We start from the raw sequence: 139,857 nt of genomic DNA, 5'->3' as shown, positions 1-139,857 counted from the left end.
AGCCCAAAACTTTTGAAACTCAAATCACCCAATTGCTGTCGCAGACCATCAAGCCATGGTTTGTAAATTTCTAAACTCAAAACCCAGAAAGAGGAAGGAGAAGAAATCCCTAAACCCAAATTGGTTTGCTCAGAAAAACATAGCAATCTCCATGGCAGTGTTGTAGAGGTGGGTATATCTTCAAGTTCTCCTCCTTCTCCACCTTCGCTGTTGCTCTTTCACTGGAAAAACATCCGCATCTCTTTCACTGAAAAAATCTTGCAGATATGGGATTGCAGAGAGAGGGTTTTGGGGATGGGGTAGGGAAGACGTTGATTGCTAGGGTTTTTTTGTTTTTGTTTTTGTTTTTTGCCTTTTTAGTTTTTAAAGATTTTATTATTTTTAACGAAAAATTGGATGAAACTACATGGAAACTAACAGCATGGGCTAAATTGGCCATTTAAAATAGTTTGATGGTTAAATTAGCTGAAAAAATAATTTACGGTGGACATTTCGACAAGCGTTATAGTACCCTAATTTATATTTAAAAATATATTATAATGGCCGAAGTTTTAAGTTGTATTATGCGAAACTTTTGCCGAATAAAACACGTATGTATTTTATATACTTAAAAAAAAAAAATTATTACTTGTAACAACACGCAGCTATACTAGTTTTTTTTTTTTAAAAGAAATAGTATAGCCGCACGGCTTTACATTTTTAACACGTGGCTCTTGTGCTGAGCGGGTCCCATATATATAATAGTAGAACCAACCGGCTATACTAGATTTTTTTATTTAAAAAAAAAAAAAAGAAATCGTATAACCGAACGGCTATACTCGTTTTTACTAATTTTTTTTTTTCAAAACATTATGGACGAATGGCTTTACTATTTTGACACGTGGTGCCTATGTACTGATCGGGTCCTTTTATATATATAAATAGTATAACGATCGGCTATACTAGATTTCTTAAATTTTGTTTGGCAAATAGTATAGCCGCGCGGCTATACTCTGCCAATCTGGCAAATTTCGCTGGCATAGACCTGTGCCGACGCAATTTCATCAGGGAAATTTTTTTTTATTTATTTTGAAAATAAATATAGATTTTTTTTCTTTACTTTTGATTTTTTTTTTTTTGCCAACTTCTTTAATTTAATATATGTAATTAAGTAATATCTTAGGTTTTTTGAATTACTTTAATTAGTAAGTACTTGAAGTTCATTGTGGAAATATATCTAAGTCCTTGAATTACTTTAATTAAGGTCTTGAATGGCTTAATAAATATATTTAAAGATCTTGAAGGGCATTTATTGATGCATCTGTAATTTTATTTCCACAAATAACTTAATAAATAGTAAGTACTTGAAGTTCATTGGACGTCCAAAAAATAAATTACGTATTATATCCTCCGTATGTATGTATTTTTTAATAATACATCCGTGTTCTGCAAACATCTCAAAGACTCGGCTAACGTACAATACTCGTATTATAGGTGCATAAGTATTTTTTCCATGTTTAATACACATATTTTTTACAAAAATTTCAATAAGACGCACAAAATTCACGTATTATACACATAATTCTCACATGTTATTGAATAAAAATGATATATACTAAAAAATGTAAACAATTTATAGGACAAACTATATAAAAACCCCCCAAACTATAGGGTTACTTACGAGTTCATACCCGATTTTGGGGATATTTACCAATACATACTCAACGTCATGATAACCCTAAGATTTGGCCCCCTCCGTTAGCCAAACTGTTAGCGAGTCTGCTAAATGCTGACGAGTTAAAAGTGGGCCCCTTTTTTATAGAGACTTGGCAAACGTACAATATTCGTATTATACAAGTGCGTACTTGTTTTTTATGTTCAACACACGTATTTTTTTACAAAAATTAACATAATTCTCACATATTATTGAATAAAAATAATATATATTTAAAAAATACAGTATAGTAGCCAAACTTTTAAGTTGTAATGTGACAAGATTTTGTCGAATAAAACACATACATATTTAATTTATATTTTTTTCCCTTCCGTATTTTACTAACTATGAATGAATGTGAGAGCATATTTGTTCTCACAAAAATGCAAGATATATATTAAGTAATATCATTTATGAAGTTAATTAAAATATTTAATACCAATTATTCACTAGATAAATAATAGTTAGAACCTAATTCATAATTTAAGTAATTAAATCAGGCTAAGATATTGTTTAATTACTAAAAATAACCTTTTTTTTAAAAAAAACATTATTGACCCTTTTTAAAATATAAAAATAGTATAGCCGCCCGGCTATACTCGCTTTTAACCCTTTTTTTTTCAAATTTTAAAAACAGTACAGCCGCATGGTTTGACACGTGGCGCCTAGGTGCTGGCTAGATTTTTTAAATTTTGTTTAAAATGGTATAGCCGCGCGGCTAGGGCCACATGGTTTCACACGTGGCGCCTAGGGGGGGGCGGGATCCCTATTATGTATATAAATATTATAGCCGCCCGGCTATACTAGATTTTTTAAATTTTGTTTAAAAATAGTATAGCCGAACGGCTATACTAGCTTTTAACCCCCCCCCCCCCCCTTTTTTTTTAAATGTTCAGAACAGTACGGCCGCATGGTTTGACACGTGGCGCCTAGGTGCTGGCTGGATCCCTATTATGTATATAAATAGTACAGCCGCCCGGCTATAATAGATTTTTAAATTTTTTTTTTAAAATAGTATAGCCGCGCGGCTATACTCGCTTTTAACCCCTTTTTTTTTAAATGTTCAGAACAGTACGGCCGCATGGTTTGACACGTGGCGCCTAGGTGCTGGCTGGATCCCTATTATGTATATAAATAGTATAGCCGCCCGGCTATACTAGATTTTCTTAATTTTTTTTTAAAATAGTATAGCAGCGCGGCTGTACCCTGCTAACCTAGCGAATTTTGAAAATATAAAATCAGTTTCTTTACTTTTGATTTTTTTTGCCAACTTCTTTAATCTCATATATGTAATTAATTTATATCTTAGCCTTTTTGAATTACTTTAATTAGTAAGTACTTGATGTTCAATTTTTTTAAATATATTTGAAGCCCTTGAATTACTTTAATTAAGGTCTTGAAGGGCTTAATGAATACATTTAGAGACCTCGAAGGTTACGAATTATACATGTACGTACGTGTTTTTCATGTTTAGCACACGTATACACGCACATATTATGGAATAAAAATAATATATATTTAAAAAATAGAGTATAGTGGCCGAACTTTTAAGTTGTAGTGTGCCAAGATATTGCCGAATCAAACACATACGTATTTAATTCGCATTTTTTTCCCTTCCGTATTTTACTAACTATGAATGAATGTGAGAGCTCACTTGTTCTAACAAAAATGCAAGATATATATTAAGGAATATTATTTATGAAGTTAATTAAAATATTTAATATCAATTATTCACTAGATAAATAATAGTTAGGACCTAATTCATAATTCAAGTAATTAAATCAGGCTAAGATACTGTTTAATTACTAAAAATAACCTTTTTTAAAAAAAAAACATTATTGACCCTTTGTAAAATATAAAAATAGTTTAGCCGCACGGCTATACTCGCTTTTAACCCCTTTTTTTTCAGATTTTAAAAACAGTACAGCCGCATGGTTTGACACGTGGCGCCTAGGTGCTGGCTAGATTTTTTTAATTTTTTTTACAATAGTATAGCCGCGCGGCTATACTCGCTTTTGACCCTTTTTATTTTTTGAAAAAAAAATGTTCAGAACTGTACAGCCGCAAGGTTTGACACGTGGCGCCTAGGTGTTGGCTGGATCCCTATTATGCATATAAATAGTACAGCCGCCCGGCTATAATAGGTTTTTAAATTTTTTTAAAAAATAGTATAGCCGCGCGGCCATACTCGCTTTTAACCCCCTTTTTTTTTTTTTAAATGTTCAGAACAGTACGGCCGCATGGTTTGACACGTGGCGCCTAGGTGCTGGCTGGATCCCTATTATGTATATAAATAGTACAGCCGCCCGGCTATAATAGATTTTTAAATTTTTTTTTAAATAGTACAGCCGCGCGGCTATACTCGCTTTTAACCCTTTTTTTTAAATGTTCAGAACAGTACGGCCGCATGGTTTGACACGTGGCGCCAAGGTGCTGGCTGGATCCCTATTATGTATATAAATAGTATAGCCGCCCGGCAATACTAGATTTTCTTAAATTTTTTTTTAAATAGTAGAGCCGCGCGGCTATACTCGCTTCTAACCCCTTTTTTTTTTTTAAAAAAATGTTCAGAACAGTACGGCCGCATGGTTTGACACGTGGCGCCTAGGTGCTGGCTGGATCCCTATTATGTATATAAATAGTACAGCCGCCCGGCTATAATAGATTTTTAAAATTTTTTTTTGAAATAGTATAGCCGCGCGGCTATACTCGCTTTTAACCCCTTTTTTTTTTTTTTTAAATGTTCAGAACAGTACGGCCGCCTGGTTTGACACGTGGCGCCTAGGTGCTGGCTGGATCCCTATTATGTATATAAATAGTACAGCCGCCCGGCTATACTAGATTTTCTTAATTTTTTTTAAATAGTATAGCCGCGCGGCTATACGCGCTTTTAACCCTTTTTTTTTAAATGTTCAGAACAGTACGGCCGCATGGTTTGACACGTGGCGCCAAGGTGCTGGCTGGATCCCTATAGTATACCCGCGTGGCTGTACCCTGCTAACCTAGCGACTTTTGAAAATATAAAATCAGTTTCTTTACTTTTGATTTTTGTTGCCAACTTCTTTAATTTCATATATGTAATTAATTTATATCTTAGCCTTTTTGAATTACTTGAATTAGTAAGTACTTGAAGTTCAATTTTTTAAAATATATTTGAAGCCCTTGAATTACTTTAATTAAGGTCTTGAAGGGCTTAATGAATACATTTAGAGACCTCGAAGGTTACGTATTATACATGTACGTACGTGTTTTTCATGTTTAACACACGTATACACGCACATATTATGGAATAAAAATAATATATATTTAAAAAATACAGTATAGTGACCGAATTTTTGGGTTGTAATGTGCCAAGATATTGCCGAATCAAACACATACGTATTTAATTCGCATTTTTTTCCCTTCCGTATTTTACTAACTATGAATGAATGTGAGAGCTCACTTGTTCTAACAAAAATGCAAGATATATATTAAGTAATATCATTTATGAAGTTAATTAAAATATTTAATATCAATTATTCACTAGATAAATAATAGGTAGGACCTAATTCATAATTCAAGTAATTAAATCAGGCTAAGAGATTGTTTAATTACAAAAAATAACCTTTTTTTTTTCTTAAAAAACATTATTGACCCTTTTTAAAATATAAAAATCGTATAGCCGCACGGCTATACTCGCTTTAAACCCTTTTTTTTCCAGATTTTAAAAACAGTACAGCCGCATGGTTTGACACGTGGCGCCTAGGTGCTGGCTAGATTTTTTTAATTTTTTTAAAAATAGTATAGCCGAGCGGCTATACTCGCTTCAAAAAAAAAATGTTCAGAACTGTACAGCCGCAAGGTTTGACACGTGGCGCCTGGGTGCTGGCTGGATCCCTATTATGTATATAAATAGTACAGCCGCCCGGCTATAATAGATTTTTAAATTTTTTTTAAAAATAGTATAGCCGCGCGGCTATACTCGCTTTTAAACCCTTTTTTTTTTTTTTTTTTTAAATGTTCAGAACAGTAAGGCCGCATGGTTTGACACGTGGCGCCTAGGTGCTGGCTGGATCCCTATTATGTATATAAATAGTACAGCCGCCCGGGTGTAATAGATTTTTAAAATTTTTTTTTGAAATAGTATAGCCGCGCGGCTATACTCGCTTTTCACCCCTTTTTTTTTTTTTTTTTAAATGTTCAGAACAGTACGGCCGCCTGGTTTGACACGTGGCGCCTAGGTGCTGGCTGGATCCCTATTATGTATATAAATAGTACAGCCGCCCGGCTATAATAGATTTTTAAATTTTTTTTTTTGAAATAGTATAGCCGCGCGGCTATACTCGGTTTTAACCCCTTTTTTTTGTTTTTTTAAAATGTTCAGAACAGTACGGCCGCATGGTTTGACACGGGGCGCCTAGGTGCTGGCTGGATCCCTATTATGTATATAAATAGTATAGCCGCCCGGCTATACTAGATTTTCTTAATTTTTTTTAAATAGTATAGCCGCGCGGCTGTACCCTGCTAACGTAGCGAATTTTGAAAATATAAAATCAGTTTCTTTACTTTTGATTTTTGTTGCCAACTTCTTTAATTTCATATATGTAATTAATTTATATCTTAGCCTTTTTGAATTACTTGAATTAGTAAGTACTTGAAGTTCAATTTTTTTAAATATATTTGAAGCCCTTGAATTACTTTAATTAAGGTCTTGAAGGGCTTAATGAATACATTTAGAGACCTCGAAGGTTACGTATTATACATGTACGTACGTGTTTTTCATGTTTAACACACGTATACACGCACATATTATGGAATAAAAATAATATATATTTAAAAAATACAGTATAGTGACCGAATTTTTGGGTTGTAATGTGCCAAGATATTGCCGAATCAAACACATACGTATTTAATTCGCATTTTTTTCCCTTCCGTATTTTACTAACTATGAATGAATGTGAGAGCTCACTTGTTCTAACAAAAATGCAAGATATATATTAAGTAATATCATTTATGAAGTTAATTAAAATATTTAATATCAATTATTCACTAGATAAATAATAGGTAGGACCTAATTCATAATTCAAGTAATTAAATCAGGCTAAGAGATTGTTTAATTACTAAAAATAACCTTTTTTTTTTCTTAAAAAACATTATTGACCCTTTTTAAAATATAAAAATAGTATAGCCGCACGGCTATACGCGCTTTAAACCCTTTTTTTTCCAGATTTTAAAAACAGTACAGCCGCATGGTTTGACACGTGGCGCCTAGGTGCTGGCTAGATTTTTTAAATTTTTTTTAAAATAGTATAGCCGAGCGGCTATACTCGCTTTTAACCCCTTTTTTTTTTTGAAAAAAAAAATGTTCAGAACTGTACAGCCGCAAGGTTTGACACGTGGCGCCTAGGTGCTGGCTGGATCCCTATTATGTATATAAATAGTACAGCCGCCCGGCTATAATAGATTTTTAAATTTTTTTTAAAAATAGTATAGCCGCGCGGCTATACTCGCTTTTAAACCCTTTTTTTTTTTTTTTTTTTTTTTTATAAATGTTCAGAACAGTACGGCCGCATGGTTTGACACGTGGCGCCTAGGTGCTGGCTGGATCCCTATTATGTATATAAATAGTACAGTCGCCCGGCTATAATAGATTTTTAAATTTTTTTTTTTGAAATAGTATAGCCGCGCGGCTATACTCGGTTTTAACCCCTTTTTTTGTTTTTTTTAAAATGTTCAGAACAGTACGGCCGCATGGTTTGACACGGGGCGCCTAGGTGCTGGCTGGATCCCTATTATGTATATAAATAGTACAGCCGCCCGGCTATAATAGATTTTTAAATTTTTTTAAAAAATAGTATAGCCGCGCGGCTATACTCGCTTTTAAACCCTTTTTTTTTTTTTTTTTTTTTTATAAATGTTCAGAACAGTACGGCCGCATGGTTTGACACGTCGCGCCTAGGTGCTGGCTGGATCCCTATTATGTATATAAATAGTACAGCCGCCCGGCTATAATAGATTTTTAAAATTTTTTTTTTGAAATAGTATAGCCGCGCGGCTATACTCGGTTTTAACCCCTTTTTGTTTTTTAAAAAATGTTCAGAACAGTACGGCCGCATGGTTTGACACGTGGCGCCTAGGTGCTGGCTGGATCCCTATTGTGTATGTAAATAGTATAGCCGCCCGGCTATACTAGATTTTCTTAATTTTTTTTAAATAGTATAGCCGCGCGGCTGTACCCTGCTAACGTAGCGAATTTTGAAAATATAAAATCAGTTTCTTTACTTTTGATTTTTGTTGCCAACTTCTTTAATTTCATATATGTAATTAATTTATATCTTAGCCTTTTTGAATTACTTGAATTAGTAAGTACTTGAAGTTCAATTTTTTTAAATATATTTGAAGCCCTTGAATTACTTTAATTAAGGTCTTGAAGGGCTTAATGAATACATTTAGAGACCTCGAAGGTTACGTATTATACATGTACGTACGTGTTTTTCATGTTTAACACACGTATACACGCACATATTATGGAATAAAAATAATATATATTTAAAAAATACAGTATAGTGACCGAATTTTTGGGTTGTAATGTGCCAAGTGCCCAAGAGCCCCAAGGCCCAATTTAATTCGCATTTTTTTCCCTTCCGTATTTTACTAACTATGAATGAATGTGAGAGCTCACTTGTTCTAACAAAAATGCAAGATATATATTAAGTAATATCATTTATGAAGTTAATTAAAATATTTAATATCAATTATTCACTAGATAAATAATAGGTAGGACCTCAAAAAGATAGGCCTTCAAGATCTTTAAAGCCTTTCCAGATCTCCGTGATGCATCTATAAATGCCCTTCAAGGTCTGGCATCTGTCGACCATGATATTATTTGGTTTCTTATCGCTGATGTTTACTAATCTCTAAAGAAAAAAGACATACCTACACCCCCCATAAGAGCTTCTCATGCTGAGTCCACATAAGAGATCATACGCTTTGCCACTGAATTTGCAAAGTCCCTTTACTTTAAGCATTATTAATTAATGTGGTATCTGTTAACGATTATCAATTAAATATCCATGGTCACTTGTATTTCAAGGCCTGTGGCTTTAACTAAATATTGATAGATACCAATATGTTCAAAGTTCAATGTTCGAAGTTCAAGCCACAAGCCTAGCTATATGATTGAAATATAATTTTGTTTTGTGCTCGGGGAGCACAAGAGAAGACATATGACTCTCATCATTCATAAGGTTCATGATTGTTTGTAGAATCCCATTTTGAAACTTTCCTATTCAGTTCATGGTTTACAAATGTTTTGTTTTATTTTGCTGTATCTGAGGATGAGGCGCAAACAGACGCTACACGAACAAGTATGTCACTTGAAAATTAGGATAGTCCTGAAAATACTTATAAATATTTATATCAGATCTTGTAATTACCGACTCTTGTAATGTGGGCTTATAATTAAGTAGGGCATTAAAGTGATTGTAATGTGACAAAAACTAAGCTAAGTTGTACAACCCACCCAATATGAGTGGGTAGCAAATAATAATGAATCTTAGTGTTGAATAATTAATCTCAGTGTTGAATAATTAATCTCAGTTTATTGTAACAAACCAAAAAAAAAAAAAAAAAATCCCAAAGGAAAAAAAAGAAACACGCCCTCAGTCCAGGCAATGGCTCAACTCCTCATCTCCCAATCACTTTTTTTTTTTGTTTTGTTTTTTTAAAGTGAGCCAACTCAAAATCAAAATAGCTTTTCTTTCTCTCGTAAACCACACACCTCTTGAACCAAAGCTTTAGAAGCCCAATCAACAAGGTCTACAGCAACTACATGGAGAACTTACCAAAGCTTTAGCTTTTCTTTCTCTTATTATCCTTCGCAGCTATTTTGGACTGGCCACTACACCAGTTTGATGTAAAAAATGCCTTCTTACATGGAGAACTCATGGAGGATGTGTATATGGACATTCGTCCTGGATAGAATGCTTTTCAGACTGGAATAGTATGCAAATTACGAAAGGCATTGTATGGACTGAAACAGTTACCACGTGCATGGTTTGGACTGTTCACTATGGCAATGAAGAACAATGTTTTCAGACAGAGTAACTCAGATCATACTTTGTTCTTGAAACATCAAAAAGGGAAGGTAACAGCTTTAATAATCTATGTTGACGACATGATTATTACTGGGAATGATAAACATGAAATATCTCAGCTACAAGACTATTTGGTTACTGAATTTGAGATGAAGAATCTAGGTGGACTCAAATATTTCTCTCTCAAATGAAATATATCTTGGACTTATTGACATACACAGGAATGCTAGATTGCAAACCTGTAGACACTCTTATTATTCAGAATCATTATCTTGAAGAATACCTGGATCAAGTTCCAACTAACAAAGAAAGATACCAAAGGTTAGTGGGAAGATTGATCTACTTGTCTCATACTAGGCCAGACATTGCTTATGCGATGAGGGTCGACAGTCAATTTATGCATTCTCCGGGTGAAGACCACATGAATGTAGTTATTCGAAAACTTAGATATTTAAAGTCTGTACCTAGAAAATGGCTTATGTTCTCAAAACATGGTCATCTGAATATTGATGGTTACACAGATGTAGATTGGGCAGGAAATATAACAGATAAGAAATCCACATCTAGTTACTTCACATTCGTGGGAGGTAATTTGGTTACATGGAGAAACAAGAAACAGAAGGTGGTCGCCTTATCCAGTTCAGAAGCCGAGTTCAGAGGTATGACCAAAGGAATTTGCGAACTCATTTGGTTAAAGAGGTTGCTTACTGAACTTGGGTATATACTTACATCTGTAATGAATCTCTTTTTTGACAACAAGGTTGCAATAGCTATTGCATATAATCCAGTTCAACATGATCGCACCAAACATGTTGAAGTAGATCGACACTATATCAAACAGAAACTCGAAGCTAAAGTGATTCAGTTTCCTTGCGTAAAGTCCGATGATCAATTGGCGGATATTTTGACAAAAGCAATTACTAGTAAAGTGTTCCACAATTCACTAGACCAGTTGGGCATTGACGACATCTATGTACCAACGTGAGAGGGAGTGTTGGCGTGACTTGTGGACTATTGACTTTCTTTCCTTACACACCAATGATTCCTATTATAATTATATGTGATTTACTTTGATTCCTGATTTCATACTGTAAATATAAATATGAATTTATTATTTACTTACCCACTCAGGTTTCGTTGTATTATAAATATGACATCTTACAAGGAGAAGAATACACAGAAAATTCCCACAAACAAATATTCTCTCATAGTTCTCATATTTTAGCATACCTCAGCCCCTTATGTGAGGTATTTTATCAAACATGTTGCCCCCACACTCAAACAAATAAACATAAAATTACTAGGCAAGTTCATGGTGGAGAAAAGGCAGTGAAGGCAATAGCCTTCACTGGCCCCTTGCTAGATCCACCAGTGAAGAGAGGGAATTTCTCACACACACAATACCAAGGTGTCATTGGAGTTCAAATTTGAGACATGATTTGCAAGTTAAGGCATTTTTTCACTTTTTTCTACCGGGCTAGATCCCATTTGCGAATTTGCAACTTTATTGTCAAAATAAGAATGAACACACATGATAATAACTTATCTATTTTCTACAGTTGAATGAATATAATTAACAATAGCGGCTCCCAACTTTTTGGTGGAGCAAGTAGCAATATGCATAAAGCAAGTAAAACACAGAGGCAATATCCTTAATTTTCATTGCCTCAATAGTTTGAGCTATAAATAAGATAAATACGAATGCCCTTGACCCATTGCAATTTGCAAAGCAATTAATTAAGTGCCTTGTTTGGGTACATGTTGCTAGCCATGGTCATATATATCTATATTGGTGTCTCCTTTAATTTGCAAGCATGGAGAGCTAATTATTTAATTAAATTAAGATTATCAGAACTGGTTGCGGGATGAAAATGTTTGTCCAAAACTCCAAGTGGAAGGAACAACATTGGAAAATACTAGTGATCTTCCATCAACCAAGGTGAGCTTGAAAGAGAGCTTTTGGTTTCGGAGATCGATGCTGCTTTGCCAATTTGCACCCCAATTCCTGTGCATGGGCAGCCACGTCCCTCTCCTCATCCTCGACCCCCGTATCCATGCAGCCTTCACGTCCCCACTTCCTCCAACGTTGGATATCATCACCATGTTGAAATTTGACTGTCCCTTCAAGGTGAATCGAACCCCTCCTCTTCTTTGACACGACACCCTAGTTGCAATTTCCAAAGTAGAGGTTATGATGTTAGACAACCAATTTATCCAAAACATACGTAAGCAATTGAGAGAATGAGTCAACAATGTATATCAAAATATCATAGTAAATTAACAATGCATATCAAACTAACACCCTTTCTTTACGTGCATGTCTGCGCGGAGAAAGGCAAACAAATGTAAATCCACGTCAATCAAATCCAATTTGGATTACAGTCCCAATCTGTAATTAGATTATATATATACTGCAGCATGTTCGTGAAAAGCTAGTTAGTGCAAGTTGGAATTTTTAATTTGTAATTGTATGAATAATGCCTATTATTAATTATATTTTTTGTGCAATAATATTAGCCATCATTGATTGTTCTGTTATACTACCTTCTATAAATGACAGGAACTATGCCTTCATTGCCTTGTCGTGCAATGCGAAGAAAAGCTGGCGTCGACATGTCAAAGTGCTGGTGAGGAGCATTGCACCACCCTCCGTTGTTGTTCGGGGGGCAGAAATTGGTGGCCGTAACCGTAACGGCACGGCGTTGAAGGCACCACTTGGGATCGATCCTGTAGTTGCAGGTCACTTGGTAACAAGCCCCGCATGCCTCCCCTCCTCTGAAAAGTGTGCTGCTCACTGCTGCTGTGTTCACTCCAAACCCCGCATGGAAGGTGTTGTCATAACCACAAGCACCCCCTATATGCATATATATTTCATGTCACCATCAATCCATAATGTTATCTACACTTTATTTAATTATGATCACCAATTGAACAAACAAAAGAATGAAGAAAAACAATTATTTGCTACGATATTACACATTAGTTACTAATGATCTCGATACACATTATTCACAAAATAGAATATTGATGATCTTGTTAGGGCTGATCTTGCACTTATGTCCGAAACTTCGAGGTTTAAGAACTAAACACATCTTGGGTGGCAATTAGATAATTATATATAAAAAATTACATAGTTCTAAACACAAGCACAAGATCACCGTCAAAACCATAAGTAGAGGATCTGAAGGCAAAAACAACTTACATATATAAAAGTTTTAGCAATATATTAGCTACTTATGTAAAAGACAGCATTTATTTTGTCAAAACGTGACACTTACCAAGGGTGGCGGGGTCCTGGTTCGTCCCATAGAAAGTTGCATGGCCACTGAGCCAGCCGCTGGCTTCGACATTGACGATGATCATGCCCTCCAAAACCATACTAACCAACAAGAAAATATGCCAAAAAGAAGCACAAGAAGAAACTGCAGAAAGACCAAGAGGAGGCGCCATTGAATAATTCCCCTCTAAACTCTAGACAGGCACACAGGTTTCTATACTTGTTCTGAGGCAAACTCTATAAGCTTCAATGCTTCCTTGAAGAGGCAGCTTCCCTGACTATTTATAGACTCATCGAAACGCTCGTCGGTGACTAAAATAAAATGTAGATCATGAACCTTAATGAATTATTATGCATACAATAAAATGAACAAAATTAGTTTTTGTTTTTTTTTTACAAAACGCGTTTTTCCACGTCCTGTGAATATGAAGAAGTACGGAAAGGTATGTACGATCGGGAATGACAGTTATGAGACATGATAGAGCAAGTGCATGTGAGAGAGCAGCTAACTTTGTGCGATCTGTTTTTTCAAAATCACATGTCGGTGATTTGTTGACCTATGCTATATATTAAAATTAGGGTTACACAATTTGAGCACGAACCAATTCGAAATTAGCGAGTTTGAATTCACAATTATATCATTTGAGACTCAAATTTAGTACACAAATTAAGTCATACATGACACAATTCATTAACCAAACAATAATACAACTGAAATGTTGATCGTGTCCACGGAATTTAATCTTTAACTATAGTTATATATATTATATGAAAAATTCTATAGTGAGGGCATTATATATGGTCCTTAGAGGTCCTATTTCATAACCGTTGAGTCAAATTAGTTAGCTATTTGATCAAATTAGTTAGTCTAATCCAACAATTAAGAGACATGATTTCACTGACCTCACTTAAGGACCATATATAAGGCCCTCGCTATAAAATGACTCTGAATGTGTGATAGCTTGCGGTTGAAATAAGGGGACTTCGATATATAGGGCTTCTCTATCTTAGATGGACCTCCTCATTGCTGTGAAGTTGTGAACACATGCTTCTTTAGGGTTTCTAGGCCCATGAACGTTTTAGCTTAGTGTTTCCTTTTCTTTTGGGAACGCTTAGCCCCAAAACCCAAATGTACTAAACAAAAAGGTTGTTAATGTCTACTTGAAAAATACTACAGAAATACAATTTTAAAAAAGAAAAAAAAAATTATATGCACAGATAAAATACATTTCGCAAGAGTTGTTTCTGAAATATCTCTAATAGTCTGTATATTCAGTATGATGAACATTTCTTACAACTGTACAAAAGGAAACCTATAAACAAATATGTTCAGAACAAGAGAAGGCACAAAATAAAGCAGCAGAAGAGAAAAATGGTTACTCTGTTGAGAGATTTGTCAAGCTGCACTTCCTGCCTTCTCATCCTAGGACTGCTTGGGGGGTAAGAATTCATATAAGGGTAACTAAATATACTTGTGTCCGAGCTTCCAAACATCCTTGCAAATACAAACTCTCCAACCATTCCAATTGTTGGATGGGATAAAGTTGTCATCGTTGCAGCCCCAAGATAAGATGATTCTGAGTTTGCAGCATAACCTCCATGTGAAGGCCCAAGATCAGATGATTCTGAGTTTGCAGCATAACCTCCCTGTGAAGGGTAGTATTGATCGTGAACAGGCTGTGAATGCCTCTCTAAATAATTTGGATCGAGTTGCCGTCTCGGCAGCGATCCAGCGAGAATATTAGTCATCAAAGTGTTCAACTCAGGCGATGGTCTGCGTGGTACGATCTGCCCCAACTGAGGTTTCTTTCCTTCAGAATCTGAATGGGATGTTCCGCGGCCGTAGAGGGGAACCAACAAAGCATGGGTGATGTTAGCCTTACAGACAGGACAAGTTCCCTTCATATGGGATGATTTATCAGAGGTGGTTGGCACCTGAAGCCACTTGTAGATGCATGGCCAGCAGTACAGGTGACCGCATAGAGTCACAACAGGTTCATGTGCTGAATCTAAGCATATGTTGCAGTCAAAGCCGCCATCATCATTCTCTGAGTCTGTAGTTAGGGTTGAGATTGACTTCCACTTCTTGATCGAAACATCTGCATCTGAGTCGAAGTGTCCCTCAGGCTCATAGAAGTTCTGTTCCATAGTGATGCGTCCTGTTACAAAACAAGGTCGCCTTCATTAGCACGCATAAAGACACATACCCACACAGGAAGAGCAAAACAATTAATATACCCGTTCAAGCAAGCCTTATAGTGTGAGTTTGTGTTGGTGGCTGTGTGTGTGTAAGGAGGGAGAGAGAGAGAGCAGAGTCCACCAATCAATAATACAAAAGCAAAGGAATTTACAATATTGCAAAAATAGTTGTTCATAGATATAATGACCTCTAGGGGCAAAAAAAAAAACTTTGATAATCAATCTCAACAATGCCACTGACGACGCTCCTAAACCAGACTTCTAAACAGACACTAAGCATTTAGAAAAGCACAAATGAATAAAACAAAGTGACACCAACATATAAAGTAGTGTATGGTTAACTTTAAATTGACAAAATGACAGAAGGATACAGTATTATTTATTTGGAGGACAAAAGGCAAAGGTTCTCCAACCCACTAATCATAGAGAATATGAATGGCCCCTACCTATCTTAATCCTAAACAAATGAAAAAGATGGGTATGAATAAAACCCAGCACCATGATTATTGTTGTCCTCTGAAATTCTTATATTTCACATCTAGCACTTCTAAAATCAGAGGCCAAGCCGGTTGTGCCAATTTTTTCCACAACATAATAGTACTCTCGATATCTTAAATAATAAACCGTTAATGAGAATTCGACTGTCTTTGTTCACATGGTCAAGGGGTGAAACCAGGTGATGGGAAGTTACTATCTACAATTCAAAAAGCAAATATATTTATCTTATTGTTAGAGGCAAGAACTTGTTCACTAGTCTAAATGAAGAAATGGTTCACCAACTTGAGGGAATTGCAGGTCAAACTGTATGCAAAGACTAAAATGTTTCATTCTATTATCCTGACAATCAGTTCAATACACAAAATAAAATATAATTCTGACGAATAGATCCACATATCCCAGAGTAACATAACAAGGTTTGAGTAATCCAGGTTCTAAAAAATACAGATCCTGATTCCAGATTTCAAACCAAGCCAAACGCACCCATGAAAAATATATTGGAAGAAGAAACAAGGGTGCGAGAGAGGAATTTTAAATTGTGAGGGATTTACGATTATCAAGGATCTAAAAAAAGCATGATTATCAAAGAAGATTAAGGTTGAATAGCAAAGAATGATCCACCAAGCTAGTTGGATTAAGGCTGAAGTGGGGTTGAGTAGCAAAACTTTAAGACCATGAGGGAATCCATTCTAGAGGACGATTTAATTGCAAGTAAACAAATTCAGTACCATGATTAAAGCCTTTCATTAAAATATATATATATATATATATATATATTACCTTAAGATGCTCACTTTTTGGGATTCTTGGTTGCTAAAGTTAACCCCTAACACAAAATTTTCAGATTCCCAAAGAAAATTCCCAATTCTTAGTAACCAAATCAGGAATTCCCATAAGATACAAAATTTTATCTCATTTCCAAGTCCCTAATTTCCTTTCATTGATAGTATGAGTCAGACATCCCGCTAAGAGCTAAACGTTAGCAATTGACACAATGTTTTTTTATAGGATTTATAATGGGAAAAAAATTTGGGTTCCAAAATCACAAGTACGAGAACCTTGAACACAGACAATGGGAAAAAAAATTGACACAAAAAGAATCACTTCTATGATAAATTCCAAAATCTAGAGGCCAAAAGCCCTGTTAAAAGACAATAGTCACATTAAGATATATAAACTTTGGGTTCCAAAACAATTTTTCCCAAGCTAATTAAATGCAAGCCAAAAACAAGTACTCCTACACAGATCATAATTACCCAGGAAATCCAGGCAACGGTTTATATATTCTGGGAATAAATTTCACCCAAAAAAAACACATGAAAATTGAAGACCCAACAAATGTAAAGAAAAGGCAAACCAACCCGTCACTGCTCTAAACGTGATAATCAAAATCCAAGAGAAACCCATCATAGAAAATCAACAAATTCAAGAACTTCCACAGGAAAATTTTAAAAATAAATCAAAGAAAATTTTAAAAAATAAATAGAAAATACGAGAGAGATAATGCATACCGAGAAAGAGAAACGGCTAGAACCGATTGAGGTGGGAAATGTAATCCAAAAGCGTGCTGGGAGCGAATCTTGCTAGTTACGAAAGAGAGAAAGAGAAAGAAAAGGCACAGAGAAGGCTTTGATTGTTTGAAACAGAGAGGAATGGCTGAGAGCGAAAGGAGGAAGGAGAAGGCTTTATGAATACAAAAGATCTCGAGTGTCGATATTGGTATTGGGGTTTTCTTATGTGAATATATAGATATATATACACTGACCATTCATATTTCACCCTTTTAACCGCGTCTGGTCTTCAATGAATCAACGTATGAATGGCGTTAGGGTTGTTCTGTTCAACGTCTTGGACCCGCCATTTTCCTTTTTCTTCCCTTTGTTGTTTGGAAAATGCTAGGGAGACCAACTTTAGATACCAACTTGTGTACCAACTCTCTAATAGAGTGTGGGACCCATTGTATTGGTGGGCTCCACCTCTATTAGAGAGTTGGTACACAAGTTGGTATCTAAAGTTGGTCTCCCTAGCATGACCCTTGTTGTTTTGTTTGTTTGTTTTTTTTTTTTTTTTCTGTGCTTCCGGTTTTAAAGATGGGTTCCTTGCCACGTTTGAGCGACGTGGCAAAAGCAGAGAAAATACTGGTAAAATAATTTTCTTTTTCCAAATCTTTACAAAAATTGTTTTTCGTTTTTGGTAATAGATATCAGGTTAAAATATTCTTGCCACCTCTGCTTTTTGTGTATTTTGTAAGATTCATACAGTTTTTCTTTGGATGATCTAATATTAATCTCTGCATTTTAAGAATCTATTAGCATGATTTCGTTGGTTAGATCAGATGATCAAAACAGTGTGCTCGTCTCCTTAAATTCAGCCGAATTTTCCTATTATAGTTTAAAGTAGATTAATAAAAAAATTATTAGTGATAATAACAGTTACCTAAAAAACCAAAATTAAAATCTTATTGGCAAATAATAGATAAGGATACATGCCTTGTTTTTCTTTTGTTACAATTTTAACACTTCATTATCCTTTTAAGCGTTGGATTTAGAAATAACCCCAACTTAGTTTTGACAGATAGTGATCCAGGTCAACAGGAAAAGCCCCTTCCATAACGAGTCTTGGTATTTCTAGTAACTTCTTTCTTATCAACCGAAATGCCCCTTGGATTAGACCCCAAAAACAAATCCACGTATATACTTTGAAAGAAATGTGTTACACTTGCATCACACGCACCCAAAAATTCCCATTTGGGTCAAAATCTTAGCAGCCTTAGCTATTTGCTGTTTGGCCAATGCCAGCGACCGGGAAACTTCCTATCTATGAATTACAAGAAGAAGAAGAAGAAACAACTAGAAACAACGACTATAATGACACCACATTTTTTTGACCAAAGAAAAATATTAGGCAATAGTGTTAACTGTCCAATACTTTTTTTAAACAAAAATTTGACAAGTTATAAGTAAGTGTAAAATTGATAGTAAAGATTAAGGGAGTCTATAGAAGTTTTACTTTGTCTAACAGCTTAAAACTAACAAATTAGCCTTTAGTTTAGTAGTAGATAGTAGTCCGCACTTAATTGGAGAATATTTTCAAATTCGACTTATATAAATGCAATATGACGATATATATTTGTGATAAATTCAATACTTAATCGTGGGTTAACTATTTTGTGAGTATAACGGACTTTTAAATAAAAAATATCTTGCCATTTTTATTTTTTTAATTTTAACAAAACCTTAGACTAAGTAAAATATATCTGACCATCCAGAAGAATGTGACCAAATATATAATTGTTTTAGAGAAAAAAGTAGGGGTTGGATGTTGGTGATTCGGCTGACTAGACCATTATCTAAAACTGTGGTCCCAACTCTTAACTCTAATTAATTAGTCTTTTTTTTATATAGAAAAATTAAGAGATATTTAGTGATATACCCATTTTTAGCACTAATATTATAAATAAACCCTACACTATTAAATTTCTATAAACAAAACCAAAAAATGATAGCTGACCTTATTGAATTTAATATTAATTATTAAATTACTTTGATGCCCTATTGAGTGTTTTGGGTATTTTTATGAAATTTTGGGTTTGGGCTTGTTTTAATAAATTGATGGCAGTTTTGCAATTTATAAGAAGTTAAAGCCTCTTTGTTATGTTGTAAATGGGTTTTGGGTGTGTTTCTAAAGTTCATTTCATATAGGGTATTTTTATAATTTGGGCCCATGTATTGGGTATAATAGTGAATCTCCCAAAAATTAATTAGTCTAATTTGGTAGCACGTGGGACCAGCAAATCAGCCTAGTTAGCTTGATAAGCAAGAAATGATGATAAGATGCCTAATTATTCGGGGCCAGTGTGTGAAGGTTGCTCCGCATGTTCATCTACTCGTCTCCTACTAGTACCATTACTCCTATTCCTAAACACGTGGCGCTTGCTTTGACACGTGGTTTGCACTAAACCAGTGACTAAACCAGTGGGCCGTAATTCTAGAAGCTTCTTGGAATTAAAATTCAACATGTTCAGATGTGTTCCCTAGAAATGTATTGTCGGTTCTCATATATTTTCTTTTGTTACTGTTAATGGTTACTCATTACATTACCGTCAGGTTATTTATAAATGTGAGACTCCATGCGGTATACGAGTTATATTATAAGAGCATTTTTAACGGCCTTTTCAAATTGCGATTTATCGGTTTATAGCTAAAATCTCTTCTAAAATCTTGCTATGGTCCACTATGATATTGCAAAGTCCAACATGAGCCCTTGATATATACAAGACGAAGATAATCTTTGATCCGCAAGTTAGTTTGAGATCAAATTTATAACCATTTTTGTTCAAATCAAGACCAAATCAAATCTCACTTTCTCTTTAATTCCACCATGTGCAAATGTTTTTTTTAATTTTCGATGTTCAAGTTGATCAGAGTTGGTACTCGGTTCCCCTAATGAGTTGTACTTTAAGTCTTTAGAAATTTGTTATATTATAATTTTAAAAAGTCTCTAACAAAATATAAAATCTATGTATATAAAACAAAAGGCAGAAAATGGTGAAACATTCAAAATACCATAAAATGCCCTTGGTTAATGCAAACATTAAGAATTGAAATTATTAATTAAATGAGGATAGTATAGTAAATTCACACTTTTCATATTAAAAAAAATTTTAAAAAAGAAAAATCAAATAATGGATTCAATTTTTATGGAACACAACTACCCATTATTTTTTTAATTCTAAAATAAATTTAAATTTATAAAAAAAAAAAAATGCCTCTTGCAGGCGCGGAAGCACGTGCGGAGAGGCTAGTTGATGCAGGAGCATAGGGGTGGATCAAGATAGATATTTACCATTTAATTAGTTATTTCATGATATATTGTTATTTTCTTATTTATGTAGTTTTATGATATCTTTTATTATTTATGTGTGATTTTATAATTAATTAGTTTACTTTTGGACCAAGTAGCCTTGGTGCTCAAGTCTTGTAAAGCCTATAAATAAAGCTAATGTAATAGTTGTAGGAGATATGTTGATGATTAATAAAATAGTTTCTTTGTGGCATGGATTTGCTATGATATATGTGAGTTTGCACTAGCCCTAGATTTCGGTGCTCGTGTATGTGGTTGGTGACCTGTGTCCGGATCCCGATCCCCATCAATTGGTATCAGAGCTATGGCTCAAGATCTGCTTTATCGGGGAGGTTTTTGGATGGAGGGTCATGTTAACAACTACAACGACATGGAGGAAATTAGGAAGATGCTACAGCAACTTACGGAACGCATTGCTCGCATTGAAGCTCGAACCCATATAGGTAAGAGTTCTGACGGGGAGGGATGTGTGAACCCTTATCTGAACCGAGTACCTCGCATCGACACTCTAAGCTGTGGGAGTCTCGACGGGGAGTACGAGGGAGATAACCCTTTTCATTATTGTGCTCCGCTGTGTGAGTCAAGTGAAGAGGGGCACGGTTATTCTCATTGTGTCTTTGAAGGTATAAATGAATTTGGTAATTTTGGTGCATCTTGTTATTCATCAAAGTTATTAAATTTGGATTTACCTCCATTATTTGATCCTTGCAATTGTGAAAATTGCAATGAAAATTGTTTGGGTGTTCAAAGCAATTTTGATAAGCAATTTATTGACCAGAACAGTGAAGAGATGAGAATTGAGAAAACTTTCGAAGATATTATTAATTTTACGGGCATTAATATTTTCACTTGGAAGGTTGCCAACCACATACACGAGCACCGAAATCTAGCGCTAGTGCAAACTCACATATATCGTAGCAAATCCATGCCACAAAAAAACTATTTTATTAATCATCAACATATCTCCTACAACTATTACATTAGCCTTATTTATAGGCTTTACAAGACTTGAGCACCAAGGCTACTTGGTCCAAAAGTAAACTAATTAATTATAAAATCATACATAAATAATAAAAGATATCATAAAACTACCTAAATAAGAAAATAACAATATATCATGAAATAACTAATTAAATGGTAAATATCTATCTTGATCCACCCCTATGCTCCTGCATCAGACTCCCATAGTTGGAAAGAATTCGTCCTCGAATTCAAGCCTTTGATTAAGGAAAATCCGAGTAGAATCTTCAATTGCTGCATATTAATTTTGGATCTTTTAGCATCCAATTGAAACCTTCCTGTCCAAATAAAAAGATATTTGGAATATTTCGTTATTCTTGACTTCTTACTCCCTCTAGCAATGCAAATGTTTCTCTCTAGAATCTTCAACCGATTGACAAAATCAACTAGATTTTTGGCAACCTTCCAAGTGAAAATATTAATGCTCAGAAAATCATTAATATCTTCGAAAGTTTTCTCAATTCTCATCTCTTCACTATTCTGGTCAATAAATTGCTTATCAAAATTGCTTTGAACACCCAGACAATTTTCATTGCAATTTTCACAGTTGCAAGGATCAAATATTGGAGGTAAATCCAAATTTAATAACTTTGATGAATAACAAGATGCACCAAATTACCAAATTCATTTATACCTTCAAAGACATAATGAGAATAACCGTGCCCCTCTTCACTTGACTCACACAGCGGAGCGCAATAATGAAAAGGGCTATCTCCCTTGTACTCCCCGTCGAGACTCCCACGGCTTAGAGTGTCGATGCGAGCTACTCGGTTCAGATAAGGGTTCATACATCCCTCCCCGTCAGAACTCTTACCTATCTGGGTTCGAGCTTCAATGCGAGCAATGCATTCCGTAAGTTGCCGTAGCATCCTCCTAATTTCCTCCATGTCGTTGTCGTTGTAGTTGTTAACACAACCCTCCATCCAAAAACCTCCCCGATAAAGCAGATCTTGAGCCATAGCTCTGATACCAATTGATGGGGATCGGGATCCGGACACAGGTCACAAACCACATACACGAGCACCGAAATCTAGGGCTAATGCAAACTCACATATATCGTAGCAAATCCATGCCACAAATAAACGATTTTATTAATCATCAACATATATCTCTACAACTATTACATTAGCCTTATTTATAGGCTTTACAAGACTTGGGCACCAAGGCTACTTGGTCTAAAAGTAAACTAATTAATTTATAAAATCACACATAAATAATAAAAGATATTCTAAAACTACTTAAATAAGAAAATAACAATATATCATGAAATAACTAATTCAATGCTAATATCTATCTTGATCCACTCCTATGCTCCTGCATCAGACTCTATTTTATTAATCATCAACATATATCTCTACAACTATTACATTAGCCTTATTTATAGGCTTTACAAGACTTGGGCACCAAGGCTACTTGGTCCAAAAGTAAACTAATTAATTTATAAAATCACACATAAATAATAAAAGATATTCTAAAACTACCTAAATAAGAAAATAACAATATATCATGAAATAACTAATTAAATGGTAAATATCTATCTTGATCCACCCCTATGCTCCTGCATCAGAATAAAGCATATCTTGAACCAGGCTCTGATACCAATTGATGGGGATCGGGATCCGGACATAGGTCACAAACCACAATTGATGGGGTGCGGGATCCGGACACAGGTCACCAACCACATACACGAGCACCGAAATCTAGGGCTAGTGCAAACTCACATATATCGTAGCAAATTCATGCCACAAAGAAACTATTTTATTAATCATCAACATACATTCTACAACTATTACATTAGCCTTATTTATAGGTTTTACAAGACTTGAACACCAAGGCTACTTGGTCCAAAAGTAAACTAATTAATTATAAAATCACACATAAATAATAAAAGATATCATAAAACTACCTAAATAAGAAAATAACAATATATTATGAAATAACTAATTAAATGGTAAATATCTATCTTGATCCACCCCTATGCTCCTGCATCAGAATAAAGCAGATCTTGAACCTGGCTCTGATACCAATTGATGGGGATCGGGATCCGGACATAGGTTACAACCCATAATTGATGGGGTTCGGGATCCGGACACAGGTCACCAACCACATACACGAGCACCGAAATCTAGGGCTAGTGCAAACTCACATATATCGTAGCAAATCCATGCCACAAAGAAACTATTTTATCAATCATCAACATACCTCCTACAACTATTACATTAGCCTTATTTATAGGCTTTACAAGACTTGAGCACCAAGGCTACTTGGTTCAAAAGTAAACTAATTAATTATAAAATCACACATAAATGATAAAAGATATTATAAAACTACCTAAATAAGAAAATAACAATATATCATGAAATAACTAATTAAATGGTAAATATCTATCTTGATCCACCCCTATGCTCCTGCATCACTAGTATTAGGTTATGAGAAAATTTTATAAATAATTCGATATAAATTCAATTCTTATAATAGAATTTGGGTGCAACCCACACATGTATTGTTAGTAATTTAAGTCTTCTGACTTCAATGCCACATAAGAATACATTCCTTTTCTAATTTTATATGTAATCATATTTTTTTTTCTTTTTAAATTTATTTTCATCTTCCAATTATGCCCTTATGGTTTAAATCGGAAAAGACTGATTTATATTATAATAATTAGCTAATTAATACAACTATTGATTCTGATTGCAATTCATATACGAGTAAGAAATTAATTTTAGGTCAATAATTACTATATTTGACATTTTAGTTAATTCAAATTTATAAAATATTTTCTTGTCTACCCATTTTAATTTTGAAAATCCCATAAACATGCGATGATACAAAAAAATAAATAAATAGATAAATTTTCTATAATCTTTCTTCTTCAGCTTCTTCATCTTCTTCTTTTTTTCTTCCTTCTTTCTCTTCTTACAATCATATGGAGGAGGTATAATTATCTATGGACTAGGAATATACATGAATGTTAATTAGGTATAGACAGTCCTGATCTCTTGGACTACAGGGGTCCAAGAGATTTGTGATCACTCACCGTTGGATGTAAATTCAACGGTTCACTCACTCCTGCACTCATTTTAAGAAACTTTTTTGAACCATTGGATTAATATCCAATGGTGGGTGGCCATAATCTCTTGGACTCTTGTGGTCCAAGAGATCGGGACTGTAGGTATAGATAGGTAAATTACCTATGGAGGAGGTATACATATGAATGCTATTTATCTATGGAGGAGGTATAAATATGAATGTTAATTACCTATGGATGAGATATATGATATGAAATTACCAAATACGTATATATCTTACCATAAGGTATTCACTAGTTGAAAGCGTTTGATAAATTGTAGAAATGTGATATTAATTTATTAACTGCAGTAATTAATAAAAGAGTGCTGCTATTTCTACCCACCTGTCCTATTTTTCCACCCACTTAATCTTCAAACTTTTAAAGACAAATTTACCCATTTGTGAAATGACTTCTAAGGACAAATTTACACCTTTTGCTTGTCTTGTTTCTCTGCGGATAGAAGTTCAAGAAGAAAAAAGATCCAGGTTGACTCTTCTATACCATATCACTTCCTCAAGTCAAAGCGTAATTCCTCTTATTTTACTTTTCTATGTTTCTTTACGTTTACTCTTTGTCTTGTGAACCATTCGAAGAATTTTCTAGGTCGGTTTTCTTCTTTACCCAAAAGAAAAAAAAACTAAAATTTGTAGGTTGGTTTTGGAGTTTCTAAAATTGGGAGGTGTTTTTTCGTGGGATGCTTGTGGTTCAATTTCAGTAAAAAAATTTGGCTTGTTTGCTTGAATTGTTGTTGTTGTTTTTTTGTTTGTTTTGGGGTTAAGGCTACAGAGAGAATTAAGATTTGTGGTTTTGGTATTACAAGAATCTGAGCTTGGCACGGGTGCTGGTTTCTAAAGCTAATTGGAACAAAACTAGGGTTGTTTTAAGATTGGTTTTGGAGTTTTTGGGTATCCCTTGAAGCTTTGGAACGGTTTGACTTTGTGGGTATTTAGCAGAAGTGCATATATTTCGTTTGGTGAAATTGTATTTGAGATTCAAGGAGTTGGAAAGTTTTATTTGAGCTTTTGTTTTGAAGTTCTAGGCATTTGTTTTGAAACTTATGCGAATGGCTTGACTTTGTGGGTGCATTGGCGAAAGTTCATTGATATGTTGTGTGTGTTAGTGTTTTCTTCAAAATGAATTAAAGGGTATTAGGAATAATGGTGGGTGGAAAGATAGGATTGTGTTTTTTCAAATTTATATGATGGGTGGAGAAATAGAACAAGGGGGTGGAAATAGTAGCACTCTGAATAAAATTTAGAGGATTGACTGTACAATGGCAATATGTGTAAATGTTTTAAAAACAGTGGCCAAGGCTTTGCATACTTGGCTGGCTTGTTGAGTCAATGGACCCAATTCTACATCAAAAGAGAGGTGGACCGCATTCATAGTGCAAACTCAAAATTGGACCCCAAAATTTTAATACATATATGCTTCATACGTGATGACAATCTTGGCCACCAAGGTATGATGTTTTATCTCAAAATATATCGATGTAATTTAGGAATGTCCTAAGCCGAACTATTAACTCTAGGGTGGGAAGATAATGGGGGGCGCATATCCTCTTTGGTCATCTCTAATCTCAGCATATTGCACTGATATAATTCCCAACTTAACCACCTAGGTTTGTATGCTCCCATGAACCTATCAAAATATGAGATTTTATCTCAAAAGTTCTCGATGCAGTTTAAAGAGAGATACAACTTGAGTGTTTATGATGTAAAATTATAAAGTGATGATAATACAAAACTAAACAGGTCCCATGCCACTTCAAAAGTCAAGTCCAAAATCCATACCTCTTTTTATAGCTTTATTTTTCGAAAATCCGTACTAGCTAGACATAATATTTTTGTATTGAGCAATCCCTTTCATTGTAGTCTCTAGTAACATGCAACCCACTTCAGCTTTTGTCATTCACAAACAAAAAAGGAAGGGAAAAAAAAAATTCCATGGCAAAATTCTAAAGGTTAATTTGGTGTACATATTTCAAATGTTTGTGATCTTAGCTTTCGTTTGATAAAGAAAAGAGAGTACGAAAGAATAGTGAACAGAGCACACCGTAGAAAAATTCTAAATATGATAAGTCGCCCTTGTATTGTATGCAAGAAGAAAGAAATAAAGAAGAAAAACGAAACGAAATAAGGCGTTTCTAGCTCTAGTTTTGGATGAGCCTCTCAAATTATGTATGGTAATAGAATAGGGCGGCTTGCTCTGACCAAGACTCCACTTTTTGGTCCCCCCATGGAGCGTATGAATTTCCTGGAATGTATATAGACTAAAAATGGGAATGCAGGGATAGGAATAGGAATTATAGTACCATTGGAAGAAGGGGCACCTGTGGGAACATCTCTGCTGACAAACCATTTCAGCAAGGCGTGTGAGGTTTGTTTGTAATTTTTTTGGGTAAACTTCTCTTTCACCAAACAGATATCTTGCTCTCATATTGGAGACAAATCTCATGGGCAAGACGTATGGGATTGGAATGTCTGCATTCATTTACTTTATTTTATATGGAACCATACACACAAACCACAACTAGAAAATTAAAGATAGCTTGTGAAGTTTGAATTGTGACAAAAAAAGATGATATCGATGGAAACGGTGGAATGCTATACGGTCCTACCTTATCCAAAGCAAACAATTAAGTCGGCCTTATCATCAAGCCAATTATTAGGTCCTAGCTTAGGCTAAAAAAGAAAGATTCTCATATTCTAATATGCCAACTTCATTTTGCTAATTTTATCCAATTACTTTTCTCACGTCACCAAAATTTCAAGAAAAAGAAAAAATTACTCACATTAAATTCTTGCACAAATTGGTCTAAAACTTAGAAAAAATACGTGTTTTTTTTACTCTTGTAGCTCATCCTCAAGATATTATGAATTGAAAACTTAATGAGATTATGAATCACGAAGTTATAACTCATTGTATATGTGAGAGTTGAGAAAAGAGTTCGAACGAGATTTTTGTTTTCGTCTTCTCGTGCTGAAGTTGGGAAAGGATTTGGTGTGTGTAACAGTAACATCACTCGTTATAATTTTGATTCTTGTACATTTTACTCGCGTTTCCAGTATTTTATTCAAGCTACATTGTTATTTCATACTGATATATTAGCACGTCCGCAAATACATTCTAGTTTCTAGACGCTGACGGAAAAAGTAGTCAAAGAAAAATTAAGAAGAAAGGGCATCACGCATGATCCCACATGCAAATTTAGTTGGACACTGATTCAATTCAATATAGAGTTGACAAAATTAAAGATTAAACAACGTATGACTTGTAAATTAAAATGCTATATATTATTATGCAAATTTCAACCCTAAAATTAATCGTGTAAAAGATATTGGCTGACTTTGCCCTCCAGTTGTGCCAGAAATTTCGTAGAAATCACATACGTTCATGATCATATGCTCAACTTTTGATCCAATGTTTCAGTGAAGATGCTAATTTAACCTGTTATTTCAAAGTTCATTCATATTCAATCTCATATACATGGCGCTTTCATGCACATAATTATTGAAAATATTCATTTAAAATGTCAAATAATCTCCAAATTAATTGTATATTTTATGCAAATTGCAAGTAAATGTCAACAAGCAATTATATGACATGAACCCAAGTACTTATATAAATATATATACATGTGATATTATCAACTTTGTTTATTTTGATTTATTTTAACCTTCATATCAGTGTCAACTAATCAAATTTTTCGTTACGATATATTGATATAAGAATTTTATAAGAATTTTCAAGCTCGATTGATTAGTATATAGGACTGATGTGTGCTGTTTATAAAGCAATAATTAAAATTTTTTTTTTAAGAATAAGAGCAATTTAAGGAGATTAAAAATGAATCTATGAAGTGTGATAATCCAGAAGAATGTGACAGTCTTTTGTTCTTTGCGGTCCTCTGACTTTCGAGATGCACTTGAAGAAAACGTAAACCATTGGAAGTTGGAACTTTCTAAGTTATGCTGACTGGACCTTTTTGGGTCATAAGTTATGCTGACTGGACTCACATCCCTATATGTAGTCATGTGGACACCAACGAGAAAAAGCCATCGTCAACCACGTGTTGCTTCCATGGATGTGACACTTGGCATTGGATTAGAGCATCATATGAGGATCAGGATGCTTGAAGGCCTTATGGTTGGATGTTTCCTAATAGGATTGTGCTTGTAATTGTGCTTGTAGAAGTCAAAGTTAATCAGAAGCTAATTTTGATTTGATATATAAATCTAACACGTCATTTCTTTGTTAAACAAAATAACATCATCCATTTAGGCTCAGATTATAGGAAAATTTTATATCAAAGTTATAGGAAGATTTTGGACCAAAGATTATAGGAAGGTATTTAATTCAAAAACTCATAAACAGTTCCATTCCGTTCTCGCAACCGTAGTCCCTGAAAGATTTGGTTTTGGGATTTGACAGAAGAGTTTACTTTTCAACTTATGGAATTCGTATGGAGTACGAAATCCCTACTATATACATGATTCGTGAGAGAATAATGACTAGTTTACTTTATATGAAATATGTATTTATAAATATTTCGAATTTTGACTTCCTATCTGTTTACTAACACATACGAAATCAAAAAAGATTGTGGCCCTCAATTTACAATATGTAATCCACAATTCATGAAAAAAAATCAGAAATTTGATAGATTGAGGGTAGTTGATCTCATAATTATTCCCATAATCCTATGCATATTCTCGATTTTCCAATTCACGAGTTACCTCATTCCAAATTAGTAAATGACGTAACTGCTTACAAAGTAGCATAGCATCCAAAGATGTATTGTGCGACATGAATCCAATACATGTTGTGAATTTAGTGCAGAATTTGCGGGTGGTCAACAAGAGGGGAGGGGTTGGCAACTTGGCATGTGCTCAATGAAGCTGTTCCCGAAGCTACATAAACAGGGTTTGGAGACCAAATTTAAGACAAGGATAAGGTTAACACGTATGAATAAATGTGTATAGCCACAGTTAGCTGTTTCATTCATATGTTCACATTCGAAATTGGAATTGAGAGAGAGTTTTGTTTTGATCAATACGGACGACTTTTTGAGTTTTATCCATACTCAGAGCCAGTTTTATAGGATGAGGGGTTGAAGGAACCCAAAAAGATTTTTGAGTGTAGATGTGATTTCAATGAATGAATCTATAGCAGCTGCTGCTAAAGCCTATCAGTTCACACTGGATCTGCAGCAATGTGAGTCGTTTGCATAATATTTTATTTTATTTGGTGCTTAAAGTCATATATGTCAGTCTTTTTGTTTCAAACAAGGATCTTGGGTTCTTTCTTCAGGATAAAAGAGGCATGAAGTCACACTATTCAGTTCTCTGTGTAGTTATCTTTTGAAAAACACATTGTATCTCAATTGATACAGCCAAAAAGCTCCAAGTTATCAAACACGTGAGCCAACGGGTACCTTGATTACCTTGACTTGCAGACCAATAGTCTCAGGTTCAAACCCCAATGGCACATTAGTAGTTTGTGTGTGAGAAACCCCCTCTCCATTGTATTTTAAAAAACAGTAAAAACAGATAGAGCTAAACATACCTAAAGATGCGAGTCTGCGAAGATTATGACCAAATCAGGCAATTAGCTTCATCATTGATGCTATATATTGCAAAAATGACCTATAAATACAGGCCAGAGCCTCACAAAAGCCAGCCATTCACCTCTCTGTAGACATAAAATCTTCCAAGTGGGACAATCTGTGTTATGTAAGGAACAAAAGGGCAGCCTACACCATCAAATGGGGCTTTTAACAAGTTAACTCCTCTTCCAAAGATCAGTGCTAAGAAGATAAAATCAGTGTGAACACAAAATCTTTCCCACTTGTAGGTTCTTCATAATCATGGCTCTGCATAAAGATATGCACCAGAATGTTTCATAAGACGAATTAAGGTATGAGCTTCGGTCATATCGAGGAAATGATTATTAAGTGGTTTTCTTGGTGCCTGTGAAGTGAAATAAGATTTTCAAATTGCCTTTTTTCCCCTTAACATTGTAGCCTCAAATTTTGATTAAAAGAAAATGAGAACTAACAAAGAATTTGTGTCAATATGTAAGACCTATAAAACCTCAAGACTGACCCTAGGTGGAGTCAAGGACTGCAATCTGCATAGTTAGGAAGGTCGAACGTCTCCAAAAAGGGTCAAAACATTTTATGATTCAATGGATTTAAAGGTTTCTGTGAGCATATACAGCAGTTAGAAACAGTTAGATTTTGATAATGAAATTTGAAGTACACGAGAAGTGAGGTGAATTTGCCTGCTCCACACCCTGCAGACAGGAGTCTGACCATTACAAAATGAAAATATGGACATCTAAATATCCCCTACAGTTTTAATTTAGTAACTCCCTCTCACCTTAAACATCCCACACACTCATACCCACCACCTCATTAGCAAGACAACCCTAGGATTTAATTCAAAAGGCTGTCCTGCATCAATTGTAAACTTAAACTTGACTTGCCCACCACCAAATTCAATATTATATAGAGGTGATTCCTACAGTCCACTATCACTTAGGTATCTTCCAATGACAGGGAGTTTGGCATCAGAAAGAATGTTACCAAACATCAATCCTAATCCTCAGGAGACCCCACGTACTAAGAAACTATAAAGGAAAATCCCCTAAAGGTGACCCCAAAAGGGTTGGCATGATTTTCAGGACTATTTGTTTGTAGTATGACGGCTCTATTCATTGAACCAGCCCCTTGGCATTATCTCATAACGAATTTCACTTTGGTGCTTAACCCACTAATATATATTTCCAAGTAATTCTACATTCATATTGTTTAACTGCATCACTTACTATGATCTTCAATCCAAGACAAAGAAGCACAACTGTAACAAAGGCAAGCATGTCCAAAATTCCCACGTACACAACTAACATTCTAAAAGAGAGATTCAGGTAATAAATAACTAAGTAACTAGCATTCTCTGAAAGAAAAAAAAAATTACAGCTTTATCCAAGTAAACTATACAGAAGCAGACATGAGTTTATTTTGGTATCTAAACTCTGAGACATCAGAATCTAGAAAGAGAAAAAACACATACAAAGGCGCAGCTTAGGTCCAGCAAATACATTCATTACTTACCACCTCTATAAGAACTTTTCTATGCTGGTGGTTAATGTGGATTTGGGAACAGCGCCAATAACTGCATCTTTTTTCTCGCCACCCTTGAATATGATGACAGTCGGGATGCTTCGAATCCCATATTGGGTTGCAATTGCAGCGCCTTCATCAGTGTTTACTTTGTAGCATTTAAGCTTCCCAGCATATTGCTTTGCCAGTTCATCAATTATAGGGTGGATCATACGGCAAGGCCCACACCATGGGGCCCAGAACTCAACCAAAACAGGGGAGTCGGATTCAAGGACAAGTGACTGCCACGTTGCATCAGTAACAGGAGGCACTGCAAATTTTTAAACTACTTACAATCAAGAATAAAAATTACAGCACTGCTAAGAGCGATAAACAAACATATGTGAAAACTAAAAGCTTCCTAATGCTCCGGAGATAGATTGCATAGAAAGAAACAACCAGTTCAATAAGCACACCTGCTAGGTCAAAACAAAACTTCTCTTATAAAAAATTTAAACCATTATTATGCTTGATCCATTGCCTATAAACAGGTCCGATATATTGACCTTAGATGAGTAAACGTATGTACTTTCATAAGTATAATAATGAAAAGTAAGCATGTATCTACACATAATTTTGGTCCCATCACTAATTACTCCCAGCATCCCTAGGTTTATTATTATATTCTGTCTTTAATGATCAGTCGCCATAATTCTGTAAACATTTTGCCTGAACTCATAACATTGACTTTGGAATAATTTAGTCAGTCACCATGAATTAAGTCCCTTGACAGTCACAAAAATGGTCTGTCTTTAGGCCACCAGGCAGTATTTCCACTATCCACAGGTTCAACCAAAAAATTACGAGAAACCACAAATTACTAAGATAAAGATTGCCTAATACTCTAAAGTTCATCTTCAGAACCATTTGACGATGCTTCTTACATGAGCTCATCCTCAGTTGTCAGTTCCTACTATCTTTCCAGATTCACAATCTCAAACTATTTTTGAGTGAATCCCAAGTTTTCTCATAAAGTTCTAAAACCAAAATAATATATTTCTTCAATCTCAGCGGGGCACTAACATCTCTTCAGATCAGCTATTCCATGTCCAATTGTTTCCTTTCATTTTCAAACTCTTTACAAGAAATTCCTGCCATCGCATCAACTACTTATGATAGCTATAATATGAAACGTCTTAACTCAATCTCAGCTACCATGCTTAAAAAAACAGAAACTTTCAAAGGCTGCAAGCTCAAAAATTTCAACTTTACAAAATAAACCATTTCAATCAATCATCTGATAACAACCCAAAAATCAAACCAATAATAAATAGACAAAAGTGTCGTAACTAATAGAAATGAGACAGAAAAAAGAAATCCTCTTTTATACTTAATTTCCAGACAACAAAAATACATCATCTTAAAGTAAACAAGCTAAAATCATGACAGGAATGGCGAAATTACAAAACTGACCTTCGACAGCGGTGTCCTGAGCCTCGCAGACGACGAGCCCACCTCGGCGATGACGAGCTCCTCCGGCAGCCGGACCGTAACTCAGCGATCCGATAGAGCGAGTTCGGAGAGCGGACCCCACCTTGAGGCCTCTGTAGTGACGCAATCCAGAGCGGCCGGACAATGACGAAACCGAGGAGGCGGCGGCGATTGGAGAGAGCGCAGCCGAGGAAGGCAGGGCGGAGGAGCGAGGAACGACGAGAGAGTCGAGGACTGTAGCCATGGCCGCAGAGGATCGGAGCTGAAGAGAGAGAGAGAGAGAGAGAGAGGTGAGAGAAGCTTTATTGTGATGGGGAGATTTTTAGGGTGGAGACGGAGTAGTTGATGGAGGAGATGGAGATGGAGATGGAGTTAGAGCAGGCAGCGAGCGAATGGATGGGGGTATGGCTAGCGAAGGCATTTGGTATTATTGGATCAGACGACAACTGAGGGGGGTCAACTTCTCTCCTTTGACTCTTCCTGCTTTTTGGTGAAGTGACCAATCAAATTCCACCACCTCACCACCACTATTAACAATTTCGATTGAAATAATTTTATTTATGGAGTCTATTTTTTTCTCTTTCTTTTTTATTTTCTTTGCATTGTTAGTGAGAAGAAAAAGAAATTTGCTAAAAATAGTATGACAACAATTTAATACTTGAAAGATATGTTGGGAATTGCTCCTTGTCTCCATTTGATGATTTTACATCAATCCTTGTAGTGTGTTCCTCCAAATATGTTTGTTATCTATGGCTTCAAACTATGAGTAGTAATCAATTTAGATTTACACAAAATTTTTGTGGAGTTTACTTTTTTCTTTAATTTAGATGAGGGTCCTATTGAAAAAATAATAGCCTCATGACTACATGTGGTTCATGAAACACAATTTTTTCGAACTTTCATGAGTTTCGAAAGTAATTTGTCAAAACGGAAAATGAGTTTCAATGAGTAAGAGAGTATTGTGTAAAATGAAGGATCCAATTTCGACACTCTAACACTAATGAATTTTGTTTTCTATAAAATTAATAACATTTTCAACAGAAAAGTAATTTAATAGTAGCTTATTTTTTTTTCCTTTTTTTGTTTGCATCTTTTTGGTAAGCAAAAAAACCATTGCTAAGAAAAGTATGGCAACAATTTAATACTTGAAAGATGTTGCAATTGCTCCTTGTCTCCGCATGATGCCTTCACATCATCCTTGTCTTGTACCTCCTAACATGTGTGGTCTTTTTTTTTTTTTTCCCTTTTCATGTTGGTGCTTCTACGTTAAAAATGTGTATATTTCTTGACCATTATCATCCACCGCTCTAAACTATCTCGTTTTGGACTATATTTTTAGGAAGAACTTTTATAAAAAAACGCTTTTATTATATAGATGTTGACATTTTCATGAGAAATTTATGTAGGAGTGCTAGAAAGCGCTTCTATGACTCAAAAACAGTTCTAAAATTTTCTAACAAACTTTGTTAGAAGCGCTATTAGTTGTAAGAAAACACTTTTAGTCCTTTCAAAATTATTCCAAACAGGCAAGAAATATAGTGGATTTAGATATATAAGTTCTTGTGGAGCTTACTTAAGTGGTACTCTTGTGCGGAACTATGCAGGCCTTCATAAACTTTTCAAAGCAAAAATGATAACTTTTGGAGAATTAAATTAAGTGCTAGACTTTTATGAAGTTTTTAATTTCAGGTTAAATTGTAGCAATGGTCCCTAGATTAAAAATAAACTTTACTTTTCGTCACTCATATTGCTAAATTGTTATGGTAGTACTTTAATTATGCCTTCTCTTTTAGGAATCGTCTTCTTCGTCATCTTAGTCACTTTTTCCGTTAAAAATGATGACGTGGCATGGACAAGTCCTACTTGGCATGGGCAAAAATGTCTTCTCACACAAATTTTTTTTTTTTAAAAAAATATCTTCTCTCTCTCAATCCACCCAGATTTCTTCCATGCCAATTTCCTTTTCCTTATTCTTTTCCATCAAGTCGGGGTTTATCTGGAGGGTTTTGGATCTAATGCCCTACTTTCTCTCCCCCACACCCATCTACTAACACATGAGATCTTGAAAGGGGAATTGAAAAGGAAACCAAACAATAAAATAAAGAAAACGAAAACATGAGAACAAATATGGATTTTGAAAAGGCAAATCCTCCAACATACCCCAAATCCAACAGACCTTAAAATCCAATTTAAAAAGACAAATCTGGATTAAAATCACATGAGATGCTGATATGGCTGTCTCTGTTCAATCCAACATGAAAGAAATAACTCAAAAGTTGACTAAGATGACGGAAATGACGATTTCTGAAAGTGGAGGCATAATTAAAGTATCACCGTAATAATTTAGCAATATGAGGGATGAAAAGTAAAGTTTGGTCTTAGTCCAGGGACCATTGTTACAATTTTGCCTTAATTTTATATTGAATTTCATTGACCTTGTTTATACCATATATGACCGGCAAATCAGAAGACGACACGTGGAAAACGGACCCACGAAAGGACCCGTGAAAAACCAATAATCAATTGTGTTTCTCAAAGCACCATCGGCAGTGCGTGAGCCTTCGGCACTTTGAACTATCAATTGTAACAGAAGAAACACTTGGTTATGAATTCTTCACAGGTACACATGGCGCCTCCTTAGGTGATGTCCAGAGTCCCACCTTGAAATTTCCACTCAAGATGCAAGCCTCCTGAAGTTTATAAGAAAGGGCACAAGTCCCAAAAGGAGGTAACTGCGACATTCGACAATACTGTCATTAATCTGTCTAGATCACTATTCATAACATACTTATTCTAATTTAAGTATTGGAAAGCCTTCAGCTGGTACCACACCAGTATCAAAGGGTTTATTGAGCATTCTTTGTCTTGCAGATTGATCACTCTACCGAAACTCACACGAAACTGAAAGTAACATCATCACTAAATTGAGCCCAAAATTATCCAAGTATTTTTGTGCATCAACAAACTTTAACAAAAGTTTTTTATTTATAAATGTGTAATTGAAATCATTTATAAAGAAAATTGTAATTTATTCGGTTTGCTAGATAACAAATCACAAATTCCTATGACCAACTTTTCTAACTTTTATCCGTAACTCTTTGAATTTTTTATTATTTATTTTAAAGAAGCAATCCCAACTCTACCATGTGTAGATGGACCAGGCGCTCTGAAAACCGTGTCAGCCAAATGTTGTGGAATAAAATGCAGGAGGCTTTTCCTTTTTCAATTTTTATTTCTTTTCTTTTCAGTATATGAGGCTCAGCAGAGGAATTTGGAAGTTCATATGCTTGTCTTTTTTTTTTTTGGTGGACAAGTAAATTAGAGGTTTATTTGTTTTTTCCCGCACCAGATTTTATGTTAAGAAATATAAAAGAAAGAAAAAATATTGGTATTAGTTGTTGCTGTTCTGAATAGTGAACAGCAGTGAACTTGAGGGAAAAAAATGTATAGAAAGCTTTCCTCTTACTGCTTCTTTCTTCTCCCTTTGACTCCGATCAGTTGGATTTTTGAGGTCCCATATTTAAACAGCATAATACCAACCCAGCTCACTGAGTTTGAGGAAATGGTTTCAAGGACTTCAACAACTATAGGCCCACTAATTAGAGAAGCTGGAAGATTATTATAATCTTGTAGCTTTCTTAAGTTTCTTTCTTTCTCCTCTTTCTCTTCCTCTAAATTGGACTTGAGCTCCGTTGAGGAGAAAGACTTCAATAAAATAAGAATATCACTATTTTGCTAATTCTGTCTAATAACGTTGTGACATAAGTGATAACAAAACAGTATTATCTCCGTTGCAAATCAAGTTTTTCTCATCTCATTTTCAGTTTCACGTAACTTGTTGAGTTGTTCTTTCTTTGTTTAGCTTTCTATATCCCTCTTATAGACAGTTTTTCATATCTTATAAAAGGATTTAAATGGTGTTATGGGTACATTTTAGAACAAATGATTACTTGCTTAAACATATGTGTTGTCATCTTTTTCAAGAGGAAACCCAACCAAACTCATTGAGGTTACAACTCATTAAACTAAGCACAGAAGCAATGATGTTGTGGTTTAGTGGTATTTCCATTTTGGTGAATGTATATATATATATATATATATATATATATATATGCATGATGAAGATATAAAGTTTCAAAGCACAAATTCTAATGAAATTTTGGTGGAATGGTGGAGGAATGGACAATGAGTAATGGTGTCAGCTAGGGAAGGGAGAAAAGGACAATGAGTCTCTTATTTTACTATTTTGTCCTTTTAACTAATATAGCTATTTTTGTAACTTACATCTTACACCTTGTATTAAGACAACTTTTTACTTTAATTTCCATGAAAAAGAACAAGATTAGGGAATAGATTAGAAGTGGACAATCAGGTCAAATAGAAACGCAACCCCTTCTTTACCATTTCCTCTCGTGTCAATGATTTGTATACGGACTCTCAAACACATGACCGTATCAAGTGTCAAATTAACCACACGCCAATAACTCCACTTATTTTATTTTCTTTGCATTGTTTTAGTGAGAAGAAAAAGAAATTTGCTAAAAATAGTATGACAACAATTTAATACTTGAAAGATATGTTGGGAATTGCTCCTTGTCTCCATTTGATGATTTTACATCAATCCTTGTAGTGTGTTCCTCCAAATATGTTTGTTATCTATGGCTTCAAACTATGAGTAGTAATCAATTTAGATTTACACAAAATTTTTGTGGAGTTTACTTTTTTCTTTAATTTAGATGAGGGTCCTATTGAAAAAATAATAGCCTCATGACTACATGTGGTTCATGAAACACAATTTTTTCGAACTTTCATGAGTTTCGAAAGTAATTTGTCAAAACGGAAAATGAGTTTCAATGAGTAAGAGAGTATTGTGTAAAATGAAGGATCCAATTTCGACACTCTAACACTAATGAATTTTGTTTTCTATAAAATTAATAACATTTTCAACAGAAAAGTAATTTAATAGGAGCTTCTTTTTTTTTTTCCTTTTTTTGTTTGCATCTTTTTGGTAAGCAAAAAAAACCATTGCTAAGAAAAGTATGGCAACAATTTAATACTTGAAAGATGTTGCAATTGCTCCTTGTCTCCGCATGATGCCTTCACATCATCCTTGTCTTGTACCTCCTAACATGTGTGGTCTTTTTTTTTTTTTTTCCTTTTCATGTTGGTGCTTCTACGTTAAAAATGTGTATATTTCTTGACCATTATCATCCACCGCTCTAAACTATCTCGTTTTGGACTATATTTTTAGGAAGAACTTTTATAAAAAACGCTTTTATTATATAGATGTTGACATTTTCATGAGAAATTTATGTAGGAGTGCTAGAAAGCGCTTCTATGACTCAAAAACAGTTCTAAAATTTTCTAACAAACTTTGTTAGAAGCGCTATTAGTTGTAAGAAAACACTTTTAGTCCTTTCAAAATTATTCCAAACTGGCAAGAAATATAGTGGATTTAGATATATAAGTTCTTGTGGAGCTTACTTAAGTGGTACTCTTGTGCGGAACTATGCAGGCCTTCATAAACTTTTCAAAGCAAAAATGATAACTTTTGGAGAATTAAATTAAGTGCTAGACTTTTATGAAGTTTTTAATTTCAGGTTAAATTGTAGCAATGGTCCCTAGATTAAAAATAAACTTTACTTTTCGTCACTCATATTGCTAAATTGTTATGGTAGTACTTTAATTATGCCTTCTCTTTCAGGAATCGTCTTCTTCGTCATCTCAGTCACTTTTTCCGTTAAAAATGATGACGTGGCATGGACAAGTCCTACTTGGCATGGGCAAAAATATCTTCTCACACAAATTTTTTTTTTTAAAAAAAATATCTTCTCTCTCTCAATCCACCCAGATTTCTTCCATGCCAATTTCCTTTTCCTTATTCTTTTCCATCAAGTCGGGGTTTATCTGGAGGGTTTTGGATCTAATGCCTACTTTCTCTCCCCCACACCCATCTACTAACACATGAGATCTTGAAAGGGGAATTGAAAAGGAAACCAAACAATAAAATAAAGAAAACGAAAACATGAGAACAAATATGGATTTTGAAAAGGCAAATCCTCCAACATACCCCAAATCCAACAGACCTTAAAATCCAATTTAAAAAGACAAATCTGGATTAAAATCATATGAGATGCTGATATGGCTGTCTCTGTTCAATCCAACACATGAAAGAAATAACTCAAAAGTTGACTAAGATGACGGAAATGACGATTTCTGAAAGTGGAGGCATAATTAAAGTATCACCGTAATAATTTAGCAATATGAGGGATGAAAAGTAAAGTTTGGTCTTAGTCCAGGGACCATTGTTACAATTTTGCCTTAATTTTATATTGAATTTCATTGACCTTGTTTATACCATATATGACCGGCAAATCAGAAGACGACACGTGAAAAACGGACCCACGAAAGGACCCGTGAAAAACCAATAATCAATTGTGTTTCTCAAAGCACCATCGGCAGTGCGTGAGCCTTCGGCACTTTGAACTATCAATTGTAACAGAAGAAACACTTGGTTATGAATTCTTCACAGGTACACATGGCGCCTCCTTAGGTGATGTCCAGAGTCCCACCTTGAAATTTTCACTCAAGATGCAAGCCTCCTGAAGTTTATAAGAAAGGGCACAAGTCTCAAAAGGAGGTAACTGTGACATTCGACAATACTGTCATTAATCTGTCTAGATCACTATTCATAACATACTTATTTTAATTTAAGTATTGGAAAGCCTTCAGCTGGTACCACACCAGTATCAAAGGGTTTATTGAGCATTCTTTGTCTTGCAAATTGATCACTCTACCGAAACTCACACGAAACTGAAAGTAACATCATCACTAAATTGAGCCCAAAATTATCCAACTATTTTTGTGCATCAACAAACTTTAAGAAAAGTTTTTTATTTATAAATGTGTAATTGAAATCATTTATAAAGAAAATTGTAATTTATTCGGTTTGCTAGATAACAAATCACAAATTCCTATGACCAACTTTTCTAACTTTTATCCGTAACTCTTTGAATTTTTTATTATTTATTTTAAAGAAGCAATCCCAACTCTACCATGTGTAGATGGACCAGGCGCTCTGAAAACCGTGTCAGCCAAATGTTGTGGAATAAAATGCAGGAGGCTTTTCCTTTTTCAATTTTTATTTCTTTTCTTTTCAGTATATGAGGCTCAGCAGAGGAATTTGGAAGTTCATATGCTTGTCTTTTTTTTTTTTTTGGTGGACAAGTAAATTAGAGGTTTATTTGTTTTTTCCCGCACTAGATTTTATGTTAAGAAATATAAAAGAAAGAAAAAATGTTGGTATTAGTTGTTGCTGTTCTGAATAGTGAACAGCAGTGAACTTGAGGGAAAAAAATGTATAGAAAGCTTTCCTCTTACTGCTTCTTTCTTCTCCCTTTGACTCCGATCAGTTGGATTTTTGAGGTCCCATATTTAAACAGCATAATACCAACCCAGCTCACTGAGTTTGAGGAAATGGTTTCAAGGACTTCAACAACTATAGGCCCACTAATTAGAGAAGCTGGAAGATTATTATAATCTTGTAGCTTTCTTAAGTTTCTTTCTTTCTCCTCTTTCTCTTCCTCTAAATTGGACTTGAGCCCCGTTGAGGAGAAAGACTTCAATAAAATAAGAATATCACTATTTTGCTAATTCTGTCTAATAACGTTGTGACATAAGTGATAACAAAACAGTATTATCTCCGTTGCAAATTAAGTTTTTCTCACCTCATTTTCAGTTTCACGTAACTTGTTGAGTTGTTCTTTCTTTGTTTAGCTTTCTATATCCCTCTTATAGACAGTTTTTCACATCTTATAAAAGGATTTAAATGGTGTTATGGGTACATTTTAGAACAAATGATTACTTGCTTAAACATATGTGTTGTCATCTTTTTCAAGAGGAAACCCAACCAAACTCATTGAGGTTACAACTCATTAAACTAAGCACAGAAGCAATGATGTTGTGGTTTAGTGGTATTTCCATTTTGGTGAATGTATATATATATATATATATATATATATATATGCATGATGAAGATATGAAATTTTGGTGGAATGGTGGAGGAATGGACAATGAGTAATGGTGTCAGCTAGGGAAGGGAGAAAAGGACAATGCGTCTCTTATTTTACTATTTTGTCCTTTTAACTAATATAGCTATTTTTGTAACTTACATCTTACACCTTGTATTAAGACAACTTTTTACTTTAATTTCCATGAAAAAGAACAAGATTAGGGAATAGATTAGAAGTGGACAATCAGGTCAAATAGAAACGCAACCCCTTCTTTACCATTTCCTCTCGTGTCAATGATTTGTATACGGACTCTCAAACACATGACCGTATCAAGTGTCAAATTAACCACACGCCAATAACTCCACTTATTTTATAAATAAAACAGACTAAATTAGAGCTTATGCAAAATTTATCTAAACCAAATAACTATATATATTATCTTACTATTTTTCTTAGTTTTTTTTAAAAAAAAAGCGGTATTGAAAAATGAATATTGGAACACAAGAACTCAATGCACGAGTAACTGTTTTTAACCACTTTTTAATAAAAGTTTATTTTTATTCCCCTCTCTCTGAGGATGGTCAACTGAAATTTTTGAAATGTGGTACTCATGGTACTAAAATTCTCATCCTTCCTAATAGAGTCAGTCAAAATTCAAACCCTCACCAACCAACCCCCTTTTTTTTCTAGGCCCCTCTCCCTCTGTCTACTTTCTAAAACTCAAAGTCTCAAAGATTTCCATTTGGGTTTCTAGACATTACTTTATTTTGTTACGAGGCATGGAAAAAGCTCTGAAACTCAAAGAGAAGAAGCAAGGCCAAGCCATGCAAACATTGCAACTACAGGACTCTCATCACTCTCAGGATAAGCCTCCCAATCAAGGCCTAACAACAATCACCCCCCATGTTGAGAGGCTCAAGTCTCCACCAGAAGACCAGGTCAAGCTAGCTGCCACTGCCATCACCCTCAATGTACGGTTGAGATCATCCGATATGCCAGCCCACATGCAGAACCATGCTCTCCGCCACACGAGAACGCTCCTTGACTCAGCAGCAGCAGCACCACCAGCAGCCCCCAAAGCTCGTCCAAACCCAACTCACCTAGCTCGGGCTCTCAAAAAGGTACACACTTTCAATCTCTCTGCGTTCTCTCTGTCGATGGGTTGCTGTTAATTCATTTGGGTTAATTAACTTTAATTCAAACGTGGATTGTAGGAGTTTGACTCGGTGTATGGACCGGCGTGGCACTGTGTTGTGGGAACGAGTTTTGGATCGTTCGTGACTCACTCACCTGGTGGGTTTGTGTATTTCTCTGTTGACGACTCGCTGTCGGTGCTTCTCTTCAAAACAGAGGTGCAGTTGGTCAAGGAAAAACCACAACCAGCGCAAACAGCCAAGCCTTAATTAAAGTTGAAGCTTTCTTTGACCATTTGTCATCACAGAAATGAGCATAGAAACCCTGCGCCTACCATACATGTCATCAGTTAGTTGTTGTTGGACTCTCAAAATTTAAGATTAGATTTTCTTTTCTTTCAAAACAAACAGCATCATCATCAGATGATCTTTGAGCTGTATATACAGGTAGATTAATAGTAAAGAAATGTGGTTTAATTTTTAGGGTTTTTGGGTTTCTTGAGATTTACTTTGGTTCATTTTTGGGTTATTTCTTAGGAGTTTGTTGTTAATTATTGCAAGCTTTGCTGTAAAAAAGAAAAAGATAAAAAGAAGTTGTTTCTGCCCAAAAAAAGAAAAAATCAAAAAAAGTTGTGAAATGACTTGTGGTAGGGTGGGTATATTGTAAGGGGCAGAGAGTGAGATTTGGTTCCAATGAGAAGCCAAATCAGAGGGTCTTTAACTTTTGGCAAAGACTAAATAGAGCCAATTTTATGATCAGTCTGCATGTTCCATAAGTACACGCAAACATGAAAGCTCAGAAATCCCAGTGGTCCTCTGAGAGCCAGAGGGTTGTCTCGTATGTTGATCTTCCCAAAATTGATATCTCCTTCTGGCTTTTATATATTAATATTAAACATATTCAAATTTTTTTTGTTATCATTTTGGTCAAATTAGTCGGGTGTTTTGACTAGTCCTCAACTGTCCTCTACCCTTATCCCCAACTATCATTTTGGAAGTATGTGTTTTGGGTCGCTCAGAGAGAGAGAGCGAGAGAGAGAGAGAGAGAGTCTGCACAGTTCAGCATAAATGTGAACAAAATTAATCCTTCTATTATGACACATAGACATAGAATACATACTGATGCACATGATAATCAGGGGCAGAAAACAAAATTAGAATACAACTCATAAATAACATACAACTCTAAACTTTCGGCTATGGAGAGCAAACAATGGGGGGGAAAAAACCCTACAAGGAATGACTCAGAAACAAATCACTTTTAATATACAGGGGAATTTGTAAGAGCTTAGTAACTCTAATCATTAAGTGTGGGTCTATGGAAGATTTACTTGCTTTTTAATGGTCTGATATACCACAAACTAGGAATTTCTAAGACAAGTTCCTCTGGAGCATTAGAGATTCTATCTTCTCAACATCTTCTGGGGCGTCAACACCATGAGCCTCATGGTCAACCTTGATCACCTGCAAACACAGAACAACGTGAACTTTTGGACATCCGTATTTCAGGGAAAAAAGAAAAAATGCATTCTTCATCCTGTTACATTTACTTTTTGACACGTCACATTTGAGGAGAACCACTATCCCAGGTTAAAATGTGTGGAATTTCAATTCTTTTCCTTTTGGGCTGAGGGTAATCGTGTTTGAGAGTTCCTTGAAACAAAATTTTACAGCATTTTGACGAACTAGATTATATATCATCACAACCAACAGGTAAGATATTTATTGCACCAAATTTCTTATACTAATTATGATGACCGCACCAATGTCAAGTATGACTTCAATACAATTAGTGGGCATACAACTATAAGAAGAAAAGATGGGTACAGATAAATAGAAAAGAACAAGAAAGCATTGCAATGTCAAAATAACTTTGCACGAACCGGCAAAATAATTATAAGAGCAGATCAGTCAATTAAGAGTCTTAACATACCTTCATCTTATACCCATTTTCAAGGACTTTAAGCTGCTCCAGATCCTCTTCTAGTTGCAAAGGAGTAGGTTCAAGCTGAGGATATATTTTTAGGAACCCTGTATCATAGCTCTGAAAAGGCATGGAACAGAGAACCATAAACTCACAAGTTAGGTGGCCTAAAATAATTTACAATCACACGCCTCGCAGCCACACAATTTTTTAACAAAATGTCTATTTAATACCTGAATTCCTAGATGAAGCATATAGGGAAACTGTGGATTGGCCTTGCCTGACCTGTATCACATGTGACAATTTTTCAGATCTTGCAAAGCAGTTGATAACACGTTCACATTCACTGCATATTAAGTATTTCACAAAAAAGAAAATCCATTATGCAAACATAAGCTCACTTGTTAAATGGAATCAACCCCCTTGAAAAATAGATGGCATAACCAGAATTGTCAACCACACATTTCACTCGATTCGGATCAAATGCGTCTTCAAGTTTTAATGATGTGACCGCAGTGCTAAACACTGCATCTGGGGCTTCCTGGTAAGATATAACAAATTTGTGACATGATTGCATGGAAACAACACGAGATATGCCATTAGAAATGGAAAATATAAATAACTATTTCAACATGATTTTGTTGCTAAACAAATATGCAACTGGGATTGCTTCACCTTCAAAAAACAAGACTCATTGTTGAAAATCGAAATAAACTGAATGCCACATGTGTTTATTATTCCTGTCGTAGCACTCACATTTCAAGGGGGACAATCATGACAAAAGATTGAGAAACAAATTTACCTGCAAAGCTTTAACAATTCCATCTATTATCTCAGGTTCAATAAGAGGCTCATCCCCCTGAATATTGACAACTATATCATACTTCTTCTCAAGCTTTTGAATAGCTTCAGAACAACGCTCAGTACCTTTAAGTTCAGAAAAAAGTAAATAAAAATGCAATTATATATTTAATCTGCAAAAGAAAAAAAAAATGAAAAAAGAAAACCATGGTGCCTACCATTCCTGCAGGATTCTGAGGTCATTATGACATCAGCTCCAAAACTGCGACAACATTCTCGAATCTTCTCATCGTCTGTCGCAACAACTGCACAAAAAGGAAGGTAGACATTAAGCAACACTTCAACCAACACTTCAAAAATACTCGGCCGGTCGAATTCACTTTCCCCATTGCATAGCTATTTAAGCATTAAGCAAAACTTAATTTCATCAACAGGATGCAAGGTGGTAAGCCTAAAAAGGAATATCACTGGGGTATTAAGGTCTTAAAGATTGGATGCCTATATCACATCACATCTCGTATACTTTCAATCAACCTGTCTCTTGGGGTTGCTAAGGTCAAAGAAGATTTCCTCAAAGGTGACTGTTTGTTGGAGGTTAAAATGCCTCATTATTGAAGCCAGAGCAAGCTCTTGAAGCTGAGAAAATTGGCCAGATCTTTTATGAAATGAAGATAAGGGGATGGCTCAAACACTTAGCTTATTGGGCAACTGGCATCCACAGGGTCATAAGTATGGCCATAGAATGGTTTGTGACTCTGGTCTTCCTCTTTCAACCAAAGTCAAGGATGATATTTGCAATGGAAATTGGAAGTGGGAAAATGCCAGACAGAATCAGCTGGCAGAAGTTAAGATAGGTGGCTTAAGTACACCTATAAATAAATTCAAATGAAGATACAGATTTTTGGATGTCTAGCAAAACTTGTCAGATCTAATCAGCTGCCTCATTATTAAGGGGACATTCAACGATTTATTTAAGAAGGTTTCCTTCCCTGACAGAAAATTAACAAAATCCTAGTATAAACATGAAGCAAAATTACATGGAGTTCAAGTGAGTAGACATACCAACATGATCCAGTGTAGTTGCCAGTTTTGCCCTTTCCCATGTTCTCTGCAAAGACCAACTAAAATTTGTAAGTGAAATGTTTCCCAATTACATTACCATAGGCTCTAATCTCAGACCAAGCTTCATACTTTAGAAGGAACAGCAAAAAAGGGGTGTAAAAGAAAATCCCAATAAAAGAACAGATCCTATGCTGCTTAGGAAAATTGATAACAAACTTCAAGCTTAGAAACTACCCATTTCACATACGGTATCAAAACGTAAGTACACAATGGAAGAATTAGTGAAGCAAAAAGAAGGACCTGGATCATGGGCTTTCCGAGGATCTGAACGAGAGGCTTGCCCTGGAAACGTGAAGAATCGAAACGGGCGGGGATGATGCCGACGACCCGGCTCCGAAACTTCTTTGGCGGACCCAAGTAAACCCTGGCGCCAATTGCCACCGCAATTGCAACTCCGGCGACGATTCCGTGGACAATCCATGCCTTGGTGCTGCTCCAAGACCCAGACGACGACGAGGAGGAGGAGGAGCAAACCGACATGGGGTTCATGTTGATCTCACTGAACAAAGCGAACAGAGAGAGAGAGACACCGTCGTTATCTTTGGTGCGTTTTTTCGTTGGTAGACTTTTGGGTGCTCTGTTGTAATTCTTCAATGACCTGGGGGACAGCGGATTGATTTTTATTTATTTATTATTGATTTTTCGAAAATGAAACAATTTTAAGAGATAAAGATAAAAGTTTCATAGTCCAACTTTCGTAGTCCCGGGTCCGGTTTGAGATCGAGATCCCATGTCCAAATGCATTCCCATTTCCATGTGTGAGCAAGTCCTTTTTTTAATACCAAAATTTATTATAATAATTTGTAAGTTGATAAATTCATAAAACAGTTCGTTCCAAGTGGAATTGAAGCCCAAAATGAGATCCTGTTATACATTCAACATGAGAAGACAGACAATATGTGTAATAACTTTATCTTTCTATTGTGTAAAAATGTAAATAAATTAAAACATACGTGAAGTTCATGTTAGGCTTACGATCAAAAAGGAAAGGACACTGAAAGGGTTACATGTTTAACACCCAGATCACTGCCCATGTCAAAACTGGGGAAATAGCCTCATCTTGCAGAACATGTTCCAAAGTCCGGCTTATATGGCATTAAGACTTTACCATAAGCTCAACACAAGCCGTGTATTGCATGTAAAGGCGGTAAACGAGCAGTCAGTATTATCACAGATAACAGAGAGGCTGTAACAGAGGCTCCACTTAGCACTGCACTTCCATTTTCAGTTAATGGCAGCAGCATGTTGGTCCATGAAATACAATGCTAATCAGAACCCACTAACAGCGGAAAAGAAAGTCGGACACTTCCAAGAGCATGGCAAGTTACAGGCATGAGAAGGGTTCTACAGAGTCCACGGAGATCCACCACCATGATGACCAAATCAATTGGCATTATCTTGGGAATGTCTCCGTCTCCTAATCTTCTTCATTTTTCCCTTCCCTTTCCTTGAGCTATTTTCATCACGCCTAGCCTTCTCTTTCTTTGAGCCATTTTCTACATTCCTCCTCCCCACTTCACCATTTTCTTTTCCCTTCTTACCTGACTTCTCTTTAAAAGAAGCCTTCCTCTTCCTTCCTGATGATCGCCCACTACCGCCTCCAGCAGAATCATCTCCCCGCGGCAGGGGATCATCATCATCATCTAACTGCCAATTGCACATAAACTCCTGCCCATCATGCTCTAGCTGAAGTGGTTTCCCTGCTCCAGGAAGCAAGCTATCAAAAGCTACTAGCCCGGGCCCTCCTTTGCGTTCCACCAACGTAGGATCAGGTCTAATTATGGTACCAAGAATGCTCCTGTTTGGGCCTAGGCACAAGATGACCTTAGGATTTGTCAATGTAGTGTAAGCCATTGAAAAGGCTGATCTAATCTGCAAGAAATCCAGAAAAGGATGTGACGTGGAGGAAGATCAGCCAATTATAAGAATTGGGTTGGCAAGTGTTGCTTGTCAGCTAATTGTAAGAATTGGCAGACACAGCAACATATGCGAATAAATTTTTTAACTGTGCATGCACATGCATACAAACATGCATGATCTGTTTGACAGGTACTACTGAAGAACATTGCCTAAGCCAGCTGGTCATCAACCAAGCCAGACAGAAACAGCCATTTCATGGAAGATGAAGTGTCAGCTTGTAATTTCAGTATATCAATTTGTGGTAATATGAATGAAGCTCACACAAGCATATACACGCACAACCATTAAACTAAATTCAATGCAAATCCAGTTACTTGGCATCAAAAGCGAAGGAGGAGAAAAATTATAAGCATGTTATTCAACAAACCTGAAAATAGTTAAATGAGTTTTTCCCAACGTCATTCTCTGGTGCCTGGGGATCCTCGATGGCAATAAGAAACGGTCGTCCTTTGGTTATGAACCTGAGAGAGAGGATAAATCCAATGCAAAAGTCCAAAAACCCGGGTGAAAAAAAAAGAGAAGAATCAAGATAAAGAAACTCATCACTTTATTACGAAGGTTATTTATACCCTTTGACACTCTTTTTAAAAAAGGTCCCTGCCCCTTTGCACGATACACCAACATCTGAAGTATTCAATTTGCGTCCATAAAAATCAAAGAAGTTTACCTATTTGACAAACACAACAGATAAACGAGAACGTAAGCCACAAGCCCATTGAATTTTCTCCATATTCTTTGGAAAAATCCTAGCCTCTCATAAGAAGTTAAAAACTAGAACACTAGAGTGAATTCCATAGTCCACATAATTCAGGGTTACAGTCTCCATTCCTACATTTACAACCAAGCCTGGTTGCTGGGATAAAGTTTAAGCTAACTGACTTGGGATACGATGAAAGAACTTCAAGCAATAACAAAGAGCTTCCAAGTTCTCATCTACTTGATCTAAAAAAAACTTACCAAAAGAACTCCCAAGTTTTGTTCTGAAGAAGCTTGACATTCTCTGTGGCTCTGTTGCATAAAATTCAATATATAGATCAGGGATAAAGTATCCAATAATGAGGATGTTGGTCTATTTATCTGAATTTTATTATTACATAAATTGATTATTGTTTATCTATCATCCAAATGAAAGAATAAATCGTGTGTGGTAAATTATCTATTTCATTCAAATTTTAGGAACTTGTCCTTGGATCTCATTTGCACTCATAGGTTTATCATGTTCCACTGCAATATTCAATGAAAAATCAAGTTTTACACAACCAAACAGGAGCCATACAGTATAGGTATGTACATAGGCAAGCAAGAATTGCACCAAATCTTCAAATGCATATTTAAGATTCACTCACATGCAACATTGCCATGAGCATCGTAAGGAGGGCGTAAGAACCTAATCCACCAGAGTAAACCTGCATATGTTATCAGAATATGGATTAGGCTGACTGGAAAAATAAATTCCATAAAGAAAAAGAAAGACAAGTGAATCTATTAAATTAGAAAGTCATACCTCATTTAATTCTCTCTGTTGTAAAAATACTTTTAAGATTAAACATAATGGTCGCAAAGGAGGCCACTTAGATACCGCGTCCTGAAAAGGGATCAATGGATAGCATCAAAGGAGACTGAAAATAGTTATTCCCTCACTTTACATGCAATCTATAACATTCTAACTGAATCCTCGCTTACAATAATTGGGAATTTCTACAATAATTGGGAATTATTTTTACTAGGTGGAAGCACTACCTTTGCTCACTTACCACTACCGTTACAAACATGGGATATTAGTTCAACATTCTCTAAGATTTGTAATGTTTAACTTAGAAAATTAAAATATACTTTTTGATTCCACAGCTTACCAAGTTACCAACTACTACTGCCTTTCACCCCCTTTGTTACTTCTTTCAATATCAACATTCATATAACTATTGTTTAAGATATCGTAATTACATCTGAAGCCATATTAAACCATGACCGATGCAAGGAAGAGCACAAAGTTGCAAACAACAATGTTAACATTGTTCAGAGGCACATGGTCAGGCTCTGACCTATATTAGAAAAGTTATAATATCTCTACAGAAACTTAGTAGATGATAGATTATGGGACAAACCTGGATAAAGTCAGCAGCTTTTGGTCCGCTTTCTATATCAAAACTGTGAAGCAAGAAATAAAATTATCAATTGTACTTTTTAATTATATAGAACATATCCCAGGAAATGCTTATCAATATATTCTAGCTTTATTCATTCGAAACTCTGTTGCAAAAGATACAAAAAGTAAACCTTATGTCAAAGGCAATGCCACTTGTTTTTTCTACAAACTTAATAATAGGAATACGTGCCTTTCCAATCACCTGAGAAATCCATAGAGAAAAAAAATAAGAAGCTAAAATTTTTCCACAATAGTATTTCAAGTAAAGGATGAGGCACACCTGTATCTTTTTTGCCAATCCCATCTGTGACAACGCCCTAGAAAGGGCCTGCAATCCTTGCTGCGGTGTTGGTATGCCTGACCTCATAATGACAACCTACGAGTAATAGCAATCAACCAAATGCCTAACTTATATGGACACTTAAGCATGCTCATAGACCAGAGTAACAAATTTCAAATTCAAACTTCAGATCCTAACTTTATATTAACATTACGATCAACATACTTACATCAATATCACTAGCGGGAAGATATAAACCCGTCTTGAAGGACCCAAAAACTTCAACCTAGAAAGCAACAATCATAAAACAACAGGATCTTATTATGAGATTTTTTTTCGTGATTAAAATCACAGACATCATTCACGCACACGAACAACCAAAAAAAGGTACCTTGCACCGAGGCCATATATATTTGATAACCTGAGAGACACGTTCTACTGCTGAAGTGCGTGCCTCTTGTTCTTCTGGAGTTGGAGAGAGAAACTCACAAAAGTCCACAATTTCTGTGATCATTATGAATACACAAGTAACTCAGTTACCACATTACAAATTAACAATTTTCTCCCTCACAAAGATCCTTAATTTCTACACAAGTAAAAGAAATACCGAAAAACCAGGTCAAATTCACATTACAGGTTACAATGTATGAAATTTCTTCCCAGTATAACTAAAAATCAAATAAAACATTTAGACATTGCCATTAAACATTGGAAAAGTCCAAAAAAGATTTCATAGTGTACATATAAACCAAACACAGTTCAAACCTTCAATAGAATTACTTGGAAACCCAATATAAGCAGTTGAAACTGCGGCAAATACCTTTATGAAGCTGAAGCATAGGGCTCTTGAATTTACTATGGCCCCTAAACCACCCGCTCTCGAGCTTTGGCTCCACTTCAAGAGCCGGCGTAGTCGGCTCGTATTGGTGAAGCGGCGTCCTCGGCTCGGCTGCAAGTGTACGAGACGGTGAGGCCCAATTTGGCTCGGCTTCGTCGGCACCAACGTCGAGTGAGAAGAAATCTGGTGCGGCGGTGTCCACCGGAGCGCATTGGGGAGTGGAGAGAGTAACCTCGTTGCGGAAAACGGAGTAGGATTCCAGGTCATCGGGCGGCGGAGATTGATTGGGGGTGGGAAGAGAGAGCGCCGGTAGGGTTTCGTAGAGAAAGCCTTGTGTTGCAGGCTCCTCCATGTTTACAGAAGAGAGAGGGAAACGACGGCACAGGAATTGGGATTGTGAGGGTTTATGCTTTCCGAAACTAGATGTCGTTTAATTAGGAGAAGCTTATTTAAATATTTAAATATTTAAATTAATTAAAGAAAATAATTTTTACTTGCATTAGACCAAATGGCAATTGTCCTTTATATATTTGTGTAGAAAGAAAACCAATTGTATCATATTTATATTTATATTTCATGACTTTTTTTTTTGGAAAAAGATGCCTTTATTAAAATAAGAATATATCGCGGATATGATGAAATCATCTGAAATCCAACATGACAGCCAAGAACAAGAGCATAATCTTAAAAAGATTCGCGAGCTGAAACAATCACGAGGAAACAATTATGGGTTATGTTATGGCCTTAAAATTTTGATTTCTAATCACTTTAAGTGGTTTTAAGTGATTTTATGAAGAATGTGAAGGCAAGCGAGCAAAAATAAGACAAGAAGAGAAGTTATAAATTTTATAACCTTGTTCATACACCACCATAATGTCCTCATATTTTTATTACTATAAATAAAAATAAAAAACTGTTATTGTCAATCAATATGTGTGAAGGATCAAATAAACCTTTATTATTTGAAAGAATATTAATAATAGATTTAAGAAAAAACCAATGGCAATTTGGCTTAATTAAAATTTGTTATAACCTTTGCTTCACCCCCTTGAGAGGAGGATGCATTGTAACTTTACTTCTTCAACAAAAAAACTTCTTCCACATTACACAACTGCACACATCTCTCTAACATCAACTTCCAACAATGTAAGTAGTTATTAAGAAAGATGATAAGCGCCGTTTGTTGCATGCAAAGGATGTTCCGTAAAGTGACTTTAAGTAGTTACCTAACTTCAATTCCTCTAAAAATACCAAGTTTTTGTTACCAAATTATCTGCCAGCTCCTTACAAGTTAATTTCTAAAATTAGGATCCAAAACAAATGAAGGTGCAACCTTTTTTGCAACGCCATATATATTCCTGCCATAATTTTAAAAAATGCAATGTGTTTAGCCACAGTCTAGCTTCAGTCGCAGAAACCATTTATCTCTACATTCAAAGCCAGAGTTTCGAACTTGATCGTTTCGTTCGATCCAGAAATCAGAAACCAATTAAGTCAGACTCAATGGAAAATCATACTTCGTTCTCACAACCTTTCATCCTCATATACAACATGTTTTCTGAAGGCTTTTATTTCTCACCTCGCCCCGCTCTATTTTCAGATCTCCCAGCCAACATCATTGCATGCATCTCAATAGTCACCTTGTTATTTCTGATCTTTAATCACATTCTCAACGTTTTCCTTGAATGGCTCCTTCAAGTCATCCCTGAGCATGATCTCGAGGGAGGTGACGTTGTTTATGGACCACAAATTAACATCATTGGTTCGAGCCCCTTTCGTGTAGCTATAGTGCAAAACATGCAGAGGCTGGGAGTGATAAAGAGGGTCGTGCCGGAGTTTGATGAAGGAAGAGGGCCAAGGCTTAGGGCCTCGAAGAAATTGCCACCACTAGTCAATCATGGAAGCCATGAAATACAATCAAGTTCAAAATGCGCTTCATGTGCAATTTGCTTGGAGGATTTTGCTCAAGGTGATTCATGCCAAGTTTTTTCAATGTGCAACCACATGTTCCATGCCAATTGCATTGACCATTGGTTGATGAACAAGCCAAATTGCCCAGTTTGTCGACATTGTATCATGGATGTATGACAGTTATGAGCCCTTTTTTTTTTTTCTTGAGGTGTGCATTCTGGATCTGTTCAAACAACTGTAAATATCAACATTCTTTTCTATAGGCATATCAATAGTTTGCAAACACTTTAAGCCATGCAATTACCCTCATTTTGGGTTCGAAATAGAATTTGTCAACATTTTCTTGTCAATTACCCATTGTGTCGTATTATGGATTCAAATTGGATTTATATATAAAAGACCTCCAAATTAAATTATAATCCTTTTGATAAGTATAGCCCTTACACATTATAATTTCTTGGACACGGAATATGAGACGTAGGAAAGGCTCATACGTATTAGCTAGAGGTTGGGGCTAGCTCATGGCCTAGGGTTTATTGCTCGGGCTCTTAGGTCAAGTCCTCGGGCTTAGGCCCGGGGTTTGGGATAGGATCTCTGAGGTATAAAACACTAGCTAGGTACTTGAGATTCGAGGTTTTGATTCTCATGAATTTGGAGTGATAATTTTTGACACGACACGATAACACGATTCGAATCTAACACGAAATTAGCTGTTTAGGTTATACATTACTTATGGTATGACTCGTCACCATGTCAAGTTAGTTTCGAACACGAGTAACTTGACTTTAACACAATAAACTTATTTGGAGAAAATGAGTTTTACTTTTTTCATTTTTTAAAAATAATTTTGTTATTATTAGGATCAAGCACTAGTGGATACAAACAAGGCCAGTGAATGCAATTATCCCCTCTTGTCATTGTTACTACATATGAAATTTTCCAACGTTCCTTTGCTGTTCTCCACCCCTACTTGTCATTTTTACTGCACATGAAATTGCCCAACATTCCTTTGATTCCTTGAGCATGCTGCCAAGTAGCAAGATGTTTGACAAAATGCCTTAAACAAACTATGCAAAGCAGAGGTCAAGGCCAACTAGGCAAAGTTGCATGCGGGCTTTATCTTGCTCTCATAAAGAAAAGGAAACTTAGAAACAAGTGATGGTTTTTTTCTTCTTTAGGTTTGGCTTAGAAACAAATCAAGGATACTTAGTTCAAAATTTTGAGTTCACAATATCGATAGGTCAACCCAAATACAACAAAACTTAACACGATTAGTTAAGCGTAAAATTACACGACACGAAAATGACATGGTGACACAAATTGCAGCTCCTAGAAGGTTTCGGGTCTTGAGATCTTGTGGCACGACTCATGAGGGCATGAGGTTTTGTGTATCGGGGTTGAAAGTTTGATGTCCAGAACGTCTGAGGTGTGTATGTGGTCATAGAGAGATCTGAGACCCCTGAGTCCATTCTTTAAATAAAAAATACAGAAGTATTTTTTCCGAAAAATAAATTCTAGGCAGCGTATTTTGGGTTGTAATTATAAAAAAAACCAAAATTTTTCGACCAAAAATAAAAATAAACAAAAAAGTTTATTTCTAAAGTCAAGCTACCAAAACGCCTTTTTTCTTGGATTTGTTGTATCATCACTTGTCTCTTAACATAACTGTATCGAAATAACGAACTTAACGAATTCTAATTAACCTCTGTAACTGTAACAAAGCAAAAAAAAAAAAAAACAACAACAAACCTTCAGAAGAGGGGGGCACAAACAGATTCTGAGGTCTAGATATTAATCAATCACATGTACTTTCTCTAGACCACCTTAAAAAGTTTGTTCAAACCAAAATCTGAAATATGGGTTTAGCGGTTTTGCGGTTTGGCAACAACTTCTTAGACAAATACCAATCAAAGCATCCATCCGAGTCCCCAAAGCCTTTGCTGATCATCGTCGTCATCATGAACATGTCTCAAGCCCTTAAGATTGTCATCCCACCACCTGTTTTTTCCCTTCTGACTTTCATTGGTACCATAATTTTTGTTTATGTCTGCATCATAGCATTCTCAATCATACTTTCCCTGCTCGTCATTGCCCTCTTTTACGTCGTCTGCGAGTTTGTTTGGACACCGTTATACGAGAGAAGAAATCGGGATCCCGAGGCAGGGGACGAAAGGTTGTCGTTTCAGCCAAACCGCGAAGAATGGCACGACCAAGCTACATTTTATCAGGCAGCTGTCCTTCATAATCTTAGGGTTTTGGAAATCTTGGACTCAATTGTTGAGGTGTTGGAGGAAAGAAGGGACCAAAGGCACCAGCGGGATAGGGAACAACTGTTGGAGAACAAATTGCCACCTCCCATAGCTTATGGAAGCCATGAAATTGAAATGAATTGCAAGGATTGTGTTATTTGCATGGAGGACTTTGAGACTGACCAATTGTGCCAAGTTTTTCCCTCGTGCAACCATACTTTTCATTCCAAATGCATGAACACTTGGTTGAAGAAGAGCCTAACTTGCCCCATTTGTCGTAACAGTGTACTAGATTTGTGAGGCATGCATGTGTCTAGGTGAAAAAAATTTGTAAATACAAGAATTTTAGTCATCATTTTTCGTTCGCTTGTCATCTTCAAGACGACGAGAGCCTACCATGGTGCAAAGGCCGTTCTTTCCTAACGGCAATGTCCTAGTGATGGCTTTGCCGCTTTGTCAAAGAAAATTGTGATGGCAGTGGCAGAGCTAATTCTATGTTTTAGGGGGCCAACAATACAGATTTCTTACTTCGGTGGAGGTCGAAGCACTTCGAGTATGCTTTCTTTAGCCGGGGTGGACATCTCGCGGTGCTTGAATGTGATGCGAAAGGTTTTAATTGCCGATTTGCAAGGGACTTGTGTCTTAAGTGAGAACAGTTTTGGAGGGCATTGTTCATGATATATTAGTGCAATTGCGAACCAAATTGATGCTCCCTCTTATTCATTTCATGTGTGCCTCATGCTTGTGATATAGCTGCCTGACCATTTGGTTGCATCTCATAACTCTAGAGGAGATTTAATACGCTTGCTTCTCATTATTCTTGTAAAGTGTGTACACACTTTCTCTATAATTTTGAAGAAAAATATATATATTTTGTAAATGCAACACCTTTATTCATTTTCTAAATCTCACTAGAAAAAGAAGAAAAAAAAAAAAAAAAAAAAAAGGTCTTTTGCTCATGATTTGAGAGTTCCGTTCACAATATGGGACCAAGTTCAGGGAAGGGGTAGTGAGATAGAGGAGGAACGAAAGAGACAAAGTAGTTAAATAGTATAGCCGGGCGGCTATACTATGATTTTTAAAAAAACTTAGTATAGCCGGCTGGCTATACTTGTTTTGACCCATGGATCACTAGGGAGCCCATTAAAAAAACAATTAGTATCACCGAGCTGCTATACTTATCTTGACACATTGCTGCATGGGTCATGTTTTAAATAAATTTCTTAAAAATAGCGCGGCTATATTGATTTGGGCAACTAAGCGCTACGCGGCTATGCTATTTGTTTAGTATAGCCGTCCGGCTATACTAGATTTTTTATAAATAATATAGCCGCGCGGCTCTTATAGGTTTTTAATTTTTATTTATTTATTTATGAATAAATAGTATAGCCTATACTCTTTATATATATATTGGGATCCTTTTTTTCTTTTAAATTTTTTTCCCGATTTTCGTTTATCGATAAGAGTAGTTTAGAGCATTATCCATTATTATTAGGCAATTACCTGAGTCTCTATTGTGTCCTTTTAATTTTTTTACATCAGAAAAAATAAGGAATTTTTTAGTCCCGGTCCCCTCTCACCCCACCCTCGCCCCCTCCCCGGCTCGGGTGATGGAGAGATTTTCCTGAAAGCTCTGTGCTTCAATTTTGTCTCATCCTTGCTTTATGGCAAGGTCTTTTGTTTCCTCTAGTTTTCTTCTAAGTCATTGGCAATTTCCAATACAACCCGTTACACGACTCGAAACCTGCACGATAAAAATTCATGTTAACCTGCTTCTTATTGTTTTTTAAACAAAAGAAACAAGAAGCAATGCTTTACAGCAGTAGTTTTACTAGAGATGGACCTTTTTGGTCATCCAAATTACTAGTATATGATGTATTTCTATCTGTTCCCTACTAAATAAAGCGTCTATTCGTACAATAAATAAAAAAAGAGCTTCATTTTCCCTAAAATAATAAAAGGGAACGCCTTTTCTCTAAATAAATTAAAAAGTGAGAATATTTTCATCCCAAAAGGGTAGTTTTGAGCACTATCATACCTTTGAGCTTGAACTATTATCGGAAGTAACCAATTAGGTTTTCGACAAAATTGAGAAATCAAACAAGCCTCTATAATATAAAAATGTTCGTTATAGTATAACCTCCTCTCACAACATGCACGGTAGGTACCCGCCGTTACTAACGGTTACCCAACTACAAAGCCAATACTATAACTAACAAAATCCCTAGTTGGTTAAAAAAACAGGTAATAACAGAAATGCTCCTCAATTTTTAGAACGAATCCAGACCAAGCAGATTTGTGTTTATATGGTGTGCCCTACTCTACCTTGATGTTAATTAGTTGCATAACAAAAAAATCCCAGAGGGGTTTTAGCAGTTCTGGCACAACAACTTCCATGGATGAGCATAAACCAAACAAGAAACCAAAAATGCTGCACAGGGCTTTCATGAAAGCATTCTTCAACCATGAACACCATGGTTTCTAATACCAGCATTCTTCATCAATCTTATCACAGCCCTCTTAGTGTTTTGTCTTGCATTTTTGCGCTTGGGATTGTAGCTTTGTTGTTCCTACTAGGCCACACAAAATTCACCACTCTCAGCCGTCTATTTTGGATCGGCAACTTAGCTTTCTGCACTGCAGGTTTATTTCTCATTGCCTTCATGCATCACATTGTTGGAACCATATTTTCTTGGTTTCCAAACAGAAGCCAGAACGATCACGAAATTGGAGACGACCGATCTCCCCATCATCATGATCAAGATTCGTTGCAACAAGCACCTGCACAAGATATTGTAGCCCTGTTCCACATGGTGTTGATGGAAGTGCTAGATAGGGTTTGGGAGGATTTGGTGACGGAGGAAGGGCCAGAGCAACGTCCTCAGGCTGCGGCCCTCCAATTTCAAGCCTTGGAGGCGCTCCCGCCGCCTTTGCAGTACTGCAAGGGCGGTCTTGACATAACATCGAGTTGCTGTGGGGATCGGTGTACTATTTGCTTGGATGATTTCATGGATGGCGAGTCTTGCCGTGTTTTCGCATGCAACCACATGTTTCATTCAAATTGCATTGATCCTTGGTTAAAGAACCACCTAACTTGCCCAATTTGTCGAAACTCTGTTGTACATGTCTGAATTTGTAATGTAATTTGCAAATTTCTGTAGCATAAGGGTCTCAAAAATTCACATCAATTGTTGTTCCATAAAACAAGTTTTGAACTATTTTCAAGAGAGAAACTTGTTTCTCCCCTAAACTCTCTCTCTGTTTCTGTGATCTAAACACACCAAAAACATCACAATGCCAAAAAGAGAAAAGAAACCAGAAGGCCAAGAGACTGTTCAATAAATACTAAATTATTGAAATTAGTCTATCACTAACAATGGCGATACCTTATAATCGAAAGCATCCAACCCGAAACCAATTAACAAAAAATAGAAAAACCTATCCATCACACTCATCATCACCATCATCACCATCATCACCATCATCATCACCATCATCATCATCACCATCATCATCGCTCCACCAATCTGTCTTCTCATCATCATTGGTTTCATCCTCATCCTCCCTGCTAGTGTCGCCAGGGGATCCGCCAGTCCCGGCCCTGGCCTGGAGACCAAAGCTAGAGTCTCCGGGCAAAAGGGGTCCATTTCTCACACCACCAAACCCAAATCCTTCAACCTTAGACGGTTCTTCGTATAGGAACCTGGATAGAGCCGAGGGTTCAAAGAGCGGCTTCTGAGTGGAAGACTGCGCAGATTGGAAGGACTGAATGATGGGAGTATTTGCAGCAGCGGTTTTGGGATGGGCTGCAGCCAAAAAGGGGTTGCGGAGGACCCAGAGTGGGTTTTTGGGGGCCTTGAGAAAGGATTTGGTTGCCATTGATGGACTGAGAGTTTCTGATTTGAACTTCGGTGGCTGCAGGGAAAAATCGGTTAAGGGAAGGTTTCATATAACAGAGAGGGTTTAGGGTTTTAGGAGGAGGAGAGGTTTTAGAGAGTTGGGTTTAGCAGGCCTTCTTGTTGTCGCCACGTTTGTCGTTTCCGTTTGTTTTGTCAATTGAACTGGGCCAAGCAAGTGGCCATTCTTTGATCCACCAAGAAAAATAAAAATGGGAAATTTATGGGCTTATAAATAAAACGCAGATGCTAAGTAATTTCTCATCCTAAATTAGATACATCTGAATTTCAGTGAGTTACTCTCCTACTAGGGATGAATTGGAGAAATTATGTTTTTTTATTTATTTTTATGAACAAGGGACGAGGTTTTTGAGCTTAGAACATCTTCTCATACCGAGAAGAAAAGTACCACAAAATTAGGAGCTAGATGGTTATATTAATTATGTTTAGAGAATTAAGTATTGCTTTTTACCTAATATGTTTTACCATAGCCTAAGTTTCTCTTTCAAAGGATCATATAAACTATAAAGGGCATGACAAACATATTAGTCTACGTTTTGCTCAATATACATCTTTGATTTACAGTGGTTCCATTAGAAGTTAGATTTCTTAGTGTATTATTAATTTCATAAACACATTTTATCAAGCTTTTGCAGCCTTGTAAAGACCGAAGGCAAATTGTAAACATTACTCAACGTGATAGAAATTATGTTTGACATAAATTCCCTCGAGAAAAATAACTCGGAATTTAGCTAAAAGTCGGGAATTGAATAAGAAAAATTGATATAGGGATAAGTTTTACCATAACCTTAGTTGCCCTTTCAGAGCATCATATAGACCATAACAATGGTAATACAAATATAACATCCAATTCTTCACCAAAACGACTACACGGCAGAATCCGAATCAGTGAAAATCATAATTCACAGCACACAATAAATCCCAACAAAATGTGACAACATCCCTTCTAATTCCATTCAATTCTTCAGTAGGATTTTTTCCTTTTCAAGTCTTTTTTTCCCAAAGTCTTTTTCTTTTTCTTGTCCTCATCGTCTTTGTCAATTCTACGAACAATACGACCTCTAGTGGTATCATAACGGCTGACTTCAACCCTGACTCTGTCCCCAGGCAAAATCCTGATAGAATTCTGTCGGATTTTGCCAGATATGTATCCTATGACGGTGTCTGCGTTGTCTAGTTCGATTCGAAACATACCGTTGGAGAGCGACTCCGTGATCGATCCTATTTGGCTGAACTTCTGTTCCTCCACTTTCGGCGATTTGCTCATGACCACAATGCTGCTGGGGCAATTTCTGAGGCCGACAAGGTTGGTTTTGTAGTTGTTATTAATGTGAAGATGGGGCAGAGGTTTTGGGTTTGTTTGGAATTTCACAGAGGATGATGGGGTGAGGGGGAGGGTTAGGGTTTTGGAGTGGAGGAGGGAAGAGTGGTGGAGGATCGGGTGGTGGACTGATGAAGATTGTGAGGTTAACATGCTTTTTGTGGGCGGAGACTGAGAGAGTGTAGGAGGAGGGGGAGGTAAGAGCACCACAGCGGGGGCTCTAACTACCAACCACCGTAGGTCTACACAGGTATATGGGCTTCAAAATGAGAAGGTCTCACAAACAAGTATCTTTAGAAGAGAGCCCAACGGAGTTTGTATAAAAATTTATATAATAAAATAAAAACTCAATTTCAATTTAGTAACCTGAACTTTCACCTATAAAACAGATTAATACTCGTATTTTCAATTTTAATATTTTAAATAAAAATTATTGCAATGTAATTCAGCCTCTAGGGTGATCATTAGGAAATCTGTTAAAACTTTTTTTTTTCATAAAAATAAAATAAAATTTTAGTGACATACTATTGTGTTTTATAATTCTTATTTTAATTTTAGTGACAAGCTATTGTGTTTCGTAGTTCTTAATTTCAATTTTGAGTGTAAAATCAAGTTTAACTTAAATGTTTTTGTTTTCTTCGTATAAGTTGGAAAGAATCGAACATAAAACCTTAGACACGGAGGAGGAAAATGCATTTTATGGTGGCATAAATAAAGGATATAGAATAAAATTGCTCAAGCACTACAACTATGGGAGCAACACAATATTGTACATTTGAATTTGCAATCCAACCCACATCACAAATCAGTACCCAACCTCAAATCACATAATACAATTCAAATTGCCAAACAACACAACATTTCTTCTCAACATTCACATTACACAACACAAATGTTCCAATGTCACTTACAATAAAATTACAAAACCAAAAACAAAAAACAAAAAACAAAAGAAAAAGAAAAAAGAAAGATTCCCTTTTATCCTTCCCTTTTAAGTCTATCTTCTTTTTTAAATCTATAAACAATACGACCTCTGGTAGTATCATAACGACTGACCTCAACCTTAACCCTATCCCCAGGCAAAATCCTGACAAAATTCTTTCGGATTTTCCCAGATATGTATCCTATGATGGTGTCCGCGTTGTCTAATCGGATTCGAAACATACCGTTGGGGAGAGATTCCGTGATCAGCCCTTCTTGGCTGAACTTCTGCTCCTCCACATTCGGCGACTTGCTCATGGCCACAACGTTAGGGCAACGCTTGGGGATCAGAAGCTTGGTTCCGGCAAGAAAGTGGCTGCTGCTGTTGCTGTTGCTGTGCAGATGGGGCTGAGGTTTTGGGTTTGATTGGAAACTGAGGGGAGAAGATGGGGTTAGGGTTTTGGAGTGGAGGGGAGAGTATTGGAGGATTGGGTAGTGGAGTGAGGTTAACATGGTTTTTGGTGAGAGAGAGAGAGAGAGAGAGAGAGAGAGAGAGAGAGAGAGATGATGGTTTGTTTCTGTTGCTGTCTGTGTTTTATGGGTGGAGAGAGACTCAGAGGGTGGAAGAGAAGGTAAGGGGATTGGGTTTGGGTATTTTGGGGAGTGTATTAAGAAATATTGGATGGTGTCAAGGGCAAATCTGTAAAAAAATATATATATTTTTGTTTTCAAAGTTTTGTTAATTTTTTTGTTCTTTTTATACAAGATAATTTACTCTAAACCAATTTAATCTAACTTTGAAAAAGGATCCATTAATGTAGTAGTTTGGAGCAATTGCTCCTTTAGAAAAGGTCATGAGTTCGATTCATACTATCCGTGTAGTGTGTGTGAATTTAGTATATTATCATCCTTTTTTAATAGGAAAAATCCTATAAATAAAAAAAATACTTTGGCAAAACAAAAAGAGAAGTTCTAATCTAAAGAGTGAGAGATTTGAACTTTGATTTATGGACAGACAACTTTATTTTTCTTTTTGTTTTAAAGAAAATAACAAATATATGATTGTAGGTTACTATAAATTCTTTTTCTATCTAGTTTAACAAAAGAAACTAAATGCTGCAAATTAAGTAAACGACCCACTAGTGTATTGGTTTGGATTAAATGTTCCCTTAAGAAAGGTTATGGTTTCGAATTCTTGCATATGTATAATGTGTGTGCATTTAGTATGACATCGCCCCTCTCAATAAAAAAAACTCAAAAAAATTTTTGCTGCAAAGTAAAAATTATTAACGATTGAATACTTACATTGATACATATTACATTTTTTAAAAAAAAGACATTATAGAAAATGTATTACAACAAAAGTGAACAACACATCTTATTGCTAAGATTCTCACATGTTATTGAATGATAATACACATGTTATTTGTTGTCAATCTGATTACTGATTCATATTATTAACCATGTATTCCTTCTTGATAGTTACTAGTACATACATGACTTTTCCTATTTTTGATGCAATGTCAACCCTTGTATTTTTGTTTCAACTATATTAGAATAGCCCAAAACTGCAAGTTTGTTATAAATGTAAATTCAAATTTCTGCTTTTAAGTATTTTATTTTTTTTAAGAGTTTTACTTTTCTGTAGTTCAAGTATTTTGGATCTTTGATATTTTTTGTTTGTTCTTCAATGTGTAAATTTGGGATTGACAATTTCATTTCCATTATTTACTTCTTATTGAGAATAGGGCATTTCCCATTCATTACACATTTGTCAATTTGGATTAGGTTTCGTGATAACCATTATGGGATTTCTTTAATCAAGTTAGTCAAGGTGATTTGACCAAGGTACATGTTCAAGCACGAAAAGAGCTTTGGCTGATCTTGTGGATGATATTCACAGTCAAACTGCCGAAATAAAGGCTGGTTTGACATCCGTCTTGAAGTCTGTGTGAAGTAGTTAATCCTAGGCAATCTATGACATTTAACTTTGTGTTTCTTGTCATATTCGTTTATGACTATGGAGAAACATGGTTAATCATTATCTTATCCTTCTACTTCATCTTTCAATTTCAACCAAAAACAAAAAATCTTCTACTACATCTTTGATTCTTTTTTTTTTTTTTGATTAAGAAGGGGGGCAAAGCCCCAAACAAAAACAAACAGACTACACAAACTGGTCTAAACAGACCAATCTAGAATGAACAACTCCTAGCAGATCGTCAACTAGATAAGCACTTAACCAACTAGGGGCATGCTCAAGAACGCACAGCCCAAGATCCACTTGGTAACTCCAATTAGCCAAACAGTCAGCAACAATATTCATCTCACGGAACACATGCTGAAGGGCACACCTGGGAACCTGCTGCATAAGGTCACAACAGTTCCTAACCAAAGCAGCCAAGGGATGCATAGCAAGCATAGAAGGATTCTGCCAGAGGTTTACTGCAATAGCTGAGTCTATCTCAATAGTGAGATTACTGATGCCCTTCTCAATTGCAAGCTTCAAACCAAAGAAAAGCCCCCATATCTCAGCCTCAATAGTGAGATTACTGCAATCTTCTACTACATCTTTGATTCTTTGTTCACAACTAAATCTACTACAATATGTTTAATATCTCACATAGTTTATGAACAAGATATTTTTCCTAACATTGAGAATAGTAATATCACTATAGTAAGATTTAGTTCATTTATGAATGAATTTTATATTTTACGACATGCTATAGTTTCATGACAATTAATTCTCTTATAGGTTGATATCACATGTAAATGAATGATTCATATCATGTTAGTTTATTTGAAATATCTTGTCACGCATTTGGCATTTATAATGTAATAATATAAAGAAAAATCTTATTAGGATCCGACAATTCTCTTTTGGGCCCCAACATGCTCGCTACACACATATCTATACAATTTTCCATTTTTTTTTATATACCCAATTTAACTTCCTAAAATACGCTCACTCATGTAACAAACCCAACCCAATATCTCATATCCTCACTACATCTCAATTAAATTGACAACAATATATTTAATTGCTTTCAATATCTCACGTATTAATGCATGAATGATTTTTTTTTTTTTGGTTCAATGTGGGGAGAGGAGGAATTTGGACTTGTAATCTCTCTGGACATTGGAAAAAGAAATAATTAAACTAAAGATTAGTTGACATATGAATGAGTGGGATGTTTTAAGACATGTTATAAATTCACGTTAATTAAGAGCATGTTTGGTATTCTATTTGGATCCAATTTTATAAACTCATAAACAGATTTTAAGTTCAAAGCCCAAAAAACCTGTTTGATAGGCCCCTTTGTAAAAACCAAAAGACAACTCAAAAACACCCCTATAGTTGAAAATAAAAAAGTGAGATTTTACGGTTCTCTCTCTCTCTCTCTCTCTCTCTCTCTCTCTCTCTCTCTCACTATAATAAAAAAGTGAGATCTTACAAATTTTCTGATTTTAATTTCAATTTTTTCAGATCTTTGAAAATATTTTGAATTTCAATACCAAACAAGTTTTTAGATCTTAAAATCAATATTTAAAAACTCATGTTTTAAAATAAAAAAAAATCATAATTTTTGAGTAGGATACCAAACGGGCCATAATTCTCTCATTATAATAGGTTGGTATCACATGTAAAGGGATGATATGTATCATATTAATTTTAATTTTTTTCTTTTTGGAGAACATGTAAGTTTTTATTTCAATTATTCTGTCACACATATGGCATTTAAAAGGTATAAACTAAAGGGAAATTTTATTAGGACCCAACTTCCTGACTACAACTACATCTCATCAAATTAACATTTCTTTCTAGACCCACCGTAATTTCCTAAAATACCCCAACATCTCATTTCCTAGCTACACCCAACCAAACACATTTGAGATAGGTATTCAAATGATTTACTTTGAATGGACGAATTTTACTTTTCAATCTTGTGTCTTCTTTTTTTTTTTTTTTTCTATCGAATTTGACAAATATGATGCATTTCAGTGAGTTTGTAGTTATTCTTTTATGTTTATGGTAAATTTGTAAGAGTTGGTTGAAGAAGGTGATGACGGTTTTGGGCAAGTGATGCAACTGTTGGATCTAGCCAAAAACAATCGTTTATTCTTTTATATATTTTGATGATAATTATATATTGGGATAAAATGAACAATTTCGTGAGGCTAGTAGATGAGGCTGTCTAATATCAAACACATTGCATTTGCACACCGTTGATGTTATTTATCTAAACAATCAAACAGTTACATTCTAAGAAGCTATATTTCCCAAGGAAATTACTTGTCACTAGACCCTAGAACTTTCTCATAATCTTCATGTCCCCTAAATCTAATTGGAAGGATACATCGTCTGCCAAACCGCTGCTGCAAGCGGATGATTGCAGCAAATAGCAGATATACAGAACAGACAATGACGTCCTGAGAGCCGGAGAAGAAACTTGCATGAGGATCGATAGAAAACTTGGATGACCAAGGATCATAGGTTTTTTCCCTGTAAAGGTCATATGCGTGTGGAAGCACACGCATAAAAGCGATTCCAAGGTAAAATGTCCAAGAAAGAGCACTTTTCTTTGAGTTGAGAAAAATGTTGAGGAGGACTTGAGGGAAAACAAAGCAATCAAGAACTAGACCGGCATAGGATCTTAAACGGCCCCAAAGAAAATGCTTTACAATGTGAAGTTGGTTCTGCTTGACGTTCATGAACAGAGCAACAAAGCCCCCTGCTATGTATAATGGTGAACAAGCAAGGAACACCTTCTTCTCAGCAACCCAGGAAGCCTTGAGGTTGTGATCATGCAACTGTGTGTACCATTTCAGCTGGAGGAGACGTTGATGGAACAAGAAAGCCAGCAGCATGACAACCGTACGGCTATCTCATTCACCTCAATCAGACAGGGGACGTAACCATGAGACAGGGGACGTAACCACTCCTTCCAAGAAGCTCTCTACAACCATTAATTAAGCTAAACATGGGATGAGAATCCACAACATGAGTGACCCTATGAACCACAGCTTGAGAATCACACTCAATCCCCAATAATCTTCAACCTTCCTCCCAAGATAGCTGCTACTCATGGAAGAGACCTCATAACTCAGCTTCCATAACAACAAAATCTCTAACTCAATTTTCATCAGAATTTCTCAAAAGACCTCCACTCCAGCACAATATGAGAATCAATAGCATGACAACTACCATCAATATTGAGCTTAAGCCAACTTTTAGGGGGATGCTTTCAGGCCACCATAAAAGCTTGTCTAGGGGGTTTAGTTGAGAAAACCATATTAGCCACATGCCACTCCCTACCAAATTGCAGCACAATATTAATAGGACAAGGAGGCCGTTGAAATCCTTCATAAAAAACATGTTTGCAATGCCATTTCCAACAAAACCAAATGGTTGTAGGTAGAAAACACCAAAAACCAAGTAAGACCATGATACATGAATCTGGCCTTTAAATTCATTTGCATCCATGAGTCTTGCTGCGCTTATGAGTAAATGCTCTAGAGTTTCAGGTTCAGCATGACAAATAGGACAATGAGTAGTCAGATTTCGTATCTGAATTTGAACATTAGCAAGCAGCTTACCATGCTCCCAAATGAAGGTTTTTAGTTTCGGAGTTATTTGCATATGCCACATAAAATCCCAAGGTCAAGGTTCAAACTCCTCATCCTCAAACAAACCAAGATAAACAGATATGACAGATTGAGAATTATCCGAACCTCGTATTATGATGTAACTCAAACTAAAATGAAGACAGCAGCAGTACAAGCAGTATTCAGTCGCACTGTCAACCAGATCATCAGGTGAAAAGAAACGCCCCCCACCCCCCCTTCCCCCCAAAAAAAGCAGAATCTATGTTTCAGTTGAAGCATGACAAGCACATTCTATTTGATTCTTAACCACAAAGAACTAACAACACATCAATGGCCATAGTCAACGGTTAACTTAGTTTGAGTTCATCGAGCAATACAAACAACCACATTGCATCTGCTACAAGAGCAAGTTAATGCTTTGATGTCTGTATGGTCCAAAGACTCCAAAGAACCCTAGAAAGAAAACCATAATCTAGCTACATGATAGAAGAAAAACGATGATTTCTGATTTTAAACAAAAGCACCAAAGATTTAAGAGAAAAAAAGAAGAATCCCCAAAATTTTATTGTCATTTAGATTAGGCCTGAAGCACATCAACATAGGTATCAAGTCATTGCAATACTGTGAGAATATACGAAGCATTATCATTCAAGCAACACAAACACAACAAAATACAGATGAGTTCTCCTAGTCCTAGATTATGAGTCAAAGGGTACCCAAATCAAGCGGAGAACTTCACACCCTCATCATCAGCTGTAGTCCCCTTGAAGATTGCCAGCTTCCCTTTCTGTTCCAGCAGCTTCAAAGCTCGCATCAGAACCGTACGGTCAATCCCGTGAAGCTCTGTGCCTCTAGATTCAGGCCCAGACCGGATTTCCTCCACTGTCATCACACTATTCTCCAACCCATTTTCCTTGACGAACTCTAGAATAATATTAGCCCACTCTTGAATCCGATGCCAGAGTATAAGGCACTTTCTGTGATTTTTATCCAGCCATTCTGCTCGACCTTGCGAGACCAAAGCTGAGAGGAAAGCTTCCCTGGCTTCGTGGGTAAGAGACCTCTCGATCGCAGGGTTTGAGAAGAGAGGAAAGTCTTGGTCTTCCACAGCAATCACAAAGACGTTCTGGGTTTTACAGTAATCGAGAATGAGGTCCTTCCATAGCTGAATCTGCTTCTCGCGGGTGTCTCTGACTGGTTGCAGTGTGAAGTAAGGAGGGTAATTGAAGAACTGGGGAAGCTTGAAATCACCCAATTTCTGCATCTGGGTGATCTTCTTTTGACGACAATCGCGAGCCTGAAGCTAACTGTGGAGGGAGGACGATGAGAGTGATGCGTTGCAGATTCTTCTTCTAAACCCCAAGTAAAGGTCACTGAGACGCCATTTTGCTGACAATTCAAGAAGCAGGGAGGTTAGAAACGTGGGGTGGTCCTCTGTTCTTTTCTTTTTCTGGGTGCTCTTACATGTTTTTGGGGTGCTCTTTTTTATACAAACGGACGCTACGAGAAGGATGAAACTTCGAGTGCTTTAATTATGAGTATAAATAAATAAATAATTTACATTTTTGCTTTTTGTTTTTGGAAATAAGTTTACCAGTTTGTTTACCATGCTGCTTCAATTTTTTTTTTCCGTAATGGTTAAATTTAGTTAATTATTCATAAGTAATGCTTTCTAATATCAAATACCAAATTTTATTAGATAAATTCAAACAGTACAACTAATGTGTTTGTTAAGACATTGAATTAGTCATGCATACTGCTATGTTACATGTACATAGCAGAACAAGTCATGCATACCGGTATACTACTGACCATGTACGTAGAGTATCCTTCAATTTTAATCCCTACGAAAAAATTTACACAATTCAAAATGTTTGATGTTTAAGCTGATTCAAACTCAATCCAAACATTTCACTCTCATTTCTTCTATATCCTTTCTTTCAAATCATACAATTCCGTATCATGATGCGATGTTGATATTAGATTTTAGCAAAAGTTATAATTTGGTCCCTATAATTTGGATTTTTTTTTTTTAAACTTTAGTTTCTGTAATTTCCATTTTTTCAATCAAATTCGTATACTTACCATGCTTTGCTATTCTTTTGTACTCGTCTCGTCTAAAGATGAAGTGTCTCCATCTAGTCTAAACATTCACTCAAAATTTTATAAAATAAAATTTTAAATTAAAAAAAAAAGAATAAGAAGAAGTCAAGTTTAAAACTGTTATATTTTGGCTAAGATATTACTAAAGAAATAATAATTAAAATAATTAAAAATGGCTAAGATATTACTTAATTATAAAAACATTTTGTGCAGTATAGCCGCGCGGCTATACTTTTAAAATATTCAAGAACAAACACATTTAAATACATTATACAGCCAATTTCCTATTTCATTACGAACCATAAATACGCAATAGATTATCAAATATACTATGCAGCTATCCAGAAACAAAGATCATCACTGAATCAAACTGATTCCTAGAGATTTACAAAAAAGACAAGAATCACAAGATCAATCTAGCTTAGTAAACCATACCAAAGTTGCCTGGAAAATACGAAAGGAAAAAAACAGCAGCACATAGAGAATAAGATCACTTTGGCAATTACCCTTCAGTAACAGTAGGGAGCTTCTCATATTCACCCAACTCTCTCAACTTTTGAGGAAGAATGCAAAGACCCCCAAACTTCTGCTGCAAGTAAATGATCCCAGCAAACAATAGACCTCCAAAAGGAATGATCACATCCCAAGCAGTAGAGTAAAAATCTGCTACAGGACTTGCATAAATGTATGATTCATTCAATGGGTGATGAGCAGAGTTTTGAGCCCTGTAAAGATCATATGCATGTGGCAGAACTCGAACAAAAGTTGTTCCGATGTAGAACCAAACAGACAGAGCATTCTTCTTTGATTTACAGAACATGTTGAGTAGAATTTGAGGCAACAAAAAACCATCCAAGACCAAACCAGCATAAGATTTCAAGGCACCCAAAAGGCGGTGCTCTTGATAACCTGAAATCACTGGAACATCACTTTTAGTGCCAATCTTCCTCCAATTCATCAGAAGCAAAGCAGCTAAGGCTCCTGCTACATATACTGGTAAAGCCACAATGAAAGCCTTCTTCTCCATGACCCAGAGCTTGTTTTGGGGACCGTTGTTCATGGCTTTTGCTAACCATGTTAGGCTCAGAAGACGCAGTTTCAACAAGAAACCTACCATGGTTATTGTCCTTACAATCACCCCATTAACTTCAAGCCCTCCACCGCGTCCAAGGAATACTTTTCTGTGGTTGGTGTTGTTTGTGAGCATGGCTTCATCATTTACCATAAGAGGAACCATGTCGGCCAGGGTCAGAATAAGTAGCATGAAAATGGAAATGGAGGGAAGCACATCAGGATGTCTTTTCACATGGAAGAGTTGCAATGCCACAAAAATACATGCAAGTGTGGTGGATATATGAGCCAAGCTGATCTCCACATCAATCCACCAAATGGATCGCTTTGCTTCATCCACATAACTGGCAGCTGAAGAGAGATCCAAATGTTCAAAATAATGAGGGTCGGACTTTTTTCGCGTGCTTTCAATGCTTCCCTTAATAAAACCAGAAGAATTTGCTGGAGGGAACTGAAAATTGACAACAATTTCACAATCAACAGAATCAGTTGTTGGTTGTACATTATTTGAGCCCAGATTTCTACAGCCTACCATGCACAGGCTTCCTTCAGTTTCATCATAGATCCCTTCAGCAGAAATCTGCACTTCGTGTACAGTTGATGTATTTCCCAACTTTGCATAAGATATCAGTTTGATGCTAATTTTGTAGCTAATATTGTAGGTGATCCTGTGGTTGTAGCTATAGCTCACATGTGCACTCACAGAATCCACAGAGTACCCTTCAGTGCTTGCAACTGAGTTTGAATTTCTCATTGCATACCAATTCTGGTGGTAAAACTGGCTGCCAACTGAGAGAGGGACAGAACTGCCCCAAGAAACTACTCCTCTAGAATTTTTAGCTGACATATCGAATCTCATGTCATAAGAAAACGGATTCGGGTATGTGTTAGGCTTGTTATTAGCATTAGCGCCAGTCTTCAATATTGGGCACAACTTGGTTACTTTTTCAATTTGAGTATACTCATATTTCTGACCTGGAAGTAGAATTCTTCTACGTTCATTCTGATTGCTTTCAAATGTGATCTTTTCGAAATAACCTGACTCCGTCACAGCCTTCTTGCTCCAAATTTGCCCTACAACCCCACTAGTGTTTCCAATAGTCCATATTGCAGGAAATCTCAAGTTCAATCTTGTTGAACAATCGCCCACATGAGTATTATTCCAAGAACCTGCTGCATCTAAGAATTGGCAAGCAACAAGAAACAGCTGATTATTCTTTGCATCCCATGCGCCTTCCCCAACCAATGCTGTATTGGGATCGAAACTCCTCTGATACCAGACAGTGCCACTGTCTGAAAATTTCACCAGAACTCTCAACCTTCGTGTATCCTCGAAACACTCAATAGGCTTCAAAGACACAATGTGCGGCACATCAGAAGCAACAAACGGAATGCAGCTCTTTGCAGAAATGCAATGGCTTGAATATTTGAGATCAAAGTCATAATCAAGTACTTTTCTTGAAAGTGTTGAACAAAATGTCTGTATTTGCAAAGAACTTTTGGGATCATCACTTCCAGTACCAGGGAAGCTGTTATCAGATTTATTTGAAACCAGAGTGTACTGGTAGTTCATTCTAGGAAGCATCAAAATGGAGACTGGTTCAAAGTTATTTGGATCATTCTTAGACAAGCTCTCTAAGGTTCCACTAGTCAAACTAGTAATACTAGTGGAATTCATGAGATTATAGAGCTTAAGAACAACATAAAGATTTTGTAAAGAATTAGGTTCATTCAAGTAATTACCAATACCTGATCCAACCATACAAACCTTCCCTGAAGATGCTGACCAGAACCCATCTAACAGAAACTCTATTGACCTTCGTTTATATTGATTTGATCCAGAGTCCTTATAGTTATAGATGCCACCAGGATATTGAGGTCTGCTACTAGTGGAATCTCCCAGATAATAAAGTGTTCTGGCGCTTTCAAATTGAAGATTTGCTTGAAGCTTGAATAAGCCTTGTACATTAGTTTCTGTAATATTCCAGGTGTTGAATAGAATCGAATTGAGCCGATATGGTGAATTTGGATTAAGAATTCCACTGCCGCCGCCAGTGTAGTAACCTATCTGGTGATTGAAAAAATAGCCAGCTCCTGCGAGTGGTTTCGGGGTTGACTCGGGAACAATTGAAGCACAATGATCAGCATAAGAGACTTGATCAACAGCTGCAGCAAAGAATGAAACTGAGTTCCAAGAAAAGGTGGTTAAAACAAAGAGGAATATGAGAAGAAGGTTTGGCTGTGTATTAATGGTGGTTATAGCAGAACAAGACTTGCAGTTCATGAAGATAGCCATAGGTTCTTTGGTCATGTGTATTGGAGGAAAGATCATGATCAAGAACAAGACAATGCAATGTTCTATCTATGTATTTAGCAAAATAGGCCATGTATGTACCAGGTCATGAGTACCAGGTCAACCACCACCATCCCACTGACCCAGAATAGTCCTCTATCTATTGAAGTTTTCTTCAGTTTTAATTCCACACAAAAAGTTTTATTAATTCTATGGTAGGTTTGATCAAAAGTATACATTCCCTTGAATCTCCATAAACAAATTTGTTGTATTTGATTGGTTGTCTCTTTATAAGTTTATGTTTTTCCCTCGAATCATATTGCATAGCTAATTGTTATATCTTTGCCCCTTGTATATATTGAAATTGTATTTATGTTTAATTTACATAGTTTGTTCTCTTTTGTGATTTCGTTGACTTTGAAAATCTTAGCATGACAATTTCGTCTCGTGACAGTAGATTCAGGAAAAGTTATAATTTTGGTCCTATAAAATGGCATGTAATTCACCAGTGGGGTATAGCTCAATTGGTTGAGCTTTTCTACCTTCACCCATAGCTCAATTGGTTTCAGCAACCTAAATTGGAACAATTATTTTTTTATTTTTAATACAAGCGATATGGGGGAGAGAAGATTCGAACCCAGTATAATGAAAAGAAAAAAACCGTTTAGGAATGTAATTTCAGTGAATATCAAGCAACACTTGGAAAGCCATTGTGTTATTTGTAAAGCAGTTTCCTTATGATAAACAGAGTGCATACATTTAAAAAGTGCAGTTCTAAAACGCTTCTAGAAAAGAGGATAAGAAAGAGAATCAAAATGACAAGACTGAGACTTTTTCCAGCCTAATTGGAAAAGTAAAGCAGCAGAGAGGTGGCCATTTTCCATGACCTACAGAACACAACACCTCAATTACTGTCTGAAATAACACTTTTTGTACATAATTTGTGAAACTAAACCAGTGCAGGATCTATTACTGTTTAACATACTCCTCACAAGTTTAAATCCCTTCCTGAGAAAGTACGAAAAAAAAACAAAATAACAGCAGATAGAGAATATAATGTCCAATTCTCTCAACAGTCTGCATACCTGAGAGAGTTACACCCACATCACTTTGGCAATTTGCCTTCAGTAACAGTTGGGACTTTCTCATATTCACCCAACTCTCTCAACTTTTGAGGAACAATGCAAAGACCGCCAAACTTCTGCTGCAAGTAAATGATCCCCACAAACAGTAGACCTACAAAAGGAATGATGACATCCCAAGCAGTGGAGTAAAAATCTGCCACAGGACTTGCATAAATGTATGCCTCATTCAATTGGTGATGAGCAGAGCTGTGAGACCTGTAAAGATCATATGCATGCGGCAGCACTCGAACAAAAGTCGTTCCCATGTAGAACGAAACAGACAGATACTTCTCCTTTGATTTGCAGAACATGTTGAGTAGAATTTTAGGCAACAAGAAACTATTCAAGACCAAACCAGCATAAGATTTCAAGGCACCCAAAATCGGATGCTCATGATAACCTGAAAGCACCACATCATTGTCAGTGCCAATCTTCCTCCAATCCATCAAAAACAAAGCAGCAAAAGTCCCTGCAACATATACAGGTAAAGCCACAATGAAAGCCTTCTTCTCCATGACCCAGAGCTCGTTTTGGGTTCCGTTGTTCACGGATCTTGCTGACCATGTTAGGCTCAGAAGACGGAGTTTCAACAAGAAACCTACCATTGTTAATGCCTTTACAATCACCTCATTAACTTCAAGCCATCCACTACTTCCAAGAAATGCTTTCTAGTGATTGGTGTTATTTGTGAACATGGCTTCAAAATTTAGCATAAGAGGAATCATGTAGCCCAGAGAATTAGTAGCATGAAAATGGAAATGGAGGGAAGCACATCAGGATGATTTTTCACATGGAAGAGTTGTAATGCAACAAAAATACATGCAAGTGTGGTTGATACAAGAGCCAAGGTGATCTCTACATCCATCCTCCAAATGGATCGTTCTGCTTCATCCGCATAACCAGCAGCTGAAGAGAGATCCAAATGTTCAAAATAAAGAGGATCAGACTTTTTTCGCTTGCTTTCAATTCCTCCCTTGATAAAACCAGAAGAATTTTCTGGAGGGAACTGAAAATTTACAATAATTTCACAATCAACAGAATCAGTTGGTGCTTGTAGACTCTTTGAGCCCAAATTTCTGCAGCCTATCATGCACAGGCTTCCTTCTGTTTCATCATAGATCCCTTCTGCAGAAATCAGCAGTACTTCATTTCAAACTGATGTATTGCCCAACTTTGCATTAGATAGCAGTTTGATGCTTATTTTGTAGCTAATGTTGTAGCTGTAGCTCACAGGTGCACTGACAGGAGATTCAGTACTTGCAACTGAATCGGCATCTTTCATTGAATGCCAATGCTGGTTATAAAACCGATTGCCAACAGAGAAAGGGACAGAACTGCCCCAAGAAACTACTCCTCTAGAATTTTTAGATGACATGTCGAAGCTCATGTCATAAGAAAATGGATTCGGGTATATGTTAGTCTTATCATTAGCATTAACTCTAGGCTTCCTTCTCGGGCACAACTTCGTTACCTCATCAATTTTCATGTACTCATATTTCTGGCCCGGAAGTAGAAACCTTCTAAATTCATTCTGAGGACTTTCAAATGTGATCTTGTTGAAGTAACCTGACTCTGTCACAGTTTTATTGCTCCAAATTTGCCCCACAATGCTACTTGTGTTTCCAATTGTCCATATTGCAGGAAATCTCAAGCTCAATCTTGTTGAACAATCACCGACATGAGTATTATTCCAAGAATCTGCTGCATCCAAGAAATGACAAGCAACAACACATAGTTGATTTTTCTTTGCATCCCATGAGCCTTCCCAAACCAAAGTTGTATTGGGAACAAATGGCCTCTGATTCCAGGGCCTTCTACTGTCTGCAAATTGCACCAGGACACTCAACCTTCGTGTATCCTCCGAACACTCGGTGGCCTTCAGCAACACAAAGCGAGGTAAATTAGACGCGAAAATTGGACTGCAGTTCTTTGCAGAATCACAATGGCTTGAATATTTGATATCAATTTGTACTCTTCTTGAGAGTTCTAAACAAAATCTCTCTATTTTCATAGAACTTTCGGGATCATCAGTTCCATAGTTATTTGAACCAGAGCAGCTGTTATCGGATTTATCCGAAACCAGGGTGTACTGGTAATTCCTACTAGGAAGCATCAAAATGGAGACTGTTTCAAAATTATTTAGATCATCCTTAGACGAGCTCTCTAAGGTTCCACTGATCAAAGTTGTAAAACTACTGGAATTCATGAGATTATGTAGCTTAAGAACAACATTAGGAGTTTGCACAGGATTATGTCCTTTTGAGTAATAAGAACCTAATGATCCAACCATACAAACATTCCCAGAAGATGCTGACCAGAACCCATCTAGCCAAAACAGTAAAGATCTTCTTCGCCGATAAGGATTTGATGCAGAACCCCTATGGCTAATTGTGGAATTTCCCACAAAGTAATATGTTCTGGCTCTAAGAAAACGTATATGTGCTACGAGCTTGAATAAGCCTTGTACATCAGTTTCGCTAACACTCAAGGGGGTGAATTCAAATGTGTTTTTGCACATGATCTGATAGACTTTGGACTGAGAATTCCACTGCCGCCACCATTGTAGTAACCTGTTAGGGGATAGCCAAAGTAACTACGTCGTATATTGTAGGGTTTCACGGTTGACTCGGGAACAATTGAAGCACAATGATCGGCATAAGAGACTTGATCAACAGCTGCAGCAGAGACTGAAACTGAGTTCCAAGAGAAGGTAGTTGAAACAGTGAGGAATATGAGAAGAAGGTATGGCAGTATATTAATGGTGGTTATAGCAGAACAAGACTTGCAGTTAATGGAGATAGCCATAGGTTTTTAGGTCATGTGTACTGGGAGAAAGATCGTCAACAAGAACATGAACAAGAACAAAATAGGCCTTGGGCATAAGCAGGCAAGGCGGTCACCTAGGCCCCAATTTGTATAAACCCTTATATACCTATGTTATTTATTTTTTAACCAAAAAAAAAGGTGTAAAAAAACCTGTCAAATTATACAATTCAAAATTTAAAAAGAGAAAACTCAATAAATGCTTAATTGTTTTTCAAACTTATAGCTTAAGTCAATTAACCTAGTTAAATAAATTAAGAAATAAAATACGAAGGAATGATATATTCAACATCAAAGTCGAAATTTATAGGACCTAAGGCAATTGTCAACTTGATTATATGTAAGTTAATTGATACCTTTGTATCAAAAAATACAAGACGAGTGATATTTAAGTAATATTTTGATGCATTTTATTAAGTGGTTACGTAAATTACATATTCTTTATTTCTTTTATGTTACAATCGTAAATTTTAGTTCATATTTTTTTTTAACTTACCGGAAAAAAAAACTCTCATAAATATACATTAATTGGAAAGGAGGGAGTTCTTCAATGAGTTCGTTAAAATACAAACTTAGATTTTGAGCCCGAATCACGTTCCTATACCTAAAAATTCATAGTTTGGATGTACCTTGTATCACTTGTGACCTTCTAAAATATGGCAACACAAAAACATCTTTCAGTGAAAAAGAATTGTGACCAAACTGAAAAGGTCATATGAAGAGATATAACACCACTTCAAAGGGATGCAAAAAGAATCTGTAACTACTGCAACTAACTATTCTGCACATATCTCACATACAGAAATTTAAGTAAATTTAGGTTTTACCCATAAAAAAATTTTCACTTTTGGAAAAAGCCAAAGCTTTTTCAAAAAAGACAGAAAAACCTCTCAACTTTCAAACCAAAGACATGCAAATGTAAAGGATTTCTTAGGAAATCAAAAAATAAATAAGGGCAATTTTGTCCATTTTGGCTTCTTTTAAAATTTTTCTCTCTCCTTTGGGCTTTTCCAAAATCTCCCACAGATTTATTCTAGAGCATTACAGCTTACATTTTCGACATTTCGAAACCCGAAAATGAAATAAAAAGCTAAATCTTACATATTTTTTTCAAGCCCAACTTACATGTTCAAAATACAAAAGAAAGAAGATCGAAGCTGACAGTTGGATTCTCCAATTCTCTCTACAGTTTGCACCAAACAGGGAGGCTGCACCAGATCACTTCCATAATTAACCTTCAGTAACAGTAGAGACCTTCTCATATTCACCCAACTCTCTCAACTTTTGAGGAAGAATGCAAAGACCCCCAAACTTCTGCTGCAAGTAAATGATCCCCAGCAAAAAGTAAACCCCAAAAAGGAATAATGACATCCCAAGCAGTGGAGAAAAAGTCTGCCACAGGACTTGCATAAAGGTATGACTCATGCAACTGGTGATGAGCAGAGTTTTGAGCCCTGTAAAGATCATATGCATGTGGCATCGCTCGAACGAAAGTTGTTCCAATGTAGAATGAAACAGACAAAGCCTTTTCCTTTGATTTGCAGAACATGTTGAGAAGAATTTGAGGCAACAGAAAACCATCCAACACCAAACCACCATAAGATTTCAAGGCATCCAAAATGGGATGCTCTGGAAAATAACTTGAAAGCACCGCGAAATCATTGTCACTGTCAGCCTTCCTCCAATTCTTCAGAAGCAAAGCACCTAATGCCCCTGCAACATATACTGACAAAGCTACAAACAAAGCCTTCTTCTCCATGATCCAGAGCTCCTTTTGGGTTCCATTTGCTGATCTCGCCGACCAAGTTAGCTGCAGAAGACGCATTTGCAACAAGAAAGCTACCATTGTTATTACCCTTACAATTACCTCGTTAACTTCAAGCCATCCGCCACTTCCTAGTAAAACATTTCGGCGGTTGGTTTTCTTCGTGAACATGGCTTCAAAATTTAGCATAAGTGGTATCATGTAGCCCAGATTTAGAATTAGCAGCATGAACATGGAAATGGAGGGACGCACATCAGGATGTTTTTTCACATGGAAGATTTGTAATGCCACAAAAACACATGCCAGTGTGGTGGATATAAGAACCAAGGTGATCTCCACATCCATTCTCCAAATGGATCGCTTTGCTTCAACCAGGTAACCAGAAGCCGAAAACATATTCCAAGCTTCAAAAATAAGAGGATCAGACTTTTTCCTTGTACTTTTAATGCTGCCCTTGATAAAACTTCCATGCTTTGAATTTGTGGGAGGGAACTGGAAATTGACAAGAATCTCACAATCTACAGAATCTTTTGTTGGCTGTTCACTGTTTGAGCCCAGATTTCGGCAACCTACCATGCACAGGCTTCCTTCTTTAGCATCATAGATCCCTTCAGCATAAATTTTCACTTCATTTGAATGTGAAGAGTTTCTAAGTTTATAAATTTCAATGGCCAACTGTTTGAATTTGATGCTTATTTGGTAGCTGATATTGACAGGGATGCTGTTGTTGTAGCTGTAACTCACAGGAGCTGCTAAGTGTCCAATCCTTGCACTTGATTTTGGAATTTCATTTGAATACGGATAATGCTGGTAAAAACTGTTTCCGACGGAGATAGGGATGGCACTGCCCCATGCAGCTTCTCCTTTAGAATTTTTCACTGACATGTCAAAGCGCATGTCATAAGAAAATGGATTTGGATATATGTTGGTTTTGCCATCAGCAGCTTTCTTTCTTGGGCACAACTTGGTTACTGTTTCCATTTTGGTGTACTCATATTTCAAGCCTGGAGGTAGAACCCTTCTGATATCATTCTCAGGACTTTCAAATGCAATGCTTTCAAAATAACCCAACTCTGTCACAGTTTTGTTGCCCCAAATTTTCCCCACAGTGCTTCTCATGTTTCCGATTGTCCATACTGCAGGAAATCTCAAGCTCAATCTTGTTGAACAATCACCCACATGAGTTCTATTTGTAAAGGACTCAGTTGCATTTAAGATTCGACACGCAACAACACGAATCTGATTTTTCTTTGCATCCCATGACCCTTCCCCAACCAATGTTGTATTGGGATTGAAAGGTTTCTGATACCAGACACTTCTACTGTCTGCAAATATTACCAGAACTCTCAACCTTCGTTTATCCTCAGAACACTCAATACTCTTCAACGACACCACACGAGGCAAATCAGACACAGCTAATGGAGTGCAGTTCTTTGCCAATACGCAATGGCTTGAATATTTGAGATCAAACTCATGTTTTCTTTGTCTTGAAAATACTGAACAAAATGTCTCTAATGGCAAAGAGCTCGGTTGAATATAATTCCATCAGTACTAGTGTCATCGGATTTATTTGAAACCAAAGAGTACTCGTAGTTCATACGAGGAAGCATCAAAATAGAGACTGGTCCAAAATAACTTGAATCATTCTCAGAACTCACCAAGCTCTCTAAGGTTCCACTAATCAAACTAGTAACACTAGTAGAATTAATGAGATTATACAGCTTAAGAACAGCAGGAACATAAAGCCAACGACCATGTCCCAAGTAATCATAATTTGATCCAACCATGCACAGCTTCCCAGAAGGTTCTGACCAGAACCCCTCTAGTTTAAATCCTATCGAACTTTTTCGACTGGAAATTGATCGAGACCTGTTATAGATGCCACCAGGATATCGTAGATGACTTGTGGCATTTCCCACATAGGTAAACACAGCGTCTCTTTGAAATCGAAGACTTCCTTGAATCATGAATAAGCCTTGTACATCAGTTGTTTGAGCCCCCCAGATGTTAAATCCAATTATATTTTGGGGCTCATCATGAGGCAGATATGATGGGATTTGACTAAGAATACCACTGCCACCACCAGTGTAGTAACCTGTATGGTACTGGCGAATGTGATTGTCTGAATATCTTCTTGGGGTTGACTGGGGAACAAATGAATCACAATGATGAGAATAAGAGATGGAACTGGGAGGTGGAGAAGAGGATGAACTGAGGTCAAAGGAAAGGTGGTGAAAAAACAGAAGAATATGAGAAGCTTTGGCAATGCGTACCACATATTCAAAGAGGTGGTAGCAGAAGATTTGCACTTCCTGAAAATAGTCATAGTTTCCTATTTCATGTATATGGGGAGAGAGATGAACTAGAACAAGAACAAAATGCAATGGAATGTCTGAATTGTGTTATGTACTTTGCATAGTTTGGATTGTACTGCAAAATATGAATTATATATCAAATTCATTTGGGCGACAATTTCAAAGCGAGTAAGGACTTGATGACTTAGTTTTCATAAACAACTCAAACAAACAAAACCCAAGACTCTGAAAACCAAGCTGAATTTTGTTTTTTGTGAATGCCTAAAACAGACAAAGATATAGAAGATATTTAGGAAATGATAAAGGCACCCCGAAACAAGCTTCTTACACTCCTCATGCTTTTCTGCATATGAGGATTGCATGACGAAACTAGATTTGGAGTGCAAATAACAATTGTTGAATTCTCTAGAGATACAGGAATAGTCGCTTGGGTTATTCTTCTCCCAAAAGGAGGATTAAATAGTGAACAGTCAATTACAAGTATGGAAAGGAAATAAAGGCTAAAAAGTCAACTCCTATGAAGAAGCCTCTAACTATGCTAATCTGCTATTATGCACAATTAAGTATATACAAGTCAACACTCCCCCTCAAGCTGGAGAATAGATATCTTGAATTCCCAGCTTGGCTAAAGAAGACTCAAACACCTTGCTAGAAACTCCCTTAGTAAGAATATCAGCAAGTTGATCATTGGTTTTCACGCAAGGAGTGCAAATCAATCCTTGTGATAATTTCTCTTTGATGAAGTGTCTGTCAATCTCAATATGTTTGGTTCTATCATGTTGTACAGGGTTGTGAGCAATACTAATGGCTGCTTTATTGTCACAAAATAATCTCATAGGACCCTGAATAGTAATCCTCAAATCTCGAAATAAAATTTTCAACCATAATAATTCGCACACACCGTGGGCCATAGCCCTAAACTCAGCCTCAGCACTAGATCTAGCAACAACTGTTTGCTTTTTACTACGCCAAGTAACTAGATTGCCACCCACAAACGTGCAATATCCTGTGGTTGATCTCCGATCTGAAATTGAACCGGCCCAATCTGCATCTGTGTAAGCCTCTATAGCAAAGTTATTATGCTTTGAAAATAAAAGGCCTTTACCAGGTGATGATTTCAAGTATCTAAGTATCCTTTCAACTGCTTGCATGTGGACCTCACGTGGCTCGTGCATGAATTGACTGACGACACTCACTGCATAAGCTATATCTGGTCTTGTATGAGCCAAATATATCAACTTCCCTACCAATCTTTGATATCTTCCCCTATCAACAGCTGTATCATCAGTTTGCTTTCCCAATCTATGATTTTGTTCAATTGGAGTGTCCGCAGGCTTGCATGCTAACATTCCAGTTTCAGTCAGAAGATCAAGTACATATTTTCTTTGTGAGACAAAGATTCCTTCTTTTGAATGTGCCACTTCAATGCCTAAAAAATATCGTAGTGTCCCCAAGTCTTTGATATCAAATTCCTTGGCCAAATGTATTTTCAGCTTACTAATCTCCTTTATATCGTCCCCTGTCATAATGATATCATCTACATAAACAATAACAATAGTAATCCTACCATCCCGAGAATGTCGTAGGAACAATGTATGATCTGCTTGACTAGGACGATATCCATACTTTTGCATAGCTTGAGAGAATCTACCAAACCATGCCCTAGGAGACTGTTTCAGGCCATACAATGATTTTCTCAGTCTGCATACTTTTCCTTGAGAGGTCTCATCTATACCTGGAGGCATGTCCATGTATACTTCCTCCTCTAAGTCTCCATGGAGAAAAGCATTCTTCACATCAAATTGTTGAAGAGTCCACCCCAAGTTAGCTGCTAAAGATAAGAGGACCCGAATTGTGTTCATCTTTGCAACTGGAGCAAATGTGTCTTGGTAATCTATCCCATAAGTCTGAGTATACCCTTTTGCCACCAACCTTGCCTTGTATCTGTCAACAGAGCCATCTGCCTTATGTTTTATTGTGAACACCCATTTGCAACCAATAACTTTCTTCCCCCTTGGCAACTCCACCAACTCCCAAGTAGAGTTCTTTCGTAGAGCTCTCAATTCCTCATCCATAGCCTCCTTCCACCTTGGATTGTCTAGTGCATCCTGCAATTTTTTAGGAATAGATACAGAAGACAACTGATAGACAAATGATTTAAAATATGGGGAGAGACGATGAGAAGACATGAAATTTGAAATAGGATATTTGTACTTTGATGGACAAGAACGAAGTGGTCTCCTTAAGGCAATAGGTAATTCATTATCAATTGAAGGAACAGAATTTATAGGGTTATTTTCAAGTAAAGAACAAGAAGGTTCAACAAACTCTACCTCTGAATTACCTATCACTGGGGCAGCAGATTGGTCATTTCTTTGAAAGGGCACCTTATCTCTTTTTGTATACACCAAATCATATGGTGACATACGATGACCAACAGGTGGGAGAGTCAAGGAATTGTCTTCTCTTCCATTATCATTCTTTTCACTTTCATTTTTTTCAATTTTTTCCAACTCAAACATTGGCACACCATAAGACTTATCTTCACTACTTATATTCTCCCCCTGAAGAGAAGTCTCAGAACTAAGAAGAGAGAAATATGCATGGTCCTCATGAAAAGTAACATCCCTAGTAACAAAGAATTTTTTGGACGGAGGATGATAACATTTGTACCCTTTCTGAGTGGCAGAGTAGCCAAGAAAAATACATTTGAGGGAATGAGGGTCAAGCTTACCACTATGATGGAGATGCACAAAACTAATGCAACCAAACACTTGAGGAGGAAGATGATTAACAGTAGAAGGAGAACATGCAGCAGTGAACACCTGAATGGGAGTTTGAAATTTGAGAACCTGCGAAGGCATCCTATTGATCAAATAAGCAGCAGTAAGGACAGCCTCCCCCCAATAAGACTTTGGTACAGACATGGAAAGAAGCAGGGAACGAGCAACTTCTAGAAGATGGCGATTTTTCCGTTCAGCTACTCCATTCTGCTGAGGGGTATAGCTGCAAGATCTTTGATGAATAATGCCATGATTCGAAAAATAGGATTTGAGACCAGAATTGATGTACTCACCCCCATTATCTGAGCGGAAGACTTTAATCTTAGAATTGTACTGTGTATGGATCATTTGGTGAAAGGACTGAAAAATAGAGAAAACCTCACTTTTGTCAGTCATCAAATAAACCCAAGTAAGTCGGGAATAATCGTCAATGAATGTGACAAACCATTTGGAATTGGATAAATTTGACACACGAGAAGGACCCCAAACATCACTATGGACAAGAGCAAAAGGTGCAGAACTTTTATTAATACTTAATGGGTAAGAAACACGGTGGTGCTTAGCAAGTTCGCATATTTCACACTTAAATTGAGAAAGATCAACCGAAGACAATAAAGAAGGAAACAATTTTTGTAAATAGATAAATGATGGGTGTCCCAATCGTTTGTGCCATAACCAAATGTCCCTGGATGAGTCAGTAGCGGCATGAACTGTGGGAGAACTAGTATAGCTAGCTGGGTCATCCAAGAGATAGAAGCCCCCTTTCTCACTACCACGACCAATCGTTGCCCCGGTCCGTTGATCCTGAATTACACAATGAGTGTCATAAAAGGTGACAAAGCAATTTAGAGATTTAGTAAGCTGACTTATTGACAATAAATGGTTAGACAATCCAGGAACATGGAGAACATTTGAGAGGGACAAAGAATTCGAAAGGAAAACAGAGCCTTCACCAACCACAGGAGTGGGTGAACCATCGACAGTGGTAACACAAGTCTTACTAGGGGATGAATAACGAGAGAAGAAATCAAGTTTAGAAGTCATGTGATCAGTTGCCCCTGTATCTATAATCCAAGAGTCTGAGAAAGACTTACCAGATGCACTAAGACAACAACCAAAGTTACCTGATGAGATGGCTAAGGAACCGGAAGCCCCTTTAGATCCTTTATCAGAGAGCAAGCGAGCACACTCTTGAACGATTTGTTCCATTTGAGCAGAAGAGAGCTGAGAGGTAGGTTGGTCATTCTGATCACTAGAAGATGTGTGATAGGCTCTGGAGCTGGAACGGCCCCCTTTGCCACCTCTTCCCTTGCTGCCTTCAGCTTTTTCACCCTTCTTGCCAGGCCACCAAGGTGGATAACCATTGAGCTTGAAACATTGCTCTCTCACATGCTTAGTCTGATGACAATAATCACATTTCAAAGCATCCTTATCATCAGATTTCGAACTCTTAGCAACATTACTAGATGAGACAGTAGCTGAAGAACTAGATTGATGTACTGGTGGTGCCCAAGCCGAATGGCTTGCTGTAGAAATCAAGGCAGACCCTTCTAAAGAGGGTGGCATAACCATAGCAGATCGGCGGAGAGCTTGGGCACGCACGTATGCATAGGCTTCACGCAAAGAGGGAAAAGGATCCTTTCCAAGCACCTGTGTTCTCACTTGATCCAAATCCGGATTAAGACCAGCCAAGAACTCAAAAGTACGTTCCTTCTCGATCCGTTTTTTTAACGCAGCAGTATCATTAGAGCACTTCATGTCGCACGGCTGATAATAATCAAGTTCCTGCCATAAAGCTTGGAGTGAATTAAAGTATGTCTCCAACGTCTTACCTTGCTGAGTAGTGGCTTGGATCCGACGTTTCAATTCATAAATCTAGGCATCACAACCTCCCTCAGAATAGGTTTGAGAAACCGCATCCCATATCGCATGAGCGGAGTCGAGACGCATATAGCCAAGACTAATATCTGGGGTCATAGCCTGGAGAAGCCATGATCTAAGCATAGCATCTTCTTCAACCCAAGTTATGAACTTTGGGTCAGTATTATCTGGTTGCTTCTTCTCTCCAGTCAAATATTCAATCCGACCTTTACCAGTAATATATAATCTCACAAAATGAGACCAAGCCAGATAATTGGTGCCATCAAGCTTAGTTGGCAACAACTGGACATTCATCAAATCATGATGATGATTGGAATTGGCTGGAAAAGATACAAGAGGCCGAGAATTAGAAGAATCTGTTATATCTCCCATTAGATCAGGAAATCCAGAAAATAGGAGTCGGTAGTGTCTGTAGCAGTGGGCAGGTTTTGGGTATTTAGGGCTTTAGGTCTGGGTATTATGAATTTCTGGCTAATTTGGAGTAACCTGTAAAAAAGGTTTTTTAAAATTCCTCTCTAGAGAGCTCTGATACCATGTTGAATTCTCTAGAGATACAGGAATAGTCGCTTGTGTTATTCTTCTCCCAAAAGGAGGATTAAATAGTGAACAGCCAATTACAAGTATGGAAAGGAAATAAAGGCTAAAAAGTCAACTCCTATGAAGAAGCCTCTAACTATGCTAATCTGCTATTATGCACAATTAAGTATATACAAGTCAACAACAATTTCCAACATTTCTAAGATTTTTTGCTTTTTTCTTCTGTAAGTTTTTTTATTCTGGTGAAACTCTTCTGTAAGGTTTTTATTCTGGTGAAATTAAACATCATACTATGGTGCAACCAAATTTGCAATCATCTCTGTGCCATAGCCATTAATTACAAATTACAATGACCTAGAAAGTGCAAACACCATGCAAGAATCTGCTACAAGTTTAAATGACCTGTGTTTATGTGTTGTATATGAGCTTTTGCTATGACTACTTTGGAGTGTCAATAACAATTTCCGTGACTCGACCTACCTCCATTAATGTATGGACACAAATAAACCTATTTTCTTCAAGTCTGTGAATCCTGCAACTATTCTGCTGATATCTCACATCCAAATTTTATTCCGGGCAGTTGTGGTTATCTCTTTCTCTGTCATTCACTTTTTTTTCACTAGTTTTCTTTTTAGTTTCTTATCAAAAGTCTGTTAATTACTGGGGGAGAAATAGTTTCCGTGTCAACTTAGGGGCTTGTAACTCCAGTGATTTGTGCATGGAAGTAGTTTTTCTATAAACAGATCTATTGGTTGTTATCATGATTTCTTCGAACTTCTATCAACAACGGTGTTCTTACAGAAAAGAAAAATGGAAGTGCACACATTACAAGCTTAAATGTTCAACATATCAAAAACAGGGGAAAAAAAACCTAAATCATGCATGCTCAAAATACAAAAGAAAGAAGATTGCAGCAGATAGTTGAAGTTTCCAATTCTCTCTAAAAGAACCTCCACTTGATAATGAATGCATCACTTTGGAAATTACCCTTCAGTAACAGTAGGGACCTTCTCATATGCACCCAACTCTCTCAACTTTTGGGGAAGAATGCAAAGACCCCCAAACCTCTGCTGCAAGTAAATAATGCCAGCAAACAGTAAACCTCCAAGAGGAATAATGACATCCCAAGCAGTAGAGTAGAAGTCTGCCACAGGACTTGCATAAAGGTATGACTCATCTAGCGGATGGTGAGCAGAGTTGTGAGCCCTGTAGAGATCATACGCATGTGGCAATGCTCGAACAAAAGTTGTTCCGATGTAAAATGAAACAGAAAGAGCCTTTTCCCTTGATTTGCAGAACATGTTGAGCAGAATTTGAGGCAACAAAAAACCGTCCAAGACCAAACCAGCATAAGATTTCACGGCAGTGCCCAAATGTGAATGCTGCTGATGGCCTGCCCCTGGATAGGCAGTTATGGAACCATCATTAAGGCTCTTCCTCCAGTTCAGTGTATGCAGAAGCAAAGCAGCCAAAGCCCCAGCAACATATATTAGTAAAACCACAAAGAGAGTCTTCCTCTCCATGATCCAGAGCTCCTTTTGGGTTCCAGTTGCTGATCTTGCTGACCATGTTAGCTGCAGAAGACGGATTTGCAGCAAGAAAGCTACCATTGTTATTACTCTTACAATCACCTCATTAACTTCAAGCCATCCACCACTTCCAAGGAACACACTTCGGCGGTTGGTGCTATTCGCGAACATGGCTTCAAAGTTTAGCATAAGAGGTATCATGTAGCCCAGAGTAAGAATTAGTAGCATGAAAATGGAAATGGAGGGAAGAACATCAGGGTACTTTTTCACATGGAAGAGTTGTAGCGCCACAAAAACACATGAAAGTGTGGTGGATACAAGAACCAAGGTGATCTCCACATCCATCCTCCAAATGGACCGCCTTTCTTCAACCAGGTAACTGGAAGCTGAAGACAAATCCCAACTTTCAAAATGAAGAGGATCGGACTTTTTTCGTGTGCTTTTGATGCTTCCCTTGATCAAACTCCATTTCTTGCTTGGATTTGTTGGAGGGAATTGAAAATTGACAACAATATCACAATCTACTGAATCATTTGTTGGCTGTTGATTCTTTGAGCCCAGATTTCTGCAGCCAACCATGCACAGGCTTCCTTCTGTTTCATCATAGATCCCTTCTGCAAAAATCTGCGTATCATTTAAAATTGATACATTCCCCAACTTTGCATAAGATAGCGATGTGATTCTTATTGTGTAGCTAATATTGTAGGGGTTACTCTGGTTGTTGCTGTAGCTCACAGTCACAGGAGAGCTCACAGGAGCAAAACCTACAGAGGACTCATTGGTGCTTACAGTTGAATACCAATACGACTGGTAAAACTGATTGCCAACAGAGAGTGGGACAGAACTGCCCCATGCAAGTTCTCCTTTCAAATTTTTAGCTGACACATCGAATCGCATTTCATAAGAAAAGGGATTCGGGTATACATTGGCCTTGTCATGAGCAGCCTTCTTTCTCGGGCACAACTTGGTTACTTTGTCCATTTTCGTATACTTGTATTTCAAGCCTGGAATCAGAACCCTTCCAACGTCATCTTGAGGACTTTCAAATGTAATCTGTTCAAGGTAACCTGACTCTGTCGCAGTTTTGTTGCTCCAAATATGCCCCACAATGCTACTAGTGTTTCCGATTGTCCATATTGCAGGAATTTTCAAGCTCAATCTTGTTGAACAATTTCCCACACGAACATTATTCCAAGAACCTGCTGCATCCAAGAACTGACAAGCAACAACAGATAGTTGGTTTTTCTCAGTATTCCACGAGCCTTCCCCAACCAACGTTTTATTGGGATTGAAAGGCCTTCGATACCAGAGGCTGTTACTCTCTGCAAATTCCACCAGAACTCTCAAGCTTCTTTCATCCTCCAAACACTCAATAGCCTTCAACGACATAACGCGAGGCAAATCAGACACAGCAAGTGGAGTGCAGTTCTTAGCAGAAGCGCAACCGCTTGAATATTTGAGATCAAATTCATGATTTAGTACTTCGCTTGAGAGTACTGAACAAAACCTCTCCATTTTCAAAGAACTGGTGGGATTGGAATCATCACTTCCACCAGAAGAACTCCTGTTTTCAGATTTATTTGAAACCAGAGTGTACTGGTAGTTCATACTAGGAAAAATCAAAATAGAGATTGGCTCAAAATCATTTGGATCATTCTCAGACCTCATCAAGCTCTCTAAGGTTCCACTGATCATACTTGTAATACTAGTGGAATTCATGAAATTATAGAGCTTAAGAACAGAATGAACATTACGCAAATAACCATAAGCTGATCCAACCATACAAAGCTTCCCAGAAGATTGTGACCAGAACCCATCTAGTGCAAAAGCTATTGAACTCCGTCGATGAGAAGCTGATCCATACTTGTTGCTTGTGGAATTTCCCACAAAGTGATATGTGCTGGCTCTTGGAAATCGTATGCGTCCTTGAAGCTTGAATAAGCCCTGCACTTTAGTTTCTATAATACTCCTGGTGTAGAAGTCAATTGATGAGTTTGGACTGAGAATGCCACCACTACCACCACCAGTGTAGTAACCTGTATGGCGGTATTGATAGGGCGGTCCTAGCACGTTACCTTCCGGGTCAGACTCGGGAACAAATGAAGCACAATGATCAGTGTAAGCGGTTTGGTAGTTGAATCTAGAAGAGGCTGCAGAGGGTGTGGTGAAAACAAAGAAGAATATGACAAGCTTTGAGAGTTTGTACCACATCTTCAAAGAGGTGGTGATAACAGAAGAAGGCTTGCACTTGGGTTCTTTGTTCATCTGTTTTGAGACAAACATGAACAAGAAGAGATTGAACAAGAACAAAAGGCAATGCAATGGTAAAATACTTTGTGATGATGTTCTATCTATGTAGTTAGCAGAGTCCTGAAGTACCAGGTCAACCAGCCAGTGGTCCTACTGCTAGGTAAGGCTTGTGATCTCACCATTGGAGTTGGCTTTAAATTTTCAATGCCTATGATTTACCTTGTATACAACTCAAACAAACTTGATGTATGTAATTGGTTAGTCTGAATATTACACTGTATGATTACGTTTATATTCATTTTTAGTTTTTTCTGTAATCCTTTTTTTATCTAAACCATTATGATTTAGTCTTCTTCATTGACTTGGAAAATTCCAGCATTAGAAGTTCGTCTCATAAGTCATGATGATCTAACACGATGTCGCTACTAGCTTTTAATTTCACTCCGTCAACGTCAACGTCAACGCCAACCAACACTCTGGAAAAATGAAAGGTCGCTCCAGCCCAAAGAACACGGTTGGGAAAATTGTTGTCTACCAGCAATGACAATCACATCGCTATGAGCTATTATCAATTCACTCATTTTAAAATAGGAATATGTATAAATCTATTAAGGGATTTTTGTAGAAATGTCACCTGAATTTGTAATTCAGTTTCAATTTGCCACTTTAAAGGAAAATTTAAGATTAATGTCACCTTAATTTTTCAAAATCTATGATTTTGTACCATCCATTTTCAAGGGTATTTTAAAAATGGAAAAATCATTATTAAAAAATTGTATTAAAAAAAAAAAATTTCTCACATTCCCCCATCCCCTGTGTGCCACCAGCGGCTCCAACCAACCCCGCCCACCTTGCCCCTTCCTCCATTCCCCCTTACCTCTTCCCTTTCCTCCTCTCTCTACCATGGAACAGCTACCCTCCACACACAAATTCCCTCAGCCACCCAAACCGAGTCCACCTTTTCCTTCTTCTTTTTTATTTTTGGTATTTTTCCATTTGCATATTGAAAATTTGTGGAGAGAGAGAGAGAGAGAGAGAGAGAGAGAGAAGCAGGTGGTACGTATTGAAAATTTAAAAATTTATGTGACATTTCTACAAAAACAAAAAAAAAATCATCTATTAAATATCAATCATATCATGTCCATATTATAATACCTGAATTAATAATACCGTGTATTATCCTAACAAAAGAAAGTTATTACTTGTGAATCACTCGTGTAAAACATCAGCATAACTTGTTACCGTTGTTTTATGTTCTAGCAAAATAAAACTAAAATCTATTTTGTAAAATATGTAAGGTTAGTGCATGAGTTAAAGTAGAGGTCTAAAAACTCTTAAAAAAGAGGATAAGAATGAAGAAAGAGCCAAAAGTCACAAGACTTTGACTTTGTCCACCCTAAACGTAATGACTTTGCACAGAGGTGGGCAAATTTTCCAAGTAGAGTAGATCACCTCGATCACTCCCATTAACTTGTAGTGAGGAAGTTTTCCTTGTTTTTGTCTCCCATAAAGTGCAAGATAATATGGAAAAGTCCGGTGCCTATAATTCTTGCATTTTTCTGAATTCCAACTGCAAAACGTCACCCATGGAGTCATCAACTGAATTATCATTTAGGATAATACCAAATTTAAGTTGGACTGTGCTGCTAAATACTATCCCAACTTATCATTGGGATAAGTTGAACAAGAGCATTGGGATAAGTTGGACGAGACCTAGCTTGCTAGCCGTTGGATCAGGGAGGGTAGGGTAGGGAAAGGAGGTAGAGGGTAGGGGGCCGCAAGGGCGGCAACACGAGCGAGAGAGAGAGAGAGAAGCAGGTGGTGCGCCTACGAGCAGAGACCAATTAGGTCACCAGACTCCACTGTTGATTCCCACGACCTCTCCAGTCTCTGCTGCCGCCACCAATAGGGGCACTGCCTACTTTCTCTTTTTGTTTCTTCACCATTTTGCTTTTAGTTAGTTCTTTAGTTTTTTTTCTTCTATAAATGGGGTGCAAATACATCGATGAACCATATCTACATTCGACCAAGAAAACAAAAATAAACCATATCAACAGGCACTCTTTCTTTTTCACTCAAATGAAAATTTTCCGTCTAAATGACCGGAGATGAGACGAAAAAAAAGAAGCGATTTCAAGGATAATGCTTGAACATCTGGGTTTTCTGCTTCTATAATTAGTTACCGAATGGTCTACTCAAATTCAGGGCGGTTTATCAACTTTACAATTTCAGAAATAAAAAAATATATATTCCGCACTGAGCTGCAGAATAGAAATTTCAGTACTAAAATTCCAATAGTATAAAACTGAACTTAGTCTAAGCAATCCCATCCATACTGGCATCCTATATACAACATCCAAAAACATATTTACGCAGACAGATGGTTATAATAATGAAAAGCCGCTCTAGAATGAAGTCTAAACTTTTCGACCAGAAGAAAAAGTTATATATATTTGTAGGTCAAAGGAAACCTAAGTCTCACCTCCTCTTAGATATATGGCAAAGAGTCAAGTCTCGCATCAATTTATCAACATAAAACCATTGACGTTGCAGCCTGAGGCATACTAGCAATCTGATTGTTCCCAACGACTGCTGGTGGTAAGAAATTCTCACAGTCCTTGGCCCCGATTCTTGTAAACTCTGTGACAATCATAGGTACATACCCGGCTAAAGAATCCTTGAACTTCTGTGAGCAACTCTTGTCACCCTCATCAACGTCTTGAACTCCACCTTTGACCAGACACCCCACTTGAGCACCATCCATGTATGCTTTGCAAGCCACCAGAATGTCACGAGCACGACTATAGAAATGCCCCAGAACAAAATCCTCAAAATTCTGCATCCAGATATAAGTTCTAACTGAGAAATGCACTCAAAAGGGTAACCAAACACGAACTCTCCACACATAGGAACAATTTATAAAAACATGGCATCCACAGCATTATATAGCCAGATATACCGAAGCCGCAAGTTTCGACTGCCAAGTCCGTAATGTGACAGAATGTTCATTAAAGACAACTGTAATATCACCAAACATTATGCGATCGTAGATAATATTTGCTTATTTAGTTGACAACATAAACAGCTAGTTCGTTAACTAAAGAATAAACTATGTAGATGAGGAAAAAAAAAGAGTTATGATGAAAAACTATCAAAACTTGCAATTAAGATCCACTGAATCTCTGGCGTTCTAGTCAACCTTCCACATACAGCAACCTATAAATTATTTTAACATCTTGCGCATAACACAACTAAAAATATTATAATTATCTTGAGGAAACAATTATTGAGTTCAGTATATCATTTTAACCATAAGTATTATCAATTGGTTGTGTACCATGATGGAATTTAAATGCAGCATTGGCGGCGCTGATGATGTTTGTGCGGGTGGTAGTGTCGGAGGCGGGGGTGGTGGGGTAGTGGCATTGAAGGTGATGGAAGTGAGGTGGTGGTAGTTGGGTGGGGATGGGCGTGAGGGTTGTGGCAACAACGATGTCGGCAGGAAAGTGGAGCCGAAAGCAGTGGTGGTGGTAGTGGTAACTGTGGATTCTTTTGTTAAACTCTTGGAACATAGGAAATAACACCCTATTTAGGAGGAAATTTAAAAGTTAAGGACCCCAAATTCCACATCTGCTTCATTTTGAATCTCAAGATTTCATTGTTTATGACAACAAACAAGGCAATTGGAGATGGTCACTTCCGAAATTCCGACTTCTTCCAAAATATACAGTCTAGTTTTATCATCCTAACATACTGCAAAAGAAAATTAAATCCTTCTCAAACTCCAGAACGAGCTACATGATGAGTTCGAACTCATATTTAAAAATTCAATATGGAAATGGTTTCATCAAAATACTGCATTTTCAGAAATCTATGTAAATGGTTGTTTAAAACTTCAGGAAACTCAGCATACATTGACATGTTTTGACTGATTATTTTTAAAATTTTCAGAAACATTCTCATCAGTTTCACATATTGATGCACATGGACAATGTTTACAGATACCAATCTCATACTGCAAAAGACTGAGCACAGTCTAGATTTTTAGGAAAATGGAGAAAAACTCAAATCTTACCTTTGGAGGCCTCCTCATGATGTACACCATTGTCCTTAAAGATAGGATGAATGTATCCTCATTGTACTCAAGGGACCTCTTTTCACCAGCTGCTGAACCATTCATACGTGCATATCCAGGCTCATTAAAGTAGGGCTTTGTATTCAAGATCAGTCCTTGTATAGAGACCAAAACTTGTAGCATGGTGGACACACCTGGGAGCCACTTCTCATTTTTGTTCCCAGTCCAGGTGTTAAGAAGGCTGAGGCATACTTTTCCACAGTTGTACAAATTTGGATTTAATCGAAGGCCACCAGAGTGGTAGTAGACATTCTGCATTATCAAATTCCTAGTCAAGATGTAACCAGATATAAATTAATGCCGGGCAATCAAAATCAGTCACATACCGGTGGTGCATTGGGATAGCCACTGGGGAAGAAAACATCAAAGAAGAAGAGACCATCATGGTAGGGAGTACCCTCTGCCCCAACAATAACGGCTCTCAAAAGATCCATTCTTGTCTCATAAACTCTAACAAATATAGTATCTGTGGAAGTGAGAAAAATAAGGCAGGTGGGTTGAGGGTTCAAATATAAAGCGAATTATATTACGCCCACTTAGGCAGATTAAAAATGCAAGTGCACCAAAGTTCCTATTGTATCAAACATCAATCCCAACTATATTTCGTATATTCTCAATTCCAATTTTCCGTACCAAACCAATTACTTACTCAGCATCATGAAAATGTCAAAGCAAAAGATTTGACAAAGACGAATAACTAACGGATGGGAAAAGTTCACTGCCATAACATTCAAAAAAGTTGTTTGAAAAAGAAAAAAGAAAAAAACAGGAAGGCTCACCAGGCAAATCCTTTTCCAGGATCTTCCACTCTTCCTGAATTCTCTTTGCCCAATTCTTTGGTGGCTTCAGAAAGAGTAAAAACAAAACACTATAAGATATAGAAATAAAAATGAAACTTAAAAACAAAAAATAAAAAACGTATGCTATCCATCCAAAATTTCACCTACTTCTTGTGCCAAAGAAGAAAACTCACCTGCTTCGTTGAAGAACCACGGCTAGTATAGTGATGGTCTGAATGATCTTCAATTGTATCAAATTGTTTGAAACCCTTAAACTTCTCTATAAATTCATCTATGTCCATGCTAGAAAGTTTCCTCGTGGGGGTTGTTGAAACACCTACTGGAACAACATTATTTTGAGTTTTGGGATTAAAAACCCAAGGAACACCTGCTACTTCTCCAGGAGGATATATCGAACCCAATGGATCATAAAAACTTGAATTAGATGGCATAGTATTGGATTTGGAAAAAGGATCCGGCCACCAAGGAATGGGTGGTGGTACTGCAGGAGGATTATAAGAAGTACTTGAAGCTTTTTTCTTTAAAACTTCACGAAAATATGCCATAGAAGATGCCTCAGATCCAGAAACGAGCTTCATTGCATCAAATTGATTTACAGAATTATAATTTGTTGAACTACTTGAAGAAGATGGCTTCTTTTTACGCTGGAAAGGTCCTAAAAGCCATTGAGATTTTGATGATTCTACTCCAACTGGGAGATTAGGAGCACTCCCTTGGTGTTGCAAAGCAGGTTGTTTCTTTTTACTTCTGGCAGCTTTTGATAGTTTCCAGGGTGGTGATAGAGGTGGGTGAGGAATATTGTCAATTTGGGTCTTCAGTGACCAAGGAGACAGAGGTGAGTTGTTCCCTTGAAGACCAACATCATCTGGTTCAATTTGGCCACTCTGGTTGACAGAACTACTTCCAGAAACTGAATTTACTTTACTATTAGGAGGATCCGAAAACCAAGGGACAGGTGCCTCTATTCCAGGAGGAATATCCGCATTATCAAAATGCGCTTGCAATAGGGCATACTCGTCAACATCCATAAACTCATCAAGATAATAATCAGTGTAGTCATCATCGTCATATGATACATCAGAAATGGGACCATCTAAATTGATTAAGTTAGCTGGGGCAAAACTCTTTGTAGCTTCAATCCCGTGCCCTGATCCAAGGAATTCGATACCAGAAGGGCCAAATAAATTATTGACCGTAGGTTCCTGAAAATACTAGTAATATCATAATGTAAATATGTTAAAGAATGCTTGAGCTACATTTGAATATTTATCATTAAAAGAAAAAGAAAAGAAAGACAACAGTCAACAGATAGATAGTGTCACTCAAGTTAATCATAAACCTTAGCTTGATGATCATGGTAAGCATCAGAAGAGTTTTGTATTCCCTTCCCTTTAACACTTCTATCAACTCTCTCATCAATAAGCATTGCAGCAACAGAATCTTCATCTTTGTCAATTTCAATCACATCATGCAGAATAACCTAAAAAAGGATAAATTATAATTAGAAATATCCTATCAAGAAAAGAAAAAATTCAACAGACAGAGGCATCCTATGAAATAACAAGAATGTTCAGGAGTAGAAACCATTGAAAAAGTCACCCATAAGGTGAAAGCTACTAATGAAGAGAAAAGAAAACAAAAAGGAAAGTAGTTATAAGCAGAGAAGTAGGACATGCAGACTAACTTACTAAGATTAAAACCACACTAAATTGAAGACAAAAGCAAATATTAAATGCTTGTTTTCTTTTTAATTCCCTAACCATCATCATGGTTGGAAAAGATATAATGTTGGTATATTTTATATGATCAGAACTAGTAAAAATTGCTGCACAAAATAACTAAGAGCAATACATCGTATAAGCACAAAAAGCCAAACTACTACCAAAGACACTTGGGCACAAAAAGCCCTCAAAAACAAATAACAGGCAAGTGCTAGTGCTAGTGCATGTCAAGAACTTACAAAAGAAATTTTCAAACTGAAGGCAACAGCTTTAGTCAAGCATCCACTATGTATACGATACAGTCTTAAGGCATTTGAAACCATGATAAATGAACTAACCACATATGTTGCATGGAAGTTTAATGCCCTCGTTATAAACTTCCCCACCACCAACACCCACCATCTAAAAAGGAGGTGAAAAAACTTACGAGTGTGAAGAAATTTTCCAACAATGTAAACAATAATGGGTGTGGTGATTGAGCTCCAGACAATGTTTTGCCAATAGCCAAAAAACTTAATACTCTCAGAAAATTGGGAACAGATGAATATCAAGTATATTATTACATTGCATAGGAGACCTGAAGCCTGAAAAAATTTGCTGAAAGCCCTAAAATAAAATTAACAAAAAAAGAACAGAAATCTTTAAATTGGGCAATTTCAGTGATTCTACACCAATGTTCCAATCAACTCGCACCATCCTTATCAAATTCAAGTAGTCTGAAACTACATGTAGCCTAGAAGCCTTGAATGCATACCCAATTGAAATAATAATCGAAACGGTAACTTGATCACTCAAAATAGAGTATCGGCTTCCAAAGAACACAAATTTCATCACAACGACATGATCGAACCCGATAAATCACAATAACGTCGAAGATTGAGTTCATGATTGATAAAACAAACAAATAAGGAGGAGAAATAGTCTGGTGAACGAACCTCTTTGTTTTTTTGCAACTTCGGAGTCCGATGACTCGGAGGCGGAATCTCGACGACGTCGTCGGAATCCATACACGGAGAAGTGCTACGCGGAAGCAATCGCTTCCTGTTTGGAACGAGAGAAAGTGAAAGAAAGTCAGGGAAGAGAAGAAAAAAAAACAGAGAGAGAGAGCAAGGGAAGAGTTTTCTTCTTTTCAAAATTCCGAGTGAGAGAAAGATGAGTGAGAAAGATATAGAGAAAGAGAGAGGGACTTGGAATTCTGAGGGACGTTTTCGGGCAACGGCGGCGGCTCCATTGGACCGGCTACTTGAAATTCACCGGCTCAGCGGCTAAGCAAATCGGCGGCGGCGGCTCACCGGCTCGATTAAAAAAAACCGGGTTTGGCAAATGATTTTTGTAGAGAAAAAGAAAAAGAAAATTATGAGAAAAGGTGGTTTTTTGCCAGCCTGCGGCTTCGCGCCTTGTCAAGGAAGATCAACATAGATTTCGACGACAACCAAGGTAGTGTGTATGTGTAGGTATGTATGTGTGTGCGCGAGTGTCCCTTTCTCATTAAATAATTGCACACGTTCTGCGCCTTTAATTACCAATTATACCACTAACCCGGCACACGGTCTTTGGGCTGGTCTTGGTCTTGGTATTGGAGAGCTGCTGCTTCTGCTTCTTTGTGGGCCCCACCTACTGCGACGATCAGCTTCCACTGCAAGTTTCTACTTTCTGCCAATAACCATCTGCCGCGATTGCCGTGAATTTGGTTCACGGCGATGACGTGGCGGTTTTGTAGTGGGAGAGCAGTGAGTGTTTAAAGAGTGGGGTTGGTGTAGAGGATCCAAACCAAACGTGGAACTTAAGCTAAACGGAGGTTTTTTATTTACACAAAGATCCCCTCATGTTATTGGGATGTCAAATTACTTCCACAATACTCATAATTTTTCACTTAAAATTTATTGATGTCAGTTAAAAAAATTCTTCAAATGACAATATTAATCATATAAATTATGTTACATACGTTCATGAGGTTAAGTATTGACATCGATTAAAAAAATTTCTTCAAATGACAATATTAACCATATAAATTATGTTGCATACGCTCATGAGGTTAAGTATTGATGTCAGTTAAAAAAATTTCTTCAAATGACAATATTAACCATATAAATTATATTGCATACGCTCATGAGGTTCTTTTTTTTTATATATAAATAAATCATCATATTTTTTGGATGGAAAAGTATTGAAATGTGACATTAGTGTAATTTCTGAAAACTCAAGAATTTTATGACTATACAGGAGTATCAATGTAAATAACTCGATTTTTTAAAAAAATTAAATTAAATTACTTGTTCTGCAGAAAAGTACGATTAGATTGTTACCCAAAAAGAAGGTAGGATTTTGATGAAGCAACCAAGGGTTGGGATCGGATAAGGATATACGTACGTGTGCGAATCATAAGCTGTATAAGAGGGTCCACGCGTGCCACGAAGACTCGGATAAAGTTTTGCTTATTTGGGGAATTTTTTAATGATTTTCAAATTGAATTTTGGTTCTAATCCTTTGCGGCCAGTTATGGAAGGTTGTTGAGACCAAAAAGAATAGGGTAGGTTGAAGCTGAATTTTAGATTCAGCCAAATTGAATAACAAATGCAATTCCTTCATTTTATTCTTTTTCTTTTTCTTGTGTAACAAAGGTGGAGAGGGATTCAAATTTGGAACCGTTCTTACAAAAAAAATCGACGAAAATAACGAGTTCAGTTGGTATTTAAAAGTACCAATACCCTAAAAAGTAGTTTGCAGCCAAAAAAAGGTTTCATAATAAAAGAGTAGTTTATCTTACATACATGCTGCAAATAAATGAATGTGTTTTTTTCTGCCAAAAATAAATGAATGTATTTAATGAAATAAAGATTATTATTTCTTAATAAATGTTGATTCATTGTATTTTATGCACCTTGTTTTAAGAGTACAAGACCCTTTTTTCACTGTCATTGTCATTCGATTGGGAAAGGGTGGAAGAGGAAGTATCATATTGACTTACTTCAAGATTATCTCTTACGTGAATTGAACCCGGAATATTATATTAGTGCACCTGCTTTAAGAGTGCAAGACCTATAAATGGAGATATGTATTGCAGACATTTACTGAATGAGATAAGGATGTCGTTATAAATGTTTTTTTATTGTCAATATGTGGTTATAAATGTTGTTTGGTACCGCAGACACTCCTGAGTCGAATATAACTGAAACCATGTTTTTAAGCCAAAATTTAAGGGTCTGTTTGGTTCACGTATTACAAGTTTAGGAATGAATACAAGATTGCATTGTGTTTGGCAACACATGTTTGGAAATCTGATCCGTGATGCATGGGTCTGCATAGGGGAAAATGAAACTCCCCAGTCCCCTTAGATAGAGAAATTCTAACTACTTTCTCCTCGTATTTCTAATGCCAGCGAAATAAATTTATTTATTTTTTGTTGCCAAATAATCAAGGGTGGAATTACATGTAGACTAGATTGTAGGGGTGGGCATCAGGACCGGAAAACCGGAACACCGAACCGAACCGGTGAAAAAAAACCGGAAAAAAAAATCGGTTGACCAAAAAAGTCAACAAACCGGACCGGAACCGGACCGAACCGGTTCCGGTTCTGGTTTTACATCTCTCCGCACCGAACCGGACCGGTCATATATTTTATATTTATATTTTTACAAAATTTTAAAATCTAATGCCATTTTTTAACTTTTATAATCACTAATTTTCCAAGTTCAACTTCAAAAAATTTCTAAATGTATGAATTGGATTATTTGTTCATTTTTAAGCTAAAAAAATAAGTTATTTATTATAATTTTTTTAAAAATTAAAAATTAAAAAATTAAAAAATTAATAATCCGGTTCAAAACCGGAACCGATCAGAACCGGACCGGAACCGGTTAGAACCGAACCGGCCGGTTTTTGAAATTTTTTTTGCTTAAACCGGACCGAACCGAACCGGTTAAATAATACCGGTTTCGGTTCCGGTTTGAGGTGAGAACCGGACCGAACCGGACCGCGCCCACCCCTACTAGATTGGGCTTCAACCTGATGCAAAATATGATAAAATACTGATTTGGTGCAAATTTTATAAGATATTTCCTACTCCCACAAATATTAGCCAACCATTTGTTAAGCTAGTTGGCCCACAAAGTCACATACTTGTTGCATATATATATATACTAGCCTTTCTGCACGCGCTTCCGCGCTTGCGAGAGGTTTTTTTAAAAAAATAAGTAAATTTATTTTAGAATTAAAAAAGATAATGGACAGTTGTGTTCCATAAAAATAGGATACATTATCTGCTTTTTCTTTTTCTTTTAATTTTGTTAAATATGAAAAAGTGTGAATTTACCATATTATCCTCATTTAATTAATAATTTGAATTTTTAATATTTGCATTAACCAAGGGCATTTTCTGGTATTTTGAATGTTTCACCATTCTCTGCCTTTTGCTTTATATATATAGATATATAGACAGTTCCCTTCTATTGAAGGATCCCTTAAATAATTTTATTTGAGAGACGCCTTTTAAGGTATCCTGTAATTTTTTCCCCAATGATCCAAACCATTTATTTTTTAGGTCTTCATTCATAGATCATCCTTACAAAAAATTAGACAAATCAGAAACCGTTTCGACATTCAATTGTGTCTTACAAAATCAATGAACACGGTGCTTCAAGAAAGTACTAAAATTTCAATAACTCAATTGAGTGGTCAAATGATATCGGATTCAAGTGATTTTTTGTAGAGATGATCTTTGAATGAGTATCTACAAAATAAACGGTTTGGATTACTGCAATACAATCCGAAGTGGTGCCTACAAGGGATGTCCCTCAAATAAGCTTATTTGAAGGATCCCTCAATGGAAGCTTATATATATATATATATATATATGTGAGTGGGAACCATTGTTTTCTTCTCTTTTCTTCTTCTTCCGATTTACAGTTTCGCATCTAGATCTACAAGTGCAACAAAGCTTTAGTGTTTATGTCTCTGTTTAACTTTTTTGGATATGCTACTGCTACGAATTGTACTTTTGTTTGCGTTTCTACTTCCCATAGTTTCAGTTTCTGATTCCGACTTGGTTCTCACTGTATCAATTAGTATACCAAAAAAAAAAAAAAAAATTGGTTCTCATTGTTTATATAGATCTTCTATACAAGAAAAAAATCAAAATTTTAGCACACCTCCAGAAAAAGTCCTAGTTCCGCCAGCAAATAACCCTCCTTATCAATAAAATTACTATTTGTTTGACAACTACAAAAAGTATCAAAAATTACTATCTATTTTCCTTCAAAACTATGGGTTTTTTATTTTCTTTATCAACCAAATATCAAAGAATATTGAAAAAAAAAATTATCACAAGGTGTAGTGTGGTTGGCAAACTGTCACCTCCAGCTGGCGAGCTACCTAGTGCCTCAATGGCAAGAGTTCAAAACCCGTTGGAATCACTTTGTGGCCAAGAGCAAGCCAAACTCCGAGTGGGGATTAATCTCACCTTTCAGGAGTGGCGACACCTCGTGGCATTTACTATATTAAAAAATATTTATTTAAAAAAAATTTAATTCATACTCCTACACAAATCAAACATTGGAATGAAAATAAACAACGTAAATCTTGAACAACCTCCTATCTCATTTCATCGAGAACCTCAACATGACTATATCAGTTTAAAGAAATTAAATATTTAAACCTAATGAGCATGAAATTACCAATAATTAAAAAAAATTAAAAAAAATTCAAGTTTTAGAAGCTAGGTGTGCTGATCAAATTTACAAGTGTTTTTTTTTTCCGTTTAAATTCGCCTTTCTTTTGCTATGCTTAACATGTTAGGACAAGTATACTCTTGATCCATAAAATTTGAAGTCACCTCGGCAGGTTGGAGGCCGACGGTGCAACAAGGCGGTCGAGGTCGAGGTTGTGCGGGAGGTTTATGAAATTATTATTTTTTCCAATAGTTTTCCTTTGGTTTTTCATGGTGTAGAGACAAAATTGGAAAAAGAAATTTGGAGCTGGGTGTCTAGAAAAGAGCTTTGGGTGTAAATGGCCTCAACTTCAATGGACCTCCAACGTATGGGCCCAATATGTTCATGAGATCTGGCCTATGTTACTTTGAGAGAAGCTACTTGGTTGTCAATCTATGTTTCATGCTCTTGTTGAGGACCCCCCAAAAAAAAAAAAAAACCAACCAAGAAAACAAGAACAAGTTATGCATTATCTTATAAAATTGTGTAATATTGCTGAGAAAGTTAGCAGAGATTTAGAGAGGCTATAAGCATTCTGCAGCTAAAAGGATTTGGTTATGGAGTTTCTAAGTTAGGTAACCTCTGATCAACATTTATTAGTAAAATAAGTTCCAATTGATTTAGGAAATAAATCTAACTATAGCTTATCCAAACAAGCTTATTTTGTCACCCATTATCTTTACAACGGAAAAATGGCATGTCTCACATTTGGTACCAAAAGGGTGTACTTAATAAAGAAATGGACTCGTATCGATTTTAGCTTAAGTAGTTAAGAGCAGTTATCTCTGCATATGAGGTTTTGTGTTCGAATCCCCCGTCTCCAATATCACTTATCAAATAAATAAATTGACTCTACTTAAGTTTCTTATCAAATTTAAAAACATTTCTCACTGGTTGATGACCGGTGCAAAAACACAAGTCTATATTTTGGATGATTTGTAAACCTAACACATCAAAAAACGTATATCGTTTTAAATTTGTTTTCTTAAGATAAACCTTTTGAATTGATTAAACAATATTAAGATTTTCATATTAGTTTTAGTTATTGAGCTTATACGTACATTGCTAGCTGCAATATGTCTGGAATGAGAAAGTTCGAAAGGTTTGTCGAAGTTGAATTTGTTGCGAAGTTGAAAGGTATGACATACAACCCACTTTATATATATATATATATATATATATATATATATATATATATATATATATATAGAAGTAACAAAAGCTTCTAAATGTCAATGAAATTAAACTTGTTCAAAGGCAAAATTGTCGATACATATATCTAGAAAATAAAAATAAAAAGAATTGGTCGATTACTTTCATAAAACAAAAAGAAGTTTGTCTATTTTGGGAAGGACCCTCGAAATTGAAAGGCATTAGTTTATCAACCATTGAAGTCAATGCATGGCTTCAAGCTCATATGAGGATGAGTGGGTTCAGTTGCTCATGTCAATTTTCTATTTTCCATTGACTAGGACCAATCGCATTGAAGAATCCAAGCCATGATTTCAATATAGCTTTAGTGGTCAAGTTTATTAGCTCCTTCTATATTATTAACCAAGAATTAATGAAATTACAAAATTAAGAAATTTGAAATATTTTCCCTTTAAATTTCACAATTTTTTACTTTGACATGAGAAGATGGAGTAGAAATGAGGAGGACAACTGCCAATGAAAGTTGGTTGAGTTGGTAAGGATCGTTCTCTTCGCTATCAAGGTTTATATTCAAGTCCCGTTGCTGACAATTTGGTGGGTAATTTGTAAAAATCAAAATAGAGCTAAGATCCCCTTTGTAAGTCCTCAAAGAGACCTTGGTATGCCCTAGTCCTGGAATGGGGTAGTCTCCCCTCCTCCTAAACTTTCGTTTACCACACCCAAAAAAAAAAAAGGACAGCTGCTTTGATATCTTTTCCTACATGTGGATAAAAGATGAACAAAATGTGAATCGAATGTGAGGCTATACTCTTTTGAAAAATGTTTGAAAGCAAATAAGTTGGCTAATTGGAGAAGCAATTGCTTTGAAAATCACCAAGATAACTACATTTTTGTTTTCTTTATTTAAAGTAAAACGATCACCTCCAAATAAATATCAAATAAAAAAAAATTGTATTTTCTTAAAATTTATGCTATATTTAAGTAATTTCCTTCATATGCCCTCCTTACTTTGAAGGCAAACAAAATTAGGCTTTCCGACCAAAACAAAAAAAAAAAACAAAATTAGGGTTGTGGCAGAACTTTGGTCTGCATAATCCCAAGTTAGGGACAAATTGCCGACTTGGTTTTGTTTCTTCCAATTTAGTTTGAAGCAAATATGTTCAAGTCTCCAGAGTTTGATGCCAAGTTTGGCAACTACGTACTCTAACCCCTGGATGGTCTAAACTTGTAGGGAATTTGTGCTTTCTAGTACGTATAAGGTAGCACAACCTTTTAAACTGCCTTTCGTTTTGTGAACTAAATCTGATCACGATTTTAAAAAAATGGCTGAAATAAGTGCGGTATTATTCTGCTACACATTAAGTTGACATGTACTAACCAGTTAAAACATATGGTGACGCGTTTTAAGATTTAACATATGAAAGATGTTATGCGGCATGTTGAGTGGCAATGTACCGTTCAATTAAAAGTTTTAATACATGGCAAGACGTGAATCATAAATATGGAATTTGAAAATCCAATCTAATAATAAAGATGAAGGATAGGATAATTCATGTTTTTTTTTCAATCTTTTCAAAGTGCTAATCTCCATTAGTTACATGCTACAAAGTAAAGAGCTTTTGGTGGACAATATCATTAATAATCTTGCCAATTCATGAGTTGAGAAGTTGAGAGTGACAGGAGATGGCATATCTTCATATCTCAATTTGCGTGTGTGTATGCAGTGATTTGGTTCGTCTTGTACAAAAGAGAAATGAAGTAGACATGAGAGGAGGATAAGAGGCCAAGCCTTCCACTATTAAGATTCCTTCGGACGTTTCTTGGGAGACGTGTGCTCATGCCCTTGAGGTCCCCACCTTAGGCCTTACCCTCTAGGGGGCCACCACATCAGCAACTAGCACCCCCCCCTTCTTCTCCATGCATCTCTATAAATTCAGACCAAGTTGCAGAGCTTGGAGATATAGCAAAGCAAAGCAATTACATTCAAGCCTCTTGAACAAAAAACCATCTTGTCTTAGTTCATTTTTACCTCAAGAAGCAATATGTCGAGCAAGTGTAGCGACTGTAACTGCACTGACAGCAGCCAGTGCACGTAAGTGCTTCTTTATAATTGTCAGTTTATATAAGTAGATGCGTAATTCTTGCATTAAAATTAATATACAGTTAAGTTTTACGTATTATTATGGAGCTTATATGATCAAGTTTGTGCATGGTTAAGTAGTTCATGTAGCTTTAAACAAACACACACCTACCTAGCAAGAAACGATTCAAAGTTACGGACCAACCCCTTACTACTTCATATTATCTCCAACTTATAATCACCTACATAACCCAGTATGCAGAGACGAATCTAACTATTGGGTTGTATGGGCTATAGCCCATGCCTTTTTTTTTTTAGTTGTCAATATCCATGTACTCTCTCTCTCTAGCCCATGCATTTTTAAAAAAAAAAATTCAATACCCATGTTCTCTCTTTTTCTTATTTTCTTCATTTTTCTCTCTCTTCTTTCTATTTCTTTTTGTTTTTCGGCCTTTCTCTTGTTTTTTCTTTTGTTTCTCCATTTTTCAATAGTTTGGATCAACTACGAATTGAGCTTTTTCCCAAAGTTTCTTCTTCCTATATATTTTTTTTGCTTTTCTCTTGTTTTTATCCCTTCGTTTTTCCTTTTTTATTCTGCATATCTCTTTTTTCTCTCACACGTGTTGTAAAGTCTAACTTGGTGCGATATGGCCCTCACTGTTGAAATTTCCTCCGTACGTAAGGTAAATTTAGCCCACAGAATTTTGAAATCCTAGATTCGTCCTTACCCGTATACATGGAATTTTATCACAAAAGATTTCGGTGCTATTAATTGTAGAACCACTCATTACATATTGTATTTAGTTGTGGACTTTACATTCTTCAACATGCTTTACACTTCTTTGAATTGGTTTAGCTTTTCCAATGAAGTTGGTGCATATATACATGCAATCTGAGCATTAACTTACCAGTTCTCTGAAATTGCAGGAAGAAGGGAAGCAGCTACGACTTGGTCATAGTTGAGACTGAGAACCGGTACGCACCTCAATACATTTAAAGACTAAATTATTTTTCTTCTCTCTGTTTCATTTGACACCTCAGTTTAAGGCTAATAGGAGAATTTGATTTGATTTGCAGCTCCATGGACACTGTGATCATGGATGCCCCAGCAGCTGAGAACGATGGAAAGTGCAAGTGCGCCCCAAGCTGCTCCTGTGTGGACTGCAAATGTGGTAATTAAGCCCACACAAATACACACTTAAGACGTGATTAATAAAAGTGTCGTTTTAATTATGGGATTGTGAAGTCCTTAATAAAGTAATTATGGGAAATAACATTGTGGCTTTGTGTTTAGCTTGTTATTGTATTTTGAGTCTGTTGAGTGACATGTAGTCTCTGTCTCTGCTGTCACTCATCATGTCTGTGTTCTGTTTCTTTGATTGTGTCATGTAATGTAATTGTAATGGCCATCGTTCGCGGCCTTTGTGATGTTCAATGAAATATTATTAGTATACTCTTGTCATCTTGTTTTTTATTTATAACAAATTGATTTATTAAACTACTCTAATCTACTAGGAGATGACCAATTACTCGGATGCAAGATGATAGATATACTATTTTGATCAACTGACCTAACCTCCATATCTGCAACTGCAATTTATAAAAGAGGTGGAGCTAACCTCCATAGCATTTTCCTTTATTTATAAAATAACTGCAGGGAAATAAAAAGCACACGAGTTTTTGATTAAAATATAATGGAATATGTTCAATATATTCTGGATTTGAAACCCTTTTGTATCTTGAGAGTTGCATCAAAAGAAAGATGATGTCTTGGAGTGCTTGAGATTATCTTGTTTGGAAATAAAATTGTACAACAAAACGCAGAACTGGAAATCCCACTTCATTATAAAATATTTCAAGCACACTGGTCAACAGACGGCAATGTCTTTCCACTTCAATCCGTACTGGTAAAAAATTATCAAGGCATTAGCTTGTCAAGGACTTCATGGATATTTTAATGAAAAATACTTCTATTCTTAGTTCCCAACCCACCATATTTTAACTAAAATGCAACTTGAGTGTAAGTTAAGATCTATATTTATTGTCACTTGAGTTGGTCATAATTCAGTATGGTTAAACTAAAATTAAATTGTGTCGAGAGCAGGTACCACAGTGGTGGCCTCCCCCTTCCTCCTGCTTGACACCCCAGGTCCGAAACCTGAAGGGGTTTCTTTTCTCTTTTCTCCCAATGTAACCCAAAAAAAATCTAAAATTAAATTAACTTAAAATATAGAACTCCAATAGAATTGAACATATACCTATTTTAGCTCTTGTAATAGTGGATTGAGATATATTTAAAACTGAGAAATTTAAAACAACTGGTTACATCACCAGCCGGCTACAGACTCTGAACATTTTCATCTCCTTTAATCAGCTTTGTTCAACTCTGTCTGAACCAACAGTAATCAACATAATGACAATTCTAAGTAACCAACATAAGGCAGGTAACAAAAAGGAAAAAAGACATATGGAAAAAAAACAACCATTAACAAAAAATATTACACTTATACAAGACAAAAGCAGATACTGAGATCAATCCTGTAACTTATCAACCAATGTGTACTGCACCTTATAAATTTAATACTGCAATCTCAAAGGAAAGAAAATACAAGTAAAATTTGATTGCATCTAATGGTAAACAGAAGCTCTCCATGCATTATTTTGGAACTTTCAGATATTATCTTCTTGTATGTTGTAAACCTAAAATAAATGTATTCTTTCAAAACTGGTTAATGTTCAATTTATTATCTTAACCATCTCTGGCAATCTCAAACATTGAAGCCCTCTGCACGAAGGCACCTGAGATGAGCATCGATCCATTTTGTGCAAGCCTCTTGACCATGCTCCACAATGCATTCATCGCGCAGCTTCTTAGTATCCGGGCAAGCACAGCAGATCTTCTTCTTCGGCTTTGTATCCAGGCTAGGTGCAGTAGTGACTGCTGATCCTTGCGTTGGCTGCGACCCTGGGAAAGCCAAGGCAGACGAAGTATTTTCTGTTGGCATTCCACCCATTTCTCAAGGTCTTTGAAGAATAAATACAGTACCTAATAGAAAGATGATGAAGAACATCAAATTCAACGCAGAGCATAGTCTTTGTGATAACCATGTATTCATTAAGGATGTTGCATATGAATATATTGTAACCAAACAGAGAGAATGAAAGAGAGAGATACGGTGTCTTAATATATACACAAAAGAAGCATTAAACTTGTTTATCTAATGATTTGCCTAATCAGTCACTAGCTCAAGTAAAAGAGAGGCAACCACCATAAGGACAAAACCATTTATTTAAGCAAGCAATCAATTTCAGATCTACTAATCCACACCTCTAATAAATACTTGAAATCAATTACCATTAAAACTGAGACATTAGGAAACTAAATAAGCAGAAACGACTAACCCTGCATATCATAACAACCTTTACCCAATTTCAATTGTAAAGCTATTCAGCCTATTTCTAAAAGTAATAGCCAGGGGAATATTTACAAAAGCATTTCAGCTTCAAAAAGAAAACTTGTTCTCTCCTTATTTTTTGAAGTCGATACTTCTCCAAACAGGCTCTAATCCACAGAAGGAACACAAAAACAGAGAACCCCAGATGAGGAATTGAAACTAGTTCTGGATTTCAATCAAGACATATCCTTTGGCCAACATCCGTTTGGGCTTTTCTTCGAGCATATGGTGGGCGTTCGCTTACAAGCCACTCCCACATATCAAATATTTATTAAAAGCAGAAGAAACTAACAGCACAAAGGCAAAACAGAAAACCCAAAAGAAAAGTAAAGCAACCCCATTTAATCAAACAAGAAAACAGCCATACCCACAAGATTATGGAAGTAAATCTATAATCTGTTGTCTTTTGTTGAATAGAAAAAGAATAATAAAACCGTGTTGATAAAGAGGATGATGATAGGAATATGCTCAGAAGGCTAAACGAAAGTAGTCGTAGAAATGTAAGAGAAAGGAAAAGAATAACATACCGCTGAAAATAACAAAGAGAAGCTCTCGAACTCAAACGCTCGTGTTTTCTGGAAGACAGAAAGGTGGAGCTCTCAAAAGCTGTTATGTTCTCTGCAATACGAAAGTGGCGGCTCAAATTTTCAAGGCTAAAACTGGGCCGCGTATGAATCAATGGGCCTAGAAAAGAATACGCTAACAATTTGAATTTCTTTTTAGGTTTTTTTTTTTTTTTTGGGGGGGGAAGAATAATAAACATTTGGGTGATTTTGGACACTTAACCCCAACTTTTTGTTTAAAATTTTCTGGCAAATGTGAGTTAGGCTAGTTGGTCCGGACAGTGAGCGTTTCAATAAGAATATTTTATTTTTATAATTACAATGACAAAATGGATAGCAATTTTTACTATACCTTCCAATAACGCAATGATACATGAGATAATTTTTTTATATGTCGTTATATTATTAGTTGGAGATAGCATTTTTTTGCTACCCCATTACAAATAAGTTTGGCTGACTCGTGGCCTTGTAGCTCACAACTCTTAGGCCATGGGCTATGTAAACTGTAATTTGGACCAACTTCACATCATTAAGAAATTATAGGCTTAACTAGCTATGTTTAAAACGACCAAGGTCAAACAATCTTAAGAATGAAAAGTCCAACCCTGCAAGTAGTTTGTTCTAGTAAATGGTAGTTTGAAAGAAAATCAAAATCCCTTGACAGACAGGGCCAGTAAGAAAGTTTTTTACCGTAAAAACGCATGTCAATATTGACAACAAACAGAACAAATTAGGGTAACTTTAACCAACTACAAAACAACCACCAGCCATAATGTGAAGATAATATTTGCCATAAGATACAAATTCATGCTTCAAAACAATGAGTTTAATGTTCAGAATGTGAGCCATAAAAAATTAATCAAGTGAAATTTAGCTAAATACATTTGCCAAACTTTTATTCATCATATGATGGGAAGAAATTTACAAGCTCACTGGCAACATGGGGCCAACAGAATGTGCAAAAATTGCAAATGGAAAACAGTTTGTAGAGAATGTTCAAGATTAACAAGGTTTAAGCACTAAACTAACCAGCAATGAAATCTTAAATCTTTGTTTTTTTTTACTCTGCAATCTTATGGCACAAAGCAAGAGCCTCCACCTTGCAATTTCCACATAACATGACCAAGAAGCAGAGGAACCAAAGCACACAATTCCATCCAACAATGTGTTCCTCCATAAGCAGAAATCCACTGATTTTTGTAGCAAAGTAACATCAATTCTTTGCTAATCATACTTCTCCCTCCATGAGTACAAAAGAAGAAAACCCCACGAAAGCGCCAGTGTGATGTCTCCGGCGACCTGCTTTGGCCAATCCCGGGCAAGGTCTTCAAGTTTCCTCTCAAAGTAAACTCTCCAAATAGCCATGGAAATGTGAAGCAACACACAACCTTTAGCAAAGAAGCTCTGGAACTTGTTGTCCTTGACAAAAGCCACCATGAACAAAAGGGATCCAATGGAAAATAGAAGCAAGCCGGATAAGGAATCCGCAGTTTGAATTAAAAGCTGATCGTGGGGTGTTGACCCTTGGAGCTTACTTGCTGTCTCAAGGCCATGGCTGAACACATAAAATTCATAGGAGTAAAACATCATCAAAGCTCCAGAAATCAGAGCAATAACAGAGTGGAGCATACAAATTATAAAAAACCCAGATAACCCCATAGCTTAAAACCCCAGGCAAAACCCTTATCTTTCTTCTCTATATAAATAAGCTTGCATTCGATTCAATTCTATTCAACCAAAATTGCTCAACAGAAATCTCTTGAACCCTGATTTCCAATAATCTTATGACAGAAAGCATACAAAACCAGTTTCCAATAATCTCTTGAACCCTGTAATGTATGTTACAACACAGAAAAGATGAAAATCACATATTCATCAAAAACCCTAAACCCTAAACTTTCATTTTAGAGATCCCAGAAACCAGAGCAAGTAAATTGACCAGAAGCCAACCTTAACTTAGCTTCCACTCTAAAACTCAATAAACCCAGATGGCCCCACTGATCAAGATTCAAGATTGTCTCCACAAGAAAACCCTTAAAACCAAGAATCAACCCTCAAACAAGGAAACCCAAATAAACCCTAACCTTAGTTTTCAATGTTTTCCACATCAAACAAAACCTTGGGGCGCTGAAAGGAAATGAAACTGATGGAGGGGTTTTTGGTAAAGGGAGAGGAAGAAAGAATGCATCTTTGGGAATTTGCTTTGATGAGAGAGTAATTCCAGCAACTACAACACGCTTATTGTCAGTGGAGGGACTTTTCTATTTGTGTAAATTTGATTTGATTAGCTGTAGTTTGTAGATATTTAAAGATTCTATAAATGGCACAGACTAAAGAGATTGCTTCTGTCCTTCTACAAAAACCTACACCTCATGCAAAAAAAATCCCTTACTTTTCTGGTTATTTCCTTCCTACAAGCAATTGAACGTTTGTGGGGTCATGGAACCAATGGGTCGACATGATTTTTTTTAGTTTAATTTAAATCAAAAAATGTTGTTTTTGGAATTATGTTGGGCCACCATTTGTTTGCTATCTATCAACCAAGTTTGTAGTAATCAGACCCCAAAAAAAAACAGTTTGAAGTAAAGTCATTACAATTAATCATTGGTGATGAATTTGATTAACTTATCGACTTCTTTGGTAGCTAGAGAAAGTATTAAAAAGAAAATCCCTATATCTTTAACAATTTTCCTAAAGAAAAGTGCTTTCATGTCTTGAATTGATGTTGAGGGCCTGCCATGACTCATTCTTTCATGGTTCACTACTTTTTGGGTAGATTGGAGGGTTCTTAAAATCCCTACCATATTGCCGACGTGAGTTAGGGCAGGACAATGAGTATGCCCCCTTGTACTAAAGTTCGAAACTCATTTTTCATAGATTAGATTAATTTAGAATAAACTGTCGCTTGTATAACAAATCTCTACCATACTGAAAAAGTAGCTCAAGTGTACCAAAACTCTCCCCTTCATTTTTTGGTTTTTTTGCGTTTTCCAACCCATTAAAGGGTTGAAATTTTCATACATTGAGAAAATGAACATTGCATCCATGTTACTTCCGTCAAATTCAGTCAGAGCAGAATCTAGTAAAAGCCTAAAAGGGAAGGAGTTCAACTCCAAGTTAGAACACTTTCAAACCAACACCTTCTTTTCACTTAGAATTTAGAAAACCCACCTCACACTGTTAGTTGGTACTGACAGAATCTTCTGCAGCTGCATATAAATACATAAATTTGATCAAGTAAGTTTATTGATTAAAAATGTCAAATGTTTTGAGATGGATGGCTGTAAAGCAATACAGCTATTACTTTGTTCTCGACACCAACCCAATGACCACAACTTTGCTATATCTTATACATTGAGATTTACACAGAAGAACAAGTCATTATGAGACCTCACTTGCAGGCTACAGCTGTGGAAATGGCTATTCTTTTATTAAAGGCTTTTTATTACAAAGAGGCCAAACCCTAATCTTAGGACATTGGCCTATGTTGTGCTTTGATCAATCCCTCAAATTGCTCAGGGAACATGGCACACTTGCCAAGACACCGCCAACTAATGGCCAGTATGGGATCACATGGAGATGAAGAGGCCTACCGTCCATCCTACATGATTGCAGCTCTGTATTGACCAAAGCCCCAATCAAATCAAAGCATCAATTCTTGCAAAAGCAAGCCTCCTCCTCCCGAAAAACTTGTGTGAAATAAGGATAACACTGTTTTGCTATCACCAACCAATCACAAACTGCCACATCAAAAAGTGATCACATGTGGCATGCTGTGATTGGCGGGGAATAACAAACCAGTACTATCCCCATTTCACACAAGTTCCAACCTTCCAAGGGCATGTGCTTCCATAGCTAAAAGCTCTTTGCTTTTCTTTTTTCTGCAGAATTGTGAATACCTATTGCTTCCCTGGTATGTTTTATCTTTCCCAGCATCAGGGTTGCCTTTCCCATTAAGGCCTCAAACTGCAGAATTGGATCATCTTTCTATTTCTTTGCTTTCTTTGTTTTCAATTTAAGTTGTGAACAAATTTTTGAAAAGTGGGATTATTGCAAATTACAATATACTATTGGTTACTTTGAGAAACGGATTCTCAATACTTATGTCACTGATTTGTAAAGCAAGCATGAGGAACATGGCATAAATTTGCATGACAGCACACTGGATAAAAGTGCTCGTAAAAAACAATCGAATAGATATCAACAATTCTCAAACAAAATTTAGAGCTTCATCTGTCATTTCCTATCCTGCACAGATCTAACCAAATCTTCCTACCCCGTGATGTATAATTTGTGACAAAGGGGGAGGGAGATTACATTTTCCTATAGTCAAAAAGTAATTAAGGGGAAAGAAGAACAATTAGAATGACTTGCTGTCTCTACTACCACCAACCTTACGATGGCGCTTCTTATCTCCTCTTCCACGCTTTAGAGAAATCTTCTTCCCGGTTGGGGTTTTTACAGATTTGGTACTCTGTCGCAAAGGTAGCGGAAGACGAATAATAGCCCTAGGCGGACGTGGAGGAGGCATGTGCTCCAGTAACTCTCGGTGGTATGCCTGTACATTGCAATCACAATGAAAATATAATAACATGTAAACCTTATATATTGAAAGGAAGAAATTGAAAGAGAGACAAAAGGACCTCATAACTTAGTCCGGCATATTATGCTATGAAGCCAAAAAGAACAGTTTACACAGCATAAGATTGATATTTGGCAAATGAGCCATTATCCAAGTAATTCCCAGCCTCTCAAAAGAGCACCGTTAACCTACAGAGATCTTGAATTTATACGTCAACAATGCATCTAAATCTAGACAACAACCAAATAAATCATGCATCAAAATCTCCATGACTGCAAAATACAGATGCAAGCTTCTGTGGTACCCAAAAAAAGACTTAGTGACTCAGACAAGGCAGAGCAAGCCACTTATAATTAGTAGATCTGGTCAACGTGTCAACAGAACCCTGTGACTCATACAACAACCTGACAAGCCCTAACAATATTCCAAAAAACAAACAAATCATTTCGAATAAAATACACTGAATAATTTTCCTATCACCGTAGATATTCCTAAAAGAAATTAATACCTGAATTACAAAATTGCGCCTCTCACAATCCAAAAACATATTAATGCTCCAATTAACTTTTCCCATGATTTTATCTCTCACTGTGGAGAAGCTTAATTGATCCCTGGAGGTAAAGCGATCAACTTCATTGAACCAATTGCAGGTAAACAAATTTGTGATGGGAATGTGCTCCTTTATGATAACACAACCTTCAGGAACGTCTGAAGAGAGTCAAAGAGCAAAATGCAAAATTCCAGATTAAATAAAGAGAAAAAAAAGCTATAACATGCAGAAATACATACGCTGTCATATGTCTGCATAAGCTTACATATCACTGCACGTACATAAATGACCTACCACTTGTTATTGGAAATTTAGCCTCTGAATAAGGTTGTAAACCCTCCTTAATATAGAAGTCAATCTGCTCATTAATGGTGGAGTTATCATACTTTCCAGCAGCTTTGTTAGCTTCAGCCTCTTCAAACACATCATACCGTTTATAGTGCCTTGAGATTGCAAAATTCGCATTCTGACGCCATAAGAACCTGAACAGTATTTAAGTATTGAAAACATCAAGGTTTATGTAAAGCTCAAAATCAATTTGAATTGCACAGCACAATGACTGATCGCCAATTTCACATTGTTGAAATTACTAATAGTAAAGCATATTCCTAGTTTCTGTATGAGGTAGGGTAGATATGTCAAACTTTTTCCCCAAAAATGTTAATATTGTCAATTATTTTGGAACTGTTTAGAAAAATATTTCAGGTAAAAATGATTAAAGATCCTCCTGTTATAAAAATTTTATTTTTCTAACCCTCTACTTCAGCTATATTTCCTTTTAATTTTTAATTCAACAATATTTTAAAATCTGTCATTCTTTTCACACAAGTATATCAGAGAGTCTGCTTTGGCATACCTTGAACTACAAGATCACAGAAAATACAACAAGAGAAACCCCAGTGCCAAAAACTGACAACAAAGACCATTTGACAGAACTTCACAATAGAAGGCAGGTTGGGGGAGGATCTACTACAACACACAATAAATATACCAACAAAGCAACCAATAATTTCTGGCACCTGTCAATTTCAATATCCAAAAAATAAATAAAAAGAAAGTGGAAAAGTTGGATAACAGACCAAAGTTTTTTTCCTAATACTGAAAATTATAAACAAAATTGTACTGAGGTAATTCATCATACAACTTCCAAGAGTAGCATTAAATTTGCATGTTGCAGGAAGTTGATTATCATCTGTAAAGCCAATTAGAGTTTCAAACAATTGGCGAACAATATGAGGTTGTTTATAGAACCTTCAATATTTAAATAGTTGCAACGTACCAAGTAACATGACAGGACCAAAATTTAACAGCAACAACTGTTTCAGGAAAGAACCATCTTTTAAACCCTTAGGCAAAACCTCTGGAACTAGGCTATTACAGGCGTCCACATAGCATTAATGAACAGAATCAGAAAAGAAGTGTACCTCTCAAGGATTTGATACGGATCCACCACAAGCTGAAGCTTTCCATCAATCCATAAAGAATATCTGACATTGGGGAAAAGCCTATGCAATAGAAGCTTCGGAATCTGCCACAAAAACATGATGTGTCAATAACATCTAAAATCTTCCCAAAAAATCCCTCCTAATCCAGAACTTTTTGAGCAAATTGTGGATAGAACACCTTTATTTCTATTAAATTAAATCAAAAGTACCACCTGATATAATAGATGACATTAACTTTCCCTAAAATCCATACCACTGCATAAAGGGAACACCAACGTTAGGAGTGTCAATTTGACTAAGATAGACCAAACTCCAGTTGCAAAGCCCAATATTTACAGGTTAAGGTTCAACACAACTTGCCAAGCAGCAATTGGAACAGAACCTAGACTGGAAGTTAAATTTGAACCGATCACTGCAGCCAGATCTATCCAAAATATTTTCTTCCTTGAATAAATGTCTAAAAGAATTTCCCCCAAATAGTATATGAACATGACATAAAGTATGGTTACATATGACCAAGCAAGTTCCCTCAACATTGGCTTAGGTGGTAAAATGGCTGGGGCAGCTTGGTGTAGGTCTTATGCTCAAATTATACCAATCAACAATTGTATATTCTGTGTGTTTCTTCACAATGAAATACTTCTCTCTGTTTCTATGAATCATATAAGCTAATCTTAAGATTACCAATCTCCCATCTCTAAATGCAGTTGGGAAGAAACTAAACATTTAAAAGCACCAATAAATCCTGGAAAACAAAAATAAATAAATAAATAATAAAGTCAATTGATCTAAGCTATATTGTGGCATGTGGTCAAAAGGATGAACCAAACCAATTTTAAAAAAACTAACCTTTCCATTACGCCTTGCATCACTATAGGGGACGTTACGAACAACGATAATTCTCCACAATCCTACCCTCTTACTGTTTCCCAGGACACTGGAATTCGTCATATAAGCTTCTGTCTCTTCGTCAATAAACATGTAGAATGGAACATTTTTCCTCGAAAACTCACTAATGTTCTTTGGCTGCTGTATTATATCATAGTTTCCTAACAAAGACACAACCATTAGAAAAAGTAACCACAAGCATATAGTTAAGCAAACATCCCATCCCACAATTTCTTAAGTTCGGAAGTACCAAAGACAGCTGAAGCAACAATGATATCATGGAACATCTCCAACTCCATAAGGTCAGCTTCATCAACATCAAATCCAGACTGGTGACCAGGTTTACTTCCTTTCACAAATCTGACAAGAAAAGCATCAAGTGAATACAAGAATGATGGATGAAATCAGCAAAATAAAAGGGAATCACCGATTCATTAATAATAAAAAGCAACAAGGCAAAACAAATAATAAAAGTAAACATACCCACAGTGAACCATCATGGATTCTTTTATATCATAAGAATCATTTCTCTGCTTTAGAGTTGGAAACCCGCCAAATTCAGAACCTCTATGTGATTCAATTCTTATCGGATTTTCATCATAAACATATGTCAAATTACGTAGGACAGATGATTCTGAGGAGAAGCTTGGCATACTAGCTATAGCCTGCTCCACAGGTAGATAACATACTGGACATGCTGAAATAAAATGAACAAAATCAATGGTACATCAACAGGATATGCATTAACTCAGAATGTTTGTGATAACTTCTCAAGTTCATGTAAAGATGTTAAACCAAATTGAATATCAGGGTATACCACTGAAAGAATAAAGAAAAAAGAAAAAAGCAAAGACTTACGACGTGGTCCATAACGTTTTCGATCAGTTGGAGGAGGAGGAGGGGGAAATGCAAAATTTTCACAATGGTCACGAACAACAGTGGATGGCTGAATAAGGGGATGGGAAGGAGAAGGAATCAGGATTCTATGTTTAACATTTCCTGTCACAGTATTCTCTGTAGAAGGTATTTTGATGTCATGTTTATCTTCCATTCCAGCGAAAGTTATGGAACTACTTGACCTATCCTTGCGATAAGGTATCACACTTTCACTATGTTGAGTGATAATGACATTACTGCTTTCTGGTACATCATCATAAACAATTAAAGAAAAATGTATTAGCTTATTTTTAAAAAAATGTAGAGAACAATAAATGAAATTTGTACAGAAAATAAGAAAACATTCTAGAAACCAAAATTGGTTCCGACTTTGACAAGCATGTGAACTCAATCAGATGATATTTCTTGTAATATCTAAAGGTGCAATAATGACCATGTTTCTTCCATCCGTGAAATCATGTCCCATATCATGACAATCTCAGAGTATCAAAATAATATTAAGCTTAGACAATTAGATACTTGTATGCATCAACTCTATAAATTTGATCAAACAGGACTCTGCATACTAATCCCTGTGTTAAAAATGAGTACATTAGTGTGGATGTCCAAGGAGCAGGGATAAAGAAAAACAAACCTTTATTTACAGTGAAGGAATTGAATACGAAAACCAAAAGAGCAAGGACAACCAAAAGAAGCATTGTGACCCTCTTTCGACCCAGGAATCTACATACAAAGGGCAAAACTCTGTCCTTCTCCCTCGAACTTGAAAGAAGCAACTTGGAAGACTTGCGTGTAAGACCAGGTGTTGGCAGATTATGTGAAAAGCCATTCTGTATCAGTTGTAGTTGTTGTAGTGATCCATAGCTCCCTGTACGTAGACCTAATGACCCTCCAGTCATTGTACCTTCAAATCCACAAATTCTTCAAGTTTCATTTCCTTCTTCTTCTACAAGAGCCTCTCATTCAGGAAACCCAAATTCTTCTTCCAAAATCCAAAATTCAAAAAATGCTATACAAAAGCAAACTAAACTTCTTCCAAATTCATGTCAACGTCCCCAGAATTCTTTTGCAAAAATATCATTGAAAAAATGGCTCCCCAACCAAATCATACTCCAAATCACCAAAAACACCACAATTAATTCCTCTTCAGAGCTATAATCGAAATACGCCTTGAAATAACTCCGGCTTAATCCCCAAAACACCAACCCCAACACCAAATGGAACTCAAATTCACAAAACTATCCTTACGTACGATCAGAAATACCAATGTGCTTGAATTCTCTGAACCAAAATCACACAAACCACATTCTACGCAAAACCCACTTCCGAGAAACACTTTTCTTTCCAAAAAGTTAAAAAGACCAATTCCAATGCACAATCCAACTAAAACCCACAAATCAAATTAGCATTGAAATCCAACCCAAAATCGAAAACTCACCCAGATCAATGCCAACCCAGAATTGAATGCCATAGTTTTAAATGGAGAAAAAAAGGTTTCCATTTACGTACCTATCAGAAAAAGCGCTCCAAATTCGAACTCAATTAAAAAGCTTCTAGGGGTTATCCATATCATATCTCTCTGTCTCTAGGGTTTCGGTGACGAATATTTTGGGGATTACCATCCGCGCTGTTGTCTCACTAATGCTATCTTTTATTATATTATTTATTAGAAACTTATTATGCTTTCTAATTATGGAATTTGGACCTTAATGATAACCATTAAATGTTTTATATTTTTAATCTGAAAAGAATGAAGATTTCCAACTCTCACTCCATTATCACTAAGACCACATTATAATGTTCCTCAACAACACTAATGGTCAGTTGGTAAGCACTAATCACACTTCCAATCCAACTTTAAAATGTTTGGTTTATTACATTAAATTTGGTTTTGAAAAGCACTATTGTTCAATAACTTCAATTCAATAAGAAAAAACAGTCCCCCCAAAAAAAGAATTGGTTTTGAAATTTGGTTTGGTATAGTATAGGAAGCATGTAGATAGCTAGAGAGATTTTAGTACTTCTCTCGTTGAATGCAAGGTTTGTTGAACATCCCAAGGCTATGACTGAATATTTGTGGAAAACCAATGCAAGATCCCACAATTTGCTCTTGTATATGGGGCAATTAGCACATGAGAAGTTTTTTTAACACCAAACCAAATTTTGACAACCCTTAGAATAAAATAAAATAAAATTGCTGCAATATAAGTGATTTTTGAAGAAGCATATGTTAAATGTTACTTTAAGAAGTGTTATTCTGACTCATAAATATTTTTAACATTTTTTTTGTCAAATGTTTTTATTTTATTTTAGTACAAGTGATTGTCTAATTACAGGGAATGAGGATTTCACACACACGCACAACAACTATGATGTTGTGAGGATTCGAACATGAGACCTCTGGTCTGCAAGTCAAGATTGTTTTCCACCGAGCTAGACCAAATGCTATCGTAATTACTTTTAATATTTAAAAAATACTTTTAACATTTGTTGAAACAATTCCCAACATATTCTTAATAATCTCATAATTTGGATACATTTATGCTACAACTAGACACATCTCAAATATCACTTGAGGGACACTTTTATAGAGCTCATTATACATTGTATTTCATTAATCCAAACAGTCTATTTTGTAGATATTCATTCAAAGATTATCTCTACAAAAAATCACTTGAATCCGATATCATTTGACCACTTAATTCCATTATTGAAATTTTAGTACTTTCTTGAAGCACCGTGTTCATTGATTTTGTAGAACACCATTAGATGTCTAAATGGTTTCCGATTTGTCTATTTTTTTGCAAGAATGATCTATGAATGATGACTTAAAAAATATATAGTTTTTATTATTAAAAAAAATATTTATAAGATACCCTAAAAAGTATTCATCAAATAAAATTATTTGAAAAATCCTCCATCAATAAAGAGACTGTTTATTGACATATTGCATTTTTCCTCTTTCATCTGGAGGGACATGTATTATTATTGTCCCAACCCAATTTCAAATTTAAAGCCAATAATAACAATATATTTATTGTGGTGATAGGACTAAACTTGGCACCATGTATGTGATAGATGCCATGACCACGACTCATGGATTTTGACCCAATTAATTAAGGGCCCTTATTACAATAAATTAACCTTTTAGGTGTTAAAATAGAATTTTAAATTTTTTCAAAGGAAAACTTAAGGCCCCTTTTAGTTCCTGAAAATTAATTTGTATAAATCTAACTTGAAAGTTGAAACTCACTTTCAGTCATCCACCAATCTTTTTCTTGTCACTAGACTCACTACCATCAACTTGATGATGAAATCGACTTTTAAGTTCTCCATTTGAAACTCACATTCTGTCATCCATCCTTGTTAGTATTGTCACCATCATCAACTTGACGAAAATCTCAATAATGATCTCATAGAATCTGAAGAAGAAAATATTTCCCTTCTTATTTTGTAGGTAGAATTTTCTACATTTATGTTAATAACAGTGTAACATGTGTGCATAAGTATTTCTCTTGATGTTTTTTATGAATAATTTTTGCATATATGTCAAATTGTGATTCATATGAAGGAGACAAACAGTATTCTTTGAACAATTAAGAGGATCTTGACCCTCTATGTTTAGCGACTGTGTATTTACTCGCATTTCGCAAGATTTAAATCATTCTAATAATCTAACAACTACGACACTTCAATTTTTTAAATTTTGACACTCATCTGTATAATTAATTCCGACTTAACACCGTTAAGTCTAAATGAAAGAAAACAAAAACAATAAAGAAAAAACCATAAACCTATCAGCCATTGATGACACACCTCACCCCACTCCACTCACGGCAACCCCTTCCCTCCTCACAACGAACCTCCTCTCCTGTTCCTCTCTCTCTCTCTCTCTCTAAACAATTCAGAATTTGTATGACTAAGCAACTATGGTACCCATTCATGGAAGAGAGGAAGAGATTTGTGGACGGTGGAGAGGAATCAGGGGGATATGATGGCAGTCGTGGGGTCGGGTGGGTAGGAAAGGATGGCTACTAGGTTTTTTATTGTTTTGTTTTAATAATTCTTTTAAACTTAATAGTGTTAAGTTAGAGTTAATTAAATAGATATATGTCAAAAGTTAAAAATTGACATGTCATATCTTGAGTCATTAGATTATTAAAATGGTTCATATCTTGCGAAATGTGGATAGATGCACAGTCATTAAATGTAAAGGCTCGATTACCCAACTAAGACAGAGAAAGTTTGTTTTTGGTTTTTGCATGATTCAAAAAAGTTGCGATGATAGTTTGAAATTTTGTTTTAATATTTTTTTAAATGATTGAAAGGTGAATGTATACTTTTATGACATAAGTTTCTTGCACCGGTAAAATTAGACAAAAACTCACATCATGAGATTGAATGTAAAAGTATAATTTGGCTACAAATTAAATATATTAGTTTTCTTGTTGATCAAAGTATTGTTTGGCATCTCAAAGACTATGAAGAATAAATTTGATAAATTTTTTTTTATGGTGAAAAAGGTTAATTATAAGGGTAATGTGTTGTTTTTTCCCTTGGAGGACCACTTAATCATTTCAGTTTTGTATAGTTCAGGGGGAAAATTGGCTAAGAAAAGTTTGGAGCTAAATTAACAGGGAAATTAACATCTTACTCTAATTAAAATGAATTTTATTTATAATATATGCTAGTTTTTTTTTTTTATAATACAAATAATATTAAAGAAAAGAGAATTAAACTAACGACCCTGAATACAGGAATAAATACTCTTCAAAACTTGAGCTATAAGCCTGCGAATATAGGCTAGTTGTATCAAAATACTTATGAATGATTAAATGTTAAAGTAGAGGTATTATTTAGATTTTTTGTCTTGTAAAATAACCTAGAAATGTTAATGCCTCCGAACTGCAAGACCATGTGACTTGGGTACTCTTCAATGAATTCAGTGGACCCCTGATGAATGGGCAGTGGTCAAAGCAATAACATTTATTTTATTAAAGAAATCAAAAATATATATAATGGGGCCCCTGGCCCAACTAAAACCAACAAATTACAAGGCCTAGAAAAAAGATTGAGGCCTGGCAAACACCAATTTCGTGCAAAGCAGGAGGGGAATGATCAAAGAGTATTATTGAACCAAACACTAACGGGTTGTTTGATAATCATTTTAATTTTTCTGCTAGAGAATAGAGAAAAATGAAAGTGAAAATGGGAGTGAGGAGTAACAAAAGTGAAAATAATTTCAATTAAATTTTTAATTTTTGTTTTCACTTTCATTACTCATCCCTCCCATCCTCCCCTCTCAATTTCATCTTTACTCTCATTCTTACTTCAATTGCCCTTCTTTTTCTTCTATACTCTATCATAAAAAATAAAAATGAAAATTGAAATGGTTATCAAACAGATCCTAAATTAACTATTATTCTATCTGCTATTATGTGTAGTTGGATTGTTGGAGATCAAGTTTCAAGGCTAGATACGGTGAGTTTGACGATTACAGTGTTTTAAGTGAGTTTTAACGATGACTGTGTTTCAAGTGGTGAATGTAGTGCTCATTGAGGCTTGTGAGTTGTTTTAAATTTTTTGATGTTTTGAGTTTTGTGGGCTAACTTGAGATCCTACTTAATTTTAGTGATATGAGCTAAGTAGTTGTTTGGACTTATTGATTTTGTTGTCCCTTTAAGTTTGATGCTCTTGCTGTCTTGCAGACGAATTGATTTAGTGTTAATGTTATTATTTATATATAAAAAAACTATTTTATTTTTTTCCTAATGGATAATATCTTTTGTTTTAAAATACAGACGAATAATTTAAATTACTCTAAATTAATTTAATTTATAAAAAATATGACTCAAACTTGAATGCAAAGGATATCTATATAAGTCGAAGCGAATTTAATGTGCATGACTCTATAACCACAAGATTATTAAATACAAGTTTTCCATTTGTTTATCAAGCGAACTGTAAAGCAAAGAGTTGGTGACTACAATTCAAACCACAAAGCCAAGATAGGCAGGCGGATATTGTTGTGAGAAGCTTTGCCTCTGCCTCTGTCTCCTACAAACATATGTAACTTGGACTGCTGGCATGGGAACAAATCAAAATCTACATTGACAGAGGGCCAAAAAGAGTGGGGCCCACTGCGGAAACCCTAAAACTTGAAATGGGTCGGGTCCCATGGAGCTGTTCCTGTTTGTTTGTCCTGGTGGGAGGAAGACAGAGCCATAAATTTCGTGGACGCATGATTATGTAGATATCTGTTCATCAAATTTAATAGACATGGACAGCTCTTGTTAGGTCATTCAATTTCATGGGGCTTGTAAATTTTAATCTATGCAGTGCAGCTTTGGTGGAACCGCCCCATGAAATGATTCATCATGACTAGCATAAAAACAAACTTAATTACTGTTTGTTTACTCTCGCTAATAATTCACTTTTACATGTCTCATGTGGACCTAATTATTACCTACTCCTAAATTTCATGCACACAACAAGAAATTTATTATAATGATTTTTTAGAGCATAATGTGTAATGTCGTTATGTTATGTGTGACGATAGCACAATATAATATGTTAACGTGATGTTACGAATTCATTCAAATGAGATATTACGATCACGTGTCTTGAATATCCCTTCTCTAATTGTTTTTTTAAAAAATATGTAGAGGCACCATTATCAAGCTTCCATGTAGTGAAACTTTCTTGATACAACAAGTACTTAAAAATAGAGTGTGAATGTTAAGATATATGCAGCTTATCTAAAACTTTTGACCGAAAAGAAAATATCTATAAACCTTTAGTGTTCTATAAACTTTACAATATTATTCTAGTTCTTTTTCATGACGATGATATCGTCACGTAGTGTTATTAATTTACTCATTATAACACTTAGATTTAGTACTATATTCTAAATTCATGGCATATCAATCTCGTTGTTCATTCATATTATAATATCCGAATCGATAACACTACATGACAATGGACTGTCACACCTTAGAATTTCTATAAATAAAAAAGTAATTTGGTTTTAGTAGGCCTTATGCACCGCTAATTTTATTTGCTATTCTTGAAGAAGTTTATAGCAATTGTTATTTTTGAAAAGAGCGGCTAAATGTTAGCTGCTTGTGATAAATACTAACTTAAAAATTGCATGAATAAAAGTTCGTTTGTTAACCAAGTATGACTATGGACAAAATAATTTTCATTTAGAGAGAGAAAAATCTTTTTAACCATATGCTAAAATCCAACAGGTATTACTCCAAAAATGATAATAAAAAATTTGTTAGAATCACATTTAGTATTTTATTTTGTCAAAAAGAGCAACAAAAAAAGAAGAAGATATAATTGTTCCAATATTTATACAAAGAATCACCAACTACTAGTACTTAATTAATTCATATGAAATAAAAGTCAAATAAATTGTTTGTGGCTTGGGTCCAATGATTGAGAGGTGAACTGATGATATCATAAGATGCTTAATTTGGAAATAAGAAACCTAACATCATAATTTAATATTAGATACAGGAAAATATGAATGATGTCTTTTTAAATAAATACTAAAATATTTTTGCGCACCATTTTAATTCAAGATGTACTTTATTATTATTCTCAATTTGACATATGTTCATTGACATAATCATAATTAACTATTTACTTTGTATTTATGAATCTATGATTGTGTCAATAAACACGTGTTAAATGTTAAAAAGGATAATAATAAATATTTATAATTTATATGTCATTCTTTTGGTTGAGTGAGAAGGAAGGAGAGGGGGGGGGGGGGGGGGGGGGGGGGGGGGGTGTGTTTTGTTGTATCGAGTTTACGGTGTGAGCGAGTTGGACAGTAATTTTGTCAACCTAATAAGCAGTGGAAAAGCCAACGACTTGAATCACCAAAAAAACATTAACAGCCCAACTTTTCTTTTTCTCTACGAACTACGGAGACAATTGACTGAGAGCAAGGATATTTGTACTACTTTCACCCTCCTTCCAGCACGTGACATGCACTCGCACCTTGTCAAAAGTGCTATTCTGCCCTTATTACGATTATTCTTTTTTCTTACCTATTCAATTTAGTTGCGTCAACACATCTCTTTTTTAATATTTGAAGATATTTTATCACCAGATTTCAAATCCACGTTGATGTTGCTGAGGAGCAGGCTGCTGTTTTGTTGAACACATTGAAGAGGAGTCCAAGATTTCTCTTTTTTCTTTTTCTTTTGCTTTTCTGTGTTTGGTTTAGGTCGAAAATCTTTTTTAAAGATTACGCTCTTGTATATGCCTTTCATATTTGGGTTTCAGATGGATTAGCTATCTTTTGTACTCTTTTTTGCTCCAACAAAAAAAAAATGTTGGAAGATATTTCAAATTTAAATATTTTACTAGTCCTTTGGCACACGCTTTGGCATGTGCAAATTGGTTTTCTTTTTTTTTTTTTCTTTTATTTTTAGAATTAAAAAAAGATAATATGGGTAGTTATCTGTATATATAAAGCAAAAGTCAGAGAATGGTGAAACATTCAAAATACCAGAAAATGCCCTTAGTTAATTCAAACATTAGGAATTGAAATTATTAATTAAATGAGGATAATATGGTAAATTCACATTTTAGAGGATCTATTATCTGATTTTATTTTTATCTAAAATGTAAATTTACCATATTATCCTAATTTAATTAATCATTTCAGTTCTTAATGTTTGGATTAACCAATGACATTTTTTGATATTTTGAATGTTTCACCATTCTCTGCCTTTTGCCTTATATATATAGATTTTTCTATTAATATTTGAATTTTTTTTCCTTTTGCTACCCATGAAAAAGATTAATTAAAAAATGATTATTTTATTATTATTTATCTTTGGCTGAAATAAGCAGTTGATTCCCTTTCAGGTGAGAAGTTAATTTTTGAGGAAAAAAATTGGCTTATATATTTCTCTCCTTTTTCAACAATGATTTTAGAATGTAATGATGTGGTATGCTTAGATGACCTAGCTCAAGGCCAAGGAGGCGTTGGTGAATACATTTTTGGCTTTGAGTGGAGGTATATTGTATAAGATTAGTGTTTTCGATGGATCCCTCCGATTTGTTATTCCTTTATGGATAGTGTTTATATTCACACACCCCTTTGTGAGTAGTGTTTGTATTGGCCTTTGTAGTCTTTGTGTTTGTATTGCCTTTTGTGGCGTAATTATTAATGCAATCCCCAATGTTTGTTATAAAAATAAATAATAATAATACAATTTTTATGTATATTTATATTTCACTTAAGTTTTGACAGTGAACTAAATAAGTTGAAATTCAAAATTTTAAAATTTGTTTTGGTGTTCGTTCGTAAGTAGAGTTTCCAAACTATTTAGGTTTAAAGCTCTTAATCTCGTAAGATTTTTATTTCCTTTGTTATTGTCGGAACATAGTCCTAAATTTGAATATTAATTTTTGGGTGGAAAAAGAAAGAAAATAAGGGTTGAAATGTTTTTCTAAAAATGGTAAGAATAATTAGCTAAGTTCATTCATTAAGGTAGATGGCGCGTGGAAATATGGTGAAGAGAAGAATGTCTTGATGCTTAGGGCCTCTACAAACTACAGTCTTTTCTCTTTCACTGAAAGCTGCCACTGCTGGGAGACACTCCCCCTTCTCACTCCATCAAATATTTTTTTACTCCATGTTATCATATTCAAGAATTTTTATGTTAAATTTTTTTATTCTCTGAAACTCTAACTCTACGTGTCTCTCTCAAGCCTCTGTGCCCTTTGATCCATATCCTTGTTCTTCAAGGCCTAAATACATCTCTAGGGTTTCAGTCTCGTCCTCTATTACTCGTGTGGTGGGTGGGTTTGGTGCCTGGATTGGACCCTTTGTTTCCACTGCGCATTAAAATAGCCATTTTTAAGGTTTGAAGGTACTCATCATTTTGCAGATTCTTTTTAGTTAAAGTTTGGATTTTTGGAATTTAGGGTTTTGTTTATTGTGAATTAGTGGGTCTTGTTGTTACATTGAGAGCATGCGTTCTATGTACAAGGAGGACTGGCATTTTAAAGCTATAATGTGCTGACTTTGCCTTAGTCTGGTGAAAGATTGAAGATTTTCAAGATTCCAGGGTTTGGGTCTCTGAAATTTGGGATTTTGCTTCTTGCAAAAGGTGTGACTTTGAAGGTTTTGTGAAGGGGTGGATTCATACATTTGGTGCTTGATGGCTCATATATGTTGGATTGGATGAGTTGAATTCTGGGTTAGTTTGACTCTATTTATCTTTCCGTTTTAAAATTTTTGTATATGGGTTTTGGTGGGTTGAGTATGGTAATGATGGGAATGGAGGATGAGGATTGTATTGTAAAAATGCAAGATTTTTGAAGGTGTGAACATTGGTTCTAAAGGAGGTACTTGTTGGTGGTGGTTTTGGTGCATAATGGGTTGCATTTATTGCAAGCCCTCTGCTATTGAGGATAGCAAGGACAGCCCCAGAGAGAGATTGTCAAGCAAGGCGGCATCAGACTCGCGGGCAACAAGGGTTGCTTCCTCAAGGAGGGAGGAAGCTTATCGAGCAAAAGATCGATATGATAGTAATGATGGGAGAACAATGTTAATTGATAAGCAATTGAACGGGAATGTTCGATCCCATGGTGAGAATTTCGAGAGGAAGAGGGAGAAGATGGAATATGTTGCTGCTCAACATCCTGGGATGGGTAGCGTTCCGAAAGCTGTAGAAGGGGAGCAGGTTGCCGCAGGGTGGCCAACCTGGCTAGCTGCTGTGGCTGGAGAGGCCATCAAAGGATGGGTACCACGGCGTGCAGATTCATTTGAGAAGCTAGATAAAGTATGGTTCTTTTCCTCATTAGTTCTCAAGTTAGCTTTATGATGCAAGACAGATCTTCATTCTTGTCTTTGTTATTGATTAATCCATTGATTTTGCGTTGTGTTATTTTTTATTATCAGATTATTTTTTTGTTCTTAACTTGTTGAATAACAAATTTATTTATTTATTTTCATTTTACTTTCATAGAAGTAGCCAATTTTAGTCTGGGGTCGGATGTTGGAGGGTAGTATTATTGTTTTTACTTGTTGCCCTTATTGATGAGTCACTTAGGAGTGAGCGAATTATGTGTATTTCAACCTCCTTAACTAATAATGTTGTTTCAAGGTATATTTATGAATAGGTACATGTAATTCATAATATGAAATTTCCCTCTCTAACTTGTACAGTTTTTTCTCTGGTAAATCTGAAAACCTTAAATAAGTAAAAGCTAATGGGAAAATGTGAACTAAGGGCTACTACAAATCGAAGGTTGAAGCATTGTATATAAAAGATGTAGAGAATCACAAAATAGTAATGAGACTCATTTGTCTTCTGTTGGCCTAGGACTGGCATTGTATGCTTGAAGAAATTCATCAATCCTTCTGAAGTGAGTGGTTTTAAAAGCATCTTCTTCCCTTCCATTTATCATGACGCAGTGATTCAAAGATTGTCTTGTAGAATGTTGAAATTGAAACCATGATTACCTTTTTCTTGGTAATCTTACTTTTACCTATATAATTGCCAAAATACCAGTTGTGCCACAGAGTAGAAATTGAAACTTATGCACAATTAGTTGATTTCAACAAAGGATTACACATGCAAATTATGATCGTATACAACAGCTGATCAGTGATGCCTCAGTTGATGAGGTACTCAATGTGTAAATTAGCTAAAATAAATGAGAGTAGATATTGGATCTCCTCTGATTAGTTACTATCTAGATAATTGAAATTCATGGGTGATTAATTCAAGATTCATCAAGTGGGTGCCACAAATTAATTCTCTAACTTTCCACTATCGAGCCAAGAACATGAGTCATATTTGCACCCCTTCTTTACTGACATGTAATTAAGTCAGTTGACATGGGTTTAAGCATAACATATTTAAGTTGGGAGTCTTTAGACTTTATGATGTTGGAGTAGTTGACTCTGCAAGTTATGAATGGGGTTGGAGACACTTATAGGATTTAGATCAGTTGCAATTAAACAGATTGGTGTTTCTTGTTTCTATAAACTCTGCCAATTTCATGTTTTGGGTGTTCTATTGGGTACTATGCTTATCTATCTCTCTGATTTTCATAATTTAGAATCCCGAGAAAAGCAATAGATTTATTGTATTCAATAAAGGCTAAATTGTTCTATCGGGTTCTTCCAACTGCTAGTTCAAGTTTTTTTTTTTGGTGCTGTTATCCTCTTTAGATTGCTATACCTATTGACAGGTTTTGGTTGTGTCCTAACCTTTATTTTATGCAGATTGGTCAGGGAACTTATAGTAATGTTTATAGGGCTCGTGATCTTGATCAAAAGAAAATTGTTGCCTTGAAGAAAGTGAGGTTTGATAACCTGGAGCCTGAGAGTGTCCGCTTTATGGCAAGGGAAATTCACATTTTACGAAGGCTTGATCATCCAAATGTAATAAAGCTAGAAGGTCTAGTTACTTCAAGGATGTCTTGCAGCTTGTATCTTGTTTTCGAGTACATGGAGCATGATTTGGCAGGGCTTGCTTCACACCCTGGTCTGAAGTTTACAGAAGCACAGGTACTTAATGGTAGTTTTTGCTTCTTAGGCTTAAAATAACAAGTTACTCCGTTTTTTTCTTCAATTTTTGCTTCCTATATCTGCAGTTCATGATGTTCCTGCATCTTTCGCATCTGTTGATGCTACTGGTTATTTTGTTAGCTCTCGTGTAGTTGTGTGAATAATATCTTGTAATCTCAATTCATTGATATATATTTTCCTGAAAAACTCATGGAATGTCAGTATCAGAATTGTTCAGTTGGATGGTGGCACTGAGACTTCATTGATTATTGGCAGGTTAAATGTTACATGCAGCAACTATTATGTGGACTTGAACACTGTCACAGTCGTGGTGTTCTGCACCGTGACATTAAAGGTTCCAACCTTTTGATCGACAACAATGGCATGTTGAAAATTGCTGACTTTGGTCTGGCAAGCTTTTTTGATCCCCATCAAAATCAGCCTCTAACAAGCCGTGTTGTAACTCTTTGGTATCGACCACCTGAGCTTTTACTTGGTGCTACTTACTATGGGACTGCTGTGGATTTATGGAGTACAGGCTGCATACTTGCTGAACTGTATTCCGGCAAGCCTATTATGCCTGGAAGAACTGAGGTAGTTATAGTTGTTTTGCTCTGGGCTTGTAGAGTTGATGCTTTTCACTACTTGTTATCTTTTAGAATCATGGTGGCACAAATGCATACATGCATACACGCACATACATATGCTTACTCTCCATGGCTTGCAGCGTTTAAAATTCCCAGTAGTTTCTTGGTCTACGTATGTTAAATCCAAGCAATTATTTGGACTCTGCTAATTCTCATTAGATAATCTGATATTTTTTCCAGTATAGTTTAAAACTCCCAGATTTATACCCAAATGAGTATCAGATAGACAATTCTTTGATTTCTAGGACAGTTCTCCTATATAGCATGAATAATGTCCTGCTGCAGATGTTGAGGAAAAGACATCAATGCAACTTTGATGGCTTAAAGGCTCCTCCGAAGGCTGTTAAATGGCATATTCTTAAGTTCATTTAATTGTCTGGTCCTACGAATCTCTAAAAGGTTCATCTGGGTGAAGGCCGGAATGGTTTAATAAACATGACTGATAAATATTTCATGTTTTTGCTTTTAAATTTAATACTTTCTGGCTTGAGGAAGAAGAAAGGGGGAACACAAAATCTGCTAGGGATCCTTCTTCTATTATTCAGTGCAACTCACCATTATAAATCTTGGTATCTTCATCATGCCATAACTTTGTTTTCCATCCTTATTCTGTTTTTGTGTGATTGTACAACTTAACCCTAGCGGTGGCATGTCTGTCTTGTAGCTTTCTGAATAGTAATTTCTTATTTTATTTTTAAGTTCGATATACACTACGAAAGTAGTTTGATTGTAGTATTTGAGAATTTTCTTCCTCTCTCTCCTAAATGGCTTATGGGATGTGAGATGCCCCTTGGAGGTAGTTTTGTGAGTAACTTCATCTGGTTGTGAAGATAGCAGTGGTTACTGGCTGGTAGACTAGGGATAGTTTACTCTGTCCTCTATGCCCTTATAGTTGTGTGAATTATCTTATTGTTATGATATCCCTTTTTGCTTTTACTATTGAGAATCTCTCATGTTTCTTGTGGATGTAAGTGTTGTGTAACTCAGTAATGTATGCTAAATGGTTGGAGTATTTTTGCCTTGTAGGTGGAGCAGTTGCATAAAATTTTCAAGCTTTGTGGCTCACCTTCTGAAGATTATTGGAGGAAATCAAAGTTGCCTCATGCAACCATATTTAAGCCCCAACAGCCTTATAGACGCTGTGTTGCAGAAACTTTTAAGGACTTCCCTGCACCAGCTCTAGCACTTATGGAGATCCTTCTTTCTATAGATCCTGCAGATCGTGGATCTGCAGCTTGTGCTCTCAAGAGCGAGGTTTGGATCTTAAGTCATATATGATGTCTTCTTAATGTCATTCTTTTTGCTGCGCAGTATTTGAGTTATCTTGATATTTCCTTTCGGACAATGCTTGGCTCCTGATATATCAGCAGCCATTCCTCCTCAACACATGATGTGGCCTCCTTAAAAAACGACACTTTTTTTTTTGGTTTCACCGACTCTCCCTCTCTCTCTTCTCACCCACTCTCCTCTCCTCCCCCAGCTCTCTCTTCTCTCATCTCCCCGTCTCTAACTCTTTCCCTGCAACTCTTTAGAAGAAATTTTCAGCCCCTTTCTCTTCCCATCGCTGCTCCTCCATCATCATCACCCAAACACTGTATTGATTTCTCTCCTTTTTAATTTTTAATTTTATTGAATTATTTATTGGGGAGTTTTGGAAATTTTGGGAATGGTAGAAGAAAGAGATGGAGAGATGAGAGAAGAGAGAGCACGGGAGGAGAGGAGAGGAGAGTGGGTGAGAAGAGGGAGAAAGAGAGAGTCGGTGAAAGGAAAAAAAGAAAAAAACAGGTGTCATTTTGTAAGAGGCCACATATTATATTGAGGAGGAATGGCTCGTGATATATCAGGAACCAAGCATTGTCCTTTCCTTTCACCCCATTCTAGATCTCTATGTTTGTGCCTGTGCATGCTTTATGCGTGTGCAGTAGAGCAGTAGATTGTGCTTTCAGTCTGTTGCTTTTGTGTGGGGATTTTTATTTTTTTATTTTTTGAATAGAGCTTTTGTGTGGGGATTTGAAAAATACAACTGTACTATGATTAAGTCATTGTCATTAAGTTCACTCATTATGGCCTTCTCTCTTTTTCTTCCATCTAATGATAGCTACTTCTTAGCTCTGTAGATCATGTTAAGTGAACTACCCAGATTGCATCAAGTTTTATTTTATTTTTTTGGATTTTCGTATTCTTGACTATACTTTTAAAATAGTTATAGGCCACAATGAGTTTTCATCTGATAACTATTTTGATTTTATAATCATCCTACTTAGAAGCATATTTTGAAAAGTTTTCAAGCATAAGTTGCTTTGTTGTTTCCTCATGTGTTATCCTTTTCCTTTTGTTTTTTCACAGTTCTTTACAACAAAACCTCTTCCTTGTGATCCTTCAAGTTTGCCAAAGTATCCTCCGAGCAAAGAGTTTGATGCTAAAGTACGGGATGAGGAAGCTAGAAGGTGAATATTGTGACATAATCTTTGCTACAAGTTGAAAATTATTCTTTCTCAAATTATTGTTACAAGGCACTGCACCATACATCACGCGTGTGTGTTTTAAACCACTTATATGTGTGGCATGAAAGCTAATGGTTCATGCACCATGAGGCCTTCCAGTGAGTCCAGGCACACTTGATGCATGGTTCCTGTGGGTGAAGTTTTGCTAATGTGGTTTTATCAAAGAGCTTCTAGAAAGAGGTTGTTTGGTTCTTGTCATTAAATAAAGGGAAAATACTGACACTTAATGGTCGTCTGTGCTCAAAACGTAACATGGCATGGTTAGGCTTGAGTGGAATCGTGAGCCAAAAACAACTAAATTTGTGTTTTTCGCTAGTTGGGTTATAGTTGTTATACAATTTTAGGATACATGGTTATGATTCAATGGTCTCATTTGTGAAGTGTTTTTTTTAAAAATTTGTTTGTGTGAACTTAAGAGTTTGCGTTCATGGGATTAGGTTTGTATTTTTTTAGAGGTTGTGCTCACGCACTGATGATTATTGGCTCAATTCTTTCTACTCTTTTTTACAGATTCAGTTTGTGTCGAGTGCAGTGAGCTTAGTATTAGTTTTTGTCTTATAACTATAGTTTTATCCACTTCAACTCTTACCTCTGCTTAGTGAGGGTGGTGTATATAGTAATGATCTTTTTCCCACATTGATAGACAAGGAGCAGCAGGGAAGGGCCAAAGGGTTGACCATGAAAGGAGAGGAACAAGAGAGTCTCGAGCCATACCAGCACCTGATGCCAATGCTGAATTAGTCTTGTCAATGCAGGTAACCTGATGTTATTTTAACTAAAAATCACTCATTTATCTCCACTATTGATTTATGTTGTAATTGGTTATGTATGGTGATATGTTCTGATTGCCTCTTTGCTTTTAACATGTGCTTGCAATATACAGATGACATATTCAATGTGCTGTTATTGTAGGGAAGCTGTTGGGGAATAATATCCTCTCCATTTCTATTTATTCTTTAAGATTCATGGGTTATTTCAAGGCTTTTACTCTTCAAAGGGGCTTTTATGGTCAACCCAAATGTTCACTTGAGTTATAAATACCCAAGCTTACCTTGCGTATTCTGTCAATGCAATCAAATCCACATAGCATCGATGGTCTTGCTAACTACATACTTTCATTTTCTACAACAATGGAATGTTGTGCTTTAACACTTTCAGATTATTGAAATAATTTTTTCGTTTACAATTTTAGGTGATCCACATTGCATGTTACTATCAAGTACATGTGTCGGGACTCATTTGTTTATTGAGGGCCCTTTTATAGTTTATACAAGACTACTATTATGCCTCTATTCAATGTTGTTTCTTTAATTACGTCATATGGGATATATTTCAACAGAAGGATTTATTTTTACAGAAAAGGCAAGACAATTCTAAGAGCCGGAGTGAGAAGTTTAACCCTCATCCAGAAGAAGTTGCTTCTGGCTTTCCAATTGATCCACCGAGGCCATCACAAGCTGTAGATTTAAGTGTAGAAAATCATGGACATAACCATAAGAGAGCATCCCATTCAGGGCCATTGGCTCACCGTGCTGCATGGGCAAAGTCTACTAAGAACCCAGATGATGCTCCAAAGGTTTCAACTGGAGCTGACTTGTCAACAATGTCAGGTTTAGTGGCAGCAAGGAGGAGTATGTTATCTGAAGAACGCAGAAAAAGGTCTAGTTCTTCACAAATGGAAGGTCCAAAAGTAATAGGCAGGTTTCCAGGTTCGTTCAAGGAAGCCTCAGATCCTTTACCAAAAGATCAAAAGCAGGCCGTCGTAGGTTCTCGTCAAAAAGAAGATGTTAGAAGCAACAAAGATCCAATTATTGTGAGTAGTTGAACTCATGTTTTTTTTAATCCACATGATGGATTTCCTCATTACTTTTCTGCAGTATTGCTTCACTTTATCCATCTTGTGACTAGGACTGTACTATTTACCTTCACAAAATTATGTACGTTTGCTAGTGAACATGTACATCTTTGGTGTACAAATATACATTAGTAGTTTATTGTTGTAAAGGGGAATTTCGCATTTATTGGATTCTTTGATTTAAAATTCACTTCTGTAAAGTACCAAGGGTTGTAATTTGTTTGAGGTTCAGTAGCTTTTCTTTTTGGTTTGTGTTTTGTTTTTTTTGTATTCATTCTTCATATTGCCTGATGCAGCATTATTGTTTCTGGTTATTTCAGGTTGGCTATGGATCAAAGGGTCACAAAATGCACTACTCAGGTCCGTTGCTTGTCCCCTCTGGCAACATGGATCAGATGCTGAAGGACCACGATCTCCAGGTCCAAGAAGCTGTTAGGCGAGCACGCCTAGAGAAGGCAAAGGTCAGAAAATTTCAAGCTGAAGGGAACCAAATATCCACCAATTCATTATTTGTTTCTGGTCGTTGAGCCGGTTTAAGTAGACCCGAAAGCAGAGCATCATCAGGAAAATCACTGCAGATAATTTGCTGGTTTTCTCTTGTGAAATATGAGTTATTCATTGGTGGGGTGGGGTGCTTTTCTTTTTTTGTATAGGGGGGGCACCTGTGGAAGAATAGCTGGTGTCCATTTTCAACTAAGTTTATAGCTTAGAACACACGCTCTCTCTTACTTGTATCTTTTTCCCCCCTTGCTACTAATATATGGCCCATTATTGTAGAGGAATTGTTATAAGCCATAAGCTGTGGAGTATGTGGGAAATATGAAATTGCCTTCTGTAATGAAAAGAGTAAGATATTGCATTCTTCATACTTGTGTCCAGATTGTCAATCTGTCTTATTCTCAGTGATCAGGTTGGTAATTAACCACCTTCCCCCTTTATTGATTTCATTTTTGGAGAAAAATGGTTAGTGGGAATCTGTCTAGTCTTTTGGAGTTCACATTTCTAAATTCTCATTTCTCATGTAATTATGACTTCCAATTTTCTTACAGCTTGACTAATTCGGTATGCATCAGTAAAAGTTAGTGCAGCATTTCCTAACCCTTTAATTTTAAATAATATTTTATCTTGAAAACAAAGAAGACCCTGAATATTACCCTAAGACTAGGTCTTGCCTTAATTGAGTTAGGGAGACGGGCACTATAAGGTTGAAAATTTTATCTGGTTGTGTTGACTTCTTATCATTGGCAATTTGGCATTGAAAAATTTAAGTTGGGATGTCTGTTTTTTTGTTTATTTTTCTGACAAAGGAAAGGGAGAAATCACGCCGCTAGAAACACACAAATGTTGACAATTCAAATTTGGAAATGTTAATTTTGGAATATTTTTGCTGCTTCTAGAAGGCAAGTCAATTGCTATATATTCAACTGCTGGATGCTGATGCAGAAGACACAAGTAGGTTTGCTGCTTCTACTGGAGACCTAGAGTTCTAAACAATGCAGTCTTTTCAATTACTTGTGCTGTTCCTGACCAAACTCTTTCTCCTTCAATTTACTTTTGCAGTTGATTTCTCCTTCACTGGTTTCAATTCATCTGATATCTTGCTCTATGGAAATGCAACCATAGATTCTGGTGTTCTTTCTCTTACAAGAAATACCACCTTTTCCATTGGTAGAGCTCTCTACAATGCTAAGGTACACACAAGATATCCAAACTCCTCGAACCTCTTGCCTTTCACATCCTCCTTCACCTTTTCTATATCCCCATACAAGGATTCTCTCCCTGGCCATGGATTTGTCCTCATTTTCGTTCCTTCTACCGGCATCGAAGGTGCCTCTTCTTCCCAACATCTCGGTTTCTTGAACAGTACCAATGATGGTGATCCCAGAAACCATGCTTTTGGTGTCGAATTTGATGTGTTTCAAAATCAAGAATTCAATGATGTTAATGACAACCATGTTGGTGTTGATGTCAATTCTCTTACTTCTCTAGTTTCCTACAAAGCCGGGTATTGGCTTGGTGATAATACAAAGGATGACAGTAACAACACTAATTGGTCTTTCAAGGAAGTAAAGCTGAACAATGGAGCCAACTATCAAGTTTGGATTGAGTACTGGAACTACCAGCTCAGCATAACATTGGCTCCTGAAAATGTGAAAAAGCCAGAGAGACCTTTGATTCAGATTCCTCTTGATCTCTCTGATGTTTTTCTTGATGACATGTACGTTGGGCTCACTGCATCAACTGGGCAACTCATTGAAGACCATAAAATTCTGAGTTGGAGCTTCAGTAATTGAAGCTAGCAATGAATTTGGATTGAAATATTTGTACCTTTTAGAAATAAAGTAAGGCTATTGACCTATCTAATTAAGCTGCCTTCATGGAGACATGGATCTCCATGTGTCTTGGTCAGCATAGATTTCATATACTTTTTAGTTTATATCTTGTTTTCATTCTGTTTATGCACAGTTCATGGTATTTGAGTGATTGTCTTTCTCTGCTCCTCTTGTGCATATCTTGGTGATTTTATGTTTGTGATTTGGAGGGCAGCATTTGTTACTTGGCCCAAAGGCCACCAAACAGACATTTGAATGTGGCTTGTAGGGCATACATATGTCCAATCACATATAATTCATTCACCAATCGATCAAATAATGTGGAAAGCTCCCTCTCTTTTATCTTGTTCTCTCTCTAATGTCCAACCACATTGGAGCAACTTTTCCTCACTTCTCTTCTCCACATTTTTCGAATCATTTCTCTTTTTCTTTTTATACACTTCTTACAAAATATTCAAAACAGTTTTTTTAAGTATATCTTTAGTGCTTTCAATTTTTAGTTTATTAAGCAAGGGAAGGGTTCAAGTTATTCACCCGATTCAAGTGACCTAACTACACTAAGACATTATCTTTGAGGGCAGTAATTACACGCCTCAACCTAAAACTCTTATTCCAATCAAGCTTAAGATGAAATATTAATTTCTATATCTCAAGAGATAAGTATTTTACTATAATTTTATTGATTTTGTTTAATCTACTACGTCAACATAAATTATTTATGTTGTTGTATGATGTTTTGTAGGTGAAGTGACATCCGTCACCAAAACTTTCTGACAGATGCATCATGCAAATATGTTTCAATAAGTAAATGAATTGATTATCAGAACCAATTGCTAGTCTGTAGCGCCCACAGCCCTGTGGTCCAGAGCAAAGAACAACTTCCAAAAAAAAAAAAAAAAAAAAAAAAAACAATAATTGTTTGATCAATTGGTTTTCTTTTTATTTCTCCTATTAGCCTGCACTATATAATTGTTTTCTTTAACTACAACATACCTAGTTACTGATCCAAATAACTATTCCTTCAAAAGAATCCAAGAAGCTATCCAAAGGAAATTAATTTAAAAGGTCTGTGATTTTGATAATCCCAAATGTGGTTACTTTAATCATCTCTATAAGAGTGGGTGTTAGAATATAATTGTTTTTTGAAGGTTGGAAGTTGGAATGGAATCTGATACTTAAACACCATATAACCCATTGCATGGATGAACTATCAAATCAGAGCACTAATCAAATTCTTTATTGAAGAAACTAACACTTTTATACCAATCAAATCCTGAAAGGTGTCTAGATATCTTTTCTTTTGCTACATTATCTGTTTCTTGTAGGGAGCTAGAATTTGAGGGCATGGATGTGTACAAAATATATTAAATGTTGGGGAACTTTTAAAAAGTATAGAGTGGACAAAATTTATGATCTCTTAATAATGGAGATATAGGTGTGAGACAAATTATTAAGGAAGTGTGTTCGTCTCTTTGTGTCTGAATTCGAATTTCATTTTTTTTATAGATTATAGAAGTTTAAAATATCGTTTTATAATTGACATTTTCATTTTCCAAGAAGTGCCAAATTTATTTTGCAGTTCATTTTCAAAATGGTTTCATAATAATAGTAAGAAATTATAGTTTGTGTGACAATAATATATAACATGAAAAGTAAACATTTTCCTCTATTTTTACACCAAGTAATTAATCTACAATGCATGGTGAAAGCTGGCCATTGTTTCAACATATACAAGCATAAGAAGATGACAATATGCCATTATGAGAGATGCAAGAAACAAGAATTTCTCATTCAGGTGCTTTTACACTTTGTCACAACTTAACTTTGTCCAGAAAGCATATATACTTTAATATCCCAACATAAAGAGGGGTTTCAAATGATGACAACTAACATGCCTAGAAAACAAAAATGATGAGAGGCAACCTGTTTACTTAACCACCACACAATCTATATCTTCTACAATGAATCTATTTTCTGCACTGCAATAAGAGAGGCAAAAAAGGAACTAGCATTTAGCAAACAAAAAAAGAAGAAGAAAGAAAGCATCATCAAGCATAAAGACACGTACCCAAATATTTATTGAAGCCATGACAAAGAATTATTTATTGAAGCCATGACAATATTT

General features: G+C 36.1%; 19 protein-coding genes across 24 annotated transcripts; 5 read left to right on the top strand and 14 right to left on the bottom strand.

Moving 5' to 3' along the window:
- Nucleotides 11,586-13,279, bottom strand: LOC18778683 (expansin-A12). The gene is made up of 3 exons (XM_007212417.2): nucleotides 13,047-13,279; nucleotides 12,313-12,622; nucleotides 11,586-11,932 (listed from the first exon to the last, which is right to left on the bottom strand). Exons 1-3 carry the CDS (start codon nucleotides 13,216-13,218, stop codon nucleotides 11,617-11,619), a joined length of 798 nt encoding a protein of 265 aa, XP_007212479.1. The 5' UTR covers nucleotides 13,219-13,279; the 3' UTR covers nucleotides 11,586-11,616.
- On the bottom strand, nucleotides 14,235-17,614 carry LOC18778873 (E3 ubiquitin-protein ligase RMA1H1). The gene is made up of 2 exons (XM_020562922.1): nucleotides 17,254-17,614; nucleotides 14,235-15,204 (listed from the first exon to the last, which is right to left on the bottom strand). The coding sequence occupies exon 2, from the start codon at nucleotides 15,191-15,193 to the stop codon at nucleotides 14,375-14,377; it is 819 nt and encodes a 272-aa protein (XP_020418511.1). The 5' UTR covers nucleotides 15,194-15,204; nucleotides 17,254-17,614; the 3' UTR covers nucleotides 14,235-14,374.
- Nucleotides 31,580-33,878, bottom strand: LOC18781213 (thioredoxin 1). Its single transcript, XM_007212047.2, has 2 exons — nucleotides 33,277-33,878; nucleotides 31,580-32,134 (listed from the first exon to the last, which is right to left on the bottom strand). The coding sequence occupies exons 1-2, from the start codon at nucleotides 33,536-33,538 to the stop codon at nucleotides 31,821-31,823; spliced, it is 576 nt and encodes a 191-aa protein (XP_007212109.1). The 5' UTR covers nucleotides 33,539-33,878; the 3' UTR covers nucleotides 31,580-31,820.
- LOC18780556 lies at nucleotides 41,965-42,922 on the top strand. Its single transcript, XM_007214421.2, has 2 exons — nucleotides 41,965-42,427; nucleotides 42,521-42,922. The coding sequence occupies exons 1-2, from the start codon at nucleotides 42,086-42,088 to the stop codon at nucleotides 42,707-42,709; spliced, it is 531 nt and encodes a 176-aa protein (XP_007214483.1). The 5' UTR covers nucleotides 41,965-42,085; the 3' UTR covers nucleotides 42,710-42,922.
- Nucleotides 43,505-46,880, bottom strand: LOC18778336 (3-deoxy-manno-octulosonate cytidylyltransferase, mitochondrial). The gene is made up of 8 exons (XM_007213758.2): nucleotides 46,527-46,880; nucleotides 46,227-46,272; nucleotides 45,383-45,469; nucleotides 45,166-45,290; nucleotides 44,765-44,904; nucleotides 44,597-44,648; nucleotides 44,373-44,483; nucleotides 43,505-43,903 (listed from the first exon to the last, which is right to left on the bottom strand). Exons 1-8 carry the CDS (start codon nucleotides 46,773-46,775, stop codon nucleotides 43,811-43,813), a joined length of 903 nt encoding a protein of 300 aa, XP_007213820.1. The 5' UTR covers nucleotides 46,776-46,880; the 3' UTR covers nucleotides 43,505-43,810.
- On the bottom strand, nucleotides 43,511-51,884 carry LOC18779791 (non-canonical poly(A) RNA polymerase PAPD5). Its single transcript, XM_007211475.2, has 20 exons — nucleotides 51,453-51,884; nucleotides 51,024-51,136; nucleotides 50,862-50,918; nucleotides 50,633-50,728; nucleotides 50,484-50,554; nucleotides 50,312-50,354; nucleotides 49,711-49,791; nucleotides 49,553-49,612; nucleotides 49,164-49,214; nucleotides 48,776-48,873; nucleotides 48,574-48,667; nucleotides 46,980-48,158; nucleotides 46,527-46,884; nucleotides 46,227-46,272; nucleotides 45,383-45,469; nucleotides 45,166-45,290; nucleotides 44,765-44,904; nucleotides 44,597-44,648; nucleotides 44,373-44,483; nucleotides 43,511-43,903 (listed from the first exon to the last, which is right to left on the bottom strand). The coding sequence occupies exons 1-12, from the start codon at nucleotides 51,820-51,822 to the stop codon at nucleotides 47,670-47,672; spliced, it is 1,623 nt and encodes a 540-aa protein (XP_007211537.1). The 5' UTR covers nucleotides 51,823-51,884; the 3' UTR covers nucleotides 43,511-43,903; nucleotides 44,373-44,483; nucleotides 44,597-44,648; nucleotides 44,765-44,904; nucleotides 45,166-45,290; nucleotides 45,383-45,469; nucleotides 46,227-46,272; nucleotides 46,527-46,884; nucleotides 46,980-47,669.
- Nucleotides 55,238-55,930, top strand: LOC18779268 (putative RING-H2 finger protein ATL19). The gene has a single exon (XM_007212517.2). The coding sequence runs from the start codon at nucleotides 55,238-55,240 to the stop codon at nucleotides 55,928-55,930; it is 693 nt and encodes a 230-aa protein (XP_007212579.2).
- Nucleotides 57,764-58,775, top strand: LOC18778967 (E3 ubiquitin ligase BIG BROTHER). The gene has a single exon (XM_007212456.2). It carries the CDS (start codon nucleotides 58,096-58,098, stop codon nucleotides 58,759-58,761), a length of 666 nt encoding a protein of 221 aa, XP_007212518.2. The 5' UTR covers nucleotides 57,764-58,095; the 3' UTR covers nucleotides 58,762-58,775.
- Nucleotides 60,274-61,287, bottom strand: LOC18778866 (translation initiation factor IF-1, chloroplastic). The gene has a single exon (XM_020563150.1). The coding sequence runs from the start codon at nucleotides 61,019-61,021 to the stop codon at nucleotides 60,512-60,514; it is 510 nt and encodes a 169-aa protein (XP_020418739.1). The 5' UTR covers nucleotides 61,022-61,287; the 3' UTR covers nucleotides 60,274-60,511.
- On the bottom strand, nucleotides 61,847-62,302 carry LOC18781467 (translation initiation factor IF-1, chloroplastic). The gene has a single exon (XM_020562270.1). The coding sequence runs from the start codon at nucleotides 62,300-62,302 to the stop codon at nucleotides 61,847-61,849; it is 456 nt and encodes a 151-aa protein (XP_020417859.1).
- LOC18779461 (vacuolar protein sorting-associated protein 25) lies at nucleotides 67,932-68,981 on the bottom strand. Its single transcript, XM_007212076.2, has one exon. The coding sequence runs from the start codon at nucleotides 68,658-68,660 to the stop codon at nucleotides 68,118-68,120; it is 543 nt and encodes a 180-aa protein (XP_007212138.1). The 5' UTR covers nucleotides 68,661-68,981; the 3' UTR covers nucleotides 67,932-68,117.
- Nucleotides 69,740-72,866, bottom strand: LOC18779614. Its single transcript, XM_020562269.1, has one exon. It carries the CDS (start codon nucleotides 72,864-72,866, stop codon nucleotides 70,002-70,004), a length of 2,865 nt encoding a protein of 954 aa, XP_020417858.1. The 3' UTR covers nucleotides 69,740-70,001.
- LOC18778182 lies at nucleotides 86,820-90,096 on the bottom strand. The gene has a single exon (XM_007213602.2). The coding sequence runs from the start codon at nucleotides 89,901-89,903 to the stop codon at nucleotides 87,075-87,077; it is 2,829 nt and encodes a 942-aa protein (XP_007213664.2). The 5' UTR covers nucleotides 89,904-90,096; the 3' UTR covers nucleotides 86,820-87,074.
- LOC18779093 (probable ubiquitin-conjugating enzyme E2 25) lies at nucleotides 92,011-97,996 on the bottom strand. Of its 2 annotated transcripts, none has more exons than XM_020562118.1 (8): nucleotides 97,714-97,996; nucleotides 97,462-97,567; nucleotides 96,145-96,285; nucleotides 94,979-96,016; nucleotides 94,785-94,848; nucleotides 94,332-94,471; nucleotides 93,946-94,257; nucleotides 92,011-92,706 (listed from the first exon to the last, which is right to left on the bottom strand). In XM_020562118.1, the coding sequence occupies exons 1-8, from the start codon at nucleotides 97,755-97,757 to the stop codon at nucleotides 92,398-92,400; spliced, it is 2,154 nt and encodes a 717-aa protein (XP_020417707.1). In that variant the 5' UTR covers nucleotides 97,758-97,996; the 3' UTR covers nucleotides 92,011-92,397. The 2 variants fall into 2 exon arrangements, with proteins under 2 accessions (XP_020417707.1, XP_007211379.2); XM_007211317.2 differs by having other exon boundaries at nucleotides 94,979-96,007; nucleotides 97,714-97,967.
- LOC18778968 (cytochrome c oxidase copper chaperone 1) lies at nucleotides 107,930-109,600 on the bottom strand. 4 transcript variants are annotated; one of them, XM_020562120.1, is made up of 2 exons: nucleotides 109,446-109,600; nucleotides 107,930-108,509 (listed from the first exon to the last, which is right to left on the bottom strand). In XM_020562120.1, the coding sequence occupies exon 2, from the start codon at nucleotides 108,475-108,477 to the stop codon at nucleotides 108,232-108,234; it is 246 nt and encodes an 81-aa protein (XP_020417709.1). In that variant the 5' UTR covers nucleotides 108,478-108,509; nucleotides 109,446-109,600; the 3' UTR covers nucleotides 107,930-108,231. The 4 variants fall into 4 exon arrangements, with proteins under 4 accessions (XP_020417709.1, XP_020417710.1, XP_020417712.1 ...); XM_020562121.1 differs by lacking the exon at nucleotides 109,446-109,600 and adding an exon at nucleotides 109,286-109,410; XM_020562123.1 differs by lacking the exon at nucleotides 109,446-109,600 and adding an exon at nucleotides 108,952-109,214.
- On the bottom strand, nucleotides 110,337-111,840 carry LOC18778641. Its single transcript, XM_007212146.2, has one exon. The coding sequence runs from the start codon at nucleotides 111,138-111,140 to the stop codon at nucleotides 110,706-110,708; it is 435 nt and encodes a 144-aa protein (XP_007212208.1). The 5' UTR covers nucleotides 111,141-111,840; the 3' UTR covers nucleotides 110,337-110,705.
- LOC18781266 lies at nucleotides 113,645-119,492 on the bottom strand. Of its 2 annotated transcripts, XR_002271339.1 has the most exons (10): nucleotides 118,478-119,492; nucleotides 117,805-118,086; nucleotides 117,430-117,643; nucleotides 117,197-117,306; nucleotides 116,908-117,107; nucleotides 116,038-116,141; nucleotides 114,908-115,095; nucleotides 114,572-114,771; nucleotides 114,125-114,251; nucleotides 113,951-114,039 (listed from the first exon to the last, which is right to left on the bottom strand). XR_002271339.1 is itself a non-coding variant. In XM_020562704.1 (9 exons), the coding sequence occupies exons 1-9, from the start codon at nucleotides 118,740-118,742 to the stop codon at nucleotides 113,842-113,844; spliced, it is 1,761 nt and encodes a 586-aa protein (XP_020418293.1). In that variant the 5' UTR covers nucleotides 118,743-119,490; the 3' UTR covers nucleotides 113,645-113,841. The 2 variants fall into 2 exon arrangements, 1 of the variants encoding a protein (XP_020418293.1); XM_020562704.1 differs by lacking the exon at nucleotides 114,125-114,251 and having other exon boundaries at nucleotides 113,645-114,039; nucleotides 118,478-119,490.
- LOC18779470 (probable serine/threonine-protein kinase At1g54610) lies at nucleotides 127,403-136,277 on the top strand. The gene is made up of 8 exons (XM_007214474.2): nucleotides 127,403-128,657; nucleotides 130,109-130,393; nucleotides 130,670-130,987; nucleotides 132,067-132,294; nucleotides 133,387-133,487; nucleotides 134,188-134,299; nucleotides 134,902-135,357; nucleotides 135,720-136,277. The coding sequence occupies exons 1-8, from the start codon at nucleotides 128,250-128,252 to the stop codon at nucleotides 135,924-135,926; spliced, it is 2,115 nt and encodes a 704-aa protein (XP_007214536.1). The 5' UTR covers nucleotides 127,403-128,249; the 3' UTR covers nucleotides 135,927-136,277.
- Nucleotides 136,837-137,898, top strand: LOC18780406 (L-type lectin-domain containing receptor kinase VII.1). The gene has a single exon (XM_007212658.2). It carries the CDS (start codon nucleotides 136,893-136,895, stop codon nucleotides 137,691-137,693), a length of 801 nt encoding a protein of 266 aa, XP_007212720.1. The 5' UTR covers nucleotides 136,837-136,892; the 3' UTR covers nucleotides 137,694-137,898.

Source organism: Prunus persica, chromosome G4 (assembly GCF_000346465.2).
Source record: "Prunus persica cultivar Lovell chromosome G4, Prunus_persica_NCBIv2, whole genome shotgun sequence".
NCBI classification, from domain to species: domain Eukaryota; kingdom Viridiplantae; phylum Streptophyta; class Magnoliopsida; order Rosales; family Rosaceae; genus Prunus; species Prunus persica.
Note: the sequence above shows the minus strand (reverse complement) of the source record. Positions and strands in the feature narration are given on the sequence as shown.

Excerpts from the sequence above, each read along its gene's own strand:
- LOC18778683 (XM_007212417.2), bottom strand. The coding sequence starts at position 13,218 with ATGGCGCCTCCTCTTGGTCTTTCTGCAGTTTCTTCTTGTGCTTCTTTT. Across the intron at positions 12,623-13,046 it reads CCAGGACCCCGCCACCCTTG|GGGGTGCTTGTGGTTATGAC; the intron begins GTAAGTGTCACG and ends ATATGCATATAG. Across the intron at positions 11,933-12,312 it reads GTTCCTGTCATTTATAGAAG|GGTGTCGTGTCAAAGAAGAG; the intron begins GTAGTATAACAG and ends AATTGCAACTAG.
- LOC18778873 (XM_020562922.1), bottom strand. The coding sequence starts at position 15,193 with ATGGAACAGAACTTCTATGAGCCTGAGGGACACTTCGACTCAGATGCA.
- LOC18781213 (XM_007212047.2), bottom strand. The coding sequence starts at position 33,538 with ATGGCTACAGTCCTCGACTCTCTCGTCGTTCCTCGCTCCTCCGCCCTG. Across the intron at positions 32,135-33,276 it reads TCAGGACACCGCTGTCGAAG|TGCCTCCTGTTACTGATGCA; the intron begins GTCAGTTTTGTA and ends AAAAATTTGCAG.
- LOC18780556 (XM_007214421.2), top strand. The coding sequence starts at position 42,086 with ATGGAAAAAGCTCTGAAACTCAAAGAGAAGAAGCAAGGCCAAGCCATG. Across the intron at positions 42,428-42,520 it reads TAGCTCGGGCTCTCAAAAAG|GAGTTTGACTCGGTGTATGG; the intron begins GTACACACTTTC and ends CGTGGATTGTAG.
- LOC18778336 (XM_007213758.2), bottom strand. The coding sequence starts at position 46,775 with ATGAACCCCATGTCGGTTTGCTCCTCCTCCTCCTCGTCGTCGTCTGGG. Across the intron at positions 46,273-46,526 it reads TCGGAAAGCCCATGATCCAG|AGAACATGGGAAAGGGCAAA; the intron begins GTCCTTCTTTTT and ends TGGTCTTTGCAG. Across the intron at positions 44,905-45,165 it reads GAATTGTTAAAGCTTTGCAG|GAAGCCCCAGATGCAGTGTT; the intron begins GTAAATTTGTTT and ends ATATCTTACCAG.
- LOC18779791 (XM_007211475.2), bottom strand. The coding sequence starts at position 51,822 with ATGGAGGAGCCTGCAACACAAGGCTTTCTCTACGAAACCCTACCGGCG. Across the intron at positions 50,555-50,632 it reads GATTGGCAAAAAAGATACAG|GTGATTGGAAAGGCACGTAT; the intron begins GTGTGCCTCATC and ends TGGATTTCTCAG. Across the intron at positions 48,874-49,163 it reads AAAACTTGGGAGTTCTTTTG|GTAAACTTCTTTGATTTTTA; the intron begins GTAAGTTTTTTT and ends TTTGTCAAATAG.
- LOC18779268 (XM_007212517.2), top strand. The coding sequence starts at position 55,238 with ATGGGTTTAGCGGTTTTGCGGTTTGGCAACAACTTCTTAGACAAATAC.
- LOC18778967 (XM_007212456.2), top strand. The coding sequence starts at position 58,096 with ATGAACACCATGGTTTCTAATACCAGCATTCTTCATCAATCTTATCAC.
- LOC18778866 (XM_020563150.1), bottom strand. The coding sequence starts at position 61,021 with ATGTTAACCTCACAATCTTCATCAGTCCACCACCCGATCCTCCACCAC.
- LOC18781467 (XM_020562270.1), bottom strand. The coding sequence starts at position 62,302 with ATGTTAACCTCACTCCACTACCCAATCCTCCAATACTCTCCCCTCCAC.
- LOC18779461 (XM_007212076.2), bottom strand. The coding sequence starts at position 68,660 with ATGCAGAAATTGGGTGATTTCAAGCTTCCCCAGTTCTTCAATTACCCT.
- LOC18779614 (XM_020562269.1), bottom strand. The coding sequence starts at position 72,866 with ATGGCTATCTTCATGAACTGCAAGTCTTGTTCTGCTATAACCACCATT.
- LOC18778182 (XM_007213602.2), bottom strand. The coding sequence starts at position 89,903 with ATGTTTGTCTCAAAACAGATGAACAAAGAACCCAAGTGCAAGCCTTCT.
- LOC18779093 (XM_020562118.1), bottom strand. The coding sequence starts at position 97,757 with ATGGAGCCGCCGCCGTTGCCCGAAAACGTCCCTCAGAATTCCAA. Across the intron at positions 96,017-96,144 it reads ACCATGATCATCAAGCTAAG|TATTTTCAGGAACCTACGGT; the intron begins GTTTATGATTAA and ends TGATATTACTAG. Across the intron at positions 94,472-94,784 it reads CCTGGAAAAGGATTTGCCTG|ATACTATATTTGTTAGAGTT; the intron begins GTGAGCCTTCCT and ends TCACTTCCACAG.
- LOC18778968 (XM_020562120.1), bottom strand. The coding sequence starts at position 108,477 with ATGGGTGGAATGCCAACAGAAAATACTTCGTCTGCCTTGGCTTTCCCA.
- LOC18778641 (XM_007212146.2), bottom strand. The coding sequence starts at position 111,140 with ATGGGGTTATCTGGGTTTTTTATAATTTGTATGCTCCACTCTGTTATT.
- LOC18781266 (XM_020562704.1), bottom strand. The coding sequence starts at position 118,742 with ATGACTGGAGGGTCATTAGGTCTACGTACAGGGAGCTATGGATCACTA. Across the intron at positions 116,142-116,907 it reads ATGCAAGGCGTAATGGAAAG|ATTCCGAAGCTTCTATTGCA; the intron begins GTTAGTTTTTTT and ends TTTTTGTGGCAG. Across the intron at positions 114,772-114,907 it reads TAAATTTCCAATAACAAGTG|ACGTTCCTGAAGGTTGTGTT; the intron begins GTAGGTCATTTA and ends GACTCTCTTCAG.
- LOC18779470 (XM_007214474.2), top strand. The coding sequence starts at position 128,250 with ATGGGTTGCATTTATTGCAAGCCCTCTGCTATTGAGGATAGCAAGGAC. Across the intron at positions 130,394-130,669 it reads TGAAGTTTACAGAAGCACAG|GTTAAATGTTACATGCAGCA; the intron begins GTACTTAATGGT and ends GATTATTGGCAG. Across the intron at positions 134,300-134,901 it reads AATTAGTCTTGTCAATGCAG|AAAAGGCAAGACAATTCTAA; the intron begins GTAACCTGATGT and ends TTATTTTTACAG.
- LOC18780406 (XM_007212658.2), top strand. The coding sequence starts at position 136,893 with ATGCAGTCTTTTCAATTACTTGTGCTGTTCCTGACCAAACTCTTTCTC.